Source organism: Crocodylus siamensis, chromosome 4, assembly GCF_052110815.1.
Source record: "Crocodylus siamensis isolate JL-2025a chromosome 4, ASM5211081v1, whole genome shotgun sequence".
NCBI classification, from domain to species: domain Eukaryota; kingdom Metazoa; phylum Chordata; order Crocodylia; family Crocodylidae; genus Crocodylus; species Crocodylus siamensis.
The window spans coordinates 150,138,801-150,260,696 of record NC_143398.1 but is presented as its reverse complement, the minus strand read 5'-3'; the positions used below and the strand labels follow the sequence as shown (position 1 = coordinate 150,260,696).

At 49.5% G+C, this 121,896-nt stretch overlaps 2 protein-coding genes across 2 annotated transcripts; one reads left to right on the top strand and one right to left on the bottom strand.

Moving 5' to 3' along the window:
- Positions 1-23,944: 23,944 nt before the first annotated feature.
- Positions 23,945-85,915, bottom strand: ITGB3 (integrin subunit beta 3). Its single transcript, XM_090044139.1, has 15 exons — positions 85,727-85,915; positions 66,934-67,019; positions 58,903-59,095; positions 47,093-47,345; positions 44,003-44,165; positions 43,552-43,713; positions 42,891-42,986; positions 41,813-41,902; positions 40,908-41,042; positions 40,050-40,479; positions 34,354-34,576; positions 33,468-33,568; positions 32,652-32,771; positions 28,178-28,344; positions 23,945-26,814 (listed from the first exon to the last, which is right to left on the bottom strand). Exons 1-15 carry the CDS (start codon positions 85,788-85,790, stop codon positions 26,746-26,748), a joined length of 2,352 nt encoding a protein of 783 aa, XP_089900265.1. The 5' UTR covers positions 85,791-85,915; the 3' UTR covers positions 23,945-26,745.
- A 12,869-nt stretch (positions 85,916-98,784) lies between these two features.
- Positions 98,785-100,195, top strand: RPRML (reprimo like). The gene has a single exon (XM_090041171.1). It carries the CDS (start codon positions 99,103-99,105, stop codon positions 99,436-99,438), a length of 336 nt encoding a protein of 111 aa, XP_089897297.1. The 5' UTR covers positions 98,785-99,102; the 3' UTR covers positions 99,439-100,195.
- Positions 100,196-121,896: the final 21,701 nt, after the last annotated feature.

Below are 121,896 nucleotides of genomic sequence, written 5' to 3'. Positions count from 1 at the left end.
AAGGCCCCTTGCTCACAAAGCTACCTGGGGCAGGGGTCATAAAGCATCAGTCTGCTCAATGCTGATGAACGGGCAAACACTACCACTCCTCGCATAAAGACTTGTTGGGTTCAATACAAGGAAACTGTTCACCAAGATCACACTAGGATTTGAACTCAGTTTGCTGGATTCAGAGTACAGGATGCACTGGTCCCATTGCACTGTGGGACCAGCTATCGATATAGGAGTAGCAACATGAAATTCTCTAGCATGGGTTATGTAGTGGTTGGACTAGGTGAACACTGTCACAGAGTTCTGGGGAACATCCAGGAAGAGGAACCTGCACAGCCCCACTAGGGGAGATGCCTTGGATCTGCTGCTGGGCACGGGCGATGACCTGGTGAGGGGGCTGCGGGTGCTTGACCCGGGCGACAATGATCATCACCTGCTGGAATTCACCATCCAGCGCAAGGTGGCAAAGGCCTACAGCAAGGCAGCAGCCCTAGATTTCAGGAGGGCAGACTTCATTGAGCTAAGGAGAATAGTTGGGGAGGCACTGAGGTCCCAGACGGGAGGGGAGCCAGGTGACCAAGTGGAGTGATTGCTCCTTAAGGAGACGATCCTTCAAGCCCAAAGGGAAGTAATCCCAACATGGATCAAAGGGAGCAGGAGGGCACAAAAGCCCCCATGGCTCACCAAAAGCATCTGGGAATGTCTCCTAGCTAAAAGGGAGGCGCACACCCAATGGCAGGGAGGGGCCATCACCAGGGAGGACTATACTGTGGTTGCTCAGGGCTGTAGGGGGCAGTCAGGAAGGCCAAGGTGGAGATGGGACTGGGACTAGCTTCCCGGATCAAGGACAACAAGAAGTCATTTTTTAAATACATAGGGGGCAAAAAGAAGGTACCGTGTAACATGGGGCCCCTGCAAGACATGCTAGGAAATTTGGTCGTCACACCAGACGACAAAGCCAATATAGTTAACAACTTCTTTGCCTCCATTTTCCTGAGCAGGGACCGGATTAGCCCCCCCACTGGACCACCCTCAGGCCCCAGGGGAGGCGCACCTAGGCCAAGTGTCAGTGAGGATCTAGTCAGGGAACTTCCGGAGGGACTGGATGTATTCAAATCAGCTGGTCTGGATGATCTCCACCCCCGAGTGCTGCAGGAATTAGCTGAGGTCATTGGAGGACCCCGGCACGGCTGTATGAGCACTTGTGGTGCTCTGGTGTGGTGCCAGAGGACTGGAAGAGGGCCAACGTGGTTCCCATCTTCAAAAAGGGAGGAAGGAGGACCCAGGAAACTATAGGCCAGTCAGTCTTACCTTGATCGTTGGTAAACCTTTTTGAGAGAATTATCCTGGCACATATCCACAAGGGACCAGTGGGGGAGGTTATGCGTAGGGGCAACCAACACAGGTTCATTAGAGGCAGGTCCTGTCAGACCAACCTGGTGGCCTTCTACGACCAGGTCACCAAATCCTTAGATGCAGGGGTAGCAGTGGATGTAGTCTTCCTGGACTTTCGGAAGGCCTTCGACACTGTCTCTCACCCCGTTCTCATTAAGAAACTGGGGGACTGTGGTGTCGACATCCACACAGTCAAATGGGTTGCCAACTGGCTGGAGGGCCGCACCCAGAGAGTGGTGGTGGATGGGTCATTTTTGACCTGGAGGGATGTGGGCAGTGGGGTGTCGCAGGCACTCAAGTGCCTGGTCCTAAAGGACAGCCACTGAGGTCAGCTGACCAGGAGGGGGCAGGGCCTGGCCTATAAACAGCCTAGCTTGAGGCCAAACAGGCAGTTCTCCTCTGGCAGTTGTAGAAGATGGAGCTCTGTGGGAGTAAGCAGAGCATGAGAAGCCTGATGACCTGAGTAGCTTAAGTGGAGAATACCAGGCAGAGGAACCCCTGGCCGGGATGGTAATGTTGATGAGCCTGAGGGTTTAGGGTTAGAGTTTGGCCAGAAGGCCTAAGTTTGTGTTGCAGCCGATTGGCTTATGGGTTTTGTTTATTGTTACACCGGAGGACCGGGAGAGGCTGTAGGGGTTGGAGGAGGCCTTAGGGGAGCTCCCCAGTAGCGTGGGGGTTCCTGCCACCAGAGAGGGTGCTGCGTTTTGGGGTTTGCATAGACTCCAGCCCCAGTCAGGCAGTGTCGAGTGGGGCGAGGAGCCCAGTGTGGGTGAGTGACCTGGGAAGGCAGATCTGGGGGCCAGGCACGGCTACGGCCACCTGAGCCCGAGCGTGGGGAGCGCGAGGCACACAGGCCCCAGTGTGGGTGGGAATTGCGCAAGCAAGGCCCCAGTGTGGGCGTGGGCGCGAGTAGAGCCCCAGGGAGGGCGATTAGCATTTGGATCAGGATAAGCCCCAGGGAGGGTGCACGGCACTGTATTGGGATAAGCCCCAGGGAAGGCACGCATAGGTCCCAATGCAGGCACGAGAAGAAGCCCGGAGAGGGCGAGAGACTGAGTAGAAGCCCCAGGGAGGGCACATGGGAACAAGGAGCCTGTAGCAGGGCACTAGGGTGCCTGCTACTGAATAGTAGTAAATGGGCTTAGCTGCCACTCACCAGGGCAGCAGGTGGGAGTTGCTATGGCAACTGATTGGGTCAGCTGACCACCAGGGGGCAGGGCCTGGCCTTTATAAACAGAGAAGGCCTTGGCCTCAGAGTCAGTTCCCCTGCTGGCAGCTTAAGGGGAAGAGGGAGCTTGGTTGGAGCAAGCAGAACAGAACACAGCTGAGAAGCCTGATGGCTGGACAGTGTCTGCTTGATAATGCTGGGTGGAAGAAACCCTGATAAGGTACGTGAGGGATAGCTAGGTTGGCTTGAAGTTTATGTTGTTACCCAGGAGGGAGAGGTTTTGGTTTTGGTTATTGTTACAACTGGAGGACCAGGTGAGGCTGTAAGGGTGGAGGAGGCCTCAAGGGAGCTCCCCGGTAGAAGGGGGAAGTTCTTAGCACCATAGGGGGGCTGTGTTTTGGGGGTGTCCTGACCCTAGCCCAGTGTGGGCAGCTTTGGGAAGAGCTTGATGTAGGCAGAAGCCCCAGTGGGGTGTGAGACCCAGGAAAGGGGTCTGGGGGCCAGGTAAGGCTGAGGCCACCTGAGCCCCAACTTGGGGAAGCCCAAGTCGGGTGTAGAGGGCCCCAGGGCAGGCGGGGGAGCATGAGAGGCGCAAGCAAGGGCCCCAGGGCAGGCGGGGGAGCGCGCATATTGGAGCAAGGCCCTGGGAGGGGGCGCGCATATTGGAGCAAGGCCCCAGTGTGGCAACAAGGCCGTGAGAGAAGTGAGGGAGCACCTGTGAGGGTGCAGGCGGGCAATTGGCCAGAGCCCCGGTACAACAAGGCAGGCACTGTGCCAAGGAGGGCAGGAAGGCAGCCTCCCATTAAATATTTACCAACAAGATGTGGTGGGTGAGACAGAGGGTGCATTCAAGACCCGAGTTGGCACCGGTAGGTAGGGCACTGGGGGAGGTCACGGCACCCCACGAGGCTGCCCTGCCATAGAGCCCCAGAAGGGGGCGAGCATACTGAGAAGCCCCAGAAGGGGGCGAGCATACTGAGAAGCCCCAGAAGGGGGCGAGCGTATGGGCAGAGGCCCGAGGGGGGGCGAGCGTATGGGCAGAGGCCCGAGGGGGGGCCGCTAAGGAAAGATCATAGACACAAAGGGAGGTAATCCCAACAAGGGTCAAAGGGAGCAGGAGGGCACATAAACCCCCATGGCTCACTAGGAGCATCCGGGAATGTCTCCTTGCTAAAAGGGAGGCATACACCCAATGGAGGGATGGGGTCATCACCAAGAAGGACTATGTTACAGTCGCCCGAGGATGTAGGGGGGCAGTCAGGAAGGCCAAGGCAGAGATGGAGATAGGACTAGCTTCCCGGATTAAGGACAATAAGAAGTCCTTCTTCAAATACATAGGGGGTAAAAAGAGGGTCCCGGGTAATGTGGGGCCCCTGCAGGACACGATGGGCAACTTAGTCGTCATGCCAGATGACAAAGCTAACATATTTAACGATTTCTTTGCCTCTGTCTTCCTAAGTAGGGACCAGTTCAGCCACCTCCCTGCTGGGCCCCCCTCGGGCCCCGGGAGAGACACGCCTGGGCCAGGGGTTAGCGAGGAGTTAGTTAGGGTACTTCTGGAGAGGCTGGACGTGTTCAAGTCCGCTGGTCCGGACGATCTTCACCCTAGGGTTCTACAGGAACTGGCCGAGGTCATTGCGGGACCCCTGGCGCGGCTCTATGAGCACTCGTGGTGCTCTGGTGAGGTGCCGGAGGACTGGAAGAGGGCCAATGTGGTCCCTATCTTCAAAAAGGGGAAAAAAAGAGGAAGTCTTACCTCAATCCTGGGTAAGCTCTTTGAAAAAATTATCCTGGCACACATCCAGGAGGGCCTTGCAGGGGAATGCATGCTCAGGGGCAACCAACATGGGTTCATCAGTGGCAGGTCTTGTCAGACCAACCTGGTGGCCTTTTACGATCAGGTCACCAAATCATTAGACGCAGGGGTTGCTGTGGATGTAGTCTTTCTGGACTTCCGGAAGGCTTTCGACACTGTTTCTCACCCTGTCCTCATCAAAAAGCTGGGAGACTGTGGTGTCGATGCCCACACGGTCAAATGGGTCGCCAACTGGTTAGAGGGCCGCACCCAGAGGGTGGTAGTGGATGGGTTCTTCTCGACCTGGAAGGACGTGGGCAGTGGGGTTCCGCAGGGCTCGGTCCTCGGGCCCGCACTGTTCAACATCTTCATCAGTGACTTGGATGAGGGGGTAGAAAGCACCCTGTTCAAGTTTGCTGATGACACTAAGATATGGGGGGATGTGGGTGCACTAGAAGGGTGCAATAGGCTACAAGCTGACCTTGACAGGTTGCAACGGTGGGCGGATGAGACTAGGATGGGGTTTAACACTGATAAGTGCAAGGTGTTGCACATGGGGAGGAAGAACCGGCACCACACTTACAGGTTGGGGAACTCCCCTCTTGCCAGCACGGAGATGGAAAAGGATCTTGGAGTCGTCATTGACTCCACGATGAACATGGGCCGGCAGTGTGGGGAGGCAGTCAAGAAGGCCAACCGTACCCTGTCATGCATCCACAGATGCATCTCGAGCAGGTCCAGGGAGGTGATCCTCCCCCTCTATGCGGCACTGGTCAGGCCGCAGCTGGAGTACTGCGTCCAGTTCTGGGCGCCACACTTCAAGAGGGACGTGGACGATATGGAAAGAGTCCAGAGGAGGGCCACTTGTTTGATCAGGAGTCAGCAGGGCAGGCCTTATGAGGAGAGGCTACGGGACCTGAACCTGTTTAGCCTCCACAAGAGAAGGTTAAGGGGGGACCTTGTGGCCTGCTACAAGGGGATCAGCAGGTATTGGGGGAGTCCCTGTTCCCCTGTGCGCTGCCAGGAGTGACCAGGAATAAATGTCACAAGCTGGCGGGGGGTAGGTTTAGATTAGATATTAGGAGGCGCTACTTCACAGTCAGGGCGGCTAGGGCCTGGAACCGGCTTCCAGGGGAAGTGGTGCAGGCTCCTAGCCTAGGGATTTTTAAAAGGAAGTTAGATGAGCACCTTGCCGGGGTCATCTGACCCCGGTGCTCTTTCCTGCCAAGGCAGGGGGTCGGACTAGATGATCTTCCTAGGTCCCTTCCGACTCTAGCTACTATGAAACTATGAAACAACAACGTCCAGGACAACTGAGAGGCTTGGGGTGTGGTATTAGGGGTGGTAGGAGCCAGGTAACTCTTGTGGCGGGGGTGCACTGAATCATCAGGAGGCAGGGTACGGGTGGGAGTACGCAAAAGGGTACCGTGCAAGAGGGTAAAAGTCAGCCTCCCTTTTATAATATTTTCCAGCAAGACGTGGCGGGCGAGATGAGGGTGCGTAGACACCCACTTGACACAGTAGGGGGCGCCAGGAGAGATCACGGCCGCTCCTGGGCCCCCGCCCTGTGACATGGGGTCTTCCAGGGCTCGGTCCTCAGGCCCGCACTGTTCAACATCTTCATCAGTGACTTGGATGAGGGGGTTAAAAGCACCCTGTTCAAATTTCTTGATGACACCAAGATGTGGGGGGAAGTGGGCATATTAGAAGGAAGTAATAGGCTACAATCAGACCTAGACGGGTTACAGGGGTGGGTGGATGAGAACAGGATGGGTTTCAACACTGACAAGTGCAAGGTGACGCACATGCGGAAGAAGAACCAGCACCATACCTACAAGCTGGGGAACTCCCTTCTCGTCAGTGCAGAAGCAGAAAAGGATCTTGGAGTCATCATCGATGCCAAGATGAACAGGGGCTGGCAGTGTGGGGATGCAGTCATGAATCCACAGATGCATCTCGAGCAGGTCCAAGGAGGTGATCCTCCCCTTCTATGTGGCAGGCTGGAGTACTGCGTCCAGTTCTGGGTGCCGCACTTCATGTTGTCCACATCCCTCCTGGAGAGGGTCCAGAGGAGGGCCACTCGCATGATCAGGGGGCAGCAGGGCAGACCCTACGAGGAGAGGCTACAGGACCTGAACCTGTTCAGCCTCCACAAGAGAAGGCTGAGGGGGGATCTAGTGGCCTGTTACAGAACTAGTCAGGAGGGATCAGCAGGCACTGGGGGAGTCCCTGTTCCCCCGAACACTGCCAGGAGTGACTAGAAATAATGGTCACAAGCTGGCAGAGGGTAGATTCAGATTAGACATCAGGAGGCGCTACTTCATGGTCAGGGCAGCTAGGGTCTGGAACCAGCTTCCAAGCAAAGTGGTGCTGGTTCTTACCCTGGGGGTCTTTAAAAGGAGGCTAGACAATCACCTTGCTGGGGTCATTTGACCCCAGTACTCTTTCCTGCCACGGCAGGGGGTTGGACTTGATGATCAGCTCAGGTCCCTTCCGACCCTACTAACAATAAAACTATAGGTTGCTGGATTTGGGTCTACCCTACTGGGCCCATATACTCTTACACATCTCTTGGTACCACCAGGCCTGCAGCATCAGCTTCCCTCTGGCCCCCAGCACTACCCCACCTTGGAAATGGACCCTTGCAGCCCCACTCAATGGCTTGGCCTAGACCCAGTGTATAAAAAGCCTGGTCATGTTTTCCATCTGCCCTGCTCTTGTGCCCTCTTCAGGCACAGGTCAGAGCTTTATGGGGGTCCCAAATACTGTAGCCTGCACACAGCTTGCCAAGTTAGAGTCCTTCTCTCACCTTTGTAGTCAGTTACCTCTTCCTTTGGTTTGTCTGATGTTAAAAAAACAAACAAACATACAAGCACCTCCTTTCCACTTCTGCCTGCCTGCATTTCCTGGGTCTCTTTGGGTATTTGTACATGTGATGTCATTAACATGTACATGCGATGAAAATGTCACTTTGTGTAGTTTAATGGTGTCAGTGTAAACATGCAAGATGTCTGGGGGTTTTTAAATACCTTTGCATCATTACAAACTAAATTGCATCTGGATGCTCACCCTCTGGCCATGGGAGAGGCAGGCCATGCCACTGAAGGCAGAAGTAGTGAGGGGCTTGATCTTTTTTTTTGGTGGAGGCTGCCCACCTCTCCTGCGGCTGGGGGGCGAGCTGCTAGTGGGCCGAGCAGCACCTGACCTATGGGGACCCCAGTCCTTCCCTCTGCAGTGGTGGTGCCCCCCGGGGCTGCCTGGGTGGGCTGCTAGCAGACCAGGTGCTGACCCAGCTCGGGGTTGGGGAAGAGTTGGATCAAGCTGGATACTGTAGAAGCAGCGAGGGGCCTGATCCTTTATTTATTTATTTTTTTAGCGGAGCCTGCCTGTGACTGGGGGCTGAGCTGCCAGGGGGGTGGGGGGGTGGGCATGGGGACAGCGTCTGGTCCTTTCCTCTGCAGCAGCGGTGTCCCCCAGGGCCACCCGGGTGGGCTGCTAGTGTGCCAGGTGCTGCTTCAGCTTGGAGACACCACCCAGCTGGATCCAACTCATTCCCGAGATCATCAAGCTTCCAGCACCCCATGCACAATCCCTGCCACCTGATACCACCCAGGAATGGACTGGCTTGCCTCTGGAGTGGTGCAGGAAGGCAGCTGGGTGTGCTGGTGGCTGGAGAAGGTGGCAGGGACGGTGCACAGGGTGCTGGAAGACTAGGCAGGCTCGGAGCACTGGAAGCCTGTGGGGTGCGGCCACCAGGCCCCCCAACAGCTCTGGGGCTGCTCAGCCCACTAGCAGCTCACTCCCTAGCTACGGGTAGCATCTGGCCCCCCAGAAAAGAAAGTGGATCAGGCCCCTCACTGTAACGTGATAGAAAAATTGAAACAGTTTAGTCCTCGGGGTTTTGTTCTACACCTCACTATTGCAATTTAGGTGGCATAGAATAAAACCTTTGGGGATTAAACCATCACATGTACAAGCGCTCTCTGAGTCTATGGTTTGGAAGGCCCAGTACTAACACCCGAGTACTTTGGTCTGCCTCTAGGGGGCTTCCCCTCCCTGCAGGTAATTTTAGGTGCATGATGTTCACTACCCCAGTGCCCCTGGGTGCTCCTATTTCTAGAGGAGCTGCCAAGTGTTAATGTCCTGGCCTGGGGCTGTGGGAGGTAGATTCCACAACTGGGCGGCACAGGAAAGATCCTATGTGCCCTGAGGCTTTTCATGACTCTGTCTTCCTAAGTAGGGACCAGTTCAGCCACCTCCCTGCTGGGCCCCCCTCGGGCCCCGGGAGAAACACGCCTGGGCCAGGGGTTAGCGAGGAGTTAGTTAGGGTACTTCTGGAGAGGCTGGACGTGTTCAAGTCCGCTGGTCCGGACGATCTTCACCCTAGGGTTCTACAGGAACTGGCCGAGGTCATTGCGGGACCCCTGGCGCGGCTCTATGAGCACTCGTGGTGCTCTGGCGAGGTGCCGGAGGACTGGAAGAGGGCCAATGTGGTCCCTATCTTCAAAAAGGGAAAAAAAGAGGACCCGGGAAATTACAGGCCAGTTAGTCTTACCTCAATCCCGGGTAAGCTCTTTGAAAAAATTATCCTGGCACACATCCAGGAGGGCCTTGCGGGGGAATGTATGCTCAGGGGCAACCAACATGGGTTCATCAGTGGCAGGTCTTGTCAGACCAACCTGGTGGCCTTTTACGATCAGGTCACCAAATCATTAGACGCAGGGGTTGCTGTGGATGTAGTCTTTCTGGACTTCCAGAAGGCTTTCGACACTGTCTCTCACCCTGTCCTCATCAAAAAGCTGGGAGACTGTGGTGTCGATGCCCACACGGTCAAATGGGTCGCCAACTGGTTGGAGGGCCGCACCCAGAGGGTGGTAGTGGATGGGTTCTTCTCGACCTGGAAGGACGTGGGCAGTGGGGTTCCGCAGGGCTCGGTCCTCGGGCCCGCACTGTTCAACATCTTCATCAGTGACTTGGATGAGGGGGTAGAAAGCACCCTGTTCAAGTTTGCTGATGACACTAAGATGTGGGGGGATGTGGGTGCACTAGAAGGGTGCAATAGGCTACAAGCTGACCTTGACAGGTTGCAACGGTGGGCGGATGAGACTAGGATGGGGTTTAACACTGATAAGTGCAAGGTGTTGCACATGGGGAGGAAGAACCGGCACCACACTTACAGGTTGGGGAACTCCCCTCTTGCCAGCACGGAGACGGAAAAGGATCTTGGAGTCGTCATTGACTCCACGATGAACATGGGCCGGCAGTGTGGGGAGGCAGTCAAGAAGGCCAACCGTACCCTGTCATGCATCCACAGATGCATCTCGAGCAGGTCCAGGGAGGTGATCCTCCCCCTCTATGCGGCACTGGTCAGGCCGCAGCTGGAGTACTGCGTCCAGTTCTGGGCGCCACACTTCAAGAGGGACGTGGACGATATGGAAAGAGTTCAGAGGAGGGCCACTCGTATGATCAAGGGTCAGCAGGGCAAGCCTTATGAGGAGAGGCTACGGGACCTGAACCTGTTTAGCCTCCACAAGAGAAGGTTAAGGGGGGACCTTGTGGCCTGCTACAAACTGGTCGGGGGATCAGCAGGTATTGGGGGAGTCCCTGTTCCCCCGTGCGCTGCCAGGAGTGACCAGGAATAACGGTCACAAGCTGGCGGAGGGTAAGTTTAGATTAGATATTAGGAGGCGCTACTTCACAGTCAGGGCGGCTAGGGCCTGGAACCGGCTTCCAGGGGAAGTGGTGCAGGCTCCTAGCCTAGGGATTTTTAAAAGGAAGTTAGATGAGCACCTTGCCGGGGTCATCTGACCCCGGTGCTCTTTCCTGCCAAGGCAGGGGGTCGGACTAGATGATCTACCTAGGTCCCTTCCGATTCTAGCTACTATGAAACTACTATGAAACTATGACACAGCAATTTCATTCCTTCAGCCGGAGCTTGTAGACTTCATTGGTGCTCCAGACTGTTACAACTGCAATGCCTATAAATGCATCTATGGCGAGAATGCCATTTTGTTCTGATTTTGGAGTTTGCACAGAGGAAATGGGAAACCATTAGGCGATGCTGCTCTAATTCCACTAGATTATGCCCTGCGCGTTAAGAAATCCGAGGGAGACATCTCCAGGGTTGCACAGTACCCAGGGGCTCCGATTGCTTTCCGTGGAGCAGTTGGCTCAGGTCAGTGCTGGTAGAGGTGCACATAAATTGCCCCCTCCCTGAACCAGCACTGAGCCAACACTCCAGCAGGATGCTAGCAGCTGCTGTGTGGCTGGAGGCTATGCCTTTCAAGTAAAATATAATCTGGAGCTCTGACTGCTTAAACTCATTAAAGGCTACCTGGTGCTTTTGATGGAGGTAGGAGCATTGATCTCCATGTCCCAGCATACCTATTCTGCTTCCTGCCTGTTAAGTGTGGATTTTGTTATTCCCCCCACTGGCCAGAATTACTAGGCAGTATTGATATGTACCTGCTTCAGTGAGCTGGAGAAATTAAAGGCTTTCCTTGTGTGGCAGGCTTGCTAGGCTTTGCCCAACTCTCTTGCAGTTTCCTAAACCCAATGCACCAAATCAGAGACAGGTAGGGGAGGAGCCAGGTGGAGAGTCCGCTTCTTCTCTATGTGAAGGGCGGGGGGGAGTGGGCAGGAGCAGACTTAAGTTGGGAACTGCAGTTGTGGCCCCCAATTGGTTCATTTTCAAATCAGGGGGCAGAGCCCCAGAAAGGGATACAAGCAGCTACGTGCTGGCGCAGTTGGTAAGGGACAAAGGAGGAAGAGGTCCCAGGGCCAAGAAGAGCTAGGAGAGCTGTCCAGTGGGCATATCTGGCTGTGCAGAAAAGCCCCCCAAAATTCTGCTGCTGGATGGAAGCAGTGGGCAGTGCAAGTGTCACTGCACAGGGACTGGGACCCTGGGAGCCACAGCGTGGTGGCTCAGGTCTCCAACACCAGCTCGAGGCCAGGCTGTGGTACAGGTATGCATGCATGGAGGGTCTGTGAGCAACCAGGACCCTGGGAGCCACAGCAAGATGGCTTGAGTCTCCAACTATGGCATGAGGCCAGGCATGGGAGCCAGCACTACTGCAGGGGTGAGTCATTGCAGGGCATAAGGCCCTGGAGAAGGAAGGGCCATGTGGTCTGGGACCCACCCCCTGAAGTGGGTCCTCAGGGGCCCTGGGAACGGAACAGTTCCCGAGCATGTGGAGCAGTATTTGGAGTGGCATGGCCCTGGGCATGCATGAAAAGGATTGAGCCAATGGGATGCATAAGTGAGTCATGCCACTCCCCGGAGGCCTGGAACTGAGCCCTCCCTTGGAGAAAAATTAGCCAGGGCAGGGAACTTATGCATACTGCCCCAGCTGACTCCTTGGGACACAGGAATCAGTGGGGCAACAGGTCTCCCACCAGGGAGTCCTACTCAGGGAAAGGTAGCCTCAATAAAGAAGCAGGAGGAAGAGACCCCCTAGAGGAGGGGAACCACTAGAAAATTCTTGTCTCTCATATTTTGGAGTTCTTATTGACTGTTTGATGCATGCTGTGCATTTTTGGAGGGTTTATAAACTGTCAACTGTATGCCTTGTATTTTAGAGTGCCATTTATTGTTGTACTTACCTGTTCAGACCATTTGGGGCCATTATGCTTACCTGTTGCATTTGGGTATATAGATAGTTATAGGTACTTGTAGCCTATAAATACTCACTTTAGTTCACTATCTTTTTATATATATACATATTTTAAATTTGTACCTGGTTAAGACATCACTTTCTGTTCCTCCTCTATTGAGATACAATAGGTGGGAGTGAACTGCAAGTAGACTGCAGTTTCCACCCCAGCATATGTGCCCCTGCTGGCTTTCCCCTTCTATTGGTGAAGGGGGACACTCACTTTGGGGACACCTTGGGTTACACTTGCTAAACTGACAGATGTGAAACCTCCCGATCCACCCCAAAACAGCGCGTTGGGCAGACCGGAACCAGATGAATTTCAACACTCAGAAGTGTAAGGTGCTCCATCTGGGAGCAAATAATCCTCAACTTACATACAGGCTCGGTGGTGACAGTTTGACTTGCACCGTAGCTGGAAGGGACCTAGGGGTAGTGATCAACCATTGCATGAACATGAGCTAGCAGTGCAATGCTGTGGCCAGCAGGGCAAACAGCACCCTGGGACGCATTAACCGTTGCATCTCATGCAAAACTAAGGAAGTGATACTCCCACTGTACTCTGCACTGGTGAGACCACAGTTGGAGTATTGCATCCAGTTCTGGGTGCCACACTTAAACAAGGATGAGGAAAAACTTGAGGGCACCCCTGGGGAAGACCAGGACCAATGGATACAAACTCCTGGAAGGCCGCTTCACGCTCAATACTGGGAAAAACTCCTTCACAGTCAGGATGTCTAGACTGTGGAATAGACTCCCTCCCGTGGTGGTGCAGTCGCCTACCCTGGAAATCTTCAGAAGGGGACTGGACAGTCACCTTACTGGGGTCACCTGACCCCAGTTGTCTTTTCCTGCCTAGTGCAGGGTTACTGGACCCGATTATCTACAAGGTGCCTTTCAGCCACTAACAATCTATGAAGTATGGTCTGGTCACTGATTGATCCAGAACTTGATTTTCAAGTGCCAGTCTCCCAACTGATGGCCCCCCAGGCTTATGTGCTATATACATGGCCCCGAATAAGGGGCTTAATTTGGGCTGGGATTTTGGGACAAACTCCTTTTTGGTCACCCCAAAATACACTTTTACACTCCCAGGGGACTCTTTTGATCAAGTTTGGGTAGGCCTCTGCCCAATTCAAAACTCAGTTTTCACATGCTAGCCTGCCAATTCATGACCCCACAGGCCTGTGTGGTAGGTACATTGTGCTGAATAGGGAGCCGAGTTTAAGATGGGATTATCAAGTCGAGTCCTTTTTAGGTTGACCCAAAACACACACCACCATCACCCAAAGACTCTCCTGAAGTGTGAGAGGCCACTGCCTGACCTGAAACTTGGTAATCAGTATGGTCAGAATGCTGCACAACCCGACGCTTGGTTTTCTCATGCCAGACAGCTAACTGACAGCCCCTCAGGTTTGTGTGCTATGTAAACAGCACTAAATAAGGGGTCGAGGTTGGGCTGTGATTTCCAGACAGCATCGTTTTTGGGTCACCCTAAACTGCACCTATCCACCACTGGGGAACGCTCCCAAAGAAACATTTTCAGGTCCCATTTGATCCTCAGGTTTTTCCACCAAAGATTTCCATACATGACAGTAACAGGTCACCCTCCCCAGCACCATCTTCCCTGTTATCCGCACCTTTACGTGCAGTGCCCTTGAAGTCCTCTTTAAGGTTCCTGTGCCCTGCTGTCTACTCACCTGCCACATCTTGATGGAAATTATTACACTGATGTTCTTGTAAGCGGGAGACTGCCTATTGTCTTTTGTATGATGGGGCCTTCTGCCTCCATGGACCTTGACCCCTGTCTCTCTCTAGCTAGGCCTCCCTGTCCAAACCCACCAAACAGGGTTTGACTCCGAGGCACTAGACTTTTTCCCTTGTCTTGAGACTTGTGGCCCTCCTTTCTGCTCCAATCTGGAGCCTGGCCTAGAAGCCTGGCCACACAGCCAGGAGGTTGCAAGTTCAAGGCTAGGGAATGGCCCCAAACCCACACTGTCCCAATCCAAAAAACACCAAAGCTGCATCTTAAGTGGACTAGACCACCCTGGCCTTCTAGGAACGTGCCAGGGTCTGTGCACCCCAAATGCCACACCCTCTCTGGTGCCAGGGTCCCCACACCGCAATGGGGCCCAATGAGGCTTTCTCCTTCCCCAAATAGTCTCACCCAAACCACCAGTGTTATTCAATACCAAAAAAAGTATGAATGCTCCTGTCCATGGGCAATAACCTCCACCAAGAAAAAATATGATTAAAGAAGGCAGCACACTAGCTTACATTTACACAGGGGTTCATGCTTCAGCTCCCCACCATTGGCTATAGTCCTTCTTTTGGGGTTGCTGCCATCTCTCAGGGGGCCTCCATAGTTCCCCTCCTCCAGCCTTTGGACCGCTCACCAAGCCTTTCCACAGAGCTCTAGGACATACTCCTTCCCCTTTAACTGCTGGGCCCTACTGCCACTCACCTCAGGGTTTTTATAGTTCTGGCCTGCCCTCTTCTGGTCACCTGACAAGCTGGCCAGGCTCAGCTTTTAACCCTCACCTTACCGGCATGCTGTGCCCAGAAAGTTCTGGCCTTAAAGGGGCCAACCTGTCTTTTAGTAACAGGGCTAGGGTTCCCTGTTTCAATGACATTAAGTAAGTTGGTAGCATAAGAGTTATATTGTAGCTGGGATGACAAGTTGAAATAAAACTATATGCATATCTAGCTCTATATCAAATAACCGAAACATGCCTTCTCAAATGCTAATCACTGGCTTGTCAGAGATGGTCGTACCCCATTCCTTTGCCCCCACAAATCTCTTTCTTGTATTCTGTATTTAGGCATTTTGTATTTAAGTAGACAGAATGTTGCTAGTTAAAACATGTCACCAGTCCTGATTAATTCAACAGAGATCATCAGACATATTTGTAAATTTATCAGAGTTTGCTAAACCAAAGTTGTTCTCATTGCAGGTATAAAGTAGTTGGAGTAGCATACTTGGTGAGACTGAGAGAGATCTGGTGTTATTGCGGTGGAATTTTAGAGTCCAGAAATAGAATTTGGAGATACACTAGCAACTAAAGAAGCACCCAAAGCTGTTAGGTAGGAAAGGGTACAAAGGAGGGGTACACCGATAAAGATATTTTGGCTGATGCTGATGGCTGATTATTAACCAGCCACATTGCCTGATACTAATCTGATAGCCTATATGAGCCTGACAGCTTGGAGAGCAGTGTCTAGCCAATAAGTTTGCAGGGGGAAAGGGGAATGGGGGTGGGGGCAAATCAAGGCCCCCATGGTGAAGGAGGGAATGGGTCTGGGGTGGGGCAGGGGTAGGCGCTGCCCAGCCTGGGTGAAACGCTGGGTGGGGGAGCTATGGGGTGGGCTATAGACAACCCAAAACTCCCTGTAGCCACCCCATAGCCCCCACTCCCAGTGCCGCTGCCACTCACCTTGAGCACAGCTCTGGCCCAGCCCCTGGTCGGGAAGAGGCTAGTGCAGCCCCTGGCCCCAAGCCCACAGCAGGCAGCTCACCCTTACCCCATGCACAAATCTGGGGGGTACATGCCTCCTATACCTCCTCTGGGGGTGTGCACAATGGCAGGGAGCCACACCCCACACCTCCCTGCATCTCCCGGATGAGATGCCCATGGCTCTGTCCTATGCCCTGCCCTACCCCAGCTGTGCAACACCTGCCCCTGCCCCACTTTGTCCCGCACTGTGGGGGCCTCGATCTGCCCCATCATGTCCCTTCCCTTCCCCTTGTTCCTTCCCCTATACAGATTTAGCAGCTGGATGCTACTTTCCAAGCTGCCAGGCTGCATTCCTGGCTGCATGCATGCTGCTACACCAGGCAAAAAAAGTCGATATACAATAATGTCGATTTTCCTTTTTTTTGGTGTCGCTCTGATATGGACCAATATATCAGTGCACCTCTAGTACAAATGCATGTTGCTGCTGTACAGCTGTCTCAGAAAACATAAGGACATCAGAAAGGGCACACACAGATAGTTAAATATATACCACAACCTCACTTTCAGGGAATTAAGAACACTGTTCTGAGGCTAATGCAGGTCAGGTCAGGCCAGGTTCACCTGCTATTACAACTTCCAGTAGATGGCATTATCTATAGCTATTTTTGCCAAGTGCTGGATAGTGGTTAAAAAACCTGGCAATCTCTAGACTGCCAATGGATTTGTGCAGAAGATCACTTTAGACTGGGGTACTAGTTTTACACCTGGAAGAGAAAATATCATGAAAAAGTTGTTGAACTGAAGTCCACTACATGATAGGGTAAACTGGGCTCTTTAACCCTGGTCAGCAATCAGTTTTAGGAGTAGAGCCACAATAGATGGACAAGTGGATGATTTCTTTTGCTCTTGTAGCTATTTTATATTATTTAGCATATATTTTATATTATTTTTCCTTTTCTGTATAACTGCCGCGCGGCACTCTCACATTTATGTAACCTTGAAGTCTTGACTGTTAATCAAAATGAACGCTTTGTACTTTTCTCTGCTGGCATTAAGCTACACATGCGCATTCTGTAGATTTCATTTCTTGTCTAGAAGTGTCGTTTCTGCAGAAATGAAACTTATGAAGAAAATCTGCCTAGCAATTATTATGTAAAAGAAAATTATCCTATCTCTGTATATTTAGCCTATATTATAGGTAGTGTCATAGAGGCAGTCCAACGAACATCTATAAAAGAGGCAAAAAAGCAGGAAGCAGCAGAGACGACAACTGGAAAACTCTGTGGGCCCGATCACCCCACAGACCGGTTCTCAGCCTCCCTGCCTGGGCGTACCCCAGTGAAGACAAAGGCCTCGGAAATCCAACAACTGACAACGATTCACCATGTTACAGTATTGCTTTGTATTTCCCATTCATGAGCCGTTGACCAGTTCTGGGACTTAAGGAGCCGGCAGCCGCACCTAGCTTTGGACTAGCTCCACTGTTGGAACGCAAGGGCTGGCTCTGGAACCTCGTGAACCAACAGACACCCTATAGAATATCCCATTCATGAGCTGTTGACCAGTTCTGGGACTACGGAGCCGGCAGCTGCTAGCTCTGGAACCCCGTGAACCAACAGACCCCTTTAGTATCCAGCATACTGTAACTGAAGAAACATCGGAGACTCCACTTCTCGACTGCCTCTCATCGTAGCTTAGACAGCATACCTACGCTCGCTATACTTGTATTTACTGCAGTTTCGTTCCAACCGGCCTCGCCTCTTACTCGTAAGAGGGTGAGGCCAGGTGAGTGAATAAATCTTTTTATTTTACTCTATATCTACTCTGTAATAACTTATATTACTAACATTCCATCTAAATGAGCCGTTGACCAGTTCTGGGACTTAAGGAGCCGGCAGTCGCACCTAGCTTTGGACTAGCTCCACTGTTGGAACGCAAGGGGTGGCTCTGGAACCTCGTGAACCAATGGGCACCCTATAGATTAAGAGACACTAACTACTTACTCTAAGTCGTCTGCTTGTGCCAACTCGGCGAACCTCGAGGGCGGCTAAAAAGCTACCTCAATTCCGCCCCACAAGCCGCGCGCTCGCACAACTCCGCAAAGCCCGCGGCTCCCCTAAGCGGTGCCGGAACCGCTAGCCCAGCATTTCGCCACAGCTGTGACAGCTCTTGAGGCTAAGCTGTTCCAAACATACTGGAATCAGCTTAGGGGGGAAGAGATCGATGTCGTATACCTTGACTTTAAAAAAGCCTTCGATTTGGTATCCCACGATCACCTCTTGGCTAAACTGGCTAACTGTGGCCTTGATGTCACCATGATCCACTGGCTGGGGAACTGGCTCTGTGGTAGGACCCAGAGGGTGGTGGTCGATGGGAGTCAATCGTCTTGGTGCACTGTGACCAGTGGGGTCCCATAAGGCTCTGTCCTAGGGCCTATGTTGTTTAACATCTACATCAATGCTGTGGACATTGGCGTCAGAAGTGGACTGGCCAAGTTCGCTGATGACACCAAACTCTGGAGTAAAGCATCCACACCTGAGGACAGGAGGGTGATCCAGGCAGATCTGGACAGACTCATGAAATGGGTGGACGAGAACCTGATGGTGCTCAACACTAAAAAATGCAAGGTTCTCCACCTTGGAAGGAAAAACCTGCACCACGCTTATAGGCTTGGTAGTGCTATGCTGGTTAGCACTACAGGTGAAAGGGACTTGGGGGTCATGGTTGACTACAAGATGAACGTGAGCCTTCAATGTGATGCTGTGGCTAGTAAAACGACCAAAACGCTGGCTCGCATCCATAGATGCTTCTCAAGCAAATCCCGGGACGTCATTTTCCCACTGTACTTGGCCTTGGTGAGGACGCAGCTGGAGTACTGTGTCCAGTTTTGGGCTCCGCAATTCAAAAAGGATGTGGAGAAGCTTGAGGGGGTGCAGAGGAGAGCCACGGTCATGATCAGAGGGCAGGAAAACAGACCTTATGATGTGAGGCTGAGAGCCATGGGGCTATTCAGCCTGGAAAAGCGCAGGCTCAGTGGTGATCTGATGGCCACTTATACGTTTATCAGAGGTGCTCATCAGGATCTGGGGGAATGACTGTTCACCTGAGCCCCCCAAGGGATGCCAAAATCGAACAGTCACAAACTCCACTGTGACCAGTTCAGGCTGGACATAAGAAAGAACTTCACTGTCCGGGCCCCCAAGGTTTGGAACAGACTGCCACCTGAGGCAGTTCAAGCACGCACTTTGAATGCCTTCAAAACACATTTGGATGCTTATCTTGCTGGGATCCTATGAAAGCCAATTGCACCTTGTCGGGTATTAGCAGATGCATGACCAACAGATCAAGGGAGGTGATGTTCCCCTTCTATGCAGCATTGGTCAGGCTGCAGTTGGGGTACTGTGTCCAGTTTTGGGCATTGCACTTCAAGAGGAATACAGAGAATCTGGAGAGGGCTCAGAGGAGGGCTACTTGCATGAAAGACCTCTGTCAAAGACCCTACGAAGGGAGGTTGAGAGATGTGGATCTCTTCAGCCTTCACAAGTGACAGCTGAGCAGAGACCTTGTAGCCGCCTATAAGTGTATTGAGGGAGGACAACAGAGAATTGGAGATGCGCTATTTACCAGAGCACCCCAGGGAGTAACTAGCAATAATGGGTGTAAACTAGGGGAGAGTAGATTTAAGTTAGACATTAGGAAGAAATTTTTTACACTAAGGGTGGCCAGAATCTGGAATGGGCTTCCAAGAGAGGTGGTGCTATCACCTAACTTGGAGGTCTTCAAGAGGAGGCTTGACAGTCACCTGGTTGGGGTCATCTGACCTCAGTCCTCTTTCCTGCCAGGGGCAGGGGGTCAGACACGATGATCCTTTGTGGTCCCTTCTGACTCTACAATCTATGAATCCCTGCTGACTTCCTGCCCCTGGGGCAGGGGGCTGGACTTGATGATCCTCCGGGGTCCGTTCCAGCCCAAATGTCTATGAAATCTATGAAATCTATGAATACTGGCACCTGCCTTTCCTTTGGATTGAACCAGCAAAACTGAGGGAGGAACACTGGTGTGTGGGCAGCTCAGTGTCTACATATACACTGCCCAGGCTTTTATGCCCTGGAGAGATCACTCCAGCTCAGTGCTGTAGCATTGAAATTTGGCATCCAGGGCAAAGCCCCCAGTGGCAGCCTGCCTTCACCCCGCGCACAGATCTGGGGGGGCATATGCTCCCCCATGCTTCCCTGGGAGTGCATGCAGCAGTGGGAGCTGCACTTTCCCTGTCCCTGTGCCCCCACAAATGAGCCTCTTGCAGCTCCATCCCATGCCCCACCCTTGCTGGGCAGTGCCTGTTGGTGCCTCTTTGCTTCAGCACCTGGGGCAGTCACCCTGCTCACCCCCACCTTGCTATGGTACAGCTCCAGCTTCACTTTATCTTCAAGTGAAGACTACGTTCAATGAGCTGATGTCTCAGCATAATTCTTTTGTCTTGTATGACCAACAGGTGGGGGCTCGAGGTAAATTTGAAAAGTTGGTATAAAACCCCTATATTCTGTATGCACCCATTCTTACTGCTATCCAATATCTGGCAGAAAAGCAATGTACAGACCTTACAAGGTGGGTATCAATTTGTAGGCTGGCACTCAAAACCTGAGCTTTGGGACAAGCAGGGACTTGCCTAGGCTTCTTCAGAAGAGTCCCTTGGTGGTGGTGATGTGTGTTTTGGAGTGATCCAAAGTGGATTATGGCTCCTAATACCATCCTAAGAGCATCTCCTTATTTGTAGCACTGTAAATAACACACAGGTCTAGGGGTGTCAGTTGGCAGGCTAACACATGAAAACTAAGCTTCGGGTTGGACAACACACAGCCCAGTCTTCTTCAGGACAATCCACTGGTGATGGAAACGCTTGTTTTGGAGGATTGTGCCAGATAATCCCAGCCCAAATTTAGCTCCAGATTTGGGGCTATGTACCTAGCACAAGCCTGGGTGGAGGGGTGTCATTTGGTAGTCAGGCACATGAAAACTGAGCTTCAGGTCAGGCAGTGCCCAGACCAGACTTCCTCAGGAGAGTACCCCAGTGGTGGAGAGGAATCTTTTGGGGAAACCAGAATAAGATTTTGTCCAATAATCCTGGCCCCAAATCAGCTTTTTATTTGGGGCAATGTACATACATCACAGGCCTGGGGGGCTGTCAGTTGGTTGGCTGGCACTCAAGACACATGCTTTCGGTCAGGCAGGGGCTTGTCCAGGCATCTTCGAGGGAGCCCTCTGCTGCCAGGGATTTCTGGTTTGGGGTGAACCAAAATGGATTTTTCCCAGTAATCCCAGCCCAAACTCAGCTCCTTATTTGGGGTTAATTATATTGCACACAAATCTGAGGGCTGGCAGTTGGTAGGCTGGCATGCGGAAACCAAGCTTTGGGTCAGGCAGGAACCTGTCCACACTTGTCCAGAGGAGTCCCCCAGTGGCAAGGATATGTTTCTGGGATGACCTAAAAAGGATTATGCCCCAAAACCCTAGCCCAAACTCAACTCCTTATTCATGGCAATGTACATAGCACGCAAGCCCCGGTGCCTGTCAGTAGGCATGCTGGAACGCAAAAGCTGAGCTTTGGGTTGGGCGCTGTCCTGCCTAGGCTTCTTTGGTAGATTGGCGGGGTTTTGGAATGACATGAGGCTGAAATTAGTCCTTATTCCCAGTTCCTTATTCTTGGTTCCCATACTGGGAATAAGGAACTGGGAATTGAGAAAAACCAGGACTAAAGAACTGACTTCAGCCTCATGAAAAGGACCTTATTTTTTAAAATAAAAAATGAGAAGAGTTTTTTGTAATTTTGTTTTATAGGGTCACAGTTCTTACAAAAGACAACATGTGTTGTTACAAAGACATATCAACAATTCATTTGCACGAAGGTTGGAGGGCTGGTTTGCCCATCACTTTGTATGAGTCTTATCCTGAACCCAGAGTGTCATTCTAACTATCACCAGGCGTGTGTAGAGGAATGAAGAGGGGTGCTGACCCTTCTGCACATGTTGCTTTGCAGCATTTCATTCTGAGCTCCAAGAAAAGGGAGACGAGCACAAGGGATGGACTGCAGCTTTTAGCTAAATCTTCTGTGACTGAGTGTGTGAAGAGAGCAGGGCAGGGTAGGGTAGTGGAGCCTGGCTCCTAAATCAGGGTGACAGCTACCAGGCAGGCATTGCAGCAGTTTTTGCAGCTGTGCAGGCAGTTTTTCTTGCAGGGAAGGATTCTTGAAGGCTTCACGCCTGGGGGATGAAGCCCCTCGTGTTAAGGGTCGGGGGGTGGGGAAGGTTATTACTGTAGCGGTTAACTGTGTGAGCTCAGTGACTGATGCAGCACTGGGCAGGTGGGTGGGAGGTGTTAGCTGTGTCCAACTGCAGTGCTGCTTTGGACAAAGGCTACAGATTTCTGTTTCACTAGCACTCGAAGACAGGGGTGGACAGCCACGGTGGTGCAGCACAGCAAAGAGCAGGGAGAATAGTGGCAGATACAGCAGGGGAAGGGGTCAGAGCTTACCTTGTGGCATACCTGGCAACAAGGTTGGGCTTCACTGCTGTAAGTATACAGTATACAATTGTATACTTACAGTTACAGAGGCAGTATACAGATTCACTGGGGTGGTGGGAGGCATCAGGGAACAGGAGATGCTCTGTTTACCAGGGCGCCCCTTGAAATAACCAGAATGGCCACAAGCTGATAGAGAGCAGATTTGGGTTGGACATCAGAAAGAACTTCTTCACCATAAGAAGTTCTGGAACGGGCTTCCAAGGGAGGTGGTGCTCTCCCCTACCTTGGGGGGATCTTCAAGAAGAGACTGGACAAACACCTACCTGGGGTCACAGGACCCCAGCACTTTTTCCTGCCATGGGAGAGGGTCAGACTCGATGATCCATTGAGGTCCCTTCTGACTGTAGCATCTATGAATCTATGAACCAACTGCTAACCCAAAGGCAAGGAAGCTGCTAGCCCTGAGGCTTCCCAGGCGTGTGTTTGCTGACAGAGATCTAATGTGTTTGGCAAATAATGGAGACATTGCGTTTCTCTCAACCTCCAAAATGTCAAACTAACTTGCACAACATATGGCCGTGCAATAGTCTGAGAAGTCATTGCTGTAAGTGGAGCTGGGGGAAATGTGTTCCTATGTATGTGCCAACATGCAGAAGCGTAAATGTTGTGTTCACACACTCCATTTATATGTAGGTAACAGCAACAAAATGGGGCAGAGTGGATAAGAACCAATAGATTTACTGCCTCAATAGCTTTTGTTAAGCCAGCGATGCATGAGATTTCCAAAAGTTGTCTGTGTGCATGCTTGCTTTTTTGGAAAGTGGATGGCACATTCTATACATGTGTGGTCCTTACCGTTGACCAGGAAACAGTAACACCTACCCTCAGGGTTTTACATACAACAGCTCTGAGGCCTGATCCTGTGTAACATTGTTTGGAAAGGCAGGACTCAGACCTGCAATTTGACAAAGACGTCAAGAGACAAGCTTGAAGAGGTGACCCATGTAATTTAAAAATATCCGCTCCTTTTAAAGTCAGTCACATCATTTTAAGGGGAGCAGTTCTTATGTGTTGAATGTTAGAAGTGGAAATCAGAGGCAGTTTAGCAGGGCACTGTTACCTTTGCTGTGCTCCTCGTGATCTGTAAGGCACTGCTGGGAAGTAGGGCAGTGGTATCATACTCATTTTATAGGCCTGAAGAGAGATTGGGTAGATTTTTCAAAAGTCCCTTAGAACCAAAGAGTGAAATGGCCGCTAGGTGTCCCTGTTGCTCTAACCAGCAACAGCCCCTGAGCTAATCAGACCTGAGGCTCCAAGCTGGAATAAGGCAAGAATGTAAACTGTCTCTTCTACCTAGACCTTCCCCAGTATTTGAAGCTTTGGACCCTGGGGAAGTGATTGGATTCATTGCAGGACAGGAGAGGGGAGCAGGGTCCATCCCATTTGTTGGGCCTTTATCCCATCATTGCACCAAAGACTTTAATTTCTCCTACGTGGTGGAGGAACCCTGAAGCCAGACTGGGATTTTACCAACCAGGCATGCATTGTGGGAAGCTGTCTAGTAAGCCCGTGAGGGCCCTGGGTTGGCTTGCACCCAGGTGCTCTTGATACTCGGGAGCTGACATACAGGTCTATATGTAAGTATCTTACTGGATGGCCCGTTCTCTCCTTTTCCAAAGTTGGGATAGGCCTAGGAGCACACCTTTGGAATTGCAGGTCTGTCTTAAGGATCCACTCCCACAGTCTACATAGCCCTCTGCTTTTTCACTTTCTTATCCTGAGGCACAGGTTCCCCACTGGGCGAGGAAGAACTGGACAGCACCCAGAAGGCTCCTTGGAGCCAGTGATTCCAGCTATATTTCATACCCCGTAAAACTGGGAACTACATGGGCGGTGCACAGGAGATCTCAGGGCTGCAGGTGAATAGCTCAGTGCCAAAGCCTGGACTTACACTCCAAATGTGTGGGGCTTTCTATACGCATACCCGAAGAGCTGGACACCCAGTCAGCTGTGATGCCAGATCAGCGAGTGAAATGAGGTCAGGTAAGGGCTCTCTCCTCACATAAACACCAGACATACACTGAGACCTTTGGTGGCAGGAGGCTCTTTATTTGGTGCCATTTAAAGTGTTCATTGGAGCATGAGCAGCACAATCATACACTCCACCCTGGGCTCCTCTCTGATCAGTTCTGGGCCTTCCAGTTGGGTGGGAATGAACTCAAGCTCCCCTCCCTTCTGCCCTAACCCGGGATCTGGAAGGGGCAGCTGGGTGGTTTCAGGACATGTCTCCTTACCTCTCTTTTTTGGGAATCCTACTTTCCTTTCATGCCCCAAGTAGTAACCCTCCTGAGAACAGGGTGGGAGTGACCAGCACTGGGATATTCATTGCTGTATATTCACAATGCACATCGAAGTGTACAGCAGTGACAGTGTGGTTGGTGTGGGTGATAGTAAGTGCTGAGTGGGGCTAGCATGAACCAGGCCATGCAGGCAGGGGAAGCCGTAGCATGAAGGACTGAATGCAGATGGCAGGGGGAAGGGGATATCTCACCATGCCGGTTCAACAGGTCCTCACACCCATGGGAGTCAGGCCCCACTCCAGGTCTGTTTTGTTCTATCTGGGGAAGGCCAGACATGCATCTTTTCTGTCTGGGTCTGCTGCTGCCCCTATTCTGAATTGCTGTTGACTATATAGTTGGAGGAGTAGACAGTTCTAAGTTTGGGGCCCCAGCTCCTTATCATGGACCTCCATCCTTTAGGGTGCCTCACAACAGTCTTGGTGCTGGGACAGCCCTGTTGGAAGCTGGTAGGAGGGAAGGGAGTCACCTTCCCAGGTAATCCATCCCACCTTCCCGGCCAGCGCAAACTATGATATTTCTTTCCATGCTGTTGTGACAAGCGAGGGTTCAATGGCCATACTGCGTACTACCAGAAGAGGTCAGGGCTTGGGCCATTGTCCCCATAGGGACAGTGTTTATGGATAAGCCATGGGTGGCTTTTCAGGAGAGCTGTCAATAACTGAGTGCCTTGAACTTGGCCAGGAGCACTGCTAGGTCTAGGCAGGGAAGAGAACTCTGCTTTGCAGCTTTCCACCTAGAAGACAGAAGGTGCTTGGCTCGTAGCAAAGATGGGGATTTTGAGGTGCTTACTGTCTTTGCATGCCAACATCATGGCCTTCCTGGCAGAAGTGACAATCATCTGTCTACAGCACAGGCAACTTGATCTCCTTCCACTAACGCTGGGCTTTGATTGAGGTGTCCAAAGTCCCATTTCTGCAGAGAGAGAAACTGAGGCACAGTGCTCCATAGGCAAGATCAGGCTGCAGAACCCAGGAATCCCAACTTCTTGGATCCTGTATCAGCCTCCTGGAAAAAAGGCTTCCCCAAGTCTGCAGCTGCTGTTCAAAGCAGAAAGCCCAGGGACAGGATCAACATTTTCCAAGGGACAAGTTTTCAAGCATCTCAGACTTGCTGCAGTTATGTGAATTGGACCCCGGCCTAGACATCCAGCATGACTTGCTCATACCCAACCAGTTTCTGTTACTGAATGCTGGCTAGCATTTTCCATCTCCATGTTGCAAAGGGCAATCAGCTTTTTTTTTCTCCTCTTTCAAAAATGGAAGACAAAACCCAGGGAGGAGCCCCCACTTGCCCTGGGTGACCCAGAAGGTCTGTTGGCCATGCTCTGCAGGGCATATATCCTGGTGGATTCAGCTGGTGTCTGCTTGGTGTGGGGAAAAGTGGTATCTCACACTGTTCCTCAGAGCCAGTCTTTTAGGAGAGTTTCTGTCTTCTCATTGTGGAGTCAGTTGTCCTTCTGTGTACCTGCACGGGAGGGGACAATGGGGAGACGAAGGGTGGCGTGGATGTGAACACTGGGGCCTCAGCACAGCCCACAGGCAGAGGGGTGAGGTGTATGTGCAAGAGGTGTAGTGAGGGATGGGATGGCTGACCATCCCCTGCTTCTTGGTGTGACCACACTGGGTGCAGCAGGTGATGAAGGAGTGTACAGCTAGGTCAGGCACAGCTTGGTTTTCTTGCTTTCCTAAGGACCATAAGGGCCAGAGCTACATGGCCACCAGAAGCACTGGACTGGGATATGCAACCAGTGACTGGGGTAGGAAGATCAAGTCCTTTCTCCCAACAGGGACTATCTCCTGGTAGCAGGCTGTCAGGGAATCAGTGTCCCAAGGGAAACAGCTCTGCAACCAGAAGGGGCAAGGCAAATTCACGGCACACTGTAGTCTAGAGGAGTGGCAGGAACTCCTTAGGTGAGGGCCATGCAAGGTCTTCCCACATGTGAGTGATTCCAGTGGTGTCTCTACTTCCAGGACTACAGAAAGGCATGGAGATGGGGCAAAGCAAGGTTCTCCTCCTCCCTCACAGCATCCTGTGGTGTGACTCAGCTGTGGCAGGCTTCCAGTGGAGAAGAGAACATGCAGCCTGGCCTGCACAGCGTGGTGTGCCCACTCAAAGCGTGCCCTACTCCTCCTGGTTCAATGAATGGAAGGACAGCCGAGTTCCATGTACTGGGCATGCCGAGGTAATAACAGAACAGTGGCTTAGTTCAAGAGGAATATCTCTGTGTTACAGTGGACTGACATGGATGGCTGGTCCTTGGAGGCAGCCTGAGGGGTTGTCATTAAATTAACACATGAAAACACATAAGCACAGGCAAGGTCTTCTGTAAACATATCTCAGGGGACTCTCACTTTCCTCAGCTGATCCATGGCCAGCACGGGGGGTGGGGTGGGTGGGAAGGCAAGTCTCCTTACATATTGCCACGGTACGTGATGTTAGTGAAGGTAGATGTGGCTTCTTTGTACAAGGGGTTGTTGGCCTGTAACAGAAGCAGAATATTGTTATCTAGGGTTTATTGTTGGCAGATCACATTGTTCACTTTACAGATGAGGAAACTGAGGCAGGGGAAGACTGGCTCAACTTCACATAGGGGCTCAATACAGATAGATGCAGGAGTAGAGTCTGGGCTGCCTCCTTCCCCTTTCCATACTCTGGCCACTAACTCACACTGTGCAATTAGATAATTTAGGGGACCGGACTTTCCAGCAAGCACCAGCCTCAGTCCCCAGGAGGACTCAGCTGAGGGGCTTATGGTCAGGTGTGTGTACCATATGTGTAAAAATCTGTACCCATTGTACCTGAACAGGCATTGAGCTATGGTAAAAATCCAACCCACACACTCATCAGTAGTTTAAATCCATGATACTTAAAAAATGGTCTGGGCTATTGAAAATAGAGATGCTGATGAGCAGTCACTGCCTACCAACCATGTCTCAGGTGTACCATGGCAACAGCATCCTCCATATCAAGACACCTAGGTCTGCAGCTTAGGAAAGCGCTGACAGAATTGGCCCTTTTATTGCCCAAGATCTCAAGTGAAGAAGGACACCAGTGATCTAGTCCTCAATGGGCATTTGTGTGCTTCATCATGGTGTTCAAACATAATTGTTCCTGCTTTGGAGGGACCACAGACTACAGGTTGGGACTGAGGGAGGTCAGCCAAGCTGTGGGTAGGGAGCACAAGGGGTAGGGGCATGCCTGCAAGATGGTGGGGAAGCCCCAGGTAGTAACAGGAGAGGGCTGTATATCAGAAGCTTTTGCTGTGGCTGCCTTGAGCCTGGGCTGACAATGGCACCATTACAAACAATAACGCATTTAAGAGAAAGAGAAGAGCAAAGTATAAGAATCGTAGCCCAGAAGGAGCTTAGGTGCAAGGCACAGGCAAAGCCCCCATCTGGCTGTTGAAACCTTTTAGGATTGCTGGCCTAGCATGAGGGGAACATACTGCATTGCTGAACTGTCCCGTGCATTGTGTGCATCAGCCTTTCCAGCTGGCCTGTGGCAGATGGGACACTTTGGCAGGGCTGCCAGGGTGGAAAAACAGGAGCAGGGAGTGAGTAAGAAGCATGTGCCCCCTGATGGACCTTTTGGTCTCCTTTCCACCCCCAATACTTCCCAACTCCCTCTGGCCTTCCCCTCTTTTGTTTTCCTGCTGCAGTGTCTCTTGATTTCTCCATGAGTCACTGTACTACCCAGGATCCTGCCTGAACACACTTATCTTCCCTCAGACAGGGCCTCGCCTCTGCACTTCTGAGACAGAACATGGTCTAAGAGCTGGCACCCCAACACCCCACCCCAGAGGACAGCAAAGCAGGGTGCTGACCCAGCCCTTCGGCCCTTACCGTGTCCCACTTTGCCTTTGCCTTCTCTTCCTCAAACTTGGCGAACTCCCGCCGGTCATGGATGGTGATGAGCAGCTTCCAGATGAGCAGGGCTGCCAAGCCAATAAGTAGGATAGCTCCTGCCACGGAGAGCAGGACCACAAGGATATCAGGCCCCTTAGGGCAGTCTGGCAAAGAAAGGAGGGCATTAGGTCTCTCCTTATGATCCACCTACAACATCCAGCAACTCAATGCATGGTCAGGGTATACAAAGCACCTGCTGGAATAGCAGCTTCACTGAAGCTCCTTTGGCCAACAGCAGTAGGGGGTCTCTTATTCCTGTGCTGCTAGAGGGCAACATAACTCACCTATGTCTAGGGCCTGACCCTGTATACACTTAAATGTGTGAGTAGCCCCATTGTGTGTTCAAAGGGCAGATTTTCAAAACATCTGATTGAAATTGAACCACTTTGAGGCCTGGGCACCCTGCAGATCCTTTGGGCATCCCAGATGCAGTGTTTGCGAATGGGACCCAAAGGCAGGACATTCCATACAGCCACGATTTAACAATCAAAGCTCCAGGGGCAAGTTAGCTTTGGGTGTGACTCCTTTGGCTGCAGGAAGGATTTGGCTGTCTAGTATCTTCCTGTTAAAATTAGTGTTCCTATGCAGTGCAGACACGGTGTTCCCATCTGGAGGGAGGGCTTGGTCTTGGTTCTCTTTCTTTCCCAGGGTGCAGGCTCTATCCTGTTGTTAGCAGCGTATCATGTACAATGCCACAGGCTGAGCATGCCCCTTCCCTGGGAGACTCACCAAGTCCCTGGCTATAGAGTGCCCAGTGTATATTCAGAGAAAAGCAGGCATGGGAGGAGAGAAGGGGTGGGGGGAGAAGGGAAGTGTAAGACAGCTGTGACCACAGCTTCTGGGAGTCTCACTCACACATCTGGAGGAGGAGGGAAGGGAGGGTCTCTGGCTGGGTTAATGCTATGTCCTACAGTCCCTGGCTGGAAAGGGCTGACCTGCCTTGCCTCTTCTAGGCAGAGAGAGGCCCCATCTCCAGAGACACAGTGGGCCAGTGCTCAAAAGTAAGGGAAAGAAATAAAAATAAAGCAGGGTCAATCAAGTGTATGAGGCCATGGCTCATCATAGGCAGAATGGGCTGGGACGACAGCTCCTGTGTATCCTGAGTAGATGGCTCCTATGGAAGTTTGACATGCCAGTCTGTTCCAGGCCTGGGCTTTCCTGGTGGCCAATTCATAGCAGTTGTGCTTGGCTTGGCCGCTAAGACCACTGTCCCAAGGTGCCTAAGAGCTCTGACAAGACTCATCCTGGAGATGAACCTGGAGATACAGATTTACTCCATGACCTTGGGCAAATCCTCCTCTCTGTGTTTCAGTTTTCCATCTACAACATGGGGAGACAGCACAGCCGTGACTCACCAGGTGATAATCATGTTAAAGATAGTGAGATATGATCAGAGTGCTGCTTCCTGTTTGAGGGCCAGGCAGTTCTTTCTCTTTGACCTGGCTTTTGCCTCCGTTTCTACTCAAGCATGGGAGGACATAGGCTGGGTGGGCAGGAGGTGGGAGATAGGAGCCCTGGTTTCTTGGACAGGGTGTAGTTTAGGCTGGCTTTCCCAGGCATCTCCTGAACCCACCCATTGGGGATGATTCTTGTGGCTTTGCTAAGTTTTTGATCCCTCCAACAGCCCTTGGCTGACTCCTGTCTGAACCTCCCACGCGCTGAGCTGACAGGCTATGTCAACCACTTGCTTATATGGCTCTGTCTGATAAGGCAAGGGAGGGCTGAGTTAACACTTCCTTGTACGTGTTTGTGTCTCACAGAGGAGCAACAATCCCTGCACTCCATCAACCCCTTCCTCCCTCCCTCCCTCCCCGCCGCCTGCCGGCCCGCCCTTCTTCCTTGTCTGCCCCTGCCTTACACAGGCTGTGCAACCAAAGCAAAAAACAAACCTGAGCTGATGTTTTCCTGCCACCTGGGAGTTTTGGGGAGCCCAGCCCAGCAGATGGCAGCGGGGCTGCAATTACAGCTGGTAGCCACTTTCCCTCCTCTGCCTTCTCCAGGGCTTTGCCTGCACTGCTCATGAGTTGGACACCCCAGGAAATGTTTAGGGCAATTATTTGGGCTGGAGGAGTTTTGGTGAGCTGGCGCGGGCTGGGTCAGCACTCCCTCTGGCTCTCGGCCCACAATAGCTTACCAAAACTCCCTAAATGGCTCTGTCCTGTGTTAGGCTGGGCAGGTGGGATGGGGCTATGGGGAGTGGTGTCTGGGAGCAGGATGAGGGGGTGGGACTGGGACTAGGGCTGAGATCCAGATCATGGGGCTGGGACAGAGCTGCAATCTGCTCCCTGCATGCCCCTGCCCACAGAACTAACACCCATCACAGGGACATGCAGGCAGTGGCTCTGCTCTGGATTGCAGCTTTCTGCTGTCCCCGTCCTGTGATCCCGATCCTGACCCTGGCCCTTGATCCCTGCCCACCTGCGGCCCCATCCTGCCTGCTCAGCCATACAACCCTGCCACACAGGTCCCAGGCTGGTGTCCAGGGAGACCATCCCTGTCTACCCACTCTGTTGGGTGGCCTGGGCAGTGGGTATATGGAGGACAGGCAAGGGTGCCCAGGCAGCAGAGCCTGGTCCAGCAAGCAGGAGTGGCAATGGAGGCTGGCAGCAGCAGCTGCCCAAAATCCCTTGCTGGGCCAGATCCAGCCCAACAGCTGTATTTTGCCCACCCCTGGTTTAGGGGAACAGTTCTTCCTGCTTGCTGGTCTGCAGAGGGAGTAGTGTCATCTCTCCTTTGGTCTGGGTCCACGGCTGGTACATAGCTGCCCTGAGATGCTACCTATTTACGCTGGCATGCTGAGGGCTCATTGCAAAGCTAGAAAGCCTAGACACTAACACGGTGTTCTTTCCCTCCAGCATGTGAGGGCTGGGCCTCTAAAGTGCTCTTTGGAAAATGCAGCCCAAGGAGAGGCGAGGAATCATGCAGGTGGAAGGCATCTAGTCTTTGATGTGTACACCAGCTCCAAGGAAACTGCTAAGCTGTGCAGCAGCAGAGAGAGATTGACACAGGAAGACACTGTCTTCGACTGTGAAAGGAGTTCTTACTGTCACATGAACACTATCCTCACTTACCAGCCCTCCATCTGAGCTACAGTGGCCCAGGAGAGAGGAGAGAAGTGAAAAATGGCCTTGAACCCCAGACCAGTAGCTGTGTAACTAAACCAACAAATCCTGGAGAGATGCAGTGGTGTAACAGAGTAAACTTAACTAAGGATCTGTGGCAGCCTCAGGTCCTGTGTCCCAGAACCCTTCCTAACTCAGTACTGCAAGGGCAGTGGTCAGAATCCTTCTAGGGCATCTAGTTCTCTGGGCACAAAAGTCTCTGAAAGCAGCTTAGGATGAGTTGACATTCAAAGGCATGATTCTCTAGGATGAAGGAAGTCTTCTTGCCACCCCTGGGGCAGATGAGGGTGTAGGATAGTGCTGAAGAACTGGCAGTAACTGATGAGATTTCCCAGCAACGGCCTGCAGCATCCTAAGTGTGACCACACTCGTAGTCAGCTTTGGAAACTGCCTGTTCTGGCCCTTCCCCTGCACATATGTGGGTGCTATCACTTCCATTCGCTGAGGCCAGAATTCCCCAGCAGCTCAGCCTCACATAAGGCACGAAAGCAATATAAAGAACACAGGGATCGCAGCCTCCTTCACTTCTGCTTTGTTCACTAGCCTGGCTCATTGCCAATCTAAATTGGTATCACCAGGGACACAGAGGTTTCTAAATTAACCCAGATACACGCTGTTGTCCCATGCCCCAAGGGATCAGCTGGGTACTGCCTTCTGCCTGTGAACTCGGAGCTCAAGTCTCATGCCTCCTGCCCAGGCAGTACAGTGAGGATGAAGGGAAGCTGGGAAAACTGACTCAGAGGTAGACCAGGGAGAAAAAGTAGACTTGGAGCAAAAATTAAATAAAAATGAATAGAGAGAGGGGGCTTCTGGGAGACCACTGGAATCTGGACTAGGCAGCAGAGCCATCAGGGATAATGGATGTATTGGCCTGCAACTTGGCACTGACACCTTGATGGCTTCCCAGCAGCTGAGCTGGATGAAGCAGATGGCTGTTTGATATAAGGAAGAAAGAGTAGTAGGAAACTTACACCTCAGGGGCTCACATTTTGGCCTTGGAACATGCAGTAAACCCTCCCTGCCTGCATGGAATTGGCCTGGGGTGAAATTCACTCTGATGAACTTTATTCCTTTTCTAGTCAGCTGTGTAGCACTCTAGGGCCTGTGTAGAAGGGGCAGAACAGAGCCCAGGGCAGCCCTCCTGCATGGCAGAAATACCACCCAGATGACAGCAGAGAGAGACCTTAAGGGGTGACTGAACAGACTGTAGTGGGAAGTGTGTCTTCTGCCACCTCTTCCAGGGACACAGACAGGATGGAGTTAGGGCCTCCCTTAGCTCAGCAACTCACCTGGCTCCTTAATGACATAGAGAATGGATTTCCCGCTGGAGTCCTCATAGTACTGGAACCTCACCACACAGTCGTTCTCATCCTTGTAGGTGCAGTTCACTGCATCTTTGCCTTTGTCATCTGCCAGGGAAGGAGAAGGAAGAACCTTCAACCCAGCCCAGGTGGCCACTGTAGGTTGGGTCAGAACTGGGCAGAAGGTCCTGTCTTACCTGGGCCACAGCCTAAGCCCAAATCTGGCCTTATGCAGCCAAAAAGCAGTGTACAATGGACCCTAAATTGGGACATGGGTTGGGTGGCTACTAGGTACTACAGTTTGAATGTTCAAAGCTGCCTGGGGTGCTGGCACATGGTGGGTATTGAGCCATCTCAACACCCAGCTATATTAGAAGAATGGTTGGAGGTTAATGTGTGCCACCTAAACGTGAACTAATCTCAGCTACTTCTCCCAACAGGCTGTCCTTCATCTTCCCTGAATGTGGCCTTAGGAACCAGCTGGCACTTTTTAGAGCCCACAAGTCATGTTTCTGAAACACCACAGGAAATCACAGCCTGTGTGGGCTCTACAAATGGGACTGGGAGCTGAAGACTTGATGTCAGGCTCTGGTTTCATGGTTTCTGTGCCTGAGCCACAGGACTCCAATGCAAATACCCAGGCTGGCTGGCTCCAAGGGACTGTATCATCACCCTGAAGCAATTTGTTTTTCCTCCCCCAGCCCCTTGTGCAATGGGACAGCCAGTGGGGACTGTCCAGGCCAGAACAGCAACCTGGCAATCCAACTGGTGGGCTGACCACCTACAGCCCTCAGCTTCACTTACTAAGTTCCTCCACTGGCACGATCTCGTCACGGCAGTTGCGGCTGCAGGTTTGCTCCTCCATCAGGGTTCCTCTCTCAAATTTCTTACACTCCACACACTCCCTGAGGGACAAGAAGATACAATGAGGGACAGCAACATCGGGGGATCCTACATGCAACTCCAGGGCCCTCAGCAAAGCCTTTAGGCTTGAGTCCGTTATGACTGAAGGCTCGGGGTTTTTCCAGGCTGCGCTGCGGCAGCCCTCCAGAGGGGAGGGGTGTGGAGAGGGGTACCCCCATGAGGTTTTTGGGTGTAAGGTCAGGACATAGGGTCTAATTGCAACTCTCACACCTGTGAGAGGGGGCCTCCCTTGGAGATCCTGGCCCCAGTAAGTAGGTGAAAGACCTGGATTCTGGACCTCTCAGTTGAGTGTTGCTCTTCCCTGTGCAAACCCCTTTTCCTGAATGTGTGCCAAAAGGTCAGCTGCCTCTTACAACGGGGATATTGCAAACTCGTGTTTCCCCTGTGCACTGCTACCTGAGGTCACACAGAGCTGCAAAGCCCAGTGCTCACCTACTGATCCCTGAATTCCCAGAGATCCCTGAATTGTCACCTGCACTGATTTAAAGCCAGCCTCAGGTGCTAAGATCTGTGCAAGCCCAATGCCTTCTAAGGAAGCTGGCCCAATTTGTAGCCTGGCAAGCTCTGTCCAGTATTGGTCGGTTCACTAGCAAACCCATCTAACGTGGCCTGGCCTGCTCCAACCATCCTCGTGGGGCCAGGTCTAGCCTTCTTTGATTACAACCTGGCTCTGTCAGCATGGTTTTCCCCTGCTAGGCCCATGCCCCCAACCTTTCTCTCACTCACTCACTCACTCACTCACTCACTCACTCACTCACTCACTCACTTCTTGATGGTACAGGCATCAGGACAGGTGGGGCATTTCTCACAGGTGTCCCCGTAGGAGCCAGGCTGTGTGCAGTCACACTTCCCGCACACACAGTGGCCATGCCCACTGCACACCAGCCCATTGCTGGACATGCATGTGTCAGTGCGTGTGGTGCAGTTGCAGTAGTCCCCTGTCCAGTCAGAGTCACACAGGCAATCCCCACAGCTGCACTGCCCATGACCTGTGAAAAAAACAAGGGCATCAGGAAACAGGCAAGGCAGGAAAATTACTTCCCAATACCAGTATCCACATTGTAGCCATATTGTTCTAGAAGCAAAAGGAATCAAAACTTGTGGAAGAGGTGATATTTTTATTAGACCAACTAGATATTTGCAAACAAAGTATTTTATTTATTTGCAGTCTTTTGGGTGCACACACCCTTCATCAGGCATAGGAGAGAGCAGAGACTACAAGTTCTCCTAGGTAGACATGAAAATTTTCATGTCTACTTAGGGGAATGTGTACAATCTCTGCTTTCTTATGCCTGATGAAGGGTGTGTGTGCCTAAAAGCTTGCAAATAAATAAAATAATTTGTTTGCAAATATCTAGTTAGTCTAATAAAAGATATCACCACTTCCATGAGTTTTGATTCCTTTTCCCAATAGCAGGACTTTCACCTGGACTGGCCTCTGCCTTTTGGGACACTGTGGGTGCATCTACATATTCATTTATGTGCCAAATTATGATGCATTACATTTAGTACCTGCATTAGCGCAGAAGAGCACTTTTTGTGCAATGCTTAATGTGCATTGGATTAAAGCTACTGCACATTAGCACGTTTTTTGCGAACTGTGCTAATATGCAGTCAGATTAGTCCAATGTGCATTAAGTGTCTTGTGTAGCCACGTCCAGTGATTCCAAAGTGGGCACAATGGTCCTGAAAGGAAGGAGCTGATATGCGGGTGGGGGAGCAGTTGCCAAACTAATTTTTTTTCCCCTCAGCCTCAGCTCTGTCTGCCCACATATTTCTGCTTTTTCACCTCAGGTCTTTCCTCCTCTCTAGCTCTGCCATTCCCTTTCCCAGCTCTGCATTGACTTGCCTTGAATAGACCCTGTTATTCCAGCCCTGGGCCTCAGCCCTAAATGTGCAGTTTTCCCTTCCTTAAACACAACAAACAGTTCATGCATTGAGTTTCACCTTCAAAGTGAACAGCACACTGACGGGAAACTCTTCCGTTCAGAGGATTTCCAGGGCTTGCATGAAGCAGACAGCTTGCAACTTTCATTCTTTGGTTACTTTGAGTTACATGGGTTTTGCTTTTGTTTTTCATCTTGAATAAACCTAGGTCTGAAAACCAGCAGCTCATCTCTGGTTCCCTACCTTGGACCATAAACCACAAATTCCTGGTATCCTTTGGATGGCTTCTGTGAACACTCAGCCCCAAACTCTGGACATTGAGAGGAGGCTCAAGCTGCAAAATGAAGACCCAGGCTCCAAGGTGACCAAAGTCTCAGTTTTGATTCTGGTCCAAAAGGTTCCAGAAAATAATGAAACCAGCCCTAGCCAACTGGGCCCCAGTGCTGCCTTTATACCATAGGAGCCCTAGCACTCTGTTTTCAGTATCTGTGAACAATATAACTGGAGCCCCTTGATTCAGGATTCATTATGAAAGTTATCCAGTGCTGCAATGTACATTCACCTCTTCCACTAGCCCCAGGGTGCATCAATGTTGGTGGAGGAAATAAATGTGTAACTTAACTAATGGGAAGCTAGGAATGAGTCATGGGAAAGGCAGCTGGAAACAAAGTGTTTGTGGTACTGCATGGAAAATCTGGTTAAGGAACTGGTTGGGGTTGGAGAAGGGGATATCACCCAGATAAATGATGAAAAGTGGGCGAGGAGATGCACTGGCCATGTTACCTGGGAGATAAGGGCTTTGGTATAGGGGTCAAGAAGGTGCAAAGCAGAATTGCGTGAAGGATGGTACTGGCACAGCACAGGGTAACGGCATGGCCGAGGCCCTCTGCTGACCTGGAATTTGGGACAGGTGGAGGAGGTAGGGCCCATGTCTGATCCAGCAAATTGTTCATTGTTTGGTGGAGTAAGTTGGGGAGTCAGTATGATCACTGATCAGTAAAGGAGAAGCCAGTGAGGGACAGAGGTGGAGGGAGATCAGAGAGGCCTGGTGTTGCTGTGATTCAGACTTGGTCCAGCAGGCACTTGAGAGTCAGCCTGAGGCACATGGAGGGAATTTAATACAAGTTTCCTTTCACTCATTTTTAAAGTGACCAACATGCATCCAGAGAGCCTAAGCAGGGCAGAGATGGAAGGGTAACTGCCCTCCCCCGCCCCCCCCAGGACCTGGACTGGCTGGAGCTTTGTAACCACCTGATCTGTGACTCCCAGAAACATGCCATCCTTGAAAGGACCTTTGCTGGTGACAAGGAAGCCACCTCTGTTTTGAGAATTTGTGTTTCAAAGGTGGTAAGGAGTCATCCCTTCCCCAATAGTCAGACTCACCCTCTTCTAGCTGACTGAATTGGACAGAAATGCTCCTCTCCCACAGTTAATGCATTGCTTTTCACAGTTTCGAGAATGATTGGTTGCAGCTGAATAGATCGTACAGTACAGTGGATGGGTGCTCAGTGGTTCTTACCCCATGAGTCATACAGATGCCTTAGACTATTCCCTTGAGATCAATGGTCTGGATGGATCATCAGAAAAAAAAAAAGCAAGGACCTTCCTTCCCCACCTTGATAATGCTAATGTAAGGGGTGCATCACAGGATGTGTGACTACAAAGGCACCAGAGCAGGGTGAGAGGGAGTTTGCACAATGCTGTGGCCTGAGGCTCTGGAAGTGCTGGAGGTTCTGGAGTGAGCCATGCATGCAGTAGAGTCCCTCTATGATTCAGTTTGGTGGGGGAATTTCCAAACTCTGTGTGTGTGTGTGTGTGCGCGCGCGCGCGCGTTTGTGTTTTGGGTGGGGCGGAAGGGCAGGGAGGAGATTGTAAAAATGTTGGTCAAAAAGAGGAGCCCCAGAACAGACTGCAAACCTTGGAGCTGGCTATTGGCTGTGTTGAACACCTAGCAGAACGTAGTGCTCTGCTTTCAGTTATACCATGGCCAGCCTGCTGTCTAGGAGTCTGTCCTCTTATTCCATGCAGCTGAGAAGGTGCTTCGTAAGGGCAGGGGAGGAGATGGGAGGCATTGAGTATGTTTGCACCCTCCTGTTTTTGGGCTGCTGTTGGGGCTGGAAAATCCTCCTGGTGTAACAGCCCAGGGGCTGCTTCCCCACCATATTTATTGGTCACTGCATATTTATTGGCCCTGACTTATCTTGGGCTATGTCCCTATGTCCTGGCGGTTCCAGGGGCAGTGCAAGTCTGTCTACAGCACTCCAAGGTAGAGGCCAAGAGCCACCCAGCTGGCATGTCTCCACTGAAATGTACACAAGTGTAATCAAGGGCTTCAAAATGTTGTGATCTGCATGCTCATGGGGTCCACACAGGAAGCCAGAGCAGCATCTAGAGCGCTCTTTATGCACTGACTTGCTCTGCTTTACATTTCTTGTGCATTCAAGCCCTGGCAGCAGGACTTGTCCCTGAATGAGACCTTGGCTTCCAGGCACAGGCTGAACTCCAGCTGACTTGGTGGCCTGGAGGATGGATGGATGCTGGGCCATGCTTGTCATTATATGACAGTCCCTGGAAGCACAGAAATGCCACAGCTGGTGACAAAGGCCTTTAGGAGATACCCATAACCTATAGTTTTGCCTTTCTGCTCTCACTACAGGGGGAGTGCCAGATACATGGCCCAAGTGCATTGTATTGTGGGTAGGTGGGTAGGTGCAGCTGGCATAACCATCATGTAGGACGCACCTCAGCACCAGTGCCAAAATGTGGGTGACAAAGGCACCTTTCTACCAACCTTCTTATCACAGGAACAAAGGCCAAAGAGCTGCAAACCTGTTATCTTCACTCATCAGGTTCACATAGGGACAAGAAGTAGTTGGTGGGGGCACACTGAGAGAGAGTCGGGGTTCGTAGATGGCACGACAGTGACCCAAGGCTAAGTACTACCCCAGAGGGCAGGATCCTAATCTAGATGGCGTGGAGAGGGGAATGGGGGTGTGTGACATCATTGTTAAAAAGGGAAAGAGTTACTTCATGATTTGCTTTTCCAATAGAGAGCCCCCTGGGCCCTTTAAGACCTGGGCTGAGGATATAGTAAACATATAATCTCTTCTAAAATCCCAACCCCGTGATACACTCCACCCCCTCCCCCAGATTTCACTGACAAAGCACCCTTTGAAAGTATTATCACAATTTGCCAGAGCCAGGCAATTTAAGCCACCTTTCATCTCTTGGCATGCTGGCCCTGGTTTATGTTAGAACAGTCTTGGGCCTGCTTTAATTTATGCTCTACTTCTCAGACACCCCATGGATCTAAGCAGCTGAGAAAAGCCCCAGAGCAGAAGGCTCCACCACAGGCCCTCCCTATCTGCAGTCCATCCTTCCCTTTATACCTTCTACCTTCAATATGGCCCTTGTGCTGGACAAGGGTAGCAGGGTTGGCTTCTGCCAGCTCTGTGCTAACCAGGGAAGCTGCCCGTGTATATAGTTGCTTCTACAATGAAATGGTGTAAGGGGGAACTTAGTGCAGCAGGGAATCAGGTCCCTCTCTGCCCTTTCCTCCACCAGTGTGTTTCAAGCTCCAAGCCTGGGGAGCCCACTAGCACCCAAGGCAGTGAGGGGGGAAACTTCTAAAGGCTGAGAGTTTGGGTCAGTCAAGGATCCCTCCATGGCCTGTCCTTGAGTGCATGGCATAGGGCAGGAGGGCTCAGGTCTCTTCTGGGGGATTGTGGTGCTTCCCAGGTGCTCATACACATGCCATTTCACAAGACCCATCAGTGTGAGGATGGAGCGCTGACAGCCGAACAGAACCAGCTGCCACCTGGATCCCCTGCTCTGAGGGCATAGGTTTGAACAAGCCATTGGTCTCCCCTAGTGGAGAGTGGAGGGGGCTCCTTCTGGAGCAAGCTGCGTACATGCAGTGCTGCTTCCAGGGAGCCAATGGGGAGGAGAGCTGGACAGGAGTTTGCTGTTGTCCTGTTAGGACATGCTGTTCCCAGTCAGGATCCCCTGTTCACTCTATGAACCCTGCACAGCTTCCCTTAGCTGCTCATGTGATGAGTAGTGAGGGAAATAAATAGATGCAGTGTTAACACAAACAGCTCAAAGAGGGTTTGCATGTGAGTAGGCACAGCCAGCTGGACAGTGCCAGATGCAATCCAGGCTTTTCTTATGCTATTTGCTCAGCGTAGCCCACTAAAATGCAGCCACTTCTGGGGTGGAACCAGATAGTTGTTTAGCACCATATAGCAACAGGAATCCTGCGTACAGCTGAGAATGAGAAAGAATCTGTAGCATGCAGAATGGGATTATATGAGCTATTACACAGCCAGCATTAACTGTTTTTTTATAAGGGTTGCCAGGCATCTTGCATCTTGCATTAAACTTCTTGTTCAGAAGGGGAAGTGACACCTCCTGCAGCCCTGCCATAGGCTTGCTCCTAATATGAATGTGGAGAACCTAATGAACTAGTAACCCTTTTTGGGCCCTGTAGGAGGTCTCCCCTCTGAGTACTACATGTGCCCAATCCTACTGAGCTTCTAGGAGCCAGGGGGAAGGTGTTAAAGTAACGTCACTCACCTGAGCACATTTCGCCCTTGAAGCGGACGCAGGAGAAATCATCACACTCGCAGTACTTGCCCGTCACCTTGCCAAAGTCGTTGCTGTGGCAAACGCACTGGCCACAGATACACTCCCCCCTTTGGCTGCAGAGGGGCTGCCCCTCCTGGGGGCTGCAGTTGTCCTGCTGTGAGGGGTTGTACTCCTCCTCAGAGCACTCACAGTGGGAGCCCAGCCGGCCCTGGTAGCAGCTACACACACCACACTCAAAGGTGCCATTGCCCTGGTTGCAGATGGAGCTGTTGGGTTGAGCAGTCTTTTGGCAGCTGCAGTCACAGACAAAATCCACCTCTACGGTCAGGCTGTCCTTGAAGCCCACGGGCTTGATGGTGAAGGATTTCTGCCGCTGTTGTGGGCAGCCACGTACTTTGGCCTCAATGCTGAAGCTCACCTGGGTAGGGAAGCCAGAGGGGGAGGGGTCAAGATGTGGGACAGCACCCATTGGGTGGCCTGGCCCAAGGTCATTGCTGCCAGCCAGGTCTTTTCACACTTGCCAGGATTTAGGGAGACTGAGCACAGGGAGATGGAGCTGCTTGCTGTGGGAGCATGGAGAACTACTGTGTCTATCTGCATCCATCAGCCTTAGTACAGAATCCTCCATTGTATCTATTCTAGCCAAATCCTGTCTCTTCTTGGCCAAGGCAGGAACCCACCCGAGTGTGAACGTCTCTTCCAAGTGCTGGTTCCAGTTGTGATTCAGGGCAACTGGGCAGTACAGGTGGGGCTGGGATTTGGGAATGTGTATAGAGCAGGTGCCTGGGATCAGCAGAACATGTGTCTGGACTCCCCTATCCCAGGGCTGCCCCCAGTGTGACTTACCGTGTCACCTATCTTGAGTCCAACACATGACTTGAGCCCAGGGATTACTTCATTGTTCAAGCAGGTGGCATTGAAGGAGAGGGACAGCTCCTCAGGCAGGTCCCGCACTTCCAGCTCTATCTTGGAACGGATTTTCTGGAAGAGTAAAGGGAAGAAAGAGCAAGGTGGAGATTGAATTCCAGGAAGGCTTTCAAAATGCCACCATATTGGCAACAGGATCCCTGCACTCCCTGCCACCCAGCACCATGCCCTGCATTTCCCAGGACTACAATGCAATGCTCTTAGATCAGGTGCAGCAAGATGTATGTAAAACAAACTGAGCAACACTGCAGCTGCTTCCAACCTGTGCTGGATCAGATGCAGTGAGCAAGTGAGGCAAGCTGAGTGCCCTTATGGGAGGTGACCTGTGTCATGTGTTTGGGAAAAGGATCAGTTGTCCAGCAGCCTTTCCTGGGCTGCAGACACATTAGATAGGGGGCCAGCCATCTGTTTAAGGGTAGGGTTGCTGGTATATGGGATGGCCTTGCTTTCTCTGTGCCTCTCTATATGCACATGAGGTAGCAGGTGCTCCCAGCTGGGTCCTGGGAGGCTGGAAGTGTATCTGGATTGCTCAGGGAGCAATGCAAGAAGGTTAAAGCAGACAGAGCATTCACATGACTTTGGAGCTCAGTGATCCCTGGGCAATGATGGCTAGGGTCATTAGGAACGGCAGTCCCCAACCCCATCTGCTCATCTGCATGGGGTACATTTCTTCTGAGGAAAGTATGAATTCCCTAGGAAGCCACAAGTACCAGCCCCACAAAGTGCCTCAGGTGAACCTAACACAGTCTAGTGGCTGCTACTGTAGTGCCATGGCTGCTGAAGCTGCAGAGTGACGTGGTGCCAATGCACCATTACACACTCACCCCATAGGACTCCACAATGAGTTGCAAGACGTTGCTGGAGTCTCCAGACAGGGTCCCCACAGTCGTGCCTGGAATCAGCTCGCTATAGTTCTGGTAAGAAAACACACAGCATCCTAGTCTGCTGGGGAAGGTGAGAGCACAAAGCTGAGGCCTGTGGGGCAGAGCTCTTAATTACTCATCCCATGGAGAATGTGGATTCTGGCTGGGCATCAACCCTGCATTAGCCACCTCTGCCAAAGCTGTGTCCCAGCTAAACACCTTGAAGATCCATCTAAAGCAGTGGGTCTCAACCTCTTTAGGCTCAAGACATCCCTCCTTAGACTCGAGACACCATTCAGAAAATGCCAAGTCTTAGCTTTCACTCCTTTTTTGACTATGGGAGAAAACAAAACAACTCTTCTGTTGCAAAGAACTCAGAAAGACCACAACAGGGGAGAATGATTTTAACACTGTGCATTCCTCTTTGAAATGTCTGGGTTTATCTTGTGAAGTATGTTTACATACCAGACAGTTCTAACATTGTATGGCACCCTGTGGCACCCCTAAAATGATGTCAAGGCACCCTAGGGAGCTGTGATGCTCATGTAGAGAATCACCAGTCTAAAGCCTCCTTGCAGGGTACTTGCAAATGGTAGCAATGTGTTGCATTGGTGAACATATTGGAGCAAGGGGAGCTGGGCTCTGCTCCCAGCCTGCTGCTGCATGACTCTTGTTCAGTTCCCAGCCACCAAATGGGGACAGCAACACTGAAATGCTACAGTTGGAGAGCAGAGTGCTCTCAGAGGCTCAGTGGGGGTTATGGGAGGTCCTTTGGGTTTAGCAGATTTCGGAGCTCTTCCTCCCTCTGCAGCTAGGACTGTTGGTGAGGGCTATTTAGGCAGGGCAAGTTTGCAGCTCTAGCCATTACTGAGCTTGAACCCTGGTTCTGGTGGCCTCTCCCACACCCAGAGCACTTGTGAGCCTGGGGAGAGGCAGAGCTGAAGTGAAGAATGCTCCCATGGGCTTCAATGGCCTCTCCAAAAAGCTGCGCTTCCTCTGCAGCTCTTCCCACTGTGTGACACTGGCTGGAGGCTGTTACCTGGTAGAGGCCTGCCACATTCTCTGTCACGGCAAAGATCAAATTGATGTTCTTCTGTGAGAGCTTCTCAGTCATCAGGCCCAGGGAGGGGTAGTCCTGCAGAGACAGAATGGGGGCACTTGGAACTCAGGCTTCCACGGAAGCCTGCATCCTGCTATCCAGCGCCCCAATCTCCTCCCATACCACCCTCCCCCCACCCCAGCACCCTCCAGGTTCTCTTTCCATGAATGTAGGCTGGCTAGTAGGAGGCTTGGGTGCCAGCAGGAGTTATGTGCACTTGCAGCAGTCTGTGCTCCCTCTTAACTGCCTGTCTTGGCAAACCTGGATTTCACAGCCCGATCTCTCAGTCCAGCTCCCATTGACATGTCTGTGAAAGCCCTGCATTTGGCAAAGCTTTACTTGCACATGTACACACGGACGTATATATACATCCCTGCACGCACGCACATGCCTGTGCATCCATTCATGGGTGCACACACCTATACGAGCCACACCTGTACAGAATTGTGTGGTTTGGTTTACCTACTGCTAATGCTCCTCAGGTCTCACCACCTGCTGTTTCTACATCTGTACCTTACCTTGGGGACCCCAAAAAGGTTTCCTGCGTTCTACGGAAGGGCCATTCCTCCATCCCTCCCAGCACGTAGGTCATCATGTTTACCATTGTGGTGGATGCTGAGTAGAGGTTATCTTGGCTGATGTGGCACTGCCCATCATTAGGTTGCACGATGCCTGCCAGCCGCCCATCCAATGCAATGTGGGTCTTGGCATCTGTTGTGAAGACCAGTAGGTGGGAAGCATCATTCCTCCAACCAATCTTCTCCTGTGGAAAGACACAAGAGAGGATTTTCAGTGCCCTCAATGTGGTGCTGCTGGGGGACAGTTTATTACTACTATCACCTTTGCTCTGTTATTAGCTTAGCTTCTCCAGAGTTACCATAAAGAACCTGGCACTGGTTCCCACAGAAGCCTGGGGTTGGTTGATGGCTGGTGTGCACCAGTTCGACATTCACATCTCTCCATCTTTCACCTCTGCTCTAGTTGCACATGGTGCTGTGCTCATTATACTGAGAGATGCTGTCTGTAAAGACCTGGGCCAAATAGGCTCTTACATCACAGACGATCGCTTGGATAATGGCATCGAACCCCCCTTCCGGCGCATCACGGTTTCGTGAGACGCTCTGCTTCTTCACCTCCTCGTTGAAGCGTTGCACTTGGTCTGTGAGTGCCAGCACATGCTTGTAGCCAAACATAGGAAGGCAGGCATATGAAAACCTGTGGGGACAGAGTTAGATGGAGGAATGGTTTAGTTTTGTAGCAGCAGAGAACATTGTGGCAGGGCAGCCTGAGCCTCAGGGGGCATGGCAGCATATTTATTAGTAAAATAAATTTCAACCTTTTTCCATATCATGACTCCTTGTCCACACTGGGACCATCATCCCATTTAGCCAGACCCTGTTCCTGGTTCAATATTAAGAATGGCTGGGCTGTGGTGATCACAACTGCCTCAGGGAGGCAGAATGATTCAGCAGTGGGGCCAGCTGCCAGGTGTGGAGAAAAGTCCTGGAAGATCTAGGAACCACGTACACTTCACCACCTTGTGCTCTTAGCAGGGGGTCTGGGTGCACCCTGGTTTTGCTAACCACAAATAGTGGCCCTACAATTTATTTATTTTATTTAAATTAACAATAAGAATCCCTACATGACTCGTCTTCTGGATAGAGGAAAGGAGAAAGAATCAGCCACTCATGACAGACACTAATCACTTGCTTTTTGCACCTTGGGGTAGTGCTCAGGTACCATGTAGATGGGTGAGGGGTGAAAAATCTGAATAAGGGAGAAGAGAAAAATAGATGAGGTGTTTGGACAATTTTGGCACCATTTCTGGGTGTGGAATGCTTGAGAAAAATGTTCTTGAGCTTCTTGGAAAATCTGGCGCACATCAACCAGGAGCTTAGTATTAGCGCTCTACTCAGTAGTACGAGGATCCTTGCAAAGAAAAGAAAAGCACAGACACAATTGTGCACTCATTCATGCTCTAAACAGCCACTAGCAGCAATAATTTAAAATATCATTGAAGATTTTGCAATGAGAAGACTTCAGCTTGTTTTTAAATCCATCATAAAAGCAAAGCAGGCAGCCACTCGCCATTTGTTTTTTTTCCTGTAAGGAACTTGAGAAGTGCCAAATTATACATGACTTATGAAACATCAAGAGCAGCGGCTATTGAATAATACAGAAACCAGTACAGTGACTAGCTGTACATGATGATGAGTTTGGAACCCTGCAGCTGACAGGCATGGGACAGTTTCTTCCATGTCTTAGACAGTTAGAGATTGGTCTAGGCCCTGAAATACAAGGTTTTGCAGCCGCGATGAAATGTGGGCTGGTGTTAATTGCAATTATTTTGGATAGTCTTATCAACGTACATGTCTAACCCCTTTCCACATCTCACTACTTTTTACATGGCTGTGAGTTCCCAGGTCTGATCATATTCCAATGTGCAGAAGCACTGCCGTTTCCTCATTTTGATTTCCCACCCTTTCATTCTGTTGTGTTATGCCTCATTCATGTGTGAGTTCTACCTGGTAGGCACTCTCACTTAGAGGTCCAACTGCTTTGAATCTGCTCCTGTTGCCTTACTAAAGCTTAGCCCGTAGCCTGGCCTCCTGTGGGAGTTAGAATCAGCTGTGCCAAGGAGAAATAATTTAACACCATCAAGAAATGTTACTCCAAACTTTGTTTCAATAGGCTCCTTGATTGATAATAATAGTACAAGGGCTTGGATGCACTGTTGTTTATCAGTAGGTTTCACAGGATTTTACCCAGGAAGTCAGCACCATTATCCCCATTTTACAGCAGGGAAAGTGAAACATGGAAAACTGACTTCCTAAGGTGACCTAGGAGGGCAGGGACAGAGATGGGAAAGGAACCCAGATATTCTGAGCCCCAATATGGCATACCGTGCAATAGAGCATACACCCACACTTTGTTAATCCCAGGAGGTAGGCAGTGTGGGTCAATAGATAGATTATTGGCTTGGGAGTCAGGACTCCTTGAATTGCTGTTCAGCTTTGTCCATGGTTCATCATTTAGCTTTGGGCATCTGCACTGTGGTTGCCTAACACCAGAGAACCCCACATGGGCTGCTACCATTAGGTGTAGAGGGGAGAGTCACAGATCCTGTATGTGGGCCAGATCTGGCCTGCAGGGCTCCTAGATGTGTCATGAATTTGGGGGCAGGCCTGCTGCTGAATTTCCAGTTATGAAGCCCCCTTTGGGACACATATTGGTGACAGGGGGGCCAGCAATGTCTGCATTAATGTCTGGGCTGCCACTGTTGCCCACTCTACCACCATTGGATCTAGGACTGGCCCACAAGGCCCTTCATGGTCTGGATCTGGCCAGTGAGGAGCCACACAATCTGGATCTGGTATAGGGCCCTGGGTAACTTTGACACTCCTGCTTGATGCAGTAATATAAAAAAGCCACTGCACTTCTGTGGACCACTGTTCTGTAAAACGGGAGAAACAGAGCTTACTGTTTATGTCAGTGAAAAAATGAAACAAGTGTTTTATTATTGTCATTATTTTACAAATGGTGATAGGAGCAGAAACATCAAGGGTGCAGCATCCTGCCTTATCTTCATGTGTCCAGATTGCATTTATATCACCGCACAACTGCACTTTTTAGCCCTTACACACAGCTTGGATTGCATTTGTACTCCATCGCTGCACTTATCCTGTGCTTTGCTTCTGAGCATGCTCAGAGGGATGCAATCTGGTTACCCAGGCTACCCTTACTCTCCGTCTTACTCTCAGCAGATAGCCTACACCTAGATGATCTCCAGGAGTGGAAACAGAGCCCAAACTGTTCTACGTGCCAATTATGCGACTACATAAGTGCAGCATAGGTATGTAAAGGTGAACAAGAGTATAGCCCTAACTGTCTTGCTGAAGGCTCCATAGTTAAGCAGCAGAAAACCCAGGGATAAAACTCTCCCTTTCTTTGTTGAATATATCAGGACAGGTCCTTGACTGGCATGAATTGGCAAAGCTCTGTTGATTCATGCCAGGTGCTAGGTTTCCCATTGACATTCTTATGTCATAGTGTCAATTATCTTTCAATATCTATGGCTTCACCGATCCCCTTGAAATGGATGGAGAAACTGTTATTGATTTCAGGCTCTTAGTAGGACTTACTCATAGCAAGGATTGTCAATGGCTTCCTGTGGTGAGATGTACATGTATGGTGACATGGGCTTGTCCACAAAGGCCCCAAAGCCAATCCGCAGGTTGCTGGTGAGCTTGCTCATCTCCTTAGCTAGGTTGGTGCCCAGGTTTTGGATGTTCTTGAGATCATCCTTCATGGAGTTAGACAAATCCATCAGGTAGTAGATGTCCACTGGGTAGTCCTCCACTTGGCGCACTTGGACAGAGAAGATTTGGGAGTCATCTGAAATGGAATGTGACAACAAAGTGAGAAACTTCCTATAGATTCATGGGAGTGTCATGGGGAAGGAGAGGGTTGTGAGATGGAACACTGTGTCAGGAGCACATCCGGGATGTAGGTGTTCAGGTCACAGCCTAGGGGATCAGGAACAGGCAAAGTTGGAGAAGCAAGGGTCCAGACTAATCTGGAGTCAGGGGATCAGGAACAGGCAAGTCAAGAAGCTGAGGTCTATAAGGGACTGGGACATAGGTAGTCACTCTGGGTACAGCCACAGGCCAATAGGTGTGTGTATGTTAGGAACAGGGGACAGAGATCTAGACCAGTGCCACTAGCCATGAGGTCTGTAACAGGAAGCAATAACTGCGCATGACCAGGACATGGGGAATTACCTAGGACAACCAGGAGCTTGTTGTCAGAGGACAGGAGTCTGGAACCAAGATGAAGTCAGGAAATAGGGCCCAAGAAACTAGGAATAGGGCATTAGAAATCCAGAACTAGATAGAAAGATGTCTGTCTTTCTGAGCAGCCTGCTGGGCACTGAAAAAGCTGTTGCTTAAGAGCAGGCAGCCACACTCAGTGGGCAACTGGAGCTCGGTGGGGGTAGGCAGGTCACTGGCAACTAGACTACCTAAGGTAACTAGGGTCAGCTGGTGACAGTTTGGCTACCCTGATGCCCTGCCCCTGTTATTGTGAGTTAGATCACAGAACCAGATGGAGCTAAGTCCTAGTCTTACTAGACAGGAGTCTCCTATGCTGGGCAGGGAGTCATATATAAATGGTTTAAGTCATCAGAAAATGGTTTAAATCTGTAACAGAACAGAAGTTCAGTACACATAAACCAGTTTCAAAATGGCTGAAACTGGTTTAAGATAGAGCTGGTTGAATGTAGTATCAGAATTAACTTACTTGGGTCAAACCAGTTTATGAAACTTCCATCCCAGACCCCTTTCTGGTTCAAGTTGAATCACAGTCCCCTGGCATCCCATCATGCTTTCCAGCCCTGTCCTGGGCTGTGCTGTCTGCTCCAGCATAGAAGGGTTGGGGGGAGGCAGGGACTGCCCCTCCCTCCCCCCAGGCAAACCCCAACTGGGGTCTGGGGCCAGAGGGAGGTGGGGAAGAGCTGCCCTACCCTGTCCTGCCCTGCTAAAAACTTACTGCTGGCTGCAATTGTAGACTACAAATCCCGGAGGCACCTGGAAGCAGGAAGAGGAAGTGATGAGCAACCCTGCAGAGTTCTGCTGCTGTGAGTCTGGACTGGAAATCCTAGAGACCTTGGGGGCAGCAGGAAGAAGAAGCAAACACATGCTGGCTACGTGCTAGAGAGCCATGCTCTAGCACTCCCCAGCTTCTGGCCTGAGACACTGCAGGTACATGACTGCATTTCCTGAATCAAAAGTGAATGCCTGTCAAGCTGTTTCTCACTTTAATTTTTGCAGCTTAGACTAACCTGCAAAGACTGAATTGATTCAGCCTCAGGTCTTTTGACTATCTGTACTTAGCCCCTAAGTAAAACACCAAAAAGTGCAAAACCTGCACCAAGTAGTATTTATGTTACGGCATATCCCGTATGAGCTTCAGTGCTTTGTCTGAGGCTCCTACATGCATAAATGCATCAGTATTCCTAGGTAGGCACAGGTCATTCTTGATTTGATAGCTGTGGGTCATGACAAATAAGTGAACATGAGATGAAAATCATGTGCCCACCGCACGAAAGATGCTCTTTCAGGCCTACAAAATCCACATAGCCTGTACAGCCTGGTAGTAACAGACAATACAGATTGAACAGAGGGTGACATCCGGAATCCCAGGCATTTTTCTTATGTTCTGGCTGGTATAAGGTGACATAAAATGCTGTATGCATTTGTCAGGGACAGCATTAGTTAGAGTAGAGATGTCAAAGTTGTCTGGCCCCACAGGTCAGATGAGTGATGCAGACCAGTCCATGGGCTGGATGACTGGTGTAGGGCCAACCCCATGAGCCAGATCAGGTCCACAGATCCCACCCCGTGCCCTGTTCCTGTCTGGGCCCCAGCAGAAAGAGGCCCAACATCCCAGGCTTTTGGCTGTTGCTATGAAAGCCACAGGTAGTTCCCTACCCTCATCAAGCCTGTAGGCTGGATGATCTGGCTCTGCGGCCTGGATCTAACCCACAGGCTATGTTTGATATCCCTAAGTTAGAATGACTGGTAGGGGACTATGTTCCACATTAAACATTTATCACACTTCTAGATCACACTGACTATAATGGTAAAATGCCCCTGTTCCAGCCACCAAAGAGCTAGTGATGGTTAGGAATTATTTGATGAAACATCTTTCACTGAAAAATACTAGTTTGTCAGAAACATTTCTGGTGAAAAGTTTGTTAAATTTTCTGTTTTGGGGGTAAGAAAAAGATTTGGAGCAGACCTTTTTTGACATTTATAAATGAAAACAAATTTGTTTTTAGTCTGAAACAGCTTTTCATTTAGCTATTTCAGTTCCTATATAGTAACAGCATTTAAAACGCAAGTCTGGAGAGAAACAAATATATCCAAACTGAGAAAAAATATTTTTGATCAACCTAAACTATTTTTTTTTTTCAATTCGCAGATTTTCAAGATTGCTTTTTCAGGCTGATTCAGAATGGGGAAAAACATGCAAAATTTCTAAATCTCCCAAATGAGGAAAACCATTTGGGAGATTTAGAAAGCAGCACAAGCTGCTTACAGATGTTCAAAATATGTTTTACCAGAAGAACCAGTGTGTTAGTCTGACCTGGCTCCGCAGAGTCTGTATAGATTGGATGCTTCGGTGGGGCTTTTTGGTGCTTTTATCTAAAGCCAAATCAATCAGCCAAAAATAAAGTGCCAAAAAAAGCCCTGCTAAAGTGTCTGGTCTATACAGACGTTAGGTGAGCCAGGTCCAACTAACACGGTGTCTTTTCTAGGCATGTGGTGGGCTCAGTGCAGGGGCATGCAATTTAAAGTGCTGCTTTTTATTTAACATCTGTAAGCAACTTGTGCCCAGCTCTAGCAAGAACTGTTAATGGTGGAGAACCAAAATGTGCTAGGTGCTATACTGACACACTGCATGGAAACTGGCCTAGTTCTGCATAGTGGGCTAAAGCCTTGGGAGGCTGATTATTCCTGTTGCAGGATGCAGGGCATGGCTAATGAAACACCTTGTTTTATATTTCAGTATTGAGTTTCTTGGTTCAAGGAGCCCATAAAATACCTGCTTTGGGAATGAAGCATAGTTGGGCAGAGATGGTACCAGACCTGGAGCAACAAGGCTTGGATTTTAATTCCACTTCTACCAATCAGCGACCAATACTGAGTAAGCAATATCACCTTGGGCTCTTTGTCATCACATGGGAATGAATTATATTTGAATACTTGTGCTAATTTTCTCAGACCCTGTCGATGAAGAACTCCATATAAATGCTAACAGCTCTGCCAAGACTTGGGGCATTTTACATTCACGCTGATTGCAAACAGATCTCTAGTGTCTCATGTCTTTGGGCTTGAACCCTTCTGAGGTCAGTTCCAAAGATATGGGCGAAATGTTTTGCCTTTATTAGCTATGGACAGCCAGGCTCTGGTTTTCAGTGAGGGAAGGGGATAGGTGCCAATATTAAGAATTCAGGGGTTGACAGAATCCATTGCTCCATATAGGAATCACTGACTGCTGAATAATTTCAGGGGAAAAGATGCAACAAGTGCTCTCTGGCACTGGTGGAAACTGAACAAAAGGCTCCTCACATGAGATAGTCACTCAGAAATCCCAGGGATGATAGAACAATGGAGTCACACCCAAGAGTTGTTAATCACATTGCTTAATGAACTGGCTGTAAGGACTGGGTTACAGGCAGTCTTGGCTATTGGTTAGGCTGCTACTGGAGGACAGGAGACAGAGGCAGAATCCAGAAGCACTGAAACCAAAGGGGAATTCCAGGAGTAGAGTCTATGTTACAGGCCAAGCCAGGGTTGTAGCGTCAGAGACCAAATTAACAAATTCAAGAGGTAATTCCAGGAACATGATTCAAGTCACAGGCCAAATCAGGGTTCTGGAGTCAGAAACTGAGTTATCAAAGCTACGGGGAATTTCTCACCAGCATCCAGAAACAGAAGCAAGCAGGGTCAGAAGCCAGAGAGACAAGAGCACAGGGCCCAAAGAGGCTAACCACAATAGACCTTCAAAAATGCTGACCGGCCTGCAGTGTAGTGCTGCATGTGGAACTAGAGAGGGAGGCTGCTATCCCCAGCAGTCAATCAGGAGGCTCTAACAGTGGCTCATCAGTCAGGGTGGAGCTGCCAGTTAGAGTTTCTGTTAGGTTTAGCCAACTGGGCAATTAGTCCTGGCTGGGATGCTTGTTAGGACTCTGACACTAATGGGAGGTGCTTAAATATTACATTGTGGAGAGCAAGCTAAGAACCAGAATAGGACAGAAGCAAGGGACTTTTCATCTTCCTTATCCCTAAATGGGCTTTAACTGGACCTGTAGGTCTCCACACAGCTATTTCAGAGGTCTAAAGTTAGGACCTAAGTGGGCAGCATGGTTTTTCTTTCTCCAAAAGGAAGAGGAACGCCCCCACAAGTCTGGAAACTCTACATTTTGCTGATGACTTTCAGGCTGGCGTCAGCAGATGTCACACTGCCTCATATAGGACTTATCTCTTGCAAAAACTCTGAGGCTCCAGACTACTGCAAAACCTTCCAAACCCTAAGGCTAGGGACAGACATCCAAAAAGCTGGAGCCTGAATTGATTCAACCTTTGCAGGTTACTCTAACCTGCCTAGGTTAAACCAGTTTGTAACAGTACAGATGTCCCCCCCTGGATTGAGAAAATGCGGGCACATGCCTGCAGTTGCTCAGGCCAGGAGCCTGGGGGCACTAGAGTGTGCCCTCAGCTGCAGGAGATCTGTAATGATTGGTGTGTGGGCAGTCAGGGCTGAACTGGCCAGAGAGGGGTTTAATTCCACCCCCCCCCCCCCGGTCCCACCAGCAGGCACCTGACTTGGGTCTGCTGGGCATTTCCCCCCTTGCTGCTGCAGTGGGGGCCACTATGGCTGCTGAGGCAGAGGGGGCAGGGAGGGGGGTTATTCTCCCGTTTACCCTGACCTGCACCCAGGGGATCACAGCCAGGTCTGCCCGCCCCGACTGACACTTCCACCTCCGAGTGGTGGAATAAGCCCCCTCCTGTCCCCTCTGCCGGACAGAGGGAGAATAACGCCAGTCCCTGCCTCCCCCAAGGAGCCCTGCTGGCCAGCGTCTATCCCTGCTAGGTTGGGGTCGGCTGGAGAGTGGGCTTCCCTGGCCAGCTTGGAGGTGCCAGTAGGCCCTGAGCCAGGCAGCCACTACTGCTGCGCCCCCTGCCCTGTGCAGCACCCAGGGGTGCAGCTGCACAAGCAGCTGCAGGCTGGCTGGGGTGGGGGTGTGTTCTGTCCCCAGCTAATTAGTTCTGTACACTAATGCCAGGAGCCTGGGCAACAAGCAGGACGAGCTCGTCCTCCTGCTCAGTGCAAAGAAATATGATGTCACTGGGATAACGGAGACCTGGTGGGACTCCACCCATGACTGGACCACGGGTATAGAGGGCTATACCCTGTACAGGAGGGATCGTGTGGATAAAAGGGGTGGGAGTGTAGCTCTCTATGTGAAGGAAAGCTACATGTCCCTGCAAGCTGATGTTGGTGACCAGCATGGACAGCTAGAGACCCTCTGGGTAAAAATTCGTGGGGAATTCAGCACAGGGGACACAATGGTGGGAGTCTACTACAGACCTCCCACTCAAAGTCCCGAGCTTGACCAGGAGTTCGCCCAGGAACTGACTGAGGCCGCTTGCTCCAGGACCTTGGTTGTCATGGGTGACTTCAATTACCCGGACATCTCGTGGGAAGATCACTCAGCTAAATCTGAGCGGGCGCAAAGCTTTCTCTCGTGCGTGGATGAACTCTACCTGACTCAAGAAGTCTATGGGCCAACGAGAGGCAAAGCGCTGCTTGACCTGGTACTGGCTACGGGGGACGACCTAATTGGTGACCTAGTGATTGATGGGAAGTTGGGTGACAGCGACCACGAGCTGATCACCTTCACCATCCGCCGTAAAGCTGGCAAGTCAGTCAGCAACACAGAAGTCCTTGACTTCAGAAAAGCTGACTTTGACAAGCTCAAGAGGCTAGTCAGTCAGGCTCTCAGGGACCATGACCCCAGGGAGTTGGGAGTTCAAGAAGAGTGGTTGCTTCTCAAGGAAGCGATCCTCAGTGCACAAGCTAAATCTATTCCAACACAGAGGAAAGGCAGCAAGAAGGCACAGCAGCCCCCCCTGGCTCTCCAGAGACCTAGCGGACCTACTGTGGCTAAAAAGGAAAGCCTTCAAAGGATGGAGGACGGGATTCACCTCCAAGGAGAATTGTTCTGCGCTGGTCCGGTCCTGCAGGGAGCAAACCAGGAAAGCCAAGGCTGCAACTGAACTCCAACTAGCTTCAAGCATCAAGGACAACAAAAAGTCCTTTTTCAGATATGTGGGGAGCCGGAGGAAAAGCAAGGGCAATGTTGGACCCCTGCTAAACCAGATGGGGCAACTGACAACTGACGCCCAGGAAAAAGCCAACCTATTAAATAGGTACTTTGCGTCAGTCTTTCATCAGTCACACGGGATGCCCATGCCTGCTATGGGACAGGGAAATCTGGGTGAGGGGGATCCCCTACCCTCTATCAATGCTGACCTCGTGAAGGAACACCTTGAGAAGCTGGATACCTTCAAGTCAGCTGGCCCTGACAACCTGCACCCCAGGGTACTCAAGGAGCTGGCGAGCGTCATAGCCCAGCCCCTGGCACGGATCTTTGAAAACTCCTGGTGCTCTGGTGTAGTGCCCGAAGACTGGAAGAAGGCCAGTGTGGTGCCGATCTTCAAGAAAGGGAGGAGAGTGGATCCGGCTAACTACAGGCCCATTAGCCTGACTTCTATCCTGGGGAAGATCTTAGAAAAGTTTATTAAGGAGGCCATCCTTGAGGGACTGGCCCAGGCTAACATTCTAAGGGACAGCCAGCACGGGTTTGTTGCGGGTAGGTCTTGTTTGACCAATCTCATTTCCTTCTATGACCAGGTGACCTATCACCTGGACAAGGGAGAAGAGATTGATGTCATATATCTTGACTTCAAAAAAGCTTTTGATCTGGTATCCCATGATCACCTCTTGGCCAAACTGCCCAGTTGTGGCTTTGGCTCCACCACGATACGCTGGCTGGGAAATTGGCTTCGTGGTCGGACCCAGAGGGTTGTGATTGATGGCAGTCACTCATCATGGTGCCCTGTGACCAGTGGGGTCCCTCAAGGCTCTGTCCTGGGACCCATACTGTTCAACATCTTCATTAATGATGTGGACATTGGAGTCAGAAGCGGATTGGCCAAGTTTGCCGATGACACCAAACTTTGGGGCAAAGCATCCACGCCAGAAGATAGGCGGGTGATCCAGGCTGACCTGGACAAGCTCAGCAAATGGGCAGACGAGAACCTCATGGTGTTTAACACCGAAAAATGCAAGGTTCTCCACCTTGGGAGGAAAAACCTGCAGCACCCTTATAGGCTTGGCAGTGCTACGTTGGTTAGCACTACAGAAGAAAGAGACTTGGGGGTCATCATTGACCACAAGATGAACATGAGCCTGCAATGCGATGCTGCGGCTGATAAAGCGACCAAAACGCTGGCGTGCATCCATAGATGCTTCTCGAGCAAATCCCGGGACGTCATTCTCCCCTTGTACTCGGCCTTGGTGAGGCCGCAGCTGGAGTACTGCATCCAGTTTTGGGCTCCACAATTCAAAAAGGATGTGGAGAAGCTTGAGGGAGTCCAGAGGAGAGCCACGCGCATGATCAGAGGTCAGGAAAACAGATCTTATGATGACAGGCTGAGAGCCATGGGACTCTTTAGCCTGGAAAAGCGCAGGCTCAGGGGTGATCTGATGGCCACCTATAAGTTTATCAGGGGTGACCACCAGGATCTGGGGGAACGTCTGTTCACCAGAGCGCCCCAAGGGATGACGAGGTCGAACGGTCACAAACTCCTGCAAGACCGTTTCAGGCTGGACATAAGGAAGAATTTCTTTCCTGTCCGAGCCCCCAAGGTCTGGAACAGTCTGCCAGCGGAGGTGGTTCAAGCACCTACATTGAACACCTTCAAGAGTAAATTGGATGCTTATCTTGCTGGGATCCTATGACCCCAGCTGACTTCCTGCCCTTTGGGCAGGGGGCTGGACTCGATGATCTCCCGAGGTCCCTTCCAGCCCTAATGTCTATGAAATCTATGAAATCTATGAAATCCTGCTGCTATGGCCATGCCATGCCACTTGGGGGGCGGTGGGAAGTTTCTGCCCTGTGTGTGGAGCTCTGGCTCCAGCTCCCAGATGCCTTGAAAGGAGAAAGGTGGAAGGCTTCAACCCTCACCCCCCACTGCCTCTCACAGAGGCTCAGGAGGAGCAGGAATGGCTGGGGGGTAACCACTGCAGGCCAGGGGAGATGGCTTCCTTCTGCCAGGTGCCTTCTGTCTTCCCAGGTGTCTTGGAGCTGGAGCTGGAGCTCCACATGCAGGGCAGAAGCTTCCTGCCCCGCTCCCCACCCCCCCCACAGCAGTGGACTGTGACAGTGGCAGCTGGGAACAGAACAGCCCTGCGCCCTGACTCAGCCTGCAGGTGTGTGGGGTGGGGTGGGGTGGGGTGGGAAGAGCCAGGTATTTTAGTGTGTTTAAGTCCTATCATCTGGACAAGGGAGAAGAGATTGATGTCATATATCTTGACTTCAAAAAAGCTTTTGATCTGGTATCCCATGATCACCTCTTGGCCAAACTGCCCAGTTGTGGCCTTGGCTCCCCCACGATCCGCTGCCTGGGAAATTGGCTCTGTGGTCGGACCCAGAGGGTTGTGATTGATGGCAGTCACTCATCGTGGTGCCCTGTGACCAGTGGGGTCCCTCAAGGCTCTGTCCTGGGACCCATACTGTTCAACATCTTCATTAATGATGTGGACATTGAAGTCAGGAGTGGACTGGCCAAGTTTGCCGATGACACCAAACTTTGGGGCAAAGCATCCACGCCAGAAGATAGGCGGGTGATCCAGGCTGACCTGGACAAGCTCAGCAAATGGGCAGACGAGAACCTCATGGTGTTTAACACCGAAAAATGCAAGGTTCTCCACCTTGGGAGGAAAAACCTGCAGCACCCTTATAGGCTCGGCAGTGCTACGTTGGTTAGCACTACAGAAGAAAGAGACTTGGGGGTCATCATTGACCACAAGATGAACATGAGCCTGCAATGCGATGCTGCGGCTAATAAAGCGACCAAAACGCTGGCTTGCATCCATAGATGCTTCTCGAGCAAATCCCGGGACGTCATTCTCCCCTTGTACTTGGCCTTGGTGAGGCCGCAGCTGGAGTACTGCGTCCAGTTTTGGGCTCCACAATTCAAAAAGGATGTGGAGAAGCTTGAGAGAGTCCAGAGGAGAGCCACGCGCATGATCAGAGGTCAGGAAAACAGATCTTATGATGACAGGCTGAGAGCCATGGGACTCTTTAGCCTGGAAAAGCGCAGGCTCAGGGGTGATCTGATGGCCACCTATAAGTTTATCAGGGGTGACCACCAGGATCTGGGGGAACGTTTGTTCACCAGAGCGCCCCAAGGGATGACGAGGTCGAACTGTCACAAACTCCTGCAAGACCGTTTCAGGCTGGACATAAGGAAGAATTTCTTTCCTGTCCAAGCCCCCAAGGTCTGGAACAGCCTGCCATTGGAGGTGGATGTCTATGAAATCTACGAAATCTAAGTCAGACGTCCAGATATTTCCCAGATACTCAGCCTTGCAACTACAAATCACCCAGGCAAGCCTGTTCACCTGCCTCAGCCATTTGGGCTCTGAGTAAAGGAAACTTACCTCCTCAGTGCCCCAGGGAAACAGGATAGCAAATTATCTGATAGCCAAACAGCCCAAGACAATGGAGGAGGCCAGTTAGATTCACCTGATAGCATAAGTGAGCGTAGATGGGAATAAAAAGAACTGTTCTCTTGCTCATAGGATTGCTTGAGATAAGGAGAGCAGGTCTTGTTGCAGAGGGACTGAAGCAAGAAATGTGTTGGGAGGAGGACAAGAGAGCTCTCGGCAGGGAACTGTGGATAACATTTCCATTGGAAGGTGCACAGGACTAGATGCAACCTGTTATCACAGGAGAGGCTGCTCTGCAGCCTGCTAGAATAGGGAGAACATTTTCAGAAGCAGTTTCATGACTGAGAAGCCAAACTCCCACTTTCAAAAGCTATTTAAACACTTAGGAGCTGAAGATGTCCTGTGATGTATTGTGCATTAGCCATTATATATGGCACTGTTTCTTCCAATGGGGTTATGCTATGTGCCTCCCTAGGCACCGTATTTTTTCTTTGGTTCCTGTTTTAGGCAAAGTTGCCAGCCATATAAACTGCGTGGAGCGCTCTCTTGTGAGCCAGTCTAATCTCTCCAACTCTGTGGAGCTACAAGATGAAACAGGGGTGGGCAAAATGCGGCCTGGGGGCCGGATGCGGCCTGCCAGGCCATTCTATCCAGCCTGCAGGGCCCCTAAAAAATTTAGAAAATTAATATTTATCTGCCCCTGGCTGCCTGTCATGTGGCTCTCAATGGCTTGCCAAAACTCAGTAAGTGGCCCTCTGCCTGAAATAATTGCCTGCCCCTGAGATAAACTAAAGGCTGAAGGTCAGCCAACCTTGTTTTAGCTGACTTCAACTAATTCACTTCCCAGTACCTCAGTTTCCTCTTCTGTTGGTGCGTCTACACATCACCCTATGGTAACATAGCAACATGCTACAGCGAAATAGAGATCATGTGTGTCTACATGTGATCGCCAGCTACATTGGTGTAGCAGCGCGCTCCCTGGCAATGGCTGCAGCGACATAGCTGGGAAATTTACCCATGTGCGGCGTGCACAGCACAGTAACAGCCCATATTGCACAGTAACAGCCCATACTGCACTGTGTTTTAGTACTTCCAAAATAAAGTACCAAACACGGCTCCGTAGCAACATTGCCATATGGCAACATGTAGATGCTCCCTCTAAAGTGCCTCCAAATGATACTTACTTTGCAAAGAGCTTTAAGATCTGCTGACAAAAAAATACTATCTGAGCTAGGTGATGTTTAGCATTTTTCAGTGTAATTTAGGTTTCTAGGTGTACGTTTGAAAACGAGAAGGGTACTTTTGAAAACGGAGGTAGTTTGACTCCAAGTCACTAGTGCAGTCTGAGCCACCCTACAGTGCATCTCTGGGATGGATTGATCCCAACTTCCTGGAACAACAGCACGATCTTCCCAATGATGAGGCTGCAGGACAGGATGGTGCTTTGCATATGCAATTCGTACCTTGCCACATGGCCCCCAATCCAGCCACTCTGGATTGCTCAGTCACTCCTCCCAGTAAGCAGAGTCCAAGGCATTTTTCTCAGGCAGAACAGGCTCACCCAGAGGTCTCAGGCTGCACTTCCATTGCCAACACCCTCACAAGCAAGCCCTTTCTTCAGGCCGGATTGGGATCGTTTGGCACCTACCTGGCCGCAAGATGAGTTTTATTTTCTGGGGGGTCATTTGGGTGGCAATGGTGTCTCCGGAGCCAGTGTCACTGAGTGAGTCATTCTTTTCAACTTCAGTGCTGCTGACTGGGAACTCGATGAAATCCAATGAGCAGCCATTTTGTAGGAGGTTCTCTTTCCAGTCGCAGCGAGGAGTTCCCTGTCCTAAGTCCTGGGAGAGGAAGGTAGAGAGAGCTGTGAGGTTCTGAAGTAGCCAACTGGGATTACGACTTGATGCCCTTGGGAATGGGGCCATGACTCTGTGACACCTTATCACAGAGCCTGATATTAAATGGATCACCTTTGGGAACTATACAGGAGCTCCAACTAGTGCAGGGAGGAGAGACAATCTTCAAAACAGACAGTTAATGAGTGCTCCGAGGACTGCTGCACACATCTCACTGGCTTTCCCAGCTCATCACCACCACCTACACAAAATGTCACCACTTCCTCTTATCAGGTCTGCATGATCTCCACTTTCTTGGTGTCAAACTCCCTGTCCTCACTTCTAAGGGCTAATAGTGGCAAGTTAGTGGTAAGTTACCAGCTACCTGTTGATTCTGCCTTTGTCCCAGCTGCCATAGCACAGACTGTAGCCAGCATGTGGTCTGCTAGCTAATACACAGACACCTCTCAGCAAGGCAGAGGGGAGGGAGGAATTCCTGCTTAGCAGGGAGTGGTGAGGGGGTGGGGGGAAGCAGCCCATCTTTGCTAGAGCTGCAGCCAGGGAGCAGAGGGGAGGGGCCAGACCTGCTGTGGAGCAGAGAGCCCTTCCCAGCCCAGAGAGGATGCCGGGATGCTGGGGGTGTCTGGTTTATCTTAAACCAGCAAGGGGTCTGGGACAAACATTACATAAATCAGTTTGACCCAAATCTGTTAAGTGTGATACTACATTCTACCAGGTTTATCTCAAACCAGTTTCAGCCATTTTCCAACTGGTTTATGTGCACTGAACACCTGTTCTGTTACAGGTTTAAATCAGTTTCTGATCACTTAAACTGGTTGATGTGTAACTTCTGTCCCTAGCCCTTGTGGAACAGAGACCTCAGGGACAGCAGGAAGAAGAAGCGAATACACAGGCTATGCTGGATACATGCCAGAGTGCCATGCTCTAGCACCCCTGGCTTCTGGCCTGAGCCACTGCACGTATGCCTGTATTTCCTGAACCAAAAGTAAATGTCTGTCCAGTTGTTTCTCAGTTTAATCTCTGCAGTTTAAAACAACCTGCAAAGACTGAATCGATTCAGCCTCAGGCTTTTTGACTGTCTGTACATAGCCTGTGTATTTACAGCACTGATGACCCCCACTTTGATTGGGGGAAGAGGTGAAAGATATGTGCATACTCTTCTCTTTGCACATTTCAGTTAAGCAAAAATGAGAAAATAATTTTCTGTTTCAAAGCCTGAAACTGTTAGCCAAGCAGTTTTAATAATAAATAACTGAGAAATTGGGGATGCCTTCAGCTCTGGGTGCTGCAGGAATCATGGAGGCTACATACTGAACATTAGCCCCCACAAGTGCAGAGCATGGGTGGGGATGGGTGTTTCTTCACCCTGGGAAATGGAGATTGCCAAAGAGGAGGAATGAAACAATGGCTGACTTGCACAGAATGACAGGAAGCATGCACCTTTAAAATACCCATTAGGCTTCTGTATTTGCAGCAAATCATTACAGAAAATGATCTCCCTGTAAATGTGGAGTGAGTCCTGAAGCTGGAAGTGACCTTTGTTTCTCTGGCCCCTGTATTGCCCAGATGGTGGATGGGAAATGCCAAAGCTCTTCTTGTTTGGAGAGTACATGCATGAAGCAGAAGGAACAAGTCCCCTCTGTGCACCTTTTGCTGGGGTCAGAATTTAGGCTGGTTTGGATTTTCAAAATGGGTCAGCTTTCACTGAGGCACCAAACCAAGTGGCCGCATTTTCAGCTCCTTTGTAACTTGAAGGGGGTGTATAACCATGTCACTGAGTGGCTGGCTCACAAGACAACAGTCTACTTCCTGCAAGCAAAGGGAGTGCCTTCTTTATTCACAGGGTACAGACTTAAGTCCCTGCCACTGACTTGGTTTTCTGTGCATGCATGGTTAAGGGTTCTTATGCCACAGTCATGGTTCATTACTCTGGCTTTAGTTTCTTGCCACTTTAGAGCCCATGGGATGGGGACAGTCTCTTTACTGTTGGCAACTGTTCCCCAGCTGAGTTTGACTCTGCTCTCCCCCTAGGAGCAGAGGAACTGCCAGACCAGACCAGACCTGGTTTCCCTCTTGGATAGTGGCCAGGAGCACTAGCTGCTTCTGAGAACGGTGAATGAAACCCTACAATTGGCAGTTATGGAAGAAACTGGTGCAGTGCAGCCTTCGCCATGACCCCAGGGAACGAGAGCTCCCGAAACATCAGGGTAAAAATCCCTCGCTCTAGTAGGGTTAAGATGACAGCCTCTGGGAACACTCCTGGCTGCAGGAGCTCTGCAGTATACTATCCATAGTGGACCTGCTTGCTGGAACATGGAAAAGCCACAATTTGAACACTGACAGGCAGTGGAGCTAGAGCAGCCAAGTGGGCTCCTGTTCTGCTCTGGCTATGGTTTCCCTGGGTAAAGCAGGTACCAGTGTGCAAAGCCAGTAGCTTTGCATCAGGGAGAATTTGCAAAACCATGCAGAAAGAGCCTCTCTTTTGTCTTTCTTACAACTCCACCCTGCTCCACCAGAAACTCCAAGAAACCAGACAGTTAACAGGACATTCTGTCTTATTAAACAGAGTTCCTGTGTGAAAAAAGACCAGGCTAATCTCTTAACCCCAGTTTCCCGCAGGCTGGAGTTTGGGAGGAACAGCACCAAAAAAGGAGTGAAAGAGATGGAATAGCAACAGAATTACTGGAGAGGCCCTGAGTCTCCCATCAGGGACAGGAAATGGAAATGCCCAGCTCATTGTGAATTGTCAGCCCCGTTTCTTATCTTAGAAGGTTTCCTTGCTCTTCCCTCCCTCCTGGTTTCTAATCCAAAGGGGCAGGTGCTGTCAGTTGCTCTGGGTCTGCTGAGACAAGGTTCCTTGGAAAGACAAACATTGAAAATATTCTACACCTGCTCCTACTGCTGTGACATGGACTATCAGGGACAGATATAGTCCGTGTCTGTGACTCTCTAAAACTACTATGTCTTTGTGTCTCAGGGTAGAATTTCTATGAAGAACCCTCTCCCTGGCTTCCCACTATATGTGTTTAGAGGAACAGAGTATGCATCCTGCTAAATCTAAAAGCATACGAGCTGTGCAGGCCTAATTTTTTTGTGCAACAACTTTAGGCAGGTGAGGCTCCATTGACTTCTGTGGAGCAATTCCTGATGTAGAATGTTGTAAGCGAGGTCCGATCCTGGCCCTGCCTTTTTACAATGGGCTTTGGAACATCTCTGAGCAGAAAGTTTTCAAATATAGGTTCCAAACTTTCCCTGAGTTTGCAGTGGTTGGATACAGCCTGGCAGATTGGTTTGAGCTACGAACTTGGATCTGAAAGTCCAAGGGATGAAGCTACTATATCACTTTAATCCAATAAGTGGAAGCACATCAGTGGTATTCTCCTGTATGGAGGCCCCTGGTTCATAAGCATTGTGGTCAGGCAAAGATGGGACCTGTAACACCCTGGCTGGGGATTGCACTCTGGGATTCTTGTAAATGGGCCTGAGTTGCATTCCCCTTTCCCCACTGTAGCCAGTCCATGACCAGCAGACAAATCTTTAACAATACCCTTTGCCTTACAGCTGACATTTGGATGTGGGGCTGGCCATCCTCCCTCCCTCCTGAGTTCACAGGGTAGAGAAGAAGCTTTTTTTCTGGCAATGAAGGGGGAATTCCAGGTCTGTGCCCTTCCAATGAGATTCCTAGTGAATGCCTAAGGAAGCCCCTTTCCCATCCCTCTGGAAACACACTCCAACCAGGGCTCACAAGACTGTTGCTACTAACCAGCATTAGATATAAATGTAGTTGCTACTGACAAGCATTGGTTTAAAACTGGTGAGCTATCAGGGAAGATATTAACATTGCCACTAATTGCCCCCTTGGCTATTCAGTGCTCACATCCCCTAGCTCAGGGGTCAGCAAAATACGGCTCATGGGCTGGTTACAGTTCCTCAGTCTCACTGGCCAGTGCTGGGGCACCCCCATCCAGTGCCAACCTGAAGCTTGCCCTGGGATACCCGCATGGCAGCAGCAGCCTTGAGCCCTCCTGGCTTGGTGTGAGGTGAAGCATTATGGTGCAGGAGCAGTGGCAGTGGTGGAAAGCCTGATGATGGCACTGTGTCTGGGGCTAGGGCCAGGGACAAGGGCTGGTCTCCATGAAGACTGTGCACAGCTGGGTGGGGAGTTGCATCTGGGGCTGGGGGCTCGTCTTCATGCAGACTGGCCCCACCTTGGACACAACACCCTGACTGGGGCTCCTGCCACTGCCTCTGCCCCCACACCGCTCCACTCTGTGCTGCTCCACCTTATGCCGAGCTGGCAGGGCTGGGGGCTGCCATGTGAGCATCCCAGGGCAAGCTGTGGACTGGCATAGAGCACTGCCCACAACCCCAAGCCCCAGCCTGGTCCTGGCCAGTGCAAGTGGCAGGGCGTGGAGTTGCCACTGGGTCCAGGTAACTCATTTACAGCTGGTATGAGTTCAGAACAGGGCTTGGACTTTAATCACTGAAGCAACAGTGAAGTACTTTAATCACCCTGTCCCCAACCTTTTTCAGTGCTGTCTCTTGAATTAAGACAACATGACTTGGCAGGCAGCAAAAATGGGTTCTAACTCCAGCTTTGCTATGGGGCATTTGTGGGCATGTTGCTTCTCCTCTCTGCTCCTCAGTTTTCCCACCTGTGAAATGAAGATAATCATTTTGCACTGCAGAGGTCTGTTGTTTGTTATCCAGCAACTAAAGGGTGAGGTTCAGGCAACCAGGGAACTAGGATCCTCTGCTGAGCTCTTAGGAAAAAAAAACATTCCTGACAGAGGTGGCTGGTTCATTCAGCAAATTTCACACTTCAGGGGCATCCTCCCCCTAGTCTGATGCACTTCGACAGCTGTTGAACCAAGCCAGGGGAGGGATGGTTCAACCTGCCTCCTGTCAGCAATTAGTTTACACCTTGAAACCAGAGGTTTTCAGACCTTTTGATTCCTGCATGCAAATGTTACAAATGGTTATTAAGTCATCCATCCCTTTGTTAAATCCAGCTGCAGTCTCTGACTTCCTTCAATTGGGGATTGCCTGGGCAAAGCAGAGCTTCCTCTAACTGTTTCCTTGTGCAGGTCCCTGCCTTTTCCTTTCCTGGCCTGCTCTCTTGTTTTCATAGGATTTCCATGGAGCAGGAAAACCTCCCTGAGGGAGGGTTACAAGAAAGTGTAACAGGCGCATGGTTTTGTGGATTAATTTAAAACATGGCAATAGACATTAGTAATCAAGCCCATGTCACAGCCCGTCTCTGTGGCCTGAAGGATATAAGGCCTGGTTCTGCAAATGTTATTCAGGCAGAGAAGCTCTTTGTAAAACTTAACTTGGTAGGGCTGCTCACCGGGCAGTGTGGCTCCTTGCTGTAACAGTGGCAGAATCCCTCTCCTGCTCTGGTACAAAGCCAGGACTGAATGGAAATGATTGAGGACCATGGCTTGTAATACAAATGCTGGGACTAAATCTAATTGTAGCAAGAGGGAGAAATATAAATAAGGGCACTGTCCCTTTAAATAGAGTAGGATGCAGGCCTGGGGACCCAAAGGGGGGGGAAAAACTCATTTGCTAAATTAAGACAATTCAGCCCAGATGTTGGGAAACCTTGGGTGGTTGAGCAGGGTTTGTAGAGTCTGACGTTTTGGGGGCTGGCTGCTGGCAGTGGTACAGGTCCTTTGCTAATTGCCATGTTTGTACGTAAACACAGCCCTGAGTAGGTGCAGAAAATATTTCCTTTTTTGGAAGCTTTGGCTGGATCTGGGGAAAGAGCTCTCAGCCCCCGCAGCAGCCAGAGACAGCTAGCTACCCTGCCTCAGATCCTGGGAGGGGAGGACAGATTCCATCAGAGCCTGTTACAGCCCATTTCCTACTCTGCACCAGAAGCTAGGGCTGGCTTGGCTGTCACATGCCAGAGAGAAGTGCCTAATCATATCATTTCAAGCATCTCCGAGCTTCGCTTATCCTGAATAAGGGTGCAGATCTGACCAGCCGCAGCACTATCAGAGGGGAGGTGCTAATGGCAGCACACACAGGATGCAGCAGTGTATACCCTTCCCTCCCACGAAGACTCACGCGAACCCTTCCTAGCACATGTGCATGTGCATTCTGGCATGTACAACATGGGTGGAGGTGTGCATACCTACTTCCTCACTGCCCACGTAGCAGCAGGCCACTGGAACCAGGAGCCTTTAACAACTAAGGATAACCTTGCCCTGTGTCTGACCTGGTGGGGACCAGTGGAAACTTAGGATGCCAATGAATGGAAAGCAAGAAATGGCTCTTTCTACTTCACCATCTGCCTTTCCTTGCAAGTTGAAACTAGCTTGACATCAACATTGTAAGGGTGTCATCACTATAGAGGTGGTGAGCCACAACCTACAAGGGCTGACGAGGTTCAAAGACTGGGGCCAGATTTTCAAAGGTTCATTACCCACAACTAGGCCAGGTTTTCAAAAGAGTTCAAGCTGCACAGGTACACCTCAATATTCAAATGTGCTAATGCTCCAGTAGGGTTTGGCAGGTGGTCAAAACTTCATGCAAACCTTGCCTCTTGTGGTGTCCTGAGTTGGGCATTCAAAATCCCAGGGCTCCAAAAAGGTTTAAAACCCTGGTGCTGGTGAGAGGTATTTTTATTAACACTTTTTCCCCCCACTAAAACACCTTTTTTGGGAGTTAAAAACATTTCAGAGAACTTTAGATTTGAGTTTTATTTTTCTTGAAAATTGAAACAAACGTTTTATGTCATTTTTTTTAAACTTTTGGTTTTCAAAAAAACTGGAAAGTTACCGAAACCCAATGTTTTAATAGCAGAAGTTGGTTTTTTTAATGCTGAAATTATCACTGTTTCCTTTCATCAAAATACTGACAGAAATTGCTGGAAATTTGGGGGAAAATTATTTTTTTCCAACTAACTACCCTCTCAAAACGAACTCCGCCCCCCACCCCCTTCCAGCCCAACAACAAATAACTGGAACTTGTTAACCAGTTCTATTCAGCTCCTCTGTAAAACACCCAAATATGGACCAGATTTTCATAGGAATTGCCTGGCTGACCAGGACCCCAAGTCCATCCAGACTAGTACCCTGTCTCCAAAAGGCCAGTCCTTAGGCACTGGGATGCTCGCCAGGGCTAAGGCTGTTTTTTGTTTTGTTTTGTTTTTTTTACTAGAATAAACTGATGCTCCTGCTGGTACTTAAAAAACCCAAAGGGTTGCTTTTCTGCTTAGAGTCATACTGATCACCACATTTGGATCAGTGATCCACTTACTGAGTTTTGGCAAGTCATCAAGGGCTGCATGACAGGGAGCCGGGGGCAGATAAATATTAATTTTCTAATTTTTTTAGGGGCCCTGTGGTCTGGCTGGAATGGCCTGGCAGGCCGCATCCAGCCCACAAGCCACATTTTGCCCACTCCTGCCTTAGAGGAAGGGGTTAGAACCTGCTGTTATAGACATGTGTGATCTTTTCCACCTTTCTATGAGCTACTCTATACCGAAGTCTCACCCTTGTTGAGAATAGTTAGCTCTTGGCTGAAGCCCTGAAGCCTGAAAGCTCCCAGCCCTGCTAACTGCCTCTACACTGGATTGGTGTCTTTTCCATGTGGGCCCTCCACTAGGATATTGCTGGCCAGAGAATGTTTTGAAAGAATTTGGCACCCAACCATATTGTTACACAATCACAGTGGCACCAATAGCATGGGTGGGGTCAGATATGCTCTGGATTCAAGTCAAATGGCCGGTTTAATTTATCATTATGACCAGTAGCAGCCATGGAAGGAACCAGCAGGTTAGAATAAAATGCTGAGCCCTTCAAGGCCTTTACCTCCTGGAAGCACCATGCACACGCTGGGCTGACAGCCAGGCACTGCTTGCAGGAGCTCACTCCACGAGTGGTACAGATGTTGCCTCCTAGAAAAGAGAGAGACCAAAAGAGCAATTACAGCCTGTCACAGTGTGGCATCCCTGACAGCTAAATGCCTACTGGTAATGCATAGAGGCTCCTTCCCAACATGTGCTGGGTCTGCTGGAGTGAGCTCTGCACTGGTTAGAGCCTGAGGACTAGACATGCTGAAATGCACTGTGATATGTATGGCGGTTCTGTTTGAATGCACCAGCTCAGATCAAGGTCCATAGGCACAGTATGAGACAGCCCCTACTTAGAAGAGCTTTGTCTAAGCAGACCAAGGGAAGGAGTGGGATGGAGGCAGACAGGAAATGATATGCCAGCCAAGAGCAGAGCCCAGTCTCGTCTACCCTCTCCAGGAGCCCTCTTCCCTGAACTATGCTGCTTGGCTCTGCCTCAGGCTTACTTGCTTCTATGAAAACCGTACCAAGGCCTTGTCAGATGTCACCACCCTGCAACTTTCTGATCATTATGCATTGGGACAAGGAAGAAGAAGAAACTGTCAAAGATCTATGGTCTGGTATTCAAAAGAGAGACTCATTATCAGCACTTCTGGGACAGAGCCTACTGAACACAAACCCACATAGGAAGACAGTGGTCCTTTTGTATAAAGACATGGGGTAGATTCAGGGGTGGGGGGCAGTGTGCAGTGGTAAACTGCATACCCTTTGATTCCTGGTCCACTCAAAAGTTTAAAACCAATTGCCTGGCAGTGGCAGCACAGTAGCATTAATCTCCTTTTAATGGTCTTTAATGGTTTTACTAATCAAGCTATGCTTTCTTATGCAGTTCTGCTGTCTGTTAGCTGCTCCTGAAAGTATAGCTCTTATTTCAAAGTCCTGAAACTGTTTCAAATTCTAGCTAGAAATATTAACTCAAGTGTAAAACTATCAATTCAGGTGAACATTAACTCAGGTAAACAATAGCTCAGGTATGGATTGGGAGAACTTGAAAAGATGGGACCTAGTGGGTAGTAGGACAAGCAAGTGCCACCAATAGCTTAGGAGAGGAGGCAAATTCCTACCATTCCAAGGTTCAGTGTAATTTGGGGACAAGGTGCTTGGTGCCAATAATGGATCAGGTAGCTTCACTGTGTAACAGGCAGAGTGAGGCTTAAGATGAAGAATGCCGGTATGGGCAATTTTGTCCCAGTGAGTAATGACCCATGTACTGCTAGGGCTCCTTGCCTACCCACATTTGTTTATTTATTTATGCTAGGCTAAGCATCAAAAATGCATTCTTGTCACAAAGCCCTCCCTGCCCAGTGGTACAGTGTGACTCTGTAGGCAGCCACCCCCTCCTCTCCTGGCTACCCAGTGACCTCTGCACAGTGCAGGGGACTGGCATTCCTTTCTTCTTTCCTCAGGCAATGCTACCTCCTCCCCCCTTCGGTTTGTATTACAAGGTTTCATGGTATAAGCCATCTCATTAGGGAATCTTTTCTACACATGTCTTGTGCTCTGATCCCTAGACTCCAAACTTCACACTTCACCCTGTTGGTCTACAGATCCCATGCCAAGGGGCAATACTCTGCTTTCCTCCCACATGAGGGCTCACATGTTCCCACTTGGCCCACCTCTCCGCAAGGGGCTGTGCAGGACCCCAGGCAGAAGCCCCAGAACAATCTTGTGCTAGGCTCCTAGGACCAGATGCCAACTCCCCAGTACCCCTGTTCTCTTTCAGAGTCAGTTAACAACTAGGCTTTATCTTATTCACCAGGTAGGTCAATGATTAACTACCCCCTTTCTTGTCTTGTCTGCAGTCCTTAAACACCCACTTATCAACAGATAAGCCATGGAAAGGGTTGGCAACCCCAAGGGGCCCCTCTTCTTTAAGGAGACTTGGGCCCCCCTCAAACACAAACAGTGCCCAAGTCTCCATCTCCCTCTACGGCGTGCAGTCAGTTACTTCAATGAAAAGTGGGTGAAGACTCTCCTAGTTTGGAACAGGAGAAGTTTACAGCTTCTTCATGTGAATGACTGAATAAAGAGCAGAGCAGAGGAGAATCAGGTCTGCATGCATGCATCAGGAGCCAGATGTTCAGCTGGTGTAAATTGATGTGCAGGGATCCTGGTTTTCTCTGATAACTCCCTCTCCCCTCTCAATGTTTGGATTAAAAAAAAGTAACCCCAAATCCACATTTTTTCATAATCAAATGAAACACCACTATGTGTATATAAATATATTAGTGGCATTTCATTTTAATCACGGAAAAATGTGGATATGGGGTTACTTTTTTAATCTGAAAATTGGGTGTGGTTTTTTTTTTTAATCAGAGAAAACTAAGATCCCTGCTGATGTAGCTCCTCTGACTTCAGTGATGTGGATCAGCTGGAAACTCCAGCTAACACATGCAGGCAGTAACTGTGACTGGCAGGTCTGGATAACTACAGGCATGCTAGGAAACTGGGAGGACCCACTCCAAGGCAGACTGCCTCACTGCTTGTACTCCCTCATCCAGCTCTGAAGGGAGTGAGTGCCACTTGTGTTTCCATGCAGCTGGCTGCCTCCTGACTGAACATGGGATCTGGCAATATTCCAAGGAGTTAAGTCCACAGACTGAAAGCACAGATCATGCTTCCTGGGTGCTCTGAAATTGCTTCACTGCTTTCGGTGGCTTTCAGTGCATCAGGCCAGGAATTCCTAGGAGGTCGCTAGGATAAGGAACAATGTCGGAGAGCTTCCTTGGCTGTGTCTGCATGGCACAGTTGTTGTGCCCTCCAGCTCACCACACTGCTCTGGGCAGGCTGTCTCCTAAACCAGCAGCAGGGTGGCCACATTCACACAGCAATGTGGGCACACTTATTAGTACTGTTGAATGACAGTACCCACTAGCCTGCCTCTGTGCTAATTAGCCCCTCACCAGTGGTGCTGAACAGACCCAGGCCTGAGAATACCTGAGCTGTTGCAGCAGCCTAGAGCACTGGATCCTCCAGCCCAGGACACCTGGTTATTCCAGTTACCCAACCCAAAAAGAACAAAGCCAGGCAGGGGAGAGTAGTAAGGAGACTACAGCTCCTGACTTTGGCCTTGCTGGGCAGCTGCAAACTCCTTCCTGTAGACAGACAAGACTGCCATCGGCTGGAATTGGTGCTGGTACTTCTGGGCTCTGGTTCAAGACTTGGGGAACTTAACTGCACCAGAAATGTTGCCTACGGCTGAGAACAGAGCACAGTGAGGCCAGCATTGAAGGGTTTCACTGTAAGCACAGGCAGGCGAAGCCTGGGCTCATCTTTCCACAGATCCTGGTGCTGAACTGCATGTTGTTGGCTAGGCATATTAGTCCCCAGGAGTGGTAAGGCACATGTGGCTCTACTAGTGTTAGCCATGCTGGGAACTCCACACCAGTCATTTTAGCTCTGGGCTGGGTAAGGCAGCAGTTAAAATGGCAGCAGGAGCCTCTGTACATTAGAGCTGTAGCTGCTGCTATGGCTGGAGCTGGACATGTGCTTGCAAGGGTAGGACACATGCAAAGTTCTTGCAATGCAGGCAAGGCCTTGGGGTGTCATCCCTTCAGCACCAGTTCAGCTGTGGTTTTGCCAAGACAGTTCTCAGTAGTGGATACATTGCTATCATACCAGCATGAGTTATTTATTCTGTGTCACAGGTTCTCAGTACCACCTAACTATGCCTGCCGCTTCTTCTCCTGTGTCTCTTCCTCTTCACTGAGCCTTTGGGTTATCAGTGCCTATAATATGTTTGTAATTGGCCTTGGGCTCCTTACATGGGAAGAACTGTGAATGTAAATTGCTATTATTACTATAATCCATCTGGTTGGGTTTTATGTTGCTGTTGCTCTTTGGAAACTTGGTAGGATTTGCCTGGCTGGAGCAGCTGTGTCTACATGTGCGTGAGGTTCCCATTACACAAATTCTTCCAGCTGGGGACCTCTTGGTGACTACCCCAGCTACTTTCAATCCACCTTGATTTTCTTAGTATCTACTGTCCCCCTGAAGGACATTTCCATGCAGTTTTCATGAACCTGCACCTGCAAGGAATGAGATGCGTGCTTTTGTACAGCTTGTACAGCACCTGGCACAACAGGGTCCCATTTCATGTGGGGCCTCTCGATGCTATTATTAAACAATGCTAGTTGGGGCAAGAAGTGAGGTGCTGAGTACCTGGGTCCTGTTATGGGGAAAAAAAGAAAGTGAAATGAGGCAGTGGTACTTTGAACAAGGCCTTCTCTCGTGGCACCTGTGAAAGATCAGTTGGGCATAATTTGATAGTTTATAGTCCAGCCCTGTTTTTTACCTGTATATGTGGGAGATCTTGCTGAGACAGAAGAAAGGCTCGAAGGCACCCACCCTAAAGCAGGCCTCCCCACCCCAGTGTGCCTTCCTGGCCTGCGGTGTCCCTGCTGTGCTCTAGATGGCAGGGAAATTGCCAGTGTTTTACAGAACTTGTTAAGGAGAAAGAAAATAAAAATGAATATAATGCAGAGAAAGGAAGTGGTGAAACGATAATTTGTGGTCGGATGTTGCTACACCCTTCCCCAGGCACCTTGGATGGTTCTGGCAGCATGGTTGGGCTTTTCTACTGAGCATCAGAGCAATCCAAACTGGGAGGAGTCCTTTGATCCTACCGTGTTTGTCCTCGTGGCCGGTTCCCACATAGGACTGTACCAACAATCTAAAATGATACTGTGCCCCAGTCATGGCTAAGTTCAGAATAGGCTTTCCTTTGCTAGGATGCTCAGAGCTTAAAGGAAGACTTACTGTAGCCAAAAGAGAAATGCGGGCATTAGGCAGCACCCATTTCAGTTATGCATGCAGGGCAAAGGCTGTCTGTGCTGAGCACTGTCAAGCTCAGCCCCCAGCTCCTCCCAGTACAGCACTCATTAAGGGCTGAATTTTCCAAAGAATGGTGCGTGGTTTGTGCTGGGGGCAGGGGGGAAATGTTCCTCACTGCCCTGTGACTTGTACCCCTACCGCTAACTCCAGTACCCAGGGAGTATGAGGACTGTCACATGAGACCGTTCCGATACTGTAGTTTTTTCCGGGCCCTAAGCTGGGCAATTGACCAGCTGAACTGAGAAGATGGGAGGCAGGGGGAGAATCAAGCCTAGATATATTTAGTTTTGCCAGTGTGAGGCACTAATTGAAAAAAAATAGGCCGATCTCCAGTCATCACCTCTATTACAAGTGTTGCTAAGCATCTGCCTATATGAAGGGTGTTCATGTCAGTGTGGTTACAACGATGTTGCCTTGCACTGAAGGGTGTGGATGTGAGATGCTTATTCCTGTCTCCCTGGATTGCAACCATATGATGGTGGAGAGGCTTGTGTGTCATGATGAGCCTGAGAGTGATGCTGTCTGGAAATTTTTCCTGGTAGGATCTCCCATGGCAGTAATGTCAAAAGTGAGGTTCCAGACAAATAGTGACCCAAACCAAATAACTAGGGTAGGTGGAACTCTTTAGTTCTGGTTCAGCCATCCACCTAGGAGAAGGATACTGCAAAACTAAACCTACAGTCTGGAGATCTCTCTGCCACCATCCTAATTCACTAGGCAAAAGCACATGAGCTTCAGGCCTAAAGAGTGGGGCCAGTCAGTGCGAACTGTACTCCACTTTAAAGCTCCACAGGCAGGCAGGAAAGAAACAAGTCCCCGAAGTCCTACAGTGCCAGAAGTGGGGGGAAAACGGCAGGTGTAAGGTAACACTGGAGGCTGCAGTCCCAATCCTACATGCAGGCAGCTCAAGAGTATGGGTCATTCCGATGATGACCTGGAGATGATTTTCTAGCAGCAATCAGCCATACACAGTAAACATTGCAGCAGGATTTGCCTCCCTGCAATTGGACTGATTAGTCACCAGTGGGTCTGGAACCAGTGTGAGCAGTTACTTTTCTAATATCTTTGTCTGAAAAGAACCACCAAGAAGAAGTGGCAGCTGCAGCTCCAAAACCACTGTGCCTGCCCTGCATTTGCTCCTTCCTCTTCTGGTTTGAAATCTCTCCTGCCCGACAAAGCCCTAACCATCTGCAGTCCAGTAAGTACCAGCAGGTGGACTAGGTTTCTGTGATATATCATAGTTGAAAGCCAGCCAAAGGGGGACACAGCCTTATGAAACTCCAGGGGGAAATACAGTATTAGCCTGACAAGGAACAGGAGAGAAACCAAGTCATTACAGTGTGCAGAGCTGAATAGGCACTGGAAAACACTTGAGCTCATTGTACATAGAAAAAGATGTACTGGCATCCTTATGAGTGAATGGCTCCAATGGATCCCAAGCTGAAGAGGGCTGGATAGTGTCACTGGAGTGTGGAATGATCCCTGCCATCCACTGAGGCATAACAACACCCCTCCGATTTCAGAGAAACTTTATACTATACCCCTTTTCAGTGTGATGTATTTTCCTGGTTTGGACTCAGCCAGACAGTATTATTTCAGAGACATTAAGGTTGCAAGGGACCGCTGTGTTCATCCAGTCTTGGGGCTTGCCTGGCACAGGCTAGAAGATCTCACCCAGGCACTCCTGAATGAAATCTTGTGCCTGGAATAAAGTTAAAGCATCTCTCTAGCCATTGTTTACATAAGGTAATCCTGGCCTGGCAAGGATGCATCAGCTGGGGGACCATTGTGCTTTTCTGCATTTGGAGTGTCTCTCCTTCTCTGCACTCTCCTTTGTGTCACAGTCTGGCAGGTCTGAACCAGCACCACTGCAGACTCGACACTGAGGGGAGGACATGCCCAGGTAGCCTTTGTGCTCTTTCTCTAACCCTATAATTTCTTCATTTACCAGCAATAGCTCTCCCCCTTCATCTCCTTTAACAACTACATATGTCTGCTGACTCACGGACTGTGGTTATTGCAATGCCTTAACATGATTCTTGCCTGGGAGAGATTGTGAGACAGAGCATGCCTGATAAGCAGGCCTGAGCTTGGCTATTATTAACCCTTGTATAGCAGATGGGTGGAATTTGTTTCCTGCCAGATGTTGGTTATTTCTTTCCTGTTTGGGGCCCATTGATAGCTTGTTCCTTTGCCAGGATGTTCTTTTGCTTGTCCCCACACCCCCAGGTTAGTGGGGGCTATCTGCATGGCAAGAAGCCCCTATGCACTTCCCATGGCTGGGCCTGTTTAGGAAGGCATGGCCAAATGTCTGCCTTTGGAGAGGTAGGAACATCTCCTAGAGCTTAGCATCTCCCAGGGCTCTGGCTGCATCTTTCCCCCCTCTTGGCACTGACCAAATCATCAGCGCACTCAGCCTGCTCCCGGAGGAGATGCACAGTTTAATGCCTGTTGTGCCCCCGGGAGCTGAAGACCTGGACTCCACAGACCCCCCTGTATAGAGCCAGGAGGTAAGTGTACTGGGCCAGGTGAGGTTGTACAAGTACAGGGGGTGCTTGGAGGGTGCTGCCTGAGACTGTGTGTATGTTTGCATGCGTGTGTGCATGCATGTGGGCCTGTGCCAGGCAAGACACACTGGCTGAGCGGAGCCCAGGAGGGGAATGCCCCCCTTCCCCTAGTCCCTTCTTAGCTGAGCCCCCCAGGGAGCCTCGCGAGCAGAACGTGCAAACAGGTGTGGCTTTACTAGGATGTGGCAGTTTGTGCATGAGTTTGGGTGGAAAGAGTGCAGGAGGCTCCCAGAGGGGTGGTCCAGGCAAGGAGCCTGAGGTCAGAGGCCCGCAGAGGAGATGCTGGGACCAGGTAGGGGTGTGAACTCACTCTCAGCCATGGTGGTGATTCGTTGTGGCCGCAGGCATCCCAGCACCACCGAGATCTCCACCCAGACAGAGCCCCTGGCCCTGGACTGCGGGGGCTGCCTGGCATGGCTGCTGGGAGCTGGGCAGGGGGGACCCCCTAGCCCATGAGGTCTGCTGCCTGCATCCGAGATGTTGCAGAGAGGATCCCCAGGGTCATCTGGTCCTCTGACTAATACCCCATGCTTCTCATCCATGTGGGAACAAATGACATGGCCAGGAGTAATCCGGACCAGGTCATGAGTGACTACATGGCTCTGGGGGGCTGGGCTCAGGTAGTCTTCTCCTTTGTGCTCCCTGTTGCAGGTGATGGTGCCACCTAGAAGGCTTCAGTTTCCTAGACCACAATGCACACTTCAGGGAGAGAGGACTCCTGGGAACAGAGGGCATCCATGTCACAAGGAGAGGTAAGTCCCTGTTCTCAGCTAGGATGGCCTATCTTCTTGACAGGTCTTTACACTAAGATTGCTGGGGGGACAGGCAAACATTAACTGGAGCTTGCCTGGGGACTGACATGCAAGGAAGCTCCATGGATAGGGACACCAGGAGGGCCACTCTTGCAGGAGCTGAGGGAATAGTTCTCCTTCAGTATGACAGGAAGTTGAGGGCCTCAATAGGAGGACTCAGGTGCCTGTACACTAATGCCAGGAGCATGGGGAACAAGCAGGAGGAGCTAGTTCACCTGCTTTTCAGTGAGCATTACAATCTAGTAGGGATTACAGAGACCTGGTGGGACTCCTCACACAATTAGAGTGTAGCCCTAAGGGGCTATGCCCTGCACAGAAGGGACTGAGTAGGGAAAAAAGGTGGAGGTGTAGCTCTCTATGTGAAGGAGGAGAACACCTCCTTGGAGGCTGACATCAGCTCCAAAGAAGAACGTCTTGAAACCCTCTGGGTCAAACTCCTGGGGGGTGGGGGTGCGATGAGAGAGATCTAACTGTAGGTATATACTACAGACCACTAAACCAGGGCAAGGAACTTGATCTAGAGTTCGCCTGAGAACTAACAGAGGCTGCCCAGGTGCGGGACATGGTCATCATGGATGACTTCAATTATCCAGACATCTCTTGGGAGGAACGGTTGGCCATGCCAGGTTGGTCGCGGTCGTTCCTGACCTGCATCAAAGGGGCTTTTTCTGACTCAGGAGGTGCATGGGTCAACCAGAGGAAATGCTCTTCTAGACTTGGTCCTGGCCAAAGGAAATGACCTGGTGACCAACCTAAACATACAGGGCAGCCTGAGTGAAAGCGATCATGAAACCATTACATTCATGGTCCATTGCAAGGGAGACAAATCAAATAGCAGGCTTGAAGTTTTGGACTTCAGAAATGCAAACTTCAACAATCTCAGGTCACTAGTAGGAAATGTGCTGAGAGGCCAAGGACTGAAGGCAAAAGGAATGCATGAAGAGTGGTTGTGTCAAAAAGACATGATCCTTGAAGCACAAAGTAAGTCCATTCCCATGTAGAAGCAATGTAGCAAAAGGGCTGGGAAGCCCTCTTGGCTAAACAGGAAAATCATGGCCCTCTTAAGAAAGAAGAAAGTGGCATGCACTCAATGGAAGCTAGGGGCAGCCCCAGAGGAGGACTATACAACTATGGCCTGCACTTACAGGGATCAGATTAGAAAAGCTAAGGCAGCGACTGAAGTAAAATTAGCAATGGAAATCAAGGAGAACAATAGGTCCTTCTTTAGGTACGTAAGGAACTGGAGGAAAATGAATGGGAGTGTGGGGCCGTTGCTCAACAATTGAGGACAGCTAGTCACTGGCCCTCAGGAGAAAACTGAACTACTGAATGACTCCTTGGTCTTACAGCAGGCCAGGGGGAAAATCATGCCAGCTAGGGTACAGAATGAGCAGAGTTCAAATGACTGCCTTCCTACTATGCTGTAGAACTGGTGTGTGATCAATTAAAGAAATTGGATGTATATAAGTCAGCAGGTCTGGATGAACTTCATCTGAGAGTGCTGAAAGAGCTGGCCGAAGTCATTGCAGAACCCCCGCCATAGCTCTTCCAAAACTCGTGGCACTCCAGGGAGGTCCCCGAGGAGGGGAAGAGGGCCAATGTTGTGCCCTTCTTCAAGAAAGGGAAGAGGGAGGACCCGGGTAACTATAGGCCAATTAGCCTAACTTCTATCCCAGGGAAAATCCTGGAAAAATTCATTAAGGAGTCTATGTGCAGTAGGCTTGCAGAAGGTAGGATTCTGAATGACAGCCAGCATGGCTTCGTTGTGGGCAGGTCTTGTCTTACCAACCTCATCTCCTTTTAAGATCAGGTGACTCGCCACCTGGATAAGAGAGAGGAAGTTGACATTATGTATCTCGACTTCCAAACAGCTTTCGATCTGGTATCCCACAATGTTCTCGCAAGAAAATTGGAAGACTGTGGGCTTAATTGCGAGACAGGTAGGTAGGAAGCTGGCTGCGGGGTAGGACCCAGAGTTCTAATGAACAGACCTGTGTCGTCCTTGTGAGAAGTGGCCAGTGGTGTCCCACAGGGGTCTGTGCTTGGTCCAGAGCTATTTAACATCTTCAACAATGATTTGGATGTGGGGGTGAAGAGCTCAGTGGCCAAGTTCACGGATGACACCAAGTTATGGGGAAGCATGGTCATGCTTGAAGATAGGCTGGAGATACAGGTGGACCTAGGTAGGTTTGCAAATTGGGTAGATGTAGTTCAACATTGAGACATGTACAGTGCTCCACCTGGGGAAGAACGATCCCTTACTCACCTACAGGCTTGGCAGCGCCAACCTGACCTGCACTATGAATGAAAGGGACCTGAGGATAATAACTGACCACAGTGTGAATGTGAGCCGGCAGTGTGATGCTGTAGCCAGCAGGGCTAACAATACCCTGGCATGTATCTATTGATGCATCTCCAGCAAAACCAGCAAAATCACTGCAAAGAAATGATTCTCCTGCTCTACTCGGCATTGGTGAGACCGCAGCTAGAGTACTGCGTCCAGTTCTGGGCTCCGCACTTTAACAAGGACTTGGTAAAGCTTGAGAGAGTCCAGAAAAGGGCTACCCATATGATCAGAGACTTGCATGGCAAGCCATATGAGGAAAGGCTGAGGGACCTGGGACTCTTCAGCCTGAAAAAGAGAAGACTGAGAGGGGACTTGGTAGCAGCTTACTGCTACATTAGAAGCATACATCTAGGGCTCGGTGAACAACTGTTCACTAGGCCACCCTAGGAGTAATGGTCACAAACTCCTGGAAGATCATTTCAGGTTCAACATTAGGAAAAACTACTTCACAACGAGGATGTCCAGACTGTGGAATAAATTCTCTCCAGAGGTGGTGTGATCACCTATCCTGGAAATTTTCAGAAGACTAGACAGTCACCTTGCTGGGGTCACCTAACCCACAGTTGTCTTTCCTTCTTGGTGCAGGGGGCTGGACCCGATGATCTTCCAAGGTCCCCTCTGGCCTTACAATCTATGACTCTTAGGAGATATGGCTTTGAAACAGTTCTCCCAAAGACTTCCAGAGCAAGCTTGGTCAGGTTTCTTAGCCTCCCGGAGCCTCAGCTAATCACCTGTAAAATGGAGTCATTACACTTCCTGATTCACAGGAGTGTTGTGAGACTAAGTTCATTAAACAACTGCGAGGTACTATGGCAATGAGGCCCTGTCAATACCTTCAGTAGCAGGAGAGGTGCTATTTACTGGGGACCAGGCAGGGAGGAATTTTCCTGCCTAGAAGACAAAAGGGAAACAACCCCATTAGATCAGGGGTCAGCAACCCCCAGCATGTGTGTCAGAGCGTGGCATACAAAGCCATTTTGCTCGGCACACTACAGCCAGTCCAGGCTCTGGTCAGGCCCCAGGCAGCAGGGAGTCTGCAAGCAGCTGCACTGGGGTCCGCATAGCCCTAGCCTGGCTTGTTGCCAGCAGTGGATGCACCTGAGCCTCAGGGCAGAGAGCAGAGAAGAGGCCAGGGCTGCACTGCCACAAGGATCAGACCCCTCATGGCTTCACTACCATCCACCCCTGGCATGTCAACATCTTACAAGTGAAGGTTGCAGGGTTTTTTTGGCATTCTGCCCAAAAAACACTGCCAACCCCTGCCCTAGACAATATTGCATCCAGGCACAGTGTCCGGGACCTGGCTTTGAAACTCCTTTGGTAGACATAGACAATAAGCTCTGTGGGGCACTGTCACCTTCCTCCAAAGCCTGATCATCTTATATCGTGGCCTGGGGTTATGGGCCCAGGGAGATCAGCTGGAGCTAAATAAAAGCTATCCCTTCCTGCAGAGCTGAGATTTTCCTTTCCTTTCCCTTCCCCAAGAGACATTTGAGTAACAATGATAATAAGTCCCAGGGAGGTCTCTGCCCAGTAGGAGAGCTCAGCTGATGACTAGCATTTGGTACAGATTAACAACTTCTCATCTGTTGTATTATCTTCCTGGCTGCTTCCCCTCATTCCTGCAGTAATGCAACCAGTCAGGGATTCTCTCAGGCTTGCAATGTGAAGGTGAGGGACCTGCAGTCCCACAAGGAGTGCTGGTCGCAGATGGATCCCAGGGAACCAATTTTGCTTGTGCAGTGTTTCCCTCCACACTGACTGCTAAATCTCACATCTCCTCCCCCTGTATGATGGTGTTAATCTGGTGTGGACACTCCACTGCAGTGAGTTGGTGGAACTGGTGTGTGAGGTCTAATATGCAGACTTAAGATCCTAATAGTAGAGCTGGAAGAGACCTCAGAAAATCACAACTAGTCCAACCCCTGCTTAAGACAGGATCATTCCTGCCAAAAACATCTCAGATAACACTCCTTTAGGGCTGCAAATTGCAAAGGAGACGAAGTAAGTTAGGTGTACAAATCCTACAGTGATTCAAGGAGAGCCAGGCATTCAGCTTCCTTAGGCTGTCTCAGCAGTCTCAGCCTTAATGCTCTTGATTTCACACAGTTCACTTCTCCTCCCTGTGGCCTTACTGTACTTATACCAATGGGAGTACTGGAGCTCTTAGCTGTAGGCCCAGCCAGGACACTTGCACTCCAGGGTAATCTATACCCTTGCTGACTTCTTAGGGGCTGTGTTCCTTCCCTGGCTTTGGTCAGAATTAGCACTCTGGCTACCAGCTGCCAAACACAAAAGACCCAATTGTCACTTGCCTGACATCCACTGACAGAAGTGACATTTGTTGCATTATTGGTCCCTTGAAAGTACTCTCCAGCTGTGCCCTGACAGAAGTGCAGAGCTCCAGAGTGCTTTAAAAGTTCCTGATCATGCAACAAATTAACCCTCATGTAATGAGGGTTCAGATGAAGGTGCTTCGAAGTGGAGCACCTTCATTAACTTCTGTCTGTCCCTGCATGCAATCAGGGCTGGGCTGATGCAGCCCAGTCCAGCCTTGCCCCTGGTGCTGTCTGCAAGAAGGGAGGGCAAGAAGGGAGTGTAGGTAACTCTGGGCTGGGGTTTGCCCATCTTGAGCTGGAGCAAAGGTGGGTGGATTGGACCTCACACCTCAGGGGGGCTCCAATCCACTGGTCTCTCTCTAGCTCAGGCTAGGCAACCCCCCCATCTTCTCCCCCCTTCCATCCTGCAGACACAGCACTGGAGCTGGGGGAGGGGAAAGGGGCTACGGGAGAAAGAATGGAGGCAGGCAGCTCCTTCTGGATTGGCTCCAAGTGGAGCTCAATTCCCTTGCTGCCCCCACACCCAACAGCAAATGTCTTTTGGGTTGAGGAGTGGGGGGATCAATCTAACTCATGGTGCTTTCTGTGAAACAGGGAGCTGCATGTCTGTCAGCCCCGCTGTGTCCACATTCACACCAATGCAAAATTCTCCCACTACTGCAGGTGGGAAATTCAGATGTGGCAGCCTCTCCTTGGCACAGGACAGAAGGGCCTGCCAATGTGTAGGGCAATGGGGACCAGGCCTGAAGGTCTGTATGACATTGTATGTGACCTGCCTGGAAGTGTCAGTTCAGCTGGGACTACACACTCTGGGCATCAGTGCCAGAGAAGTTGAAATACACTAGGTCTGACATTAGGCTTTATAACTAGGGTGACCATAATAATTTTAGGGAACTCTGAGATGGGGAAGGGCCTCCAGGAGGCACCAGCATGTGTACACACATACACACTAGGGCAGTGTGTGTGTGTGTGTGTGTGTGTGTGTGTGTGGCCAGAGCAGTGGGTGTGGGTGCGGGTGCGGGTGCGTGTGAGTGGGCAGCAGTGGGCTGGGCTGGAGCAGCTGTCTGGATGCTTTGGAAAGTGTGGTGCCTTTGCCACTGGAGGTGGGGCTGCAAGCTGGGGCCAGGGTGGGGGACAGGGCACTGGCTAGGCTGGGGGCACTATACTGACTCTCAGCTCTGGCCCCATCCTGGCACCTGCATCTACATCCTGACATGGGTCCCTGGGCTGGGCAGGTGCAGCCAGCCCCAGCCTCAACACCCGTCCCCCCCCAGTTAGGGGAGGGTGGTTGGGCTGGGCTTCCATGTATTTGTGTGTAAATTGTATTTGCATTCTCTGGTGCTTTGCACCTTGTGTAGCATTTTACATTGATGCAAAACGAGTGTTAAATATTTCCAGTCAGCTCTTTGCGGCAAGGGCCATTTTTTTGTTCTGTATTTACACAAAACCTAGCACAGTGGGGTCGTGATCTGTGCCTGGGGCTCCTAGTGTGGCATCATCATCATCACCATTAGAGAACACAATCTGCTTCCCTCATTTAGACTTGTCCCTGCACTAAGGGCCAGATTGTGCTTTATCTGTCAAGTGCCTGCCTGGACTTATATGCCTGGGATCCTTTTTCACCTTGAGCAAATCCCTGAAAAAGCATGAATGCATCTACTTTTGTAACATGCCATCATCTCAGTCTGGAGACTAAGTCACACAAAGCGGTAAATGGGAGTAGGCCCCAGTCACCTTCCAAGTTAGATGAAGCAGGGTGGAATAGGACCTTGCTCAGGCAGCTAATTGGTAGAACAAGATCTGGCTCACCAGTTCCAGTGGGGCTACTAATGTGTGTTAGTTCCTTCCTGGTAAAATGTGCCTTCATGAGGACAGTGCCCCTCTGGGCTGGACCCAGAGGCAGTGGCTGTGTCTTGTGAGGTCTCCGTTACACATTGGCAAGTAGGTATAAGCAGGGCAAGCCTAGGGGAGTCTCAGCATGTTTGATATCCACATCAAGGGGGTTGGGAGCAAGCATAGACTGCATCATCTCTGCCCCACTTTGAATTTGGCCCTGTGTGTACCATACACATACATGCTTCCTATGACCCTGGAGTCCTCAACACTACCTGATAACAGGTTAGCTCACCTCAGCAGTGCTAGCAACGATTCTCTCTACATTGCCCAAGAGAAAAGCAGGGGCAGCTGGTGGGAACAGTTTTCTCTTGCCATTCAGGGGCTGGGCTGGAACTGGCTGAGAAGAGACACAGCCAGGTCCTCTGCACCCAGAGCCCTGTTCTCTGTGTCTGTCATGTGTTGTGGTATCTTGTGCTGAGCATTGTAATCCCACTCCAAGAGCAAGTCAGAAAAATACTTCTGCTAGACACAGACAGGCAGCCAGACACCCACAGCCAAGGTCATTGCAGTGCAAACCACGTAAGTATTCATCCAGAGGCTACATCTGTATTCAGCCACACAAACACATACCAAACGTGTGTGTGGACATGTGCACATACACATATATATTTAAAAAACATGTATAACAGAGGGCAGAGAGGAAAATGACTTGCTATGTCACTAAGTCTGTTTCCAGGGGCAGTGCAGGTGTGCTCCTACAGCACACCTCTTAGTTATTTTCTCCAATACAGGTATACAAATTTCAAACAGTGTGGCTCCTGACATTTCATGGACTCATGCCTACAGAACTGTTAATCCCTAGCATTCCCATATGATATGTCAGCATCCTCTCTTGGTCAGCAAAAAATTAATTAATTAATTAATTAATTAAATAAAAAAAAATCATGAGATTACCTTTAAAATCATGAGATTTTTCTTTAAAAATAATACATTCTGGGATCACTTCATTTTCCTCCTTATTTTTAAATCTTCAGGGTTCATGCTTTTTAGCTTTCCTTTGCTACTATAATGACTAACAATTTACTGGCTGTTTTAAATGTAAGCAGAAAATGTCATGAAATCAGATGACTGTAAGGGCTGGATTCTTAAGAAAAACACCAAATATGGTGAGTCTTGGGATAAAAGCAACCACCCTGTGGCAGCAGGACCAATGCTATCATCCTCATTTTCCAGAGAGGGAACTGAGGAATGGGCAGGGGGGAGAGAGAGACAGAATATGTTAAGTGACATGCCCAAGAAGGCACTGAAAGTCTGTGGCAGAGCTCAGTCTCAGACTACATTAGTACTCCAAATTATCCACGTGCCATCCTATATAAACACACCTCACTGTGGATGTGTATTATATGCCTGAAGATGTGTGTTACAGACTATGTGTATATAATTGTGTGCATGTGTGGAGAGAGAGAGATTATTGTATTTCTTTTTCAGCCATCACTTAGCCAAGCTGCTTAACTCAATTAGCTTTTTCTTACTGGCTGGTCTCTCTCTTACCCCTGTCTTCATTTATTTTTCCTCTCCAGTTTGCCAATATCTTTCTAGGAAGGAGGTACCCAGAAATGAGTGCAATATTTCAGGTATGCAAATAGCCAATGTTGCTAATCACATACTGTATCATCTTGGATATAGTCTCAGGCACATCATAAACAGACTATCATCTCCAGTTCTGTATTTTCCTGATTGGAACCAGCATGGGCCAACCATACATTTTCAGGCTCAGCATTAGGAACAATAGCTCTTTCCCCGACGATGACAGTATTTCATATGAATATATGTGATATTTCTGCGAGGGTCAAAGTCCTTTCTGGACTTCAGCAAGGCCTTTGACGCCATCTCCCACCCCATCTTCATTAAAAAATTGGGCGACTGTGGCATTGATGCCTACACAGTCAGATGGATTGCAGATTGGCTGAAGGGTTGTAGTCAGAGGGTGGTGGTGGACAGGCCATATTCAACCTGGGGGGAAGTGGGCAGCGGAGTCCTCCAGAGCTCGGTCCTTGGGCCCGCGCTATTCAATTTCTTTATCAGCGATTTGGATGACGGGGTGAAAAGCAACCTGTTTAAATTTGCTGATGATACCAAAATTTGGGGTGAGGTGAGCACGCTAGTAGGGAGGGAAAGACTTCAGCAAGACCTGGATAGGTTACAGGGGTGGGCTAACAAAAACAGGATGCGTTTCAATATTGACAAGTGCAGGGTGCTGCACTTGGGCAGTAGTAACCAGCAACACACTATCTACGCAACACTGGTCAGGCCACAGCTGAAGTACTGCGTCCAGTTCTGTGCACCCCATTTTCAGGAGGGATGTGGACAACATGGAGAGGGTCCAGAGGAGGGCCACCCGCATGATCCAGGGACAACAGGGCAGACCCTACAATGAGAGACTGCAGGACCTAAACCTGTTCAGCCTTCACAAGAGAAGGCTGAGGGGGGACCTGGTGACCGTCTATAAACTCACTAGGGGGGACCAGAAGGGTTTGGGAGAGCCCTTGTTTCCCCTAGCGCCTCCTGGCATAACAAGGAATAACAGCCACAAGTTGTTGGAGAGTAGGTTTAGATTAGACATCTGCAAGAACTACTTCACAGTCAGGGCAGCTAGGATCTGGAACCAACTTCCTAGGGAAGTGGTGCTGGCTCCTACCTTGGGGGTCTTTAAGAAGAGGCTTGATGCCTACCTGGCTGGAGTCATTTGAGACCAGTTTTTCTCCTGCCCAGGCAGGGGGTCAGACTTAAAGATTTACAAGGTCCCTTCCGACCCGACTTCTATGATTCTATGAAAAGCTGCACAATACAGTGTGATTATAACTTAATTGCCAGGAAGCCAGTTATAAGTAAACCTTGTACATAATTTTGATGGATCTTTTTTCATAGGGAAATAAGGTTAATTTATAATCTGAACAATACAGTATATTACCACACGTGGTATATCTGATGGCACTACCATATCATCTCCAGGGCCACTCCTGCATCCAGTCATAACTTTGTCTACATAGGTGCAGATGCCATTAAGGAAGATTTTGTTCTGCATTTCCATTATTTTCACTCCTGGCAATCAATCACACAAGGATGCAGTGTCCACAGGCCTGTCCTGGGGGATTCTACCTCTGAGGTACACAGTTTCATAGAGATTAGTAGTGCTACCCCCAAACCTTCAAGACTCACAAATCAAGCCTCAACTATCACGAGACTGGTTTATCAGTCATGATTTTTCAGAACAATATGAATACATTTTGGATTACTTTGACTTGTTTTCTGGTTTGTGCTGCTAGGGTTCATCTGAGCTGCAGTTTTAAGCATGACTGTAATAAAAAGCTGGGAAGTTCATTTCCTTTTAAAATTGCAGCTGCATTTTTCATGTAATCAGAAGATTCTATTACCTGCATCTTCAAAGACAGCACCAACAAATTGCCAGGCATTCGAGAAGATCACAAGGTATTGAAATAATTGCTTATATTGAAATAAGTACAGTGGTGCTATTGCAAGGTACATCAGTGAGCCAGTGTCCCAGACACCCTCAACCATGCAGGTCCCATTCTTACAGACAATGTCCAGCCCAAACTCACACCCCAGCGTAGCCACTAACAAGCCAACATAGGCAACCAAATACACAGATATGTGAGCATGTAACTCCACACAGGCCATATAAGAAATGAACTGAAACTCCAAACCATGAACTTATGTACACCATTCTACATGAGCCCCTTTGATAAGCCCCTCTAGCCCAGAAGAAAACAAAACAGAGAAGTCATTTCAGCCTCTAGCAAACACGTAAAGCAAATTAAGCAACAGGCCATATTTAGAGTGTGAAAACTTCCCTTCAAAGGAAACAGCACAGGCGATCCTAGTTACTGGAGACACTGGTCCTCCAAAGACTGGAAAATGAATGTCTTTTAATGATTAGATGCACGGCTGGGGCTCTCAGACAGAAAAAAAAGCAGAGGTCTGCTGCATTGTAACTCACCCCAGACTCCAGCAGTACACAGCGCCGGCACAAGAATTTGAAGAATCACACGGAGCTTTCCCATTTTCTCCTCCCAGCCTGAACTTCAAGGACTTGAATGGGACAGCCCTGCTGCCTGGGATGGAGCACAGCCCTGGGTGCTCAGAGCTTTTGAACAGCACAGCAGATGAATCATGAGTGTGCACAGCTCGGGCCGCCTGGAGGAAACTGCTCCGTCAGTTTGAGTCAGAGAGTGCCCCCGCCTGTCTGTTTGGAGCTGAGCTCTCCCTCACTCTTTCACACCAGGACCATATAAATATAGCTTCTGCGGTCATGGCTGTCATGACCTCCAGCCTCTAGTGATATGGACAACCTAGCCCCAGGCTGCTGTCATTCCTTAGCCCTCTTTCATTAGAGGGCTTATTCCTGGTAAAATCACAAGGCCTCGGTTTAATTTTCTGTGTCTGTTTTAGCTAGAGAGGCAGCTTGGAGTCAGACCCACCAGGCTTGAGACCCCCAAGTCAGAGGCAGTTTACCCCAGGGTCACCCCAGGAACATGAGTACAATCGCTCCTGATTTACATAGGCGTAAGATACCCTTTGCATCTCAGCTCAAGCTCCATTTTGGGGAAAATGCTGAACTTTTGGCAGCTTATTTTCTCTTGAAGAAACTCGCACCCTCTGGATGTGCCTGGGCCCCAGAGTCCTGCCTGCTCTCAGAGCAGGGGGGCAGCTCCACCTGGAAAATAACTTTATGCAGCTTTTTCACTTGTTGTAGGGGGGACTCTCTTTTTGTTCTGTGTTTGTACAGCACCAAGCACAATGGAGTCCCAGTTTGTGACTGGGGCCCCTGGGTACCACCATAAAAATAACAAGATGATGGGGATGACAATATTTTATGTATGGATGCTTGCTCATGATGCCCAAGCAGAACATTTAGATTCCAGGGAGCTAGAAGGTAATAATTCAGCCTCCAAATCAGCAAGGCCATCAGGTACCTGCTTAACTTCAAGCATATGAATCATTTTCATGTCCAGATTTCAAACAGCAAAATATGGGAAACTGCACTCTACATTCCCTGCTATTAGCAGCCCTGAGTTGATGTTGGCGAATCAATGTGGGGGCCACACTGCCACCAGATTTGCAGAGGTAGGCCCTAATCTGGATGCTGCCTGCCATGAATGTGTGAATTTTTCAATTTCAGGGTAAGAGTCCCATTGCAAGGAGTCCTTGGGGTTACTGGGACTCAGCCCTTACCTGTGAGACCACCAGAGAAAATCCAGAATGCCTGGTGCTTTATTCATTTTGTCCTAGTTTAGCAAAGGGTGTACTTGTGTCTTCCTGACTTGGCATTACAGATGCTGCTCATGCTTCAAGGTAAGTGCCTGCCTGAGTGCTTGGGTCCTTAAGTAGGGTTTCAATATTGCCAACCCCACCATGTCAAAAATCAAGAGATAATCTCTCAAAAATCAAGAGATTGGGTGTAAATCATGAGATGCTCTGTTCTAACCCTCACTCCCCCCGGCTCTTTGCACATGTGCCCTGAGCAGCCCCCTAGCCATTGTGGCCCTGTGTTCTGTGCTGACCTGGCAGAGCTCTCTGCACCACCCCTTCCCCTGTGGCTGGGCCCTGCCCAGGCTCTGCTTCTGCCTGGCCTCGCGGGGATTTGGCAACTGATTCTGGCCCAGTTGAGCATGAGGCACACTAGAAGAAAAAATCCTGAGATTTGAGAGCCCTATCACGAGATCATGAGTCAGACTAATTGTAATTAGAAAGTTTGCAAGAGTTTGCATTACTGGAGCTTTAGTAACATGAGCCAATTTATTTCTGGAGCATCCCAGTGTGGTAGGATAAAAAGAGAGAAATTGAAGCAGAGAGATAAAGGGACTGACTTCACTTCAGTTCTGGAAAACAGGGGACACATCCCAGAGGAGCGTGTGTCCAGCTGTTTATAGCATGAAAAGATCCCTCTCTGAGTTTGCTTTGGGTCAGGCTGGGTCATTCAACATTGCAGCAGCCCTTGCAACAGTACAGTTTACTCCCTTTCTTACACTTGGCTAGGGACCCTGCTTTGCATCTTTTCTGGGACAAATTTTGCTCCACAGGTGAAGGGGCTGTGAACAGAGACCAACATTTGCCAGTTTGAAGTTAATGCTGGCCATTTTTTTAAAAGATACGCCTTTTCTCCCCTAGCAGGGATGGGCTTGAAGCAGGAATCACTCATAAAGTTCTCTCATGATCATAACAGTTCTTTTCAGTTGTTACTAGAAAACAGTCATTACTGTGCAGAGTTACTGTGCAGTAGTGTGGCTGAACAGTTTTTCATGGCACTGATTGCGCAGTAGCCTGAGACTACTGCACAACAATGTTGCATCACAATTCCTGCCACACGACACTACTGCCCAGTGCTCACGGGCTACTGTGCAGTCAGCGTCTTGTGTAGATGCAGCCAGTCATTCAGTCTGTGAGAGTTTGCCCTCTGCCTGCTACATGCTACTGTGCTTGCTTACAAGTCCTGTAGCACTGAATCTACCTCTGTCTGTCTGAACAGCACCTTGATGTTCCCGACTATTGACTGAGACAGCTGGATGCAATAATAACAGCAATAGAAGGAAGCAGGTCTAAAAGAAGGAACTGTCTGGTTTCATTAAACCATGACCAACATCAGTATCTCCAGCAAATCTCCAACCTCCACCCCTTTCTAAGCTCCAGGCACAGTTAAGTGTAGATGAGCTGTTTGCGTGAGTGTGATGACATATCATGCCAACTCAGGACACAGAGGAAAATCAGAGCCCTTCACACCCACCCTGCTCCTTTTCCATTCTAACTACTTCAGCATACAGACTACTTCAAAAATGAGAATTCAGCCAGAACTGACTGAAATGTTTGTACATCTATTTGAGTCTTTATTACTATTTATTTTACAAAACCATTTACAGGTTGTAGCCAGGATGGGGGCCCCATTAGGCTGGGCACTACACATACCAATAGCATCCAGTGGCCCACATGTGGGGTGCTGGGTCCGCACGTGCATAGTATAAGATACAGCTGGTATAAAACAGACTCAAATGCTATAGGGTTGGTGAGATGCACAACTAAGGGTGGGGGGAGCGGGTTTCACAATAGCAGCAGCTATGCAGCTCCTGATGTTGCCCCATGTGCCACTGCCACTCAGGGTGCTCAAACATCCAGTTACATCTCTGGGTGAGGAAGGGGAAGTGAGAGGGCATCTATTTACAATGGTAGAGAGGTAGCATGCCATAGTGGTGATGGCACTGGGTCTGGGGCCAGAAGCCCCAGAGATTATTCCTGACTTTGCCACTGACCCATTACATAACATTTAGTAAGTCAGTTCCCTTCCTGGTACCTTGGGTTTCCAGTTTAGGGTCTCCCACTACGCATCCATCCTGAATCTAGAGAGCAGCATCCCTGACTGAGGCTTCAGAATGGTACTGCAATATAACAGATAAGGACACCAGGACACTGTGGTAGGAAAACATTAAGGTTGCCAAGCCAAATGCCAGGTAGTTAAGCCAGGTCAGAGTTCTAGGGAGCTTTGATACTGAATGTGTCCCTCTCCTGCAAGTGCCTCGTGGTGTAGTCTTTAATTACACGCTTACATTTTATTTTTTTCTGTCTTGAGCCTAATCCTGCACACAAGATGGACAAACAGTGCTTATGGAGTGGGTACTGATCCTATATTGCTCTTGATCCTCCTCACTGAATGGGCGGATGCAGGTTGGATTCAACACTGAAAACCCACAACCTGCCCCACATAGCAAATTGTTCATTTCCTCCTGAGCGTTTCAATGGTGCTTTCCTCTCCTATCTGGGTGTTTCCCAAAATGCTAGTGAAGTTATCTTCCTAGCATCCTGGGGGAGGTACTATTTTCATTTCCCTTGTTTTACAGCTGTGAATCAAGGCAAAAAGAGCTTTCAGCCAAAATTGTCCTAAGTGTTGCCAAATTTTGGGTATCAAACTTGTGATATTTGGCAGGCTTGAATCTTAAGGTCTTTTATACCACTTTATATGGTCAAGCCCAGATCCTACTAGTTGCATGCAGTCAAGAGAATAATCTACCACCGTGGTGGTCAACCTCCTACTCCTATTCAGCTCTGCTGCAAATCTACCCCCAGCTGTTTCAAACTGGTTACCCACAAAATGAATGTCACAGTTAGTGATGATTTGTGAAAAGTTTGATTGATGGCACTTGTCCAGAGTCCTATAAAAACTCTGGAGCAGGAACAGAACCTGGTTCTCCCAGGCAGTGTTGATTTCTGTAACTCTCAGATCAGCCCTTCTCTTCTCACAGCCCCCCTTACTTATACATCTTCAGACTTCTGCAACAAATGTAGCAGGTGTTATAGCAACTAGATTTAGTCACTGCACAGCCCTGGTTTAACTCCTAGCCAGTCCCACTCAGCCACTGACTAAGGGAAGAATGCTGTGGGGAAAATGCAGCGTGTGATACATTACAAGTGTACCATAATGTACATGACATGTTGGCCCTGATTTCCTATTGCATGCAGACTGTGCATGTGAAATTTAAAAATGAAGACTGAAACAGCATGAATTCCACATTGTGAAGTTATACAACATCTGCAGTTTATTAGCATCCTTGACACATCTCTGTGTACAGCACAGGGCTCAGCATATGCACTAACAGAATCAGGGGCAGCAGTAGTAGGATGTTAGCCTCTACATCAGGTAGTCACTGCAGGGAGATGAGAAATCTTTGCCAGTCATTTTCAGAGGTGTCTGCTGACAGGAGAGCGTTGTGGCTATTCAGACAAGGTTCTTTGGATAAATGTGATATCTTTTATTACATCAGCTATATATGTGTTTATTCAGGACTTCTGGGTTCATTTCCTAGCATTCACTGTCTCCAACCTGGATCCTGATTTCTTCCTCTGATTGTGTCCACACCCCATCTTTGGGCAGGCATAGAAGCCTGCAGCATTTGGACTGATTCTAGTCATGGGCACTGACAGAGCTACTAGGAGCCCAGACTGGGGATTAGAAAGGCCGGGGGCTGCAGGTCAAGAGTCAAGAGCTGTCCCTGAACAGACTCCCCAGCACAAGCTACTTCGGATTTTGTTCAGCCTCCACCTTCCTTTCTCTACCAGTGGGGAGCAGGAGCCAGGACTAGGTGCTGCCAGCTGTACTGAAACCTGCTAGTGACAGGTGAACAACCAGGGAGGCCAAATCTCTCCTGAGCTCCCATTCCCATTTCCATCCAGGCGCTTTCATGAGCACCCGCTTTTAAAAACATGTTCTGGTGCCAAGGTTGTGCTGGTGCTGCCCCCTTGTGTCTGCATGTGCACTTAGTGCACAGCTGCTGCTAAACTAGATGGTGCGTTGCGGGTGGGCCCTGATTCTGACCTCTCTCACCAATTATTCCATTTTAGAACAAGGGAGGATCAGACTCTGTACAGAGGCCCTGTTCAGGGCTGACCTGTGTCCCAGGAGGCCTTTGTAGCCCTTGCCCTGTCCTCCGTGTTATTGCTTGTTTAAACACTTGCAGAAATAAATGCACTGCTCCCATAGCCCTGTGCTGGGGCTCATAATGCTTTAGGGTCCGCTGGATCCTCAGGTCCTGACCTCCACCTCAGGCTCTGTGGCTCCCCGTGAGTTTGCCAGGCACAATTCAGTATTCCCAAGACTCTAATGGCATTCATATCGTGATGAAGAGTCTCACTGTCCCTTAGGCAGTGATAACTGCTTGAAAAATAACTCTTCCCTCTGAATTGCCTGGAGCCGGCATTAGCTGGGAGCTCTAGAGGGAGGCTGGGAACTTCAGCCCTTGCTTTCAGTGCTGACCAAAACTACAAGGCAGAAGGAAAAAGTCATTGGATAAAGCATCTGGTTTCACTGTGACTATCCTGGCAGATCAGTGGTACCCTCCCTTTCAGCCCTGTGGGCCAGAAGAGTTGGTCTACAGGCTGGACCCATTCTATGGGCCCAATCTGGTACATTGGGCTAGGCCGGCTGGGACCTGATCCAGCACATGGGACTGGCTTGGCTGGGGCCCAATCTGGTAGGTAGGTCAGGCTTAGTGCAAACCCCCAGCCCCAGGTGCTGTGTTCCAGATCAGGCCTTGTGCCAGGTCACCTCTGAGGCCCTGGCCTCACACACAGAGCCACACCATCTAGTCTGCAGGCCTTGGAAATCTGGCAGCAGCAGAGCAGTGGTAGTGTTGATTTGGCAGCAGCCACCCCCTGGCACCAAATTTCAGGATCCATGGGCAGCCCCACAGGCTGGATCTGGCCTGTGGGCTGCAGGTTGACCACTACTGTGGTAGATTATTATCTTGACTTCATGAAAGAAAAAATATTGTGAGTCTCCTCTATCACAGTGGTGACAGAGGACAGGGATGGGTGGCACCTTAAAGACTAAGTGGTTCAGAGAGGCATAAGCTTTCATAGGAAACAGCCCACTTCATCATATGCTATGGCATCTAACAAACCTGGTGGTTGCCTATGAAAGCTCATGCCTCTATGGACTAATTAGTTTCTAAGGTGACCCCTGCCTTGCCTTCTGCTTGACTTCGGATGAACACAACTAACCACATCTCTATCACAGTGAGGTTTTAATTACCTGCAACAGCTTTCTATCAGGACTCTAACAGTGTGTGGCCATCATGGAGACTGGCCTTTCTCCCCCCAGGCACTGAGAAGATGGCAACAGCACCAGGGATCGTGAGGAAACTCAAATCTCCAGCTTCCTTTAAAAAAAAAACCAAACAGATTAGGGCGACTGCCTTGGAGATAGTGGCTCAGTGGCATGGATGACTTTAATTCAGCTTCCCATACCTTCCCTATGGTCCTTTTTCAGTTTCACTCTGTTGGGTCTACATTGCTGATGCTGTCTACATACACACTTAGTTTGACTAAGTGCAGGAGGCTTTGTGGTTCAGCAAAGAAGGGGAAGTATGTTGGAGGCAGGTCATGTCCACTCTGCAATGCACTTTGAGATTCTTCAGTTCAGATTTTCAATTAATTTCTTCAGTTTTTAGGCCAGCAGAGACCACTGTGTTCCTTGGGACTGACCTGCACAACACCAGCTGAGGAGGTCCTGCTGCTGATCCCTGCACCCAGCCTGCTCACTTGTGGCTGAATCAGAGTATCTGTGGGAAAAAATTCTTCCCAATTTGAGTCCTGGGGGTGAAGGAGACCCTTCCCTCCTCCCTCCCCCAAATCCTCTGATAGCCAATCCCTGGAGAAGCTGATTATCTGAACAGTTTGTTCCTCCCTGTGGTCATGCAGGTAATGAAGAAAATAGTTGGCTGTTCTAGGTCATCTGGCACGTGGTGCCTCCTCAATCCCTTTACCTCCCATTTCAGAACCTCTCCCTCCACAGCCTTGTATATCCCTCTAAACTTTGCACTGGCACTGGGGCCCTCCACCCCATAACAAGGCACCCAGCTAGATTTGGTGCCTGACCGATACACTTGGACCCAGGGCTGAGCTTATTCTTCTTGGCCATTGGAGTCAGTCAAGGAAATGCTGACTTGACCTGAGCCACAGCAACGCAAAGCAACTGCACAAAAAAAGCCATGCTTCAGCCCTGGCATAGCATTTTCTGGCTGTCAGGGAGAGAGATGGTAGTGACTACTTTTTTCTTTTCTATATGGAGTTAAACATAAGCAATGGTTTTGGCTGATATTTAGCTTAACCAACAGTTTTCTCTTCCCCAGCCTTGAAGAAGGGCACTTTGTGCCTGAAAGTTTGTTTCTCTCAAGTATATAGTTGGTTCAGTAAAAGATATCACCACCCCCTCCTTGCTTCTCACTTACTTCCCGGACCGTCTTGGCTAGCTACAACATGCCAATCCTACTAGAGCAGCAATTACTGTCAGGCCACTAGGTGGCAAAAAAGCTCCTGAAATCTGGGACTGAAATGCAAATACGGAAAAGAGACCATTTGTCTCAGGGCGTTTTGGTGGGAAAGCCTGGAGTCTCTATGCTGAAGGGGGACAGCTCTCTCCTTGTCTGGAGTTCTCCCTCCTGTGTATTCAGGCCATTGCCCTATACCTGTAGTCTCTGTATGACAGAAGGGGTTGGCTTTGGAACAGCAGGGACTATCTTCGTGTTCACCCTTTGCCCAGCAAGGTCCTGGTCTATGCCCAGGTGCCATTGCAAATTAAACAAATAAATGATGCATCCCCTCAGAACGGTTTCATTCATTAATATTTGGGAACAGCAGTGAGAGCCTGGGCTGGAAGGAGCTGCAGGGAGGCAACCTATTAATATACTCTTCTAGCATATGTCTCCTTAGCCATCTGCCCAGAAGCCATGGGGATCAGAAGGGCCTTGGTAGACAGAATTTAAAAATAAAGAACCCCTTAACAGCTGAGGAAACTGATTTGTGACAGGGGAAGGCAGGACTGTGGCTAAAGTATGGAGTGAATTTGTGCTTCACTTGGGAGATTCACTTGCCTGTGCTATGTGAGACAGTACTATGCAGGACAGTGGGAGGAGCGTGCTGATTCCCTCTCATTTTGGCAGCCCACAAGGGAGATTGCCCAGCTTCTGGCCACACTTTGGAAAAGCCAGTGAGCTCTCAGGATCGTGTTACTTCCTCAGCCCCAGCAGCCCAATGTATTCCCAACCCCATCAGAGTCCAGTGCTTCTGCACCTTTTCAGACTCGGGGCATTCCTTTTTGAACTCAATGTGCCCCTCAGAAAATGCCTCTCTCAACTTTCACTTGTTTCTTGACAACAGAAAAATAATCGAACAGTTCTTTTGTTGCAAAGAATTAGGTAAGACCAGAACGGGTCTGAATAGTTTTGACACTATGGATTCCTATTCAGAATCTCTGGGTTTATCTTGTGAATCATGTGTAGGTGTTTGCACACTTAATTGTGCTAATACCCATAGCACGCTCCAAAGGTACCACAAACCCTGGTTGAGAATCACTGGCATTTATATCCCTACCCCCCATCCCCGACCCTGTTAAAGCACAGAGAATGCCCGGAAGAATAAATGTCAGCATGGCACAGGGCACTCCTCCCTGTTCACTCCTGCTCCTCTTCCTGCTGGAGGGCTGCTTGGCCTGTAGCACTGGTACAAAGGAGGAGGAACTTTCATGTCTAGGTGAAAAGGTCTAATGCCTTTCAGGTGCGTGTGACCAGCAACCATTGGCTTATGATGGACAAGACAGACAAAGCTGCTGTCAGTCTACTGCCTATTGGAATGGGCTTCTGGCTTGTAGAAAGTTGCCATCCACACACCTGTTGGCAGGCCTAGCCCAGAGTCCAAAGGACAGGTAGGATATGGACACATAACTGCCTTTTCTTCTCTAAAGACAGTGCTTGGAGCTACGGGGTTGGGTGGAGGGAGCTTGCACTGCTCTTGCCCAGAGACCTTCAGGCTGCAGAGCTGTCAGTCTAGCCCCTGTCACAAGCACGTTTTAAAAGAGTAGCAATAAAGTACAGTGAACTTGATGCTGGGGCCCACTGGGCATCATTGTACCCCTGCAACCCACCAGGTCCACTCATCAATAGGACGAGAGTGCAGACCACTGCCCCAAGAGCCCATCTGAGACACAGGAGAACCTTCACAGGGTATTCACAGTATAGGGTCCTTCTACCTGCTGTCCTGAAGCCTTGACTCTCCTGCTTTGTAGAAGCACTTGCTAGCCACAGGGTAGATCCCAGGGAACAGCTCTCAGATCTTGGGCAGCCAGGGATGTCATTTTCAGCAGCAATTCTGTTTCAGTTGCTCCTGAGTCCTGCTGCAGGCTGCAGATGGTATCACTGCAGGTTTTTCCCCCATCCCGCTGGAATTCTGCCTCTGCAACAGAGGGCTCCAATGGAAGAAAATTCCAGTATAGGAGCTCATTGGGACCAATCAAATTTCATTTTTTTTTAACAAGGAAGTGGAAGGATACCAAACACAGGAATTTTTCCTTAGGTTTTGGTCTAAAAGCACAGCAAAAGTGCTTGCTTCACATCACTTACCAGGCTCTGATATTAACCACTGTTGTGTGAACTTTAAAAACACAACTCTCTCTCGGGAAGTTGAAAGATGGCTTGGAGGAAGGGGCTTGTGGCCTATTTGGATATCTGGGGAAAGCCTGGAAGATAGGTGGCTGGCGCTTGGTTTAAGGTTTTATTTCAAGGTGTCCCCGATTTAACTGAACGTTACCCAGGCAGAGCCAGAGGTGTGTATTACGGGAAGTCAGGGTCCTGCACTGACAGCCTGATGTATCAGATATCTCCCCCAAGGTAACTTTCCTCCTTGGAGTGAACATCTCTGCTCCTAATTGGGCTTCTGCTTTTCTCACAGGTGTGAATAGTCAGAGAAGCCAATGGGTCTTTGCATGAAAATCCTACCAGGACTGGGGCCTCAGTCAGTTTTCTCCTTTCCCTTGGATCTCCTGATTTTGTTAAGACCCTCCAAGTCAGCGATTCTTTAGGTAGACAAGACCTGAATAGCAGATGTGAAGAACAAATAGGAAAAACCTAGGCTTTAAAAAACCTTCCAGGCTGGTATTTACCACGAAGGGGCAAAAGTGGACATGTGGCCAGTTTCTTTGCCAGTCACCTTTAAAAGGAAGCAACCCCCTCCTCCCCACTTAACCTCCTACAGCCTAGCAGCAAGGCTACTTTTCATTTTCTTTTTCTTTGCTGCCTTCAGTCTCCTCTCCATAGCAATTCAAACTATTAATCTCTATTTATATCTCTTGGAAGCTCCCCAGCTCCCATAGCTTCCTGCATCCTACACACGACAAAATCAGTCAATTATTACATTAACAATAAGGGAAGAGGATTGCCTGCAAACCCCAAGAAAATAAAAAGTATATGAGGAGAAAGCCACCAAATGATGTCTCAGAAAGGATTTTCCTCTCTTATGGAGATGGCTCGTAGATCACCAGTTAGCAAACAGATTAACATCAGCCTGAGGTAAGACAAAGAAGGGGAGTCACATGTGCAGAAGGAAGCTGCCTTGTGGGCAGAGGAAAGATCCCACCATTGGGAGTCACAGAGTCTACTCACAGGTCTCCATAGGAGCATGGTATTTTTTTTTTAAAAGAGCATCAATCTAGGACTGGGGTTTCTGGGATCTAGATAAGAGTGAGTTTTGAGGTTTAAAGCAGTGATCCAGAGCTGGTCTCTACAATCCCCTTTCCAGCTCTCATTAGGAGGTCAGCGTGAGCTTGAGGCTGGTCAGCAAGGCTGAAATTTCTAAAAGCAGTTATGGATTTGAGAGAGGAAATGAGGTTTCTCTATTTTTGGGTACCTAGCTAGAGACATCTAAGGTGAGAATTTCAGAATCTAAAAAATGAGGCCTTCCAAATCGGTGGCTCAACCTCTGCCTGTGCCTCCCCATGACATAGTGATAGTGGCCCCAATGTCTGTTACGTACTTCTGAAGGCTTCAGTGAAAGATGCAGGAGTAGCCAAGGCTGCAGGGTGATAACTTTCCATAATGACCAGGGCACCAGGGCAGGTTCGAGCGTTCAGTGTGATTCTTAGCCGTTTAGCAGAACACCCCACCAAGGGATGGGGAAGGATGTCATATGCGTGTATGCCTTGTGCATTGCTCCTTACAGGATTTGAGCAGAGCATGATGGCTGACACTGTGTGGGGAGTGGGCCATGAGACCTTGCCTAGCATTGTGCTAGTGGAGCCAGAGGAGACAGCTGGCTCTGGATAGAAGGAGGCCAATACTGGGACAGAGATGGCTAGAGACTAGGGACTGGAGAGCTGAATGGGAAGCCCTGAAACTTTATAACACAAGTGGGGAATAGACAAGTGCTTACCTTGTACATGTCATCCATCCCAAGAATCTACTCTTTTTGGCCTTGTGCATTGCACTGTATTTTGGTTAAATACATCTGCTCCAGCCATTTAGTCTCTCCTGGGCCAGGTCATTTATCCGGACCCTTGGGCAAGGACAAAGGGTGGTAGAGTCCAGCTAGTGAACCCAGGCCACACACCCCACTCTGCCTGTAGCAGGGTGGGTGTGGCGGGGAGGTGAGTATTAGTCTAGGGGTACTTTACCCTCCTCTTAGAATGAGTGGCAGAAGGGATCTTTGCATTGCATGAAGCCCTCTTGTTGATGCCTCCTGTCATACACCCATAAGCACCTGCCTGGGGGGAGGAAAGTCAAGGGTGTACATCCAGGGCTAGAGTTAAGGCTGCCTGAGCAATGTGGACATCTTTGAGGGCTTGCCTTTGCAGCCTGGGCATGCTCCAAATGTTGTCTTTCAGTAGGATGTGCACACATGAGGGTTGAGGCTGGTCAGTGATACCTGTGACTGACATGACCCCCCCAACTCCCATTGCTGCCCATTGCTCAGGGAGGCCAATATATCACCCTTCAGGGTTGAAGCATAGCTGCTGCAGCACCTTGTACACCAGTGACTGGCTAAGCGAAGGAAGGAATCCTGACCAAAATGCAGTGGTGCTGAGAGGCTAGGTGGGGACAGTTAAAGACAACCAGGGGGAAGCTGAGGGCTAGGACAAGCCCCTGCGCGTCACCTTCCAGAGTGGTTGAGGGGAGCCTAGGGAAAGGAAAGAGGGAAATTCAGATACCCACCTATGCTCCCATCAGCAATGGGGAGGGGCCGCTGCTGTTAGCTTGGGGACTCAGTGATGGGAGGAGGGAGGAAGGGAACTTGGGACTGAATGAGAGAAATGAGTGGGTAGGGCAGGCTTTGATGGCAGGATTAGGAGCAGGCAGGGCTCACACTTCCTTAAGGAAGGAGTCAGGAGTGGCTCAGAGAGAGCAGTGACCAGGCACCTGGGGGCAGGAGGGGAGGCTGGCAGCCACTCAGCCCTTGGGCTGGTCAGAAGTAGGTGGGGAAGTCAGTGGTCTGGAGGTGTGGGAGCAGGAGGGGCTGGGGGCAGCAGTGGCTGGGGGAGGAGGGCGGTCCTGGGGGGGCTGGCAGGGGGTGGAGTTGCTGAGATATGCCTTTTTTTTAACACTGCCTAGACTTTAGATTGGAACTTGCATTTGTTGAGCTCCCAGCTTGCAGGATTCAGCATCTTCCTCCTGTTCATTTCACCAAAGGGAATGTGCCTCTGCTTCACCCTCCCAGAGCTCTGGGATGTCAAGGATTTGGGGGCGGCAGTGAGGGCACTGGGGCTCTTCTGTGTAAGGGTATCAATTTCTCCCTCGGTGCATTCCTTTCCTCCTTGCTCTGCACTGTTAGGGGGGTTGTGTTTATAATGACTGTGTGATGAGTCGATGAGTGAGACCTCCCTCAGCTGAACATATTGGCTTTGTAGTTGCTTGCAGCCTCGAGGAAGTTTGTTCCAGCACCTGACACTCTGGTGAGGAAAGCGAGGCGGCAAGGATCCCACTCCCCTGCCCTCAACTGCTCCTCGGCACAGGGGGTCATTTCTCTGTCCTCCTCTCTTTGTTGGAAAGGCTGGATTAAAACAATACCATGAATGGGACTTTTTTCAACCAGACTGTTGTAGAGCAAGGGGTTTATACCAACCGGACCCAGGATCTGGGAACTCTGATGGGCTGCTGCAATGGGACCGGGTCTGTGGTGGCAAGTGATGGGGGAACTTCAGTCCTGCTGCCTGATGAGAGGAGCCTCTATATCACACGGGTGGTGCAGATTGCAGTGCTCTGTGTCCTCTCCTTGACTGTGGTGTTCGGGATCTTCTTTCTGGGCTGCAACTTGCTCATCAAGTCAGAGAGCATGATTAACTTTTTGGTGAAGGACCGCAGACCCTCCAAGGATGTGGGAGCTGCCATCATGGGGCTTTATTGAGAGGATGCCGTGAGTTTGTGGGCACGAGTACTGTATGTGATTCTGGTCAAGATGTGGAGTCCCATACATTTTGGGGGGGGAGTTAGGGGTGTGCAGAACGTGGACTCGTTTTAATGTATGAATGCACAAGGACAAAACAATTCTGTGCTTTGGTGAATGCGCTGGTGAGAGGGACAGAGATACCTCCCTGGCTTTGTACAAAGCACAAAAATAAAAGCATCGTTCTAATGTTGCATGCAGAAATGTTTTTTTAAGTTTTGCATGAAACTTGCAAAAAGATAAAATTGTGAAAATCTGGAGTCTTTTATGCTGTTACCTTGGATACTGCTACCTGTTTTTTATGGCTTTTATTTATTTTTTAAACAAACGTAACCAAATGAAAAGCGAAATGTTTTGTGTAAGAAAAATAAATAAAATGTTTGTGGGGGCAGGGAAAGCGAGGTGCTCAGTGAGTTTCCAAGCAGAGGCTGCATGCTGATGAAATGTGCCAGTCGATTTCTATTCCGGACCTCAAGCTCAGATCCTTTTGTAGACGAAGAGTTTTGTAAATGGAAAAGCATGTTCTTTATGGCTTTTTTTCCCTGGGTGTCTGAGCTATCCTGTTTAATGAACTGGGGGCTCTTTTGGTTCACATTGTAGGGAAAGAAGCGAAAAGCAAACTAAAAAGACACAGAAGTGTGGCTCTGTTTTTGTATGCAGCAACATTTTTTTTCACTGTTACATTGTTACATCCTTGGGGTTTTTTGTAGTTTTTGAAAATTGGTGAACGTGAAAAAAAAAATCCTGTTTTTGAACGATTTTGGTGTCGTCTTCATTTTCTTTCCCCTGCGTGCGGGATGCTGGTGTTTCAATTACCACTCCAGAGGTTAAAGACAGTCATCTGACCTTGCAGTTTAACTTGCATTAAAAAAAAATACAGTACCTAACTTGTGGGGAGGTCATGGGTCCTATTAGCTAATACATTAGTTAGGAACTACATTCACAGGACTTCCTTAAAGTGCTGCCAAGCTCTGAGGCATTAAGATTCAACAAAAGCATCTTGCAAAACAGGTTTCTGCTTCTCAGTTGAAATATGCATCCTCTCAGAGCCTTGTAAACCTGTCAAAGTCTGACTGTGTGAGCGAAATGTAGGAGATGAAATGAGGACCGTTCCTGACCTTTCCTCTTCAGTGGAATGCTACCTCTGTGAGTGCGTGTAGGATGGAAATGATACTTCTTTTTTGCAACCTACATAGTGTAGCGTGGGGTAAATGAGGCTCCTCATTCCACCAGCTTAAATCCAGACTGACTTCACTCTGGATTAGTGAAGGAGTACACGAGACCAGAGCATGGTTTGTAATGGAAGTCTCATGTCTACTTGCCCCAGCAGTCGGCAACCTATGACCCAGAGGCTGGATTTGGCCTGTAGAGAAATTAGACCTGGCCCACAGCGGTCAGGCAGCGGGGGGGAAAAATTGATGGCATGCGGTGGCAGGGGAACTTTCTTTGCCTTGAATTGTGCATTCCTCTGCCATGTGCCACCGATCCCTTCTGCAGCATCCAAGTCATCTGCTGCCACTGGAGTGTTTCCTGCTTTGGTCCTGTGGTCTACTCTTTCACCCTGCTTACCCCAGAAGAATTTGGTGCTCACCATTGCCATTGGCAATAGGAATTGGTAGCACTAGGTGGCAATGGTAAGCAGAGACTGCAGTAGAGGCATGTGACAGCAGCCCTTGGTACAGATCAGACAGGGATGGGGCTCTGCGGAGGTGGGTGCTAGTGACCCACTAGTCTTAAAAATTGCCAACCTCTGGCCTAGGTCATCTCCTCCAAGAATTCCATATGACTATAAGCTCTGACTAACCTGGTCTTGCCCTTCCTTTTAAACAGTTGGATACAAGTTAACAATGTCAAAGAAACCAGGCTTCAGCCTCTGAGGATGTGAAACCTCTTCCATCCCAATGGGACTACAGAACAAGTAAGGGCCAGACTGTATTGCCTCACACTGACCCACATGCCCCTGGGTAGCTTTTCTCATCTGAGTGCATTTTATACTTCCTTGGCACAGGTACAAGTGGCTGCAATGAGGTACAGAGAAAGGGAACACAGCCTCCTACACACTGTACTTTAAGGAATTATCCTTTTCTCCCAGTGAAGTCAGTGGACAAACCCCCATTTGCCTCAACTTCCACTAAGTTTGGCTCCTGTAAGGATAAGGCCCCGAGAAAGGTGATAGCAGTTCTGCAAATGTGTAGGCACATGCATCATTTCACTACCACAGCTATATATTCCTGACAGAGAAGTGAAGCACATGTGTTTTTGTGTATAACTGTTTGCAAGACTAGGTCCTGAGGCTGAAACCCAGTTTCCATTTTAAGTTAGAGCTTGGCTCCTCTTTCAAATCCATAAATCAGTCTCAAACCTGGTAGCTAAGACCTGGTGGCAAGGTAGAACTGACCCATACTTGCAGTGCTGGAAACACCCAGGCGAATCCTGAATTACTTTTGCAGTTCCAGACAAAGCACCTAAATCCCCTTAACTCTGACCCATAGTGATAGCCTAAGAAAACCAGGTCAGGTTACCTCAGCCATCATAACCTGCTCATTCTGTAGTGGCTGAAGGAGCTAAAATATCTCCTCTTAGCCATGTATGGAGCATACTTTTTAAAGGTTATACAAAACAGGCACACAATCATTTTGCAAATCCCTGATTAAACCAGCAGTACACCGAAGGCTAGCATTTTCTGTTCTGTGGAAGGTCTTCTTTCTGGGAGATGCTAAGGATGCTTGACACCTCTTAGCACTTGTCCTAAGTTTCCATGTCGTGGGCCAATTTTATCTCTATGTCGTTAGATGCCCACATCCTGGGGATAGAGTACTTACAGTAACGGAGTGAAGGCCCCTGAGGTGGCTGGTTATCACATGTTGGAGCCATGGTCATGATACAATGGATGCCCCCATGATACATGTTTCCTGTCTTCTTCAACACTGCAGAGTTAAGGTATCCTATGAAACATGACTTTGAGTGCCCTCTAGCATGTGAGAGGGTTTTTCTTTTGACTGCTGTACTGGAAAGGTAACAGAAGCCATGGGCCTGTGTCTGGACTGCCACGTCACCCTCACAGGGTGTTATCTGTGGAGCTGTGGTTACATATTTTTTAATTTCCTTTACAGCTGTTCACAAAGGTTTCTGTCAAGATTAGGCCTGGTGTGCTGGTGAAAGACTGGGTCTGACCAGAAGAGCTGACAAAGCTTTCTGACAAGGAGGGAACTCATCACAACGGCAGTTGCCTTGGACTGTGCCAGAGATGCCCGTGGCAGTTCAATCCAGCTGGAGAGGATGAGCCTGATCAGATCTGTTGAGCTCTGGCCTTGGCCTGCTGCCCTGCTGCCTGGAAGAGACCATGGTCAGTCACCTCTCTGGAGGGCAGACCTGATCCTGCTTGCATGTTTGGTATTTTGCTTTAGCACAGCACCATTGGGCTCAAACTCACCTTCCTTAACACAGGTTCAGGGTTTTATGTCACCTTTCTGCCTGCCCTTGTTGAGAGGACAGGGAACAACCACACTAACTTGCGTCTGGTTCCTAGACCCTGAGGAGCCATTCTGGGGAACCCATTGCTCTTGCCACGCTGCCTCCCTTTGTGACTACTCCAACACACCCTGTTCAGGGGGGAGATGAACAGCTGGTGGTAGACCTCAGTGAAGGATCCTTCACGCTGGGGGGATCCTCTGACAGCTGGCAAAAATGCCAGAAAGTTGCCACAAAGCAGCTGCACCACGGCTCAGAAGCAGGGCCCTGGCTCTAGTGGAGTCATACCTTCAAGAGAGGAAGAACGTGGCACAACAAGGGTAGAGCAGCCATCAGAGACATCCTGATCAGACAGCAGCACTGTGCCTAGTTGGCTGAGGTGCAGAGGATGACATGATCACTACAGTACTCATGCTGCAGAATCAGACCTGACAGCTTAGGTGGGATCTCTGTGGATTTACATCCCAGGCTGTCAGACTCAGGATTGGAGGCTGTCTGAGGATCCACTGCAACAGCTGGGGGAAGGAGAGGTGTGCTATATAGGGAGTGCTATACAGCTCTCTGAAGTAGAGTCCTGCTGAGCTGTGTTTGCTTGGGAAGCAGGCAATGGGGCCTATCTGAAGAGTCATGTCACAGCTACTTCTGGCAGCTTTTAAGAACAATATCAATGTCAAGCAATTAGATGATGTGGCTTTGCCTGCAGGTACACACAATAGTAATAGTTATATTAATATGGTTCTTGGGTAGATGAGTGCTGGCAATAAGACAAACACATTAGTGGAGGCAAACAACCTACCTGCTTTTAACAAGGAGCTGGGGCAGTGGATGAATAGGATTCTATGCTATGGTGCCTGCAATGGCAGAGAACTTGGTGATCCGGGCAGGCAGATAAAAGCCATGGTAAATGAAATCAGCACAAAAATAACCAGTAGCAGCAGCATAATAGCAATACCCAGGGACCTCCATTTAGATCAGACCTTACTATGCTAGATGCTGTACATGCAACTCCCAAGAAATGGCCCCAGCCTCAAGGATTAAGAGACAGCCTCTAATTAAATACACAAGACATTGTGGGAGGGGATGTGTAGCTCACTTTTTTGTTCCTGTTTACAGAGAGATCCATTTGGGTAAATGGGAATTTTGCCATTGACACCAGCAAAGCAAAGATTTCATTCATTCCAGCAGATGACTTTATCAGCACCACATCGGGATCTGGGACAGAGCACAGGCTTGAGCCCATATTTTCTGGCTCTCAGTGTCTGAGTTGTGATTGCCACCTTCTTCTCAGATTTAGTAATAAACCTATTTCCTTGAGGCCCAATAATCTGTCTGTCTTGTTGGTTATTCACCATTGCTCCCAGTGAAGTCAAGAGGAGTTTGCCATCAGCAGAACTTGGCCTGAGTCCTTTAAGTGGTGTAGCAGCCTTTCTCCCTTTGGCCTACAAACCTCTTGATTGGTAACTATATTAGGAAACTCTTGGATATATTAAATATCATGGGGATACAGGAGGTCATGCCCAGACTATGCAAGCACAGGAAATAGTTCAAAGTTCTAGCTAGTCGATACTCCTCATGACTGATGGCATTTTTGTGAAAACTCTTGGCATTTTAGAATCATACAGCCTGATCCTGCTAAGTACCGAAGCCCAAGAGCTTAGCATCTGGCACAGTAGGACCCTAATGGTCCCTTTATGAAGTTGTAGGGTTTTAGCAGGCCTCAGAGCTCTCCACTGTTGGCAAGCTAAGTCACAGGGAAGGAGGACCATTCTTTTTGGCATTTTTTTCTCTGTAAGTCCCCAGTCCTTCTGCACAAAACTAGAGAAGTCATACCCAGACTGCTCAGGGATTATCAAATCCAGGGCTTTATTAAACCTTTGCACGGGGTATTCCTACACGTGTGCTTTAATGCATAGTAGGCTATTTTACTGTACATTAGTGTCATGTAAAAACTCGTGATATTACACTAATATGCAGTAACATAGTCTACTGCACATTATGCGTTAGTAAAAAAGTGTGCAACTGCACTACTGTGTATTAGCACAGCCTAATGCACATTAATTTAGTACCCCAGGGTGCCTATACATGAGCAGCAAGGATTCTGCGACATGCTGGAATTCCAGCATCTTAGAGAAGACTCAATTTATCAAGTCTGCTGGAGCATGGCAATTGCTGCACTACAGCAGCCTCCTGTGTTTCATGTATCAGCATCCCTGCACTTAAAAACTAAAGATTGTCAGATAAGCTTTAGTTCAAGTGCTCCCACCACCATTTTTAAATGTGGGGATGCTGATACTTGAGATGCAGCGGTGCTTTAATTAGAGCAGCTCTCCTTGTGTACTGATACAATGGTAGGGCACCCACATCAGCTGTCTTGGCTCCTCATGCAGCCCACCGAGAGCCTTGTATACATGCACTCTTTCTCACTTAGTCCCTTGCAGACCCTCTACTCCCTGGGGCTGATGTTGGGGCTTTAAAGCAGTCTTTTTGGGGCTCTTGGCTCCTCTATGGCTGCAAAAGCCTCCTCATTCAATCTTCATCACCCCTTCTGAAAACATTTCCCCATACAGGCAGTAAAGTCCCTTGAAAGTGTACATCTCTGAGTCAAGTGGTTCCACAGTCAGCAAAGACACTATTTCCCACCTCCTTCATCACTTGCTTAAATTGCAGCAGATACCTGTAGCCTCCTGGGACAACAAGCTGCAGTGTGGCTGGGCTCTTTGTTGTGAGACTCAGAATGTAACCACTGGCCCCATCATAGCAAAGCAGGACTGGAAGTGACCTCCATAGGTCATCTAAGCCAAATCGTTATTAGATCCATGAAAACTAGTGCATCCCTACCCAAAAGCATGACAGACCTGATGGACATGCTGATCAGTCAGGCAGTGGCATAGTGATGACTTCTACATACTTTTGTTTGAACAGCAGTGATACTTAGGAGGCCCAATTGTGGGCCAGAAGCCCACTTTACTGAACAAAATAAAAAAGGACAGAGAGCTTGAAGTCACTGTAGACCGTTCTCTATAAAAATTGGTTCAATGTGCAGCAGTGACCAAAGAAGCTTATAAAACAATAGGTATTGTGAAAAAAAGAATTGAAAACAAATTGGAAACCATCATAATTCAATGGCCTAAACCCATGACATGCCCACATCTTAAATACTGTACACAGTTTTGGTCTCCACACCTCGAAAAATAAGTAGTGGAACTAGAAAAGGTACTGAGAATGGGAACAAAGGTGATCGGGGTATAGAGCAGCTGTCAGCCCAGAAGACACTGAAAAGGCTAGGACTGTTCAGTTTGGAAAGGACAAGGCCAAGGGGGAATATAATAGAAGTCTGTAAAATCATGCAAGGTGTGGACAAAGTGAATAGGGAACGAATTCCAGAATACAAGAACTAGGGGGCAACTGCTGAAATGATCAGGAAGCTGATTTAGAATAAACAAGAGGAAGTATATTTTTACATAACTTGCTGCCACAAGAAGTTGTAGAGGCAAATAGTATAACTGGAATATAAATGGGATTAGACACGTTCATGGATGACAGGTCTGTTTGGAGCTATTAAATAGAACATTCAGGGATATATCCTTTGACATCCCTAAACCAATGATGGTTGACACCAGGTAAGGTATGACAAGAGATGAGTTACTCCACACATATTCCATTCATATCTTCTTTGGCAATCCCTCACAGTTGAGGATGATTGTCTTCCATAACTGTTTTACTGGTGTGGCTGAAGATGGCTGATGAGGCCTATCTGAGATTGACAGTCTCTACTGCAGCTCACATGTGTTTCCCTGTGGAGTGGGCAGCACTGGATTCCTGGTTTGGGCTGCAACACACTATTTCTGCTGCTCCTGCTTTTCCATCTCTTGTTGTTGTCATGAGGTTTCATAGTACTTAGATCCCTGCAGCAGATGACTCTTCCATTTGGGGAAGTCCTGGGTGATGATCTCCTTTAAATTGACATCAATGTTACATTATTTAAAGTTGGCCTTAAGGTATCTCTGAAGCGCTTTCTCTGGCCTCCTCTTGAGTGTACACTTTGGCTGAGCTGGGAGAATAAAACTTGCTTCAGGAGTCTGGAGGGACATCCAGATGACACGGCTGGCCCTGCAAAGTTGATGTTGGATGATCATCACCTCAATACTCGTGGTGCTTGCTTGCAAGAGGATACTAATATTGGTGTGTCTGCCTTCCCACTGGATTTGGAGGATCTTCCACAGGCAGTCTTGATGGTAATTCTCCAAAACTTTAGATGTCTCCTATATATTGTCCATATCTGAGTTATGTACAGCAAGGTAGGTATCATGACTGCTTGATAAACCATTCATATACTTTCCCTCTGAAGCATCTACAACTTCTCAGCATTGGAGATGGGATACCAGGATAGATAGACCATTGGTCTGACCAACTATGGCACTTGTATGGAACAGCATGGTTCCTGTCCCACAGTACATACAATCTTAGTCAGTAACAGATGGTTACCCTACAGACATAGGAAAATAGGAGACACTGAAACTGGAATGGTCAGTATGATGGGCATTGTTCTCAGCAGCATAACCACTGCCAGGCTTTTATTGCCAGATTGGCATTGAAGCTGCTGGACTAGAGCACCCATTCCTGGACCCCATGCAAGGAGGACTGGGCCAGCAATGGATAGCACTCACCAGTGCCAACTGGGGATAAAGCCCTGCCACCGTGGAACTGTAATGTTATAACAGCCCAAAGGCAAAGTCAGTAGGTGTCAGGGCTGGGGTGGGGTGAGTCCAAATAGTGGGTTGGGCAGACGTCCAGGAACAGGACTTGCTAGGACAGAGGCACGGGCAGTCCAAACATAGGATACCACCCAGGAACATACACTAAAAACAGGAGCCAAAGTGCCAGTAGCCAAAAGGCAGCAAATAGCATACCAGGCAAGTGTCAGGAGCCTGCAGCCATGACCAGGAGGAGAAGCACTGGATAGTAGGCAAGCAGGTAGGCACTGGGAGCCAGGGCTAGTGCTATGCAAAATTCAGGAGCTGTTAGCCATAAAAGGGCCTTGTGCAGCCAGAAGGTACCTCCTTGGTACTTACATGGTAGGGTACTGCAGGGGGAAGCCACTTAGTGGGCAGTCTGCTGGACCTTACTTGGAGCTGAATAGCTCACCAAGGGTCCTGGTGCCATGAGGACTGGTCTCCACACCAGCTGGGGAGATGTACCTTAAAGGCATTAGGGACCTCTGACACCTTCAGTGGTAGGTTGCTTTGCTGGGTCCCCGGGCAAAAATCATACTAAACACCTGTTCAGCTGCTGTCCATCCCACTCAGTCCCCATGGACTCTCAGTGTTCCCATGAGTCTTGCTCTGCACCAGTTAGGGCCCATGCTCTGATGATGGACTCGGTTGTATGCTGGGCATACAGGGGAGGGAATGGGACAGGGAGATGTGATCACAATGTTTCAGGGGTGAAGGCGGTTTCCTTGATGGTTGCATTCTTGTCGTTCCTCGGTCCTTGAACACTGGTGCCCCGTGAGGCTGCATGGCATGTATTTCACGCTCCTGCCCCTTATGGGGCCATTGGGGTTGCATGCAGCGGAGTTTAGACACAGAGCCAGACAAAGGTCTGTTCAGCATGAGTGAGGTTTGCAATGAAAGATTAATGACCCCTTTTAGAGGGAGTTTATTTTGGGAAAGGCAGGCCAGCAGTGGCTGGCTTCTGGTGCTACACAGGGAAGAGAGCAGAGCAGGGGCTCAAAACTCTGAAAATCAGGCTTAGGGTCAAAGTCAAGGCTGTCCTGGTGCAAAGGGCTTGTAGCATGGGTATATACTTTTGTTTGAAGTATATACCTCCCTTCTTCCCCAACCCTGAGAAATAAACCCATCCCTTCAGCGAGGTCCTCTACACAGACCATGCTCCTATGAATGGGGGGTGTCCCAGGATAGGGGAAGGAGCTGTGACCCAGGTGTTTTGCACCTGGGAGACTCTACAGTGACTCATGGGACTATTCTCCATCCCACCTTCTGGCTAGATCAGGTTCCCCATCCCTCCTTGAGGCAGGGGTTGTCTCTGAGGAAGCCCTCAGGGAGGGTTGAGTTTGCTCTTTGGTTCAACACCTAAAAGCAGCAGCCATTTTTGGAGCAAGGTTTCACATCTAGAAAGCACTGGAGGGTCCCTGGTTCCCCACTGCCTTGCTCTTGTGCCACCACTGCCAGCTGGACTGGCTTGCCAGCACTTGAGCTTCATTCTTCTCTGGTGTTAGCTGTGACACAGGCACAGAGCAGTGAAAAGTCCAGTGTCTTTTAGCTCTGCCACTAACTTCTGATGCAACCTTGGGCCCGTCACTTTGCCTTCTGGCACCTGATTTTTCCTTTCTGTAAATGAGGGCTCATCATCCATCACTGACCACTGCAAGGCTAACACTTTACCATAAACACCGAGATACTCATGCAGAGGTTGCAAGAGAAGTGTTGTTCTAAGTTGCTGTGCACTGCTGACTAGCAGGCATGCTCCACCCTAGAGGAGGCTGCATTTCAGCAAAGGGGAATTGATGACTAGGTGAGAGCAGTATATGTTTGGATCCTCTTGGAAGAAAAACTTTGTCAAAATGAAGCCTTTCCCCCCGCTCTGTTGGCTGACAGGGTGTAAGCAGCTCCTCCAATGAGCATCCAGGTCAGATGTTCAGTGGGTGAAAATCCTGCTAGAAGTCGGTCAGTGGGATTACTTGAGCGGCTTCTGTTTCAAGCACAAGCCTTTTCCTCCAGCCAGCTGCAGCTCTGATTTATGGAAACTGCAGCAAGTTACAGGGGCAGCTTTCCTTGATGTAGAGACAATGGAACAAGCTGTCTAACGAAGTTGTGAAATTTTCTTCCCTGGAGATTGTCAAGTCAAAGCTGTACAGGTGTCTGCCTGGGGTGGGTGAAGATCAGTGCAGCTTGCCTGAGTCCACAACATGACCCTGGAGAGCCTTTCTAGCCCTGTGATTCTATGATTCTTTGCTTTGCTTCGCTTCAACCCTATGTTTAAGAGCACCAAGGCAAATATCCCTCCCACCCTGCCCCACTATCTTGATGCTCAGCTTCCTGGTCAATTAGATCTCCCCTGCATGGCTGGCCCTCATCAGGCTGCACTCTTGGGAAAATCTGCCTCCCACCCCCTGCTCTCATGTTGAGCACCTAGAAACCCAGCCCCAGCTGTGATGATGGGTTGTTTGCTTTTCCAAGCTGGAGTGGGAGAGAGGCCAGAAGATGCTTGAAGGCAGAAGAGAGGAAGGATTTTGCTGTAACTTCCTCAACTGTCAGAAGTGCATCTGAGATGCATATTCATCCAGAGATCTCTAGGGCCACATCTGCACCTGGCTGAACACAATGCGTCTCTGGTGAGCTGTGTTGATTTGTAGTGGTTGGGGAGTTGGACAGTGCTGACTTCTGCTGGGGCTTGCCTAGGGAAGCAAACAGGATAAATTGCTTGTTTTCCTTTTGTGTAACTCCCTATTTCTCTCACCTTCAAGCCTCCCCTTTAATTTCAGCTCAGTTTTGGCTGATAGTTCCCAAGAAGTTTGCAGCTATTTTTTTAAACAGGCCAATTAATATGATTTTGTTTCTTTTACTTATTTGTAATGGGCTGGACAAGAAGTGTGCAGTGGAGGTCAGAATCCCAACTGCACATGTCCAAGAGGGAAAGAGCCTCTATACCAGGGAGGTGAGAGTCTGGAAGGGCAGAGGGTGGAAGGGGACACAGACTCATAGATGGAAGGAAAGTCAGAACTTGGGTCTCATTCCCCAGTATAGTAACAGGGAAGGTAATGAAGATGCTAGTGAACTTCAGAACAGCAGGGCTTTGAGGACTTGCTGTATCGGTCAGATTCCCTGGGCCATCCAGTCTATACTTCCCTTATGTAAGTAACTAGAAGTTCATACTTTAAAGAAAGAAATGCCCCCTTTATGCCACACAGCATGCCTGGGCAACTGAGAACTGCACGTGGGGGAAAGAGAACTTCCTGACCTAGTCAATGGTTGGGTGGGACCTGAAGCATAAGATCTAATTCATTTCACTAGAGACCCACATGGTTAGATTTTTAATAAAATCCATAATGAATGAAAACCAGTAACTTTTTCAGGGGTTCAACCAGGACACAAGTACTTAGGACTTGACCCTAGAGGACTATAGCTTGGGGGAAATCAGGAATGGGCAAGATCAGGAAAGCAAGAGTCTAACTAGAGTTGAGAGTCAGGGGATCAGGAGCTGGCAGGTAAGAAGGCCATGGTCTGTAAGGGAGTGAGTCATAGGCAGACATGAGCCAAGCAGGGGGTAGGAACTGGGATCCAAACCCCCATGACTAGCCAGGTCTGGAATAGGTAGCTATAGTTGTAGGGGACCTGGATGTGGGCAACTGTCTAACTAAGGCACAACCCAGGAACTGGCTGTTAGAGAACAGGGGTCTGGAAGCACTAGGAGCAGGCAGGAAGGAAGCAAAAAGTATGAACAAACAAGTAAGATAAAGGAAACCAAGCACAAGAAATCAACAGCCCAGGGCTAGAGAAAGGGATCTATCCTATTGAGTAGATGTGCTAGGCACTGAAAGGGCTGCTCCTTAAAATCAGATAGCTACACCCAGAAGGCAATTGGACCTGGATCCAGGTGGGGGGTAATTAGGCCCCTGGCAATCAAGCTAGCCCAGCTGGTGGCAATTTAGCTAGCCTGCTGCACTGGTCACTGACTGACTGGTGCCATTCTCAGGGGAGATGTTTCTGGCAGGATTTCTGCTATACATGCATTTTTTCCATATTTAGGGGAGGTAGAAGTGTCTAGTAGACCTGTGACTTAGGAGATCTCTATTCTATACTCTGTTTCAATAACTGGCAGCCTAGGCAACTAGTAGAGGGAACATGTTCCCCCACCCCCCAAAGGGGCCAGTGCTCCCCTCCCCCCCCGACAGCTGACACCAATGCCGTTGGCAGGGCTGGTGGCCTCCCAAGCAGGGCTGCCACCACTGCTGTTGGCAGCTTCTATGGGTGCTTACCAGCCCCGTCCCCACTGCTGACACTGTTGGTGGCTTCTGCAGGTGCCCCCCCCCAGATTCAGGAGACACCAGTCACCCATGATTGGCAATGTGATGTTGGGCTACATTTTTCCACTTTTGGGGTGAATCTGTTCCTATGTATCCTTTGATTTGAGGTGCCCACCTAGAGACACTGAGGTCCTGATTTCTCAGCTGGAGTTTATGGATGTAAATCTATCAAAATCAGGCTCAAGAGAATCTCAGCTTGAGCACATAATAAATGATGGTCAGTTTGGCTCTTTACCTCTGTCTCACACAGACCTTTATATCATTTGAGATCTCCAGAAAGAGTGAGCTTACAATGCTGTGCATTATTGTCAACTGACAAGTTGTCTATGCTCACCTGGGACCAGATACAGAGCTCACTGAAAGCAACACGAAGACTCCTATTGACCTAGGACTGAGTAGAGGATCCTAGTTTCCATAATCCTCTCCACTGCTATTGCCATTCTGTGTCTGAGCATCTCCGCTTGTTTTACAGGGACATGAATTAACCACATAATGCCTCTGGAGTGAGCCAACCCCATACTCAGTCTACACCTGGGAGAAATTAAGGGATAGAGGGAAGATGCAATTTATGCAAGGATGACTAGAGGATCCCAGAAATGGACCCCAGCAATTCTGGATGGATGATCCCATAGGCCCAGGAGTGGGGGGAAAAGAATCCCACATCCTTCTGCCTTGCAATAAAGTCTTGGCAAAAAGGGAATGAAAGGGTTACCACAAAGATGTGAGACAAGATAGATTAAGAAGGGAAAAAAAAAACAAAAATCCCAACCTGAGTCTGGCACCCAATGTACCAGCGTGCGTGCACAAAACATACACAGTATTTAATAATTCCTGCGAATTGCCATGGTAATGAAGCACAGAGTCAGGTTGTTATAGCAACTGCCTTTTTTTTTAGGCAGGGAGGCATCACCCAGGTTGTAACCTCAATCCTGATTGAATGCATTTGCGAGTCAAAAACATAAATAAGCAGCAGCTTCCAATCTCTTGGCTGGCCTTGAGATCCCAGGATAGGATGTATCATCCCAGACTACCCAGTGCTGAAGAGCTGGGAAGCTGAGGTGCAGGGTGGCCTGCCCCACTGACCCATATAAAGCTCTGGTAAATGGGCCAGGACGGGGGTGGAGGGTGATTTGGAAATCTGAGGAAGCCTTGGTTGGCATCCTGACTTCTCCTATGTCTGCAAAGCTCATACATACTGCCGGGGCTATCTGCCTGGCCTCATACTGAACCTGACATTGCTTTGGAGGAGGAGGAGGGGAGCATGTGTGCAAGTTATAGATAGGAGGGAAAATAAAGCCCTAGTTCAACTAGAAACAAACCTCTTTAGCCCAGAAGGACCTGAACTGTAAACCCAGAGCCCACTGTCTGTAGACAATGTGCAGGGCTGCCAGACCTTGGCCTTTGGTGTAGTTCATCATACAGAGCAGGCCTAGCTGCAAAGTCTGTCCCCAGCTGTGAAACATGCCAGCACTTGGATGAGGGTCTTGGATATGGACTCTTATTTCTCTCTCTCTTGCCAAGTGTTATACTTGGATTTTTTGGCTGAAGTGATATTGGCCTGGGCATTATTATTGCTGAATGTATCATGGAAGCACCCAGGGGCCCGATTCATGAGCCAGGGCATGACGGGCGCTAGGTGCAGTACTGCTATAAAAAAAAAAAACAACAACCCCCCTTTAAAAAAACAATGATTCTTGCCCCTAAGCTTTGGTCTACAATTTTCATTGCATCTGCAAATAGAGGCAAAGGCTCAGGGCCCCTGATGGCAGAAGATAATCCTGGGGGAAGTGATTCCCCTATCTGTCATACATAGCTTTCTCCTTATGTTTAACACCATTCAATCAGGAGTGTGGACTTGGTCCTAAATGTGAGCAGCTCTGATGCCTGAAGAAGAGGGAGACATACTTATTGGATGCAGCTAATGCCCCTAGAGCCTGTAAACGAGGCAGACTGCAAAAACCTGCCCTTCCTTAAAATGAATGCACGAGAGCCCAGCTGCCCCCTAAGCAGAGAAGTGCAGAGGGCTGGGCATAGCAAAAGGGGAATCAGCCCACAGGCATCCTCTTCCTTGTGCCCCGAACCTAAGATTAGAAAGAGTCTCTCCTGACAAAAACCAATCAAGGGGACATGCACGGACACCAGCTCTTACCTCCCTGCTGCTGCACAGTGCAAGGCAGGGATAGGGGCATTCCTGAAAGGCCAATACACCAAAGCTATGAGAAGCAGAGAGCCAGCACCCACTGGCACAGAGGCTGTTTCACCCTATTATGTAAATGAAATGCATGAAGAGGAATTATTAGAAGCAGTTACAGACCGGGTAAAGGGCAGCTGAAATAGGCAACATAATTATGTAAAAGAATAAGACTATTCAAAAAGAAATAGAGTTGTTATTGCCTGGGGAGCACAGAGAAGTTTGCAGAGGGAGTAGGTTGACTGCAATTAGCCATAAAATCATAGTCTGAGTTTGGTTCACAGTTTTGGTGTCCAGTACATGGCATTTGTTCCCAGGCCATCTTGTAATGTTCCCCTGAGTACAGGAACTGGGAGGTTAGAGAGGGAGTGGCTGTTCTGTGGAAAGTGTACTTCCACTTGTGATTTGGTGTGCCTGTCATTTATCATTTCTCTGTGAGAGTTCATTCTGGAGCATAGTGTTTAGTTTTACCCACACAGTTTCCAGGAGGGCATTTGGTGTATTGGGTGAGATATATTGCATCCTGTGATAGATATATAGGATCTGTGGACGGTGACAGTATACATGTGGAGCCTGTTGCTTGTGATGAAAAAGGAGATGTGTGGTCAGGTTTTGCATCTGCCCTGTTTAACCAGGGTTGTGTTTATCGATCAGTGGGAAGTTTGCTCCTGATAATGAGGAAGATCTGAGGATGGGCATCTTTGTGGCCAAGAGGGCTGCCTATACACATGCTCAAGGGTGGGGTGTCAGAGCATTTTAATTAGAGCCAGTTCAGGAGAGTCTCTTTAATTAAAATGCTGCAGTATCAACCTGTATTAAGCCCTCTCATATTTCAAAATGGCCATGGGAGCGCTTCAACTAAAGCTCATTGAATGAGCATTAGTTAAAACATCACCCAGCCATTTTTAAATGCACAGGGGCTTAATACACATGACACTGCAGCATTTTAATTAGAGAGGCTTTCTAGGACCTGCTCTAATTAAAACATCCCCCCTCCTGCCCCCAAGCACATGTATAGGCAGCTGAGTTGTCTAACATCTCTCCCAACTATAGCATTTTTTCAAACAAAGCTATGCCAAACAAACCTTTCTTTTTGCTTATTCCCTTGACCATCACAACTACCTTCCTGCCTTGCCCTATTACCAGGAAGCTCTGAACGTCTCAGCTTTACTGTTCTGTGCTATGAGGTTTCTGCCTCTTCCCCAGACAGGCTGTTCTGCACTGTTAATGTCAGGACAGGGACTGAGGGAGTGGAAATGATCTGTCCAAAGTCACGCAGCAGGGCTCTGGCACAGCTGGGAATACAGCCCAAGCCTCCTGAGACCCAGGCCAGTGCCATCCTTTCTAGAATTGCTGGAGTCATTCACAGATTTAAAAAACAGAAGGGATACAGGATGTCCCCTGGCCCCCACTAGTGATACTCAGCCAGTGCCACTGAACATCTCTCTGCTCTTTTAATCCATACCTGTGGTCCGTCCCTCCTATATCTTTGAGTCTGTCCAGCTCCCTACCAACCCCCCCCCCCATTTTATTTTGATTTTACTGTTCATTAGATCAGCAGCTTTGGGAGAGCCTATCTCCGATCTGGATAGTGTGAAAGCGCGCGTGTGTGTGAAAGCTGGGAGGGAGGAAAGGTGGAGAGAAGGTTTGTCAGTGGAGAGCTGGTCTGACATATGAATAGTATTTATTCAGGAGTATGCTCCATAAATCATTGCCTCCTTCCCTGCAGCTCCATTTGGCATTCTCATCTGGGCAGAAGGAGAGCCATTAAGTACTAAGTGAAACATAGTTAGGTCCATTTGCTCTATTGGGTCAGGGCCAGAGAACCAGACTTGGGCCTGGATCGGCTAGGAGACAGTGGTGCTCACAGGAGGATAAAGGTGAAATAGAGACAAATTTTAAGTTCCATCATCCTCTGCACAACCAGACAGACCTACCTTTGGAGAGCTGCTTCACAGACAGCCTGGGGGCCCAGAGGGGAAGAGAGAGCTTGAGCCCAGGAAGGACTGGGTACTTGGGGAGAATGTCTGGGGCCTGAGAGGGATTCATAGGTTTTGTAGACATTAGGGCTGGAAGAGACCTCGGAAGATCATCAAGTCCAGCCCCTGCCCCAGGGCAGGAAGTCAGCTAGGGTCAAAGGATCTCAGCAAGATATGTTTCTAAACATTTCTTAAAAGAGTCCAGAGTAGATGCTTGCACCACCTCTGGAGGGAGTCTATTCCAGGCCATGAGGGCTCAGACAGTAAAAAAGTTTTTCTTTATGCCCAGCCTAAAATGGGTTTGGAGGAGTTTGTGACTTGTGGAACTTGTCCTCCCTTGGGGCGCTCTGGTGAACAGGCATTTCCCCAGATCCTGGTGAGCACCCCTTATAGACTTATAGGCAGCCACCAGATCACCCCGAGCCTGCGCTTTTCCAAGCTGAAGAGTCCTATGGCTCTCAGCCTCTCTCCATAAGGCCTGTTCTCCTGCCCTCTGATCATGCATGTGGCTCCCCTCTGGACTCTCTCAAGCTTCTCCACATCCTTTCTGAATTGTGGAGCCAAGAATTGGATGCAGTGCTCCAGCTGCGGCCTCACCAAGGCTGAGTACAGCAGGAGGATGACATTCTGAGACTTACTTGAGAAGCATCTATGGATGCAAGCCAGAATTGTGTTCACTTTAACCAGCTGCAACATCACATTGGTGATTCATGTTCATCCTGTGGTCAGTCATGACCCCCAAGTCCCTTTCGGCCATGGTGCTAGCGAGCAGAGCACTCCCAAGCCTATAAGTGTGATGCAGGTTTTTTGCCCCTAAGGTGGAGTGCCTTCCATTTTTCCATATTGAATGACATCAGGTTTATATCCACCCACTTACTAAGCTTATCCAGGTTGGCCTGGATCACTAGCCTATCCTCAGGTGTGGAAGCTCTAACCCAAAGTTTAGTGTCATCGGCAAACTTGGCCAGTCTACTTCTGACACCAGTGTCCACATAATAATGATGTTAACGAGAACAGGTCCAAGGACAGAGCCTTGGGGGACACCACTAGTCATGGAGCGCCATGATGATTCACTTCCATTGACTACCACTCTCTGGGTCCAACCTCGGAGTCCATTCCCCAGCCATCAGACTGTGGTATAGCTGAGGCCTCAGTTGGCCAACTTTTCCATGAGGAGATCATGGGACGCCAGATGAAAGGCTTTTTAAAAGTCTAGATATATGAGGCTAATCTCTTCTCTTGTGTCCAGGTGATATGTCACCTGGTCATAGAAGGAGATGAGATTGGTCAGGCAAGACCTACCTGCAACAAAACTAGCTTGCCTAGAATGGTCTCTTTGATAATTTGTGTGGATGAGCTCTACCTGATTCAAGAAGTTTATGGATTGACAAGACGTAAATCACTGCTGGACCTGGTACTGGCCAAAGGGGATGATCTAATCAGCAATCTAAGAATCCAAGGAAAGCTGGGAGACAGTGACCATGAGCTGATCACTTTTACCATCCATCGCAAAGCTGGCAAGTCAGTCAGCAATGTAGAAGTCCTTGACTTTAGGAAAGCTGACTTTGATAAGCTCAGGAGGCTTGTTGTCAAGGTCCTAAGGAGCTAAACATAAGTTTAACTAGCATTCTAATCAGGCAATAGAAATGCAAAAACATACTCAAGCCTGGGAAGATGTGTGTAGGTCGGATTCCAGGAACTCTGATATATACATATATATACACAACCCTTCTGCTGGGCCCCAGTTAGCAGCATGAACAAAATAAAACACTGAGTATAATTTAAAAACATTTTTAACTACAAAGCAAAGTCTATAGGTGGCACCCTGTTACGGGAGGGTTCACTCATACCCAGGCAGTCTGGGACTTGGGCGTCCTCAATGGGTATTTCTGGGGGCCTGCACCCCTATACCTACTCTTCAGCAATGGGATGGAGAGTCCTATGAGCTGCTCCTTGGGTTCACTGCACTGTGGGGGGAGCTGCTCAAGAGAGTGGGTCCTTCTGCATTGCAAGGGGCTCTGTTGCTCGTGGAGAAGTAGTAGAGTGCTGATCTTTGCTCTCACAGAGAGGCTATATGACTGGAGCAAAGAACCATCAAAAGAAACAAAGGGGAAAAGCCAGGCCTACCCTCTAGGCCTGGGATGCAGGTAGTTTGAATTCAGAACTCCATTGGGAGCAGAAAGTTGCAAACCTCAACCCTGGCTCAAAGCTGGCAGGTTTAGAAACTCTCAGGTTTCAACCCTGTGTAAAAACTACCAGGCCTAATTCCTGGCCAGCCAGCCCAAGGAACCAATACCCTCTTCCCTAGTATTCATCCCTTAAAACCTCAAAAAAGGGGGAAGAAAAGGAGGAGAGAGGAGTTCCGAGACCCTGGGACCATGGGCAACTGGTGCTTCCTGACTCTGGGGGGCACCAGAGGCCGATCGCGGACGGGGGGGTGGGGGTCTCCCCGCAGCCAATTGCTGATCCTGGAAGTGCTGCTGGCACATCTCGGGGGGGCCCTGGCTGATGCTCTCCACCCCCTGGCTGGTGAGGGCCAATCTTGGGGGGGGCACATGCCCTCCAGTGCCCCTCCTATGCATCACATCACCTATGCCTGGGACAATTCTTCCTCTCTCTCTCTTCTACCTGAGTTTCCCTTTTTGCTATTCCAACCTTTATATAGTAGAGGATGTATACAAGATGGAGGCATTTATGCCAAGGCCTCTAATATGTTTCTTAAAAAGAGCCCTTCCATAAAGCTATCACACTCAGGCCAGAATGCCTCCTCTGTAGATAGGAGCCACACACTGCCATCATGCAGTCTGATTCCACAGGGCACCTTTGACTTCTAGGAATACCAGGGCTGCTCAACACAACAAGGGACAGCATACAAAGCAGGGCTCTTCAAGTTCATCCAAACCCTCTCTCTGACTTTTTACTGATTAATATACTCTGGCTTTATACTTTATACATTGTTGTTTGAACTGTAGTAGAACCTGGTCCCCTATGTGTCATGTGCTCCACACCTAAATAATGGGGTGCCATGGTTGCATTGCCGTATCTTTATTCACACGTGTCTAAGAGTTCTGGTCTGTAAACACTGGCATAAGACATGATAATGAATGAATCACTTTCCCACTTTGTGCCTTTGTCACCTTGGGTGATCACATGCTTTGGAACACGTTTACAGGTGGGTTATGACCATTAGTGAATATTTCTTATGAAGTGCTTTGGGATTGTAGCTGGAAGGTGCCAGCAGCATTTTACAACAGGAAGTTCTAGCCTCTCTCATTTTGGCTTCTGGCTTTGGAACCATTAGAGGACACGTTTTCATGCTTTTCTCCACAACCCATAACAAGTAGAAACCTGTTACAAAGGCCTCATTTCAGAGTTGGGTGACTGTGCTCTTGACTTTGACTTAGTGTAGAGCTTATTTGTGCCATTTTATTACAGTGAGTGTCTATTTGCTTGTAGCTGGAGAGTACAGGCAGCCCAGAGCTGACTGTGCTTTACAGCTGTCCACTCTGGGGACTTGAGGGGCTTGATCCTGTGGAGCCCAGGAATTCCCAGGCTGAATTGGCCTCTCAGACCCTTGGAGCACCTGCTCAGCTTTCCCCTCATACTGAGATATGTCTCTGGGGGTATGTCTGGCTAAGCAGGGAAAATTGGGGTTTCTCCAGTTGTCTAAATGCATCTTCAGGAACTCAGAGGATGCATCTGCCTAAGGTAGGGGTGGGCTAAATATGGCCCATGGGCTGTATTTGACCTATCAGACCATTCTATCTGGCCCATGCCCCACCTAAAAAAATTACTAAATTAATATTTATTCACTCCCAGCTGCCTGTCAAAGCTGACAGGAGCCAGGGGCAGTAGGACCCAGAGGGAACCCTCAGCAGGCTTGAGCAACTCAGTCCTGCCCCACCCCCAGCCAGTCCTGCCCCACCCCAAGCCAGTTCCTTGCTTTCCTGCCTCTAGGCTGCTCCAGCACCACCTGTCTGTGGCTCCAGGCTGCCTCACCAAACCGCACACCCACAACAAGTAGACCATGCAGGTACAGGGGAGAGGAGGGTGTATATGTGTGTATGCAGGCTCAGGGGCAACGTGTGTGTGTGTGTGTGTGTGTGTGTGTGTGGGTGCAGGCATGGGGGCAGAGTGTGTGTGTGTGTATTCATAGGGCGAGTCCCATGCACATCCCACCATACACATGCACCCACACCCCCCTTGCATTGCCATACACACACCCCAGCCACCCTCTCCCACACAAACTCCCCACAGACCCCATACCACCCACACCCCACATATCCACACATACACCCACGTGCTCCCTCACTCCACATACCCACAGACCCACAGCCCCTCACAAGCCTCTACCCATCCACATGCTCCCCACAATATAGAAGAGTAAGACTTCATTTTAAACTATTGTGGGGGGCAAGGGGAGGGACTTCTGGTGGCAAAGGTCAGGGGTTAGGGAGTGGGACTTCTGGTCACAAGATGGTGACCAGGGGGTGGGGCACCTGTCAAAAGGTGGGGATACCCATGCGGCCTTCAACAGCTTGCCTAAACTTGGTAAGCAGCTCTCTACTAGAAATAATTGCCTGCCCCTGGCCTAAGGAGATCCTGGGAGTGCATCTGGGTAAGTAGGGAAAACCCCTGATATGCATTTCATGTGGAGGCAGGGGTCAGTCTGGGTCCCAGAGAGGAAGCATAGGACACCTGAGATTCCCCAGCTTTCATGTACCTCTGTGCTGCCCTGCACTGATCCATGCCTCCATGTAAAGCATAGGTCAGTGTGGGTCCCAGTGTGGCGGCATGGGGTCATGCAGGTCTTAGCATAGAAGTGCAGGGTGTCAGGAATTCCTCAGCTATTGTCCTGCTCCATGTCTCCCTATGTTGGGACCCATGGTAACCTGTGCTTCTGCATGGAGCACAGGTCTGTGCAGTCCCGCAAGGAGGCATGGAGCAGAATAGGAGCTGGGGAATTCCTAATGTCCCATACCTCCACGCTGAGACCCACACTGGGTCCTGGGCTGATTCATGCTTCATGTGGAGGCATGGATCAGTGCAACTCCTGGTGTGGAGGCACAGGAGGCCAGGAATTTCCCAGGTCCTGTGCTTCCTGTGCTTCTCTACCAACCTGTGCCAGGACCTATACTGATCCATATCTCCATGTGAGACTTAGGTTGGCCTGGGACCTGACATGCGTCCTGGCAAGGAGGCATAGGACAGACAGGGATGGGAGGAATCCCCAGGCAAGGGGAACACATCACCTAATACAGTAGATCAGCTGTGATGGGAAGTATCCTGCCACAGCTGATCTGTTTTGCTTGGTGACATCTGTTTCTAACTCAACCTTATGTCAGTGGGAACTAAGCATCTCACTGGCTCAGACCCTGAACCTCACTCCTGGACTCCACTACCCAAGTTTATGAAGCTTATGTATTATGCTCCATCAGCCCAATGATGATGCTTTTGGTAATTATTATCATCTACAGTATAGTGGCATATATGATTCCCATGGTGGGAAAGGACCCCACTGTGCTAGGTGCTGGACAAATGCAGAGTGAAAAGATGGTCCCAACCCCAAGAGCTTTCAGTTCAGTTACATTCCAGCATCCAGTGTTGATTCACTGCATCTCTTAGTTATGCTAGGGCATCTCTGCCTAGACAACAGCACCCTGTATTGTGGCCTATGCTGCACTGCTGCCTATTTACCTCTATTCTCATATTCTTATTTTCAGCACCACCTG

Bases quoted from the DNA above. Each gene is read 5' to 3' on its own strand.
- ITGB3 (XM_090044139.1), bottom strand. From the start codon at position 85,790: ATGGGAAAGCTCCGTGTGATTCTTCAAATTCTTGTGCCGGCGCTGTGT. The intron at 32,772-33,467 runs GTAAGTGAAGCT...CTTCCCTGGCAG, and splicing joins CGTGCCAGTGGAGGAACTTA to ATGACAAAGGCAAAGATGCA. The intron at 28,345-32,651 runs GTGAGTTGCTGA...TTTCTTTGCCAG, and splicing joins CTATGTCATTAAGGAGCCAG to ACTGCCCTAAGGGGCCTGAT.
- RPRML (XM_090041171.1), top strand. From the start codon at position 99,103: ATGAATGGGACTTTTTTCAACCAGACTGTTGTAGAGCAAGGGGTTTAT.